General features: G+C 40.8%; 4 protein-coding genes and 1 long non-coding RNA gene across 6 annotated transcripts; 3 read left to right on the top strand and 2 right to left on the bottom strand.

Moving 5' to 3' along the window:
* Positions 1 to 2,121: 2,121 nt before the first annotated feature.
* On the bottom strand, positions 2,122 to 5,640 carry LOC142850353 (uncharacterized). The gene is made up of 3 exons (XR_012910682.1): positions 5,481 to 5,640; positions 2,996 to 3,046; positions 2,122 to 2,563 (listed from the first exon to the last, which is right to left on the bottom strand). It is a non-coding gene; the product is annotated as an uncharacterized LOC142850353 (long non-coding RNA).
* A 38-nt stretch (positions 5,641 to 5,678) lies between these two features.
* Plgrkt (plasminogen receptor with a C-terminal lysine) lies at positions 5,679 to 17,295 on the top strand. Its single transcript, XM_075973798.1, has 6 exons — positions 5,679 to 5,852; positions 6,689 to 6,750; positions 8,956 to 9,042; positions 14,777 to 14,907; positions 15,406 to 15,515; positions 16,895 to 17,295. Exons 3-6 carry the CDS (start codon positions 8,962 to 8,964, stop codon positions 17,014 to 17,016), a joined length of 444 nt encoding a protein of 147 aa, XP_075829913.1. The 5' UTR covers positions 5,679 to 5,852; positions 6,689 to 6,750; positions 8,956 to 8,961; the 3' UTR covers positions 17,017 to 17,295.
* A 19,949-nt stretch (positions 17,296 to 37,244) lies between these two features.
* On the top strand, positions 37,245 to 40,475 carry LOC142851165 (prorelaxin 1-like). Its single transcript, XM_075975059.1, has 2 exons — positions 37,245 to 37,446; positions 40,129 to 40,475. Exons 1-2 carry the CDS (start codon positions 37,245 to 37,247, stop codon positions 40,473 to 40,475), a joined length of 549 nt encoding a protein of 182 aa, XP_075831174.1.
* A 6,133-nt stretch (positions 40,476 to 46,608) lies between these two features.
* Insl6 (insulin like 6) lies at positions 46,609 to 52,835 on the top strand. The gene is made up of 2 exons (XM_075975058.1): positions 46,609 to 46,903; positions 50,306 to 52,835. The coding sequence occupies exons 1-2, from the start codon at positions 46,630 to 46,632 to the stop codon at positions 50,611 to 50,613; spliced, it is 582 nt and encodes a 193-aa protein (XP_075831173.1). The 5' UTR covers positions 46,609 to 46,629; the 3' UTR covers positions 50,614 to 52,835.
* A 6,693-nt stretch (positions 52,836 to 59,528) lies between these two features.
* Jak2 (Janus kinase 2) lies at positions 59,529 to 124,374 on the bottom strand. 2 transcript variants are annotated; one of them, XM_075973797.1, is made up of 25 exons: positions 124,216 to 124,374; positions 122,691 to 122,773; positions 113,945 to 114,195; positions 102,708 to 102,831; positions 99,442 to 99,559; positions 95,792 to 95,937; positions 94,271 to 94,592; positions 93,455 to 93,574; positions 92,061 to 92,218; positions 89,767 to 89,878; positions 87,540 to 87,726; positions 86,842 to 86,969; positions 83,989 to 84,123; positions 79,301 to 79,388; positions 78,440 to 78,567; positions 77,147 to 77,285; positions 75,561 to 75,712; positions 75,262 to 75,412; positions 73,147 to 73,283; positions 69,291 to 69,480; positions 68,619 to 68,743; positions 68,286 to 68,458; positions 62,888 to 63,005; positions 61,457 to 61,570; positions 59,529 to 60,824 (listed from the first exon to the last, which is right to left on the bottom strand). In XM_075973797.1, exons 3-25 carry the CDS (start codon positions 114,168 to 114,170, stop codon positions 60,717 to 60,719), a joined length of 3,399 nt encoding a protein of 1,132 aa, XP_075829912.1. In that variant the 5' UTR covers positions 114,171 to 114,195; positions 122,691 to 122,773; positions 124,216 to 124,374; the 3' UTR covers positions 59,529 to 60,716. The 2 variants fall into 2 exon arrangements, with proteins under 2 accessions (XP_075829912.1, XP_075829911.1); XM_075973796.1 differs by lacking the exon at positions 124,216 to 124,374 and adding an exon at positions 123,085 to 123,223.
* Positions 124,375 to 130,057: the final 5,683 nt, after the last annotated feature.

The raw sequence follows: 130,057 nt of genomic DNA, 5'->3' as shown, positions 1-130,057 counted from the left end.
GCTCCAGGGATCCCCACCCCTTCCCCCCATACCATCTCACTCCGGGGTTCAGTCTCTTTTTTTGTGGGTGCTGGGGGACCCGACTTTAAATCTTCTGTTCTTGGGCAGTAAGCGCTTTAAAAACAAAACATCTCAAGTCATAAGATCTCAGACTTCAATTTTATCTTCAAAATCCAAATACCTGAACCACTGTCCGATTCCCCACCTCTTTCAAGCCCTTTCTGGGTTTGTGACCATCTTGACGTAACTTTACGTACAGAGTTACATAGCATAAAGAGTTAACAACAGAACGAATCTTGGGTTTTAATTCTAGAAAGTAGGTGTGTCTATCTATATAATAGGAAACATATTTTTAAATCGTGGATTTGGTAACTTCCTCAAAGTTCCTCGACATAATGAAACTTGAGTTGCCTTGCCATTCAAGAACTTCCCATGTCAAGCCAAGCCCTTTACTGCCCTCTCGGGATCCAGGTGGGGGAAGTCTAGTCTAGGTAAAGTTGAGAAAGCTCTTCTGGGAACTGGAAATGTGGGCTTTTTCCAAGACGAAGCAATGGGAACTCCGTGGAGTATGGTGTCATTTAAGCATCTCACTGTTGGACCTCAAGGGCCTTCTTCACGGTTTGCTTTTCCCAGTTATTCACTAAAACTGCAGTTCTAAAGCAGGCATTGAGAGACCACTGGCTTGGCTGTAACCGGATTTTCAGGTTCTCACAGCATTTCTGGTCTCTGGAGATGCTGGAGGATCTATAGAGAATGTGGATCTCTCAGTATCATCAATAAAATTGGAGTAGACTTTGAAGCCGCAGCTGAGCTAATCCCTCTTCCAAATGTCTTTTGAACCCCAATAGTGGGATAAAGTAGTTTTCTCAAATTTAGTGACTGACTGAAAATAAAAAATAGACTTTATATGTAGAAATCCAGTGTAAACATATATGTGTGTGTGTACACAACCATAGAAAAACACATTTCTAGTTAACAGTTCCTTTCTCTATAAACAATAGCCAAGTCCCAGGGCACATTTATGATACGTTAGTGTGGTCGTATAAAACTCAGGTCTATAAAAATTCACTCTAGAGACTCACTGTTTGGCTGAGTTCTTTAGCTAAATGATGATTTGACAAATGAGAATTAAGTCATAGTCCCTGAGTAGTTTCTTACCCTGTGAATCATTTTTAAAGCTACAGGGGGGAGGTGTTTTGTTTTTAATTGTTTTTACAAAAGCATTGCTGAGGGTCGACGCGCACAGTCAACAGAGAAGGCTGGAGGTAACTGAAACTCGCCCTCCCCCAGGGCTGCCCCTGGGAACTGCAGAAGGCTCAACCTGCTGCTCGCATTGATTTGCATGTGAGTCGCCCGAAAAATACCCTCACCTCTCCACCTGCCCTACACCTCAGACACTCATTTTCCCATGAAGTCGATCATGCTCCTTAATGAATTTGGTATCCTCCAGAAGGAAAAAAATAGGACGTGATTTTAATTTTAAAAAAATTATTTTATTGTTTCAAAACCTATTGAATAAGCCCAAATAACCTAAGTAAGGGAGAAGCAGCCCTGAAAATAATGTCAGTTTTCTGATTTGGACAAAATAAAGAGAAACATTCAGACAAGAGAAAACCAGTGGCTAGCTAAGACTGAATTGTAGAACACGTGGGTCATCTCTAATGTCTTCATTTCCTGTTCCTATCTCACCTACCCTATTCATCTGGGGCAGACGGAAACCTCCTTACCGCTCATGTTCTGCTTAGCTGACGATGAAGACTAACCAGCAACGGTGAGGAAATGCACAAAGTAAATTCTGGAGAGAACCGTGAGCCATCTGCAGGAGAGGCAGGCTCAACGGAAGGAGGAACTGGTGTGCGCTGTGAAGGTGAGAAGCCTGGTGGATTCTGGGAGCGAGCATTGCTGTGGCTGGAGGAAGAAGGTTGGATTCTCGTTGTAGGCACATCCATGGGATAGCTTCAGCCAGAGGAGTCTATGACGGTGTTCTACAGACAACACTCTAGCCAGCTGAAGAAGGCAGGCTGAGGAGCCTGTGTTCATGGAAGCCAGGAGATTTGAGGAGATGGCGTTATTCTTCAATTCAATTCCAACACTACCTGTGGAGAAGTAAAGTCGCACCCCACAAGTCCAAGGGGAAGCCTCACATGGCAGATGCCAACCTTAAGTCTAGGCATCCAGAGCTTCTGATGGTCTCGCGATGAATTAGGATTTCCATGACTCCCTCTGGTTTGTTTAATTAAAGTAACTCACAAACTGGGAGAGACAGTTTACCTATGAGAATCAGTTTATTATAAAAGACATCACCATGGATACAGATGAAAGAGTACACAGGCAAAGTATGGTCAGGTGGGAGCCGGAGGGAGCTTCCGTGCTCCTCTTTGGGTTCACTACCCTCCAGGACCCTTCAGATGGTCTGCAGCCCAGCTGCTTGAAGCTCTAGCTCAGAGGATTTTCATAGAGACTTCATCAGGAATCAGTTCAGCTTCCAGCCCTTCTCCCTTCTGCGCAGGACAGGAGTTGGGGGTGAAAGTGTCAAGCTCTCTGTGCCCACAGTCTGGTCATTCTGATGACAAGGTCAAAACCAGGAAGAGTGACTTCACTGGAATGAAGGACATGTCTATCTCTCAGGAAATTCCCAGGAATTGGTAGCTATGTGGTCATATATCAGAATAAAAGACTACCAAGCACCCTTATTAATCAGACAATTATAACAGGTTTCTAAGAATTGTATGCCAGAAAGTGGAATGGAAACCCAAAGGGTACACACACATGTATGTATATATGTGTGTGTCTTGGGATATCACATGTAATAGGGCAAACCATTTTATTTTACTTTTTAAATTTTGTTGACTTTATATGCATGGATGTTTGGTCTGCGTATATGACTGTGCTACAGAAGGCTGTCAGTCCTTCTGGGAGCGGAGTGACAAATAGTTATAAGTCGCCATATGGGAACCAAACCTTGGTCCTTTGGAAGAATAGCCAGTGCCCTTACCTGGATGAGCTTTCTCTCCAGCCGCAGCTCTTAGAGTTTAGAGACTATTTTCTGTGGGAGAAGGAGAAAAAAAGAGGAGGAGGAGGTGGTGGTTATCAGAGGAGGGGACCAAGCTGCAGGTCTTGGGACAGGTTGAGAACAGGGTCATGTGAATTGCACGGGTTCCAGAAGGAGGAAGTTAGCAGGGGTTTAGTCAAATGGTACTGTGACGTGCCAGCTGAAAAGCTCCCAAAGGAGAATCATCTATGAGCTTCCTGCTCGTCCTCTGTGCAGAGCATTTACATACAGCTGAGAGAGAAGAGAGTCCACGCCCGTATCAATCTCCCCTCGCGCGTCCCCAGTCAGGCTTATGACTCTTAGGATGCTATGCGATGCTTCCAGTGGACCACGTGAAGCCTCCTCCGACTCAGGTTACCCTCTGAGCTGTAACGGCCCCTGCTCAGAACAGCTTTCCTCGACTTTCTGCCCCCTCTTCCATTACTGTCATCTTCAGTTACTGCGTTTCAGTGACTAACCTTGACAAGCTGAGCAGCATCAAAAAAAAAGCTATCAGATTAATAAGATGAAACTGACTAATAAGATGCCATAATCACATGATTAGAAGTATCAGTGATCGTAAAACAGGTCGTATTTAAAAATGTCAGACTCTCGTCTACCTACGAGACTACCCAACTTGGAGAACAGTCTTAGGAGCTTTAGCTCCTGAAGTTGGCTCTCTTGTAAGGTGCTGAAATGGAGACCTACAGCTCATGTACCGTGTCAAAGCTTACATGACAGGAAATAATACAAATGGGATTCGAACCCGGAGCTCTGGCTCTGGTGTCTGCTACCCAGCGAATACCACTGAAACGAGTGTCCTTATCTACTGCCGTCAAGCTGTAGGCACATTGGATGCTTCTTCAGCCCACTCAGTTAAACTCTGATTCACTGTATGCCCCAGCTATTCTACCTCTACAAATACACCCAGGATAACTTAAAATATGTTCACAAAACTTACAATGTTTTTCGTAAGAGGCCAAAATAGAACCATCCAAAAATCCATCAATTCTGAATGAATACACCAAATGTGCTACATCCACATATTGGGATATTATTTAGCCCCAGCAAGAAATGGAGCAATGATTCATGCTATAATTTATTTGTTTAATTTTTGTTTCAAATTTATTTAGTGTGTGTGAGTGTTCCACTCATGAATGGAACACCTATGGATGTCAAAGGACAATTTGCAATATGATGGGTTCTTTCCTTTCACATGTGAATCCCGGGGGTAGAACTGGGTCCCAGAGTGGTAAGCCCATCAACCCACTGGCCCATCTCACCAGTCCCTGTGCTATAACTTAGATGAACACGGAAAATAGTGTCAAAGTAAAAGAAGCCAGTAAAGACCATTTTGTTTATAGGAACTGTCCAAAAGAATCAAGTCTTAAAAGATAGAAAATAAATTAAGATGGATTCTGTAGATTACCTGCATGTGACATCATCCATAAAGATAGGTTCTATAGATTGAGAAGAACAAGCTCATGATAGGGGTCTGGGGAAGGATCTGATGTGGTTTCAGTGACACAGATAAAGAAAAGGTCACCAGGCTATTAACTACCTCTGCTCCCAGCCTCTGGGCAGAAAACGGCTTATACATCTCTCCCTTTGAAGATACAACCCTGCTTGCTTAACATTTCTGGTTCTGCTGGCGGTAATCTGTGGACACAAGAACAGTTATGCCTCCTAAGGTTGCCTTTCTCACCTTTTCTGCCCATAGATGGGCACGGCTTCCTCTGCTGAACATTCCTGTCAGGCATTCTTGCCTAAGGGCCAGCTCTCACCTGGTTTTAGTAACCACCCTCTCTTCCTGGGTCCTTCAAGAAGACAGAAGCTCCCACTGTTGCCAGCTATGAGCTATTGAATGCTATCCAAGGCCTGAACACTGTGTCTGCATCTAAGTCTGTTTTCTCATTTAGCCCTCACTATGCGACAATCAGATGGCTTCAGTCCTACTGCAGACCGAACGGAATCGAGGCCTGGTTTGTCTACACGCATAAACGTTATCAGGAATCTGCTGCTCAGCTTTGACTCTTGGTAGTACACCTGCTCCCACAAACAGAAAGAAAAATATTGTTGTAATTTTCCCATCCGGCTCCTGAACAAATCATGTTTGAAATGGAGAATCTAGAAGTCAGAATACAGAGAACTGAAGTCGAGGGCATCTACACAGGCCTGGGAGGTCTGGGCCTGGAAGAGGGCAGACGCCTTCTCTGCGGTGTGGCGTTAGCCAAGGTCAAGGCAGAGGGCTCTTCCTAAAGAGCCTGTGAGGCTATTTCCACAAACCCTTGGGTAGCAAGGGTAAGAGTGCTAAGGGTCCTCGGGTGTTTCTTCAGAGGTTGGAGAGCCTTCCTCCAGACAGACATTGCTGGCAGGAGTACGTAATACGGGAAGGGCAAAAGGTTACATGGAAATTCTGATCGCTGTTTTGCTTTTGTTTCCTGTTTACCTTTAAGCCGTTTGATGGCGACATTTTTACAGGGTTGGGACTCGGAGGACTTGAAACGGCATTTCCCTGCTGCTTCCTCGACTTTCCCTCTAAGCCATCCAATAGGTGCAGGACACAATCTGCGGCTCTGACCCGCCCCACCCACCTCTCTGCTCGAGGCGCCCCGGAGCCGGCACCGGAAGGACACCCCAGGCCTCGGGAACCGGAGCCCTTAAAAGATCCAAAGGCCACGCTGATTGGTTGAAGAGCGCAGCCCGCTGTCATAACCAGCCAATCCCTAGGCTCTGCCAAGCAAAGCGCAGTCCTGCCCTGATCGATCAGGGGCTCTGGCTAGGGGCCTCCGCTGTGGTCACCGTCCCAGCACCGAGTCGCGTGAGTGCATCTGCTTCCGAAGGCAGGGAGGGAGGGTTGGTTCGGCTGCAAGGCCCCTGCACAGCTGCAGCTCCAGCTGGGGCAGAGAGGCCTGGGCTCTGGGTTCTGCTAATGCCCCCGAGGCTGACAGATATTGCCAACCCGGCCCTGTGAGCAAGAATGAGCTCTCCTTAGCATTGTCACCAAGTTGGGAAGTCTGCAGAGTGCCGCGGACAGGGACATGGGATAACTCTACGCGAAATACCTAAATGACAGGAAACTGGTTCCTCAGAGCCAGAGTGGAAACAATGACAGGAAAACACCCCCAGAGGCTATGTGCTTCCCGCTTAAGTTTGCTAGGGAATATAGTTTGGAATATTTATTGAGACTGATTGTGATGTTGTAATTTAATTAATAAAGCAGGGCAGAAATCTGGATGTCAGAAGTCACGAATTCTTTCTCTTTCCAAATCAAATCTTGGTTCCCAGGGCGACCAAAGGAAATCTGTCTGGGATTTTTGCAATCAACATTCCCCAGAAACGCATCTTTCCACAGTAATTTGAATCATGGCTGGCAAGCTGGAACAATAATATGCCCCCCAAAAGCCACCCCCACACTGCACTCCTGTTTCCTGTGTTACCAGTAATAACGTCGATTCGAGGCCACTCTTATTCATTTGTTGATAATATTTTGTCTCTAGGAGAGAGAAAATTGAGGGTATTTGGAACACCCTAGGGAAGGGGTGCCAATGACTTTGATGGGTATAGGGGAGAAGGAATTGGAAGCACTGTTCAAGGTGAAGTTACAAGGCTGGTACACGCATTTGAACACTGTTCCTGGTTTCCCTCTGTCTTTAGCCCGTCCTACCTGAGATTTCCCCAACACATCCAAAGTCCAAGAGTGCAAGGCCTGGAAAGAGGTAAGCCTGAACCCTAGCTTTTCGAAGAGTTTCTCCTCTCTAGAAGACTGGCATGAGGATTGTCCCACCACTTCAAGGGAGAGCTCACCCCTTATAAATAAGAGTGTGCCAAGGGACTGGGGTGTGTGTGTGTGTGTGTGTGTGTGTGTGTGTGCCAGAGAACAGTCGATTTCTTTGAAGATGTTTGCAGCAGGTATAAAAATTCCACCTTCCACTCCTACACGCGGAAGGCAAACAAGGGATACCGGGTAGCCTTGTTTACTTGGGTCGAATCATTCCTATTCTGTGCAAGTGTTTGTCAAGTAGAAGCCACAGAGACCATCAAGATGGCTGACAGTCTTTCCCCTGCAAGCTCAGCTGGAAGTGACTCACTTGGGCTGTCACTGCTGAGATAGCAGAGTAACCTGCTAGGTCCCCTGCCCCGACAAGTGTCCTCTGTCTGCTTGCAGGGTGCCGAGTGGGACAAAGGCAGGCAGGAAGGAATCCTCATGACCTCCCAGGCCTAGTTTGTAGTTCAGCCTCTGCCCAGCTCTGCAGCCTGGGTAATTCCAGTTCAAGGCCACGTAATTCCAGTTCAAGGCCACGTAATTCCAGGGTGTGTTCTTTGTCGGAATACACGGAAGTCACTGACCCTCAGCCCCCACTCCTAATAGGGAAAACATTCCAGCTGATGTGAACCCCCCTGTCCTCCTCCCGCTCACTTCCTGCGTTACTCTAGACCCAGGGTTTCCTGATGAGGAAAGATGTGGAAACAGCTGTTATCTGGGATCAGAATAGACATAAATCCTGGCTGGAAAGCATCGAGATTATGGTGTATTCAACAGCCAACGAAAGTGACATTGAAGAAAGTGGAGAAGTCGTGGTGTTCCCCGAGCCTCTAGTCTTCTGAAAGAAAAACCAATAACTAAGGAAAATGTTTGCTGCACAGACTCACTTGGATTTAGAACGCAATTAGGAGTTCTGACTCACCTCCAGTTTACAGCCCTCTTAGGTGGTTGTTACTGATAATAAGATGCAAACTGCAGGTGGTTGATGTGGGTGTGTCTGTGTGGCTCAGTCACTGCTTTTAAGGTATCGAAGAGACAAAGGCAAAGTGCATTCATAAGAAAACGAACTTCAAATTTTAATCATTTCCGGGCTAGTAAACAGATCAACCATTCTGTTCTCAGCTTTGTGGTAATGCTAAATAAATTGTATTGAGCACTTTATTATAAAAAAGATGTCTGTACTTAGCTGTAGGCTAATGTAAGTGTTGTAGGTAGGCCAAGGTAAACCACGATGTTCAGTATATTAGGTGTAGTAAATGCATTTTTCTCCATGATATCTCCAACTTACAATGAGTTGGTGGGGTGTAACTTCCGTTGGAAGGAGAGGAGAAACTCTACAGTGCAGTGTGGTCATTTTAAAAACGCATTTCTGGGCAGAGGAGATGCCTTAATGTGTGAAGTGCTTGCCATATAACCCGAAGACCTGTGGTGGAAGCTCCCGAATCAATGAAAATCTGCAGTCCCAGAGGTAAGACATGAGGATCCATGGAAGGCTCCCGGCCAGCTAGCCTGGTGTACACAGATGAGCAACAAGCGGAATAGACGGTGGAAAGAAAGCGAAGACCAACACCTGGGGTTATCATGGGCCATGGTACCTGCAAGAGCGTGTAAACATCTTCACTTCCCTCCTTTTGAGAGCCTCGGTGACGTGGAGAGGAGGAGGGCGAGGCTGGGAAAGGAGAGCTAGGGGATACGAGCTGCAAGACGGTGGGAATGAAATGTGTGTCGAAGAGGGATAGGAGCGTGAGACCTCAGGAAGAGCACTGATGCACTGACCGTGAGACACGTCATCCTGAAAGCACAAGTTCCAGCGGGAAAGACCTAAGTACTTCTGCACACGCATCCTCAGGTGCAAGGCCTTACCGTCTACTGCACCGACGGTCAGAAGGTGGATAGTGGGGAGAAACATGAGGAAACATGGCACTGTGTATTGACAGAGCAGGGAGAGATGGGAAATGATTTCAACTGACTAGTCTTGGCTAAGTAAATGATGCCAGACCAGGTAAGTATGCCTGAGGTTAAACAGCTAGTAAGTATTTACACTAGTCTCTAAATCAATTTTTTTTCTCTCCTTTTGCCTTGTTGATCATAACTTTGGGCCTGTATAAGGATGCACAGGGCCAGTTATTTAAAGTTGCCTTGCGTTTTCCTGCTTCAGGTCAAGATGGGGTTTATATTCTCCAAATCTATGAATGAGAACATGAAAAACCAAAAGGAGTTGATGATCATGCAAGGCCAACTTCAGGTACGTGTTAGTTAAGATGGTATGCTCCAATCACATAGAATTTCTAGAATGGGTGTTCTAGAGGTGTGTTCTCTTGGACCCCCCTTGACCCCTAATTAAAACGTTCTTGGGCACCATCCTCAAAGATGAAGTGGGCGATTGCCTAGTTGGCGAATGGCCCACACCCCCAATCCAGATATTTGTTTCAAAATTTCCACACCACACAGAATTGTTTAGAGTATATTATGAACGGAATATACCCTTCCCCCAAGGTATCCGGGATTCCTAGAACCTGTGGCTATATTAGGACTGTGACGGAAAGGGGCTTTACTGTGTGTTCCTATAAAGAGGTGCTATTCTGGTTTATCCATATGGGTTCATTGTATTCCCAGAGCCGTTTTAAGGAGACTCGTGTGTGTGTGTGTGTGTGTGTGTGTGTGTGTGTGTGTGTGTGTGTTGCATGAGGTGGGGAGAGAGAGGGAAAATTCAAAGATGTCATATTGCGCTACACATAGAAATCTTAACCGCAAAGCCAGGCTGAGCAGCCCTCTACTGACTTTGAAGATGGGAGTCAGGGCCAAAAGAGGCAGGCAGGCTCAATAAGTTGAAAAAGGCAAAGAAGCCGATTCTCCTTTGCTGCCTCCAGAAAGACAGGGCCATGCTAGCCCATTTTGGCCCTTTAGCCTCAGATAATAATTTGTTAAAGTGGCATTGGGAAACTGCTGTAGACTGTACACTTGACCTTGGGCTATACAGTAGCTGTTTAGAAGAAAATCAAAGAGATTGCTGAATTGCCTAATGTGAGTTGTCAAAGTAATTTTAAAATTTTGTAACTCACAGCTGAAAGTTGAGAAGTTAGTCCCAAATTGTTTTTCTAAGATTTTAGACAGAGATCATGAAGGTCCTGTGGTCTGTCATGGCTGCAAGAGTAGACAGCACTACTCTCGGGCCACACAGATGAGAGGTGAACCAGACTGCGATTGAATCCATGTCAACCTGACGGCCTGCACCGTCTGTCCTCGGTCTCCTGGTCTGTACCCTAGAGCCAATGCGCCCTCCAGAGAAGCTGCAGGAAGGGAAAATGACACACAGCACATAGAATGGATGCCATACAGAGTGTATAATGCCTCTTGCTTAGATTGGGTGTTGCTGTCATTGCTATTAAAATCTTTTTTTTTTAAAGTTAGGGTCTCATATAGCCCAGGCCAGCTTCAAACTGGTAATGTAGACTAAGAAGGCCTTGGACTTCTGGTCCTCCTGCCTCTGTCTCCTCAGTGCTAGGGTTATAGGTATCTGCTATTAAAGACTTGTAAGTGTTTCTGTGTAGGACAATTATTTCTTTGGAAGAAATGGAAAAATTGAAAGAATGGGCAAGTTCATTTGGGGGTGGGTTTTTTTTTTTGTTTTTCCTGTAACAGAGCAGTGACCAGAAGTGACCACAGTATAAGAATCAGCCCAGTATGTCAGGAACTTGAGCCACCTGTACGTGGAAACTACGGGAGTTTCATTCTTAATCGGCCCACATGACCTCAGGCGCTGTGAAGACTTGGGGAGTTTATTCCTCTTGGAAGTTACAGAGTCCTACGTCAGAGGACTTCGTCACTGCTCCAAAGCTGCATGAACGTAATGCTGGAGTCACTTCCTCATGCTGCTCAAAGTTCACAGAGGAGACAGCAATGGGCCTGAGTCTAAGCGGGTGTGCTGCACTCTGTGGATGTAGGTCACGCATGGGGAACCCCAAGTGGAGGGGAATCCGTGGCTTTTACCGTGAACCAGGAGCAAGAGAAGCGCGAGGCCTTTGCTGTGTTTCATCCTGTGGGGCTGTTCACTGACACACAAGCAAAGATGGCTTCAGTAGTGAGGGCCTGACTTTTTTGATCCACCCCTCAAGGATGTGCAGGGGTATTCGTGGTCCCTGGTAGTCACCTGACTGACCAGAGGCAAGGGAACAGTCAATCCCAGTGAGCAGATTTTCCAGATGCGGCCTCGAGGTCATCCGTTTTCAGTTTATCTTAACCAATGGCAAGCCCAAGCCTAGGAACCCAGCCCCTCTTGAGCCAGCAGCTTTCTCTCATTTGGAAGGAGACAGGGTGAAAATTTCCCTAGCGCAATGACTCCTTCACTGGCACACAGTGGAGGGAAGGTGAGGTAGGACCTGACCCCTGTACCTTCAAATACACCATCTTCAGTTGAGCAGCCCACAGGCCCCTCCCTTGTGCCCGTCTCTGTCTGGGACTCCCCAGCCCACAGTGGAGATGTCACACCGCAAGATCACAAGGCTTCCACAGAACAAAACTTATTTTAAACAAAACTCAGCAAAAAAAAAAAAAAAAGCCATGATTGTCTCGCCTCTCGGACCCTTCAGTTACTGTCTGAATTAAGTCCCCTCAAAATTTGTATGCTGGAATCCTAGCCCTCATATGACTTCATTTGGAGACAGGGTCTTCATAGACGTAATCAAGTTAAAATAAATCCTTAGGGTGGACCTTAATCTGATACATTGGCAATTTTTAAAAGGAAATTTGGTCATGTGCCCCAAATATGGACACAGTCATCTCCAAGCCAGGAGCAGAGGTCTCCCCATAGCTTGTCAAGGATTAGACTCCATTGACTTGGGATTTCTAGATTCTAGAACTGAGACCAAAAAAAAATCTATTACATGAACTAGCCGGGCTGTGGCCCTCTTGGGGTAGAGGCAGCTTTAGCAAACCAAAGCCCGGAGGACCTGGAAGCCATGTCCAGAAGTGGGTGCTGGTGTACTGGGCAAGGGACTCCCTGCAGCTCAACTGCAATCTCCCTCCTTCCTCCCCAACTTCCTGTTTCTATAGCCCCCCCCTCCCCCTGAGAGGAGGGTCAGAGTTCGTGAACGGGAGCGATTTGGTCACCTTGAGTTTTCCATACAAACATGACACATTATTTACTATACCTGACAGTGTCTTGAACTGGATCAACCTCCCTTCCTCACTGAAAGCTTTGTTCAGACTACACCAGTTGAATTCTGTCCGTCTTCCCATTCAGAGAATGTAACGTTAACTATTGTAGGGTCCTTGCACAGGTTCAGGAGATTATACAGTTGTATAGATGGCTGGAGACTGGTATGCACGAGGTCTTTGTTTCTCCCCTCAGGAACCAGAAAAAAATAAGATTTTTTAATATATAAAAATTCGTTTTTGAGAATTTCATACAATGTATTAGGGCTGGAGGCTATGGTTCAGTGATAGAGTGTTTGCCTAGCACGCATGAGGTCCAGTACAACAAGCAAAAAGAGACACAGTTAGAGAGAGACAGGGAAGGAGGAGGGGGAGGGAGGGGAAGAGTGAAGGGAGGAGAATGGGGGAGGGGAGACAAGAAAAAGAGAAGTTTGACTGGGTAAGGAGAAAAACTACCTCTTTCAACCCCTGTTGTGAGCATTTTTCCAAAGTACCACTAGGTGGCGCACATAAACAACTTTACAGCGTCCAGATAATGTTTCGGTGAGGTGGAATGGAAATGGAAGCCTCTCACAGAGAAAGATCGATCAGAGGGCAAAGCAGCCATACTAGTCAGTTATGCAGGCCAGGCAGTGGTGGCACACACCTTTAATCCAGACAGAGGCACACAGCTCTTTGTGCGTTCCAGGCCACCCTGGGCTGTCTAAAAGAAAACCTGCTCATACAAAGGTGATCCCAGCACTTGGGATCCCACACCTTTAATCCCAGCGCTAGGGAGGTGGAGACAGAAGTGACATGCAGTCACGGGATCACGCCACAGTCACATCCCATCTTGGGCATCCTCTAACTTCTTGGCTGATTTATAAAATTTTTGATACATTGGGTTTACTCTCTACCATAAGCTTTATGCATACGACAAGGAGAGTTTGTCTGGTGTTCACCACAACATCAAAGTGTTTACTCCCACAATCTTTACACAGCTCCCAGCCATCAATTTCAGACTTCTATCTGCTTAATGTTTACTGGGGGGGGGGGGGGGAGACCTATCCAGTGATAGCTCCCTTAGGCGGTAATTCTCTATCCCAACTGCACTCCAGAACAACCTAGACCGCCAGCAAAATGAAATAAATAAAATAAACTTAAACGAAACTTATGCTGACCTTACCTCCATGGACTAACTGCTCTGGCTGCTGGGATAGGAACTGGGACTTTGAAGAACTCCACAGATGTTTATAACTCAGACCACTGATGTTGGGCTTTTCTCTGTCTTTTTTTTTTAATTTAGATACCTTTTTATATGCATGCAAATTATTAATTGCTGTATTTATATCACTTTGGGAGATCTGCATTATTATATGAGTTTGGGAAATAAGTCATCTAGCAAGGATGGAGTTGCACACTCAATATCCTTGCATACAAAGGCATATTATTTATCTTTAATGGAACTCAAACTGGTAAAGGCAAATTTTGGCAAGTCCTTGCTCTTTCTCCTTCTCTGTTTACTTTTCCTTGGAACAATCTTGGTTTGGCCTAGGTGACCTCAGGTGGCACGGCCATTAGAGGAGGCATCTCTAGTTGAGGGAAACCTCTCTGCTGTTGTTTACAACCACCTGGGAAACGAGGTGATTTGCTTTGAGGGCACTGATCATGCTCCAGGTGAGTCTGGCCGTGACCTACACTTTTCAATGCTGTGGACCCTTGAGATCCAAACCTTCTCCTACCACCTCTGACTTATTACCCAAGTGTCTGCTGAGAGTTCTCCTGGCTCTATGATCTAGTGACCCTCTGGTATGCCACCTGCTTCTAATTTTCAGTGACTCCTGGGTAGCTGAGATTAACCCAACTGTCTCGGGCCTGCTCTGAACCCAGGCCTTCCCTGCAACCATTGTCCCTCTGCTTTGGTTTCCTCTTCCCAGAATCCTCCTTGTTTAGAGGCTTCCCGGCCCGCCTGAAATTTGGCTGACACTCTCCTGGGTTACAGGGGGAGGGGGGACAAAGGGGAGGTGGCCAGGCCTTGTCCTCACACCATCCTTCTCTCAGTTCCTGCCACGCCTGAACGAGGACACGGCTGGAAACCGAGTCACGTTGTTTATTGTTCTTCCATCACGAACTCCCGCTTTCTGTTTCTGAACTTTGCTGGTGGTCTGTCCTGTCAGGTGTTTAGAATTAAGAGGCTAGGAAGAAAGCAGGTTTCCCTCTGATGACTCAGACTCTTCAAATCACGGCCTTGGGTTTTCATTTTGCTACCGCTGCTGCTTCTGTGTGTTTCTTTGAAAAGCCAGTCAGGTATTACATCCTGTGTTCTGGGCTGTTCAAGGCACTGTCTAAAGTGGTACAAGGCACAGGCGGTGACAAGTGAAGATCTCTATTGATCTATTGACCCCTCAAAGCAACTCCCCCTCCACACACACTGTATGATGAGGACCTGGCATTTCAATTTGTGCTTGGGTGTATCTGGAAGGCAGCAGGATGGGAGGCAAAATGATTCCCAAGCGAATACTAACAACAGAGGCGGGCAAGGTGGGTGCGTTTAGTGGTCCGTAGATTGTTTTTTTTTCCTCATGTGAAAGAGAAAAGGCTGCTAGGGTCCACCAAAAATGCAGTCAAGACCTCAGCGAGCAGGAGCACTGTCTGTTCTGTGCCCAGTGGAAGGAGCTGTCACTGCAAAGGGACAGTTGCCCGGAGCTGTTCAGAGTGACTTAGTCAAAGTCTGCTGTGATCTAAATGATCAAACACGCGTCCAGACGAATGAAGAAGGAAAAGCAGACGGTCGTACCCGTCCTAGATGAAAGATGAGTAACCCCCCCTTTGTCTTTTGTGCGTAGCTTGAAAGGCAGCTGACCATGCAGAATGAGATGAGGGAGCGACAAATGGCCATGCAGATCGCCTGGTCTCGGGAATTCCTCAAATATTTTGGAACCTTTTTTGGCATTGCCACCATCTCTTTAACATCTGGGTATGTTTACAATTTACTTGACGATCTTTTTGAAATAATCCAGTCTTTGCCATGATCATAGCACTGTTAAGTTGGCTGAGGTAGGACTTTGAACCCAACCGTATTCATGTAAACAAAGAAACAGCCCAACCGCCTGTGGCTTTCTCCTCTGCAGAACAAGAGCAGTAACAGTCCCTTCTGCCTTTAGCTCCTTCAGTTCCTTCTGTCTTTCTCTAGTCTATAAGTTAAAGAGGGCTCCCCAGAGGTCGGGAATGGTATCTCTGTGTCCTTGTGTTCTTTAAAAGGAGGAACCAAAGCCTTGAAGTCAAAGAAAAATTAGCAAAGACTCTGGTGAGGTATGCTGGGCAAGGAAAGTCAATTGCTATAGAAGTCTCAGATTGATGAAATAATTTAAGAAGTGGAATGCATTCTTCCAGAAAGCAGGTGCTTTTCTTACAAGGACAAGATATATGTGTGCTGGTTACCATTGTGATACCCATCTTTCTGTTTCTGAAACAGCGCGATAAAGCGGAAGAAGCCAGCCTTGCTCATTCCTATCGTTCCCCTCAGCTTTATCTTCACCTACCAGTATGACCTGGGCTACGGAACTCTTCTGCAAAGAATGAAAAGTAAGTCTTCCTAAACTACTTTGCTTCCTAATTAATCTCCTGATTCAAGATCTCCTCTCAAGGCTGGGAGATGGCTCAGTCGGTAAGGTGCTTGCTGAGCACGCATGAGAGTCTGATTTCAGCCCCCAATACCCGCGTGGAAAAGCTGGGTGTAGTGGTGCAAGTTTGTAATCTCAGTACGAGGGAGGCAGAGACAGGCAGATCTCTTGAGCTCCATGACTAACCAGCCTCGCCTACTTGGCAAACTCCAGGCCAGTCTGAGACACTGTCTCAAAACAAAAAATAACAGAGTAGATAATGCCTGAGGACACTGGTGGTTAATGTCTGGCTTCTCCATGCTAGCCCACGCACATGAACACACACATGCACATGCATCCCCTCCTTTTAAACCCTTGAAGCTTACGTAGATTCTGATCGGATCATTTTCCAAAGACTCTAATGACGAACATCTCTGCTCCCTCCAACAGGGTGGCATAAAGTCAGCCCCTGCCAGCTCATAAGAACTGACTTGACAAATTTTGCATGGTGGATGAGAGGCATAGTTGTTTACTAAAATTAAATTAAATAGGCGTATACGGACTTATAATTAAATTCTAATAAATACTAAATTACATTTAAAACAAGGGTATTAAGCACCCAGAACTTGTCTGTTTCTAATTATTTTTCCATTCTATATAATGATAGATTACTTATATCAATTGCATCTGCCTTATGCAACTGTAGAAGCAGCATGCAGATGCAACAAAGTGCAGGCACAGCTTCAGCCTCAGCAGCATCCCATTGGTGGCTTGAGGTTGGTCATGGTGGGAGCGTGTACATGGTGGAAACCGGCAAACACCAAATCAAGGCTTACCCTGATCTCTAGACCAGGAGCTGGAAAATGTGGACATTTTAAACCTTTGGGAAAGAATTCTAATAACTTCTATAAGTGTTCTTTATTTTGCAGACAGCTTATTTATTGTTAGTGTTAACTTGCAATTGTTTGTATGTATGTGTTGTGTATTGGTCAAGCCCAGGTAGTTCTGTCCACCCCCTCCGTGCATTCTTCATTTCTCCTTCATTGTTTCTGAGGCACGGTCTCCCCGTGATGCTCAGGCTGCTCTTGAACTCATCATCTCTTGTCTTACCGCCTGAGTGCTAGAGTTATAGGTGTGTACCACGACACCCAGCTGCAGCTGGGTTTCCAGAATTTATCATTGTGTTTCCCCGAGTGGTGCATTCCTTCTCCTGAGTGAAACAGATGAAATACTTACCTCTGGGAGGTAAGGTCGCGGATATAGAGTGTCACATGCAGTGTGCCCCTGTAACAGCAATCAGGCCTTCTCCCAAAATGCTGATGACCCCTCCGTGGTCTTACACACTTCTGCCTTTTATTTAAGGGGAAGCCGAAGACATATTAGAAACAGAAAAGGCTAAGTTGGAGCTGCCAAAAGGAATGATCACCTTCGAAAGCCTTGAAAAAGTCAGAAGGGAGCAGAGTCGATTCGTCTTGGACAAGTGAAGTCACGTGTACCCTCCAAGCACCTGCAGCAACTCAAAGCACAGAAGCGTTGACTTGAATCACGGTGTTTACAGTTTTCTACATGATCACGATTTTGATACAACGCATTTTTATTTTAGAATATTAAAATTCAAAATAAATTTGTTGGTCTATTTTAAAACAAAATTTCTAATGCTCAACCAAATCATGGCAGTATTCTAAATAAGAATCAAATTTCTTGTGTGTGTGTGTTTTACAGTTATCCAAGTGCAAAATTAATAAATTATATTGTTCTGATTTGACACCCATGTCCTGCTGCTTAAGTTTTTTGCATACAGACTTTCCACTATTACAGGCATCTGTTATTGTGTCCTGTCCCACACAAAAGAACCCTGGTGACTAACACGAAATTAATTACAGCATTCAGGGTTGAGAAGAGGAGGAAGAGATGGTGAAGTCTAGAGGTATAAGTGGGAGTCAGCAGGGAGCATGAGGAGGAACATGGGGTGATATGTCCTTATTTCATTGTATTCATATATGATACACTCAAACATCCGGGTAAATGAATGAACAAATAAATAAATAAATAGGAAAAAGAATTTATAGAGGGAAGAGATGGAGATTTCCTCTGACGGACCCACGCATAATGGAATGCTACCATAATACCAGCTATTCTGGAGGTGGAGGCAGGAGATTCTTAAGTTTGAGGCCAGGCTGAGCAACATAGCAAGATTACACACACACACACACACAACACACACACACACACACAAACACACAATCTGCATAATAGTGGTCAGCTATGGGTTCCCAAAATGGCTCGTCAAGAGTTTAAACTTTAGAATTAGATTTGCTGGGCCGGCTTTGCCAATGTTACTGCTCATCAGCTGGAGTTTAAGGCCCCTTCAGGTGATGCGAGAGACTCACAGAGGGCTGAGCTGCTGTGCGGTCTAGCCGGGCCCTCGGCCGCCTTGACCTATCAGACCCTTCCTTTGAGCTCCTTGTCCTGATGCAGGCGCCGAGTTCGTGGGTGACTCGCATCCACACGGCCACTCCCTGCCAGTTTTCCCAAGTGCACAGAGCGGCAAAGCTAAAGCCACTGTGCTGAGCGACTGCTCCTAAACACAGCTGGATTAAACGGCAGTTCAGCTGACCTTCGCATTGCTGATTGTTCAAAACTTCTATCGCATCGTCCTTTTACAGAGTTGACAACCGCTTCATCTGTCACTCCTGTATTATCTCAGCCGTTGACATTAATTAAATATTTAGTACCTCTCAATTACACCTTTTAGTAAATTTCCAAGTGCTGAAGCAGCTGTGGTCTCTCCTCAGTTAGCTTATTATCCCAGACTTTGTGGGCTTCAAGAATGGGGACACATATTAAGGGAGAGAAGAGACAGAAGTATCTTTAAGAAACAAAGAGTTAGAGATTCGTAGTAACTTCGCCCGCTGTCTTTGTCAATGGTCAGAGACAAAGCTGGTGGGCGAACTCTTTACCATAAGGCTTTCCCGGTGTCAAGATAAACGGGCAGAGCAAAGCAGAGGTACGTGTGTTTGACAAGTCTCCCTCAGGGCTGAAGGGCATCCGTGAGCATCCGGTAAGTTGCTGCTGCAGAAAGAATCGTGAATAACTTTGTGATAATCACAATTCGATTGATGAGATTTTAATACTTAAGCATTATTTTTAAAGACTGATTTATTTTTAATTTCTGTGACTAGTTTTGCTTGCCCCATATCTAGCTGCGCACTACACGTGTTCAGCCCCGCAGAGGCCAGCAGAGGGCGTCAGATCTCCTGGAACAGGCGCTACAGAGGCTTGGTAGCCGCTACAAGAATGCTGGGTTCTCTAAATCACTGAGCCATCTCTTCAACTCCCCCACTCCCAAGCGTTTCGAATGTTTTCAATTAACGTTTGGGGAGCTGGGACTGTGCTTTTACAAAACCTTTAGAAGTTTTACATCGAAAAAGAGAAGTTTCTACTAAACAATGGTGTCCAGAATCCCTGGCAGGATCCTTTTCAATACAGCATGTTGGCTGTATTGAAATCAATTTTTAAAACCAGTGGCCACTTTAGGGTGGGCAAGAGACTTGACCCTAGAGGGGCTCCCAGGTGCCCAAGCTGAGGTCCCCAGTTAGTTCCTCGGGCAGCTGAGGATAGGGAACCTGAAATGACCCTATCCTAGAGCAATACTGACGAATATCTTGCATATCATCATAGAACCTTCATCTGGTGATGGATGGAGATAGAGACAGAGACCCACACTGGAGCACTGGACTGAGCTCCCAAGGTCCCAATGAGGAGCAGAAGGAGGGAGAACATGAGCAAAGAAGTCGGGACCACGAGGGGTGCACCCACCCACTGAGACAGTGGAGCTGATCTACTGGGAGCTCACCAAGGCCAGCTGGACTGTTACCGAAAAAGCATGGGATAAAACTGGACTCTCTGAACATGGCGAACAATGAGGGCTGATGAGACGCCAAGGACAATGGCACGGGGTTTTGATCCTACTTAATGTGCTGGCTTGGTGGGAGCCTAGACAGTTTGGATGTTCATCTTCCTAGATATGGACGGAGGGGGGAGGACCTAGGACTTATCACAGGGCAGGGAACCCTGACTGCTCTTTGGACTGGAGAGGGAGGGGGAGAGGAGTGAGGAGAAGGGGAGAGGGGTGGAAGGAGGGGGAGAAGAGTGGGAGGAGGGGGAGGAGGGGGAGGGAAATGGGAGGCTGGGAGGAGGTAGAAACTTGGTTTTTTTTTTTATTCTCCTTTTATCAATTAAAAAAAAACCAGTGGCCAACTGGGAATGCAGCTCAGTGATAGAATCTACACATGGTGTGTGTGATCTCTGGGCTCCATCCTTAGAATCACAAATGAAACCAAAAGAAGTCACAAATAAGATGCTTAAAAAAAAAGCCCCATCTGCTTTGTCTTACAACCATATAGTGTTTGAAAATGGGTCAAAAGTGCGTGGGTTAGCCCATCGCCCAGAGCTACACAGTGAGTTCAAGAAAAGCCCGGGCTACATTGAGACCCTATCTCAGAAAACCACAAAAGGTGCTTGGATTAGAAGAGAACGGGGAAGGGACAGACTCGGATTATGAAAATTGGGTGAGGCATGAAGTTCAGTGGTAGAGTGCTTGGCTAGCAGGTATGAGGTCCAGGGTTCAGTTCCTAGATAAAAGATAAAAACACCACACACACACACAGAGAGAGAGAGAGAGAGAGAGAGAGAGAGAGAGAGAGAGAGAGAGAGAGAGAAAGAGAAAGAGAAAGAGATTTTAAAGATATTATATATGGTACATATTGTGTGTGTATATATATATATATATATATATATATGTATTTGTGTGTATACACACATATCAAATTTCAAAAATTCTGCAACTAATATGATCTAAATATAAACCATCTGAAAATTGAGATGTTATATAGATTTCAACAATTCCAATGTATGAATGTCCAAACGTAATATTCTAGAGATTCTAGCCAGAACCTAGCTATGTGTTTTTCTGTCCTGCCATTCTGAGAAAGGAATAGGCCCCTGCTGAGAAATCATTATCAACACAGCCTGGTGTTACTCAAACATTGTGGTATTTCTTGCTCTGGGGAGGGAGGTGTCTATTCTGTGAGAGGACTGAAAATGTTCCCTTGGGTTTGGCCTTGTGGGCACCCACAGGAAACTCCAGGAAAACAGTGCATACCACCAAACTGCAGAAAGCAGTGTCTGATTTTTTTTTTGAATGCTTACTTTGGTCAGTCGTATGAAGACTAGAGCAGTTCTTGGGCTACGTACAGGCAGGAAACAGGCCCAGAAGGGGGTGAACAGGCAAGGGGGCTGACTTGAAAGCTTCCACAGTAGACAGGCCATGCAGGACTGCCTGGGTTAAGTTACTCCCAAAACCAGTGTAGGAAGTGGGGTCCTCGCACAGGCCAGTTCGTTTTTATACAGGCAACAAAAAGTGTGCCACTTCCGACCAAAACATATGTATGTGTTCCTACTGCTGTGACTCTGCCGTTCTAAGCACAGAACCCACCTAAGGAGCAGAACTACACTTCAGAAAATTTACATGTTTTTTGTATTTTCCATCTGTCTAAGTTATCATCTAAGGTCAAAGGAGAACTTCAGAAAGAGTTCTACTATAAATTTTTCTGCTGAATTCTGGTATTGAAATGGAACATTAGATGCTGCCAGAAGTCTTCGCTACAAACTCAGTTCTGTCTGTGGGCAATTCTTACTCCTTTCTATTGGGAGCACCAGGCAGGGATAGCGTCAGTCAGACCAGCTTTTCCTGAGCCCATTTGGTACCCATTACTTAAATTGCTTCAATTATTATCCACTCACAACTCTCATTCCTCTCTGTCATCTTTTGTTCTCATTTCTTAATGAGAGATTCATTCTGGGAAATTCCCCTTTAAATTAAAAAGCCCATGCATTGTGATTCCATTTATGAAACCTAAGGCCACAGTATCATCAATAGATCATAGCAGCATTTTCCTGGAAAGCTGAGGATTGACTAGAAAGGGCTATGAGGCAAAATAGAACTGTTGTGTCATGATAAAGATTTGGCATACACCAGTGTGTCCATTTGTCAAAATTGCATGCCTAATATTTGTGCATTTCTAGGTATATTATCTAAAATTATAGTAAATTTTGTCATAATTTTCACTGTCATAATTGAATGAGTAAGAGACTATATAAAGTAATAGATAGTGTCTCTGTATGTATGTGCATGTATGTATGCATGCACAGAAAGAGGGGGAGAGAGAGAGAATTATAGACACAAGAGTAAAAGTACCCTTTGACCTTAAGAATGGTAGAATAATAGTCACTGAGACCCATAAGTGGGCATTCTCTATATGACACATATATCCATATGATGCCCATTTCCGTCTTTAAAAAGAAAGGCATTTCTTAAATCTTTCAGATCAGAAAACTTGATTTTTCTGAACTTTTGAAACTACATGCATTAGATAACAAAAGTATAATGTTGAGCGGGAAAAAAAACCCTAATATTCAGAGGAATTCATTCAATGTGGTTTTAAAAATATCCTGAAAGACGACCTGGGTCAAAGAGGTGACATTACCAAGGTGATGAAGTAGGAGGTAGAAGCCTTCATCCTCCCAAAAAAAACAAAAAGCAAACAAATGAACAAAACATTTATAAAACAAAATAACCTTAGAGGGCCCATCAAAAATCTGCAACACAGCGGGGCAGAATAAAATGGAGCGTCTACATAGACAGGCCCATTGATGCACATCTGAGAAACCAGATTGGCCAGCAGCAAGGAAAGGCTGGGGGCCCATCAGCATCCACTGTGCTCGCGCCAGCATCCACTGTGCTCGCGCCAGCATCCACTGTGCTCCCGCCAGCATCCACTGTGCTCCCATCAGCATCCACTGTGCTCCCATCAGCATCCACTGTGCTCCCATCAGCATCCACTGTTCTCCCGCCAGCATCCACTGTGCTCCCATCAGCATCCACTGTGCTCCCGCCAGCATCCACTGTGCTCCCGCCAGCATCCACTGTGCTCCCATCAGCATCCACTGTGCTCCCATCAGCATCCATTGTGCTCCCATCAGCATCCATTGTGCTCCCATCAGCATCCACTGTGCTCCCATCAGCATCCACTGTGCTCCCATCAGCATCCATTGTGCTCCCGCCAGCATCCACTGTTCTCCCGCCAGCATCCACTGTGCTCCCATCAGCATCCTCTGTGCTCCCATCAGCATCCACTGTGCTCCCGCCAGCATCCACTGTGCTCCCGCCAGCATCCACTGTGCTCCCATCAGCATCCACTGTGCTCCCATCAGCATCCACTGTGCTCCCATCAGCATCCACTGTGCTCCCATCAGCATCCACTGTGCTCCCATCAGCATCCACTGTTCTCCCACCAGCATCCACTGTGCTCCCATCAGCATCCACTGTGCTCCCATCAGCATCCACTGTGCTCCCGCCAGCATCCACTGTGCTCCCATCAGCATCCACTGTGCTCCCATCAGCATCCACTGTGCTCCCGCCAGCATCCACTGTGCTCCCATCAGCATCCACTGTGCTCCCATCAGCATCCACTGTGCTCCCGCCAGCATCCACTGTGCTCCCGCCAGCATCCACTGTGCTCCCATCAGCATCCACTGTGCTCCCATCAGCATCCTCTGTGCTCCCATCAGCATCCACTGTGCTCCCGCCAGCATCCACTGTGCTCCCGCCAGCATCCACTGTGCTCCCGCCAGCATCCACTGTGCTCCCGCCAGCATCCACTGTGCTCCCGCCAGCATCCACTGTGCTCCCATCAGCATCCACTGTGCTCCCATCAGCATCCACTGTGCTCCCGCCAGCATCCACTGTGCTCCCGTCAGCATCCACTGTGCTCCCGTCAGCATCCACTGTGCTCCCGTCAGCATCCACTGTGCTCCCATCAGCATCCACTGTGCTCCCATCAGCATCCACTGTGCTCCCGCCAGCATCCACTGTGCTCCCGCCAGCATCCACTGTGCTCCCATCAGCATCCACTGTGCTCCCATCAGCATCCACTGTGCTCCCATCAGCATCCACTGTGCTCCCGCCAGCATCCACTGTGCTCCCATCAGCATCCACTGTGCTCCCATCAGCATCCACTGTGCTCCCATCAGCATCCACTGTGCTCCCATCAGCATCCACTGTGCTCCCGCCAGCATCCACTGTGCTCCCGCCAGCATCCTCTGTGCTCCTGCCAGCATCCACTGTGCTCCCGCCAGCATCCACTGTGCTCCCGCCAGCATCCACTGTGCTCCCATCAGCATCCACTGTTCTGCCAGCATCCACTATGCTCCCGCCAGCATCCATTGTGCTCCCGCCAGCATCCTCCGTGCTCCCATCAGCATCCACTGTGCTCCCGAGAGGCGTGTTCCTCACAGGATGCCAGGTTCTTTGTCACAGAGTACTCAGCAGTCATTCTTTCCTAGAAACCATAGAGGGGGAGACTGACTGCCTATTCCCCACCACCTCCCCCACCTTGGGAGACCCCAACCCACACTGCTCCAGAAATGTCCACATTCTAGATCTACACTCCTTGGCTACGTTGCCTTGCTCATATCTCAGACACCAGACTCATTGCTATCCAGAACTAACTTGTACCTGTCTGTGTAGGAGGTCCTTCTTTCTTTGTGTGGCTTTCATTGGTTAATAAAGAAACTGCTTTGGACCTGTTGATATGGCAGAACTTAGGTAGGCAGGGAAGACAGAACTGAATGCTGGGAGAAAGAAGGGCAGAGTCGGAGAGACACCATGGATCCCCCGGAGACACACTGGAAATTTTACCCGGTAAGCTACTGCCACGTGGCGATACACAGATTAATAGAAATGGGTTAAATTAAGATGTAAGAATTAGCCAATAAGAAACTAGAGCTAATGGGCCAAGCAGTGATTTAATGTATACAATTTCTGTGTGGTTATTTGGGGGCTGAGCTAGCCAGGCAGCCAGGATGAACAAGTGGGCTCTTCCTGTTACATACTTGGACACCAAAATTTCTCTGTGCATACCTATGCTCTGGGTATCAGTCTTTCTATACTGACCCTGGGGTCACTGAACTTGGTGTCCACCTATGCTTTTATTCTGGACTGCTTAGCAGGCTCACCAATATCTAAATCCCGTACATCATTATTGAAAGTTTGATAGTCACTAATACTGTCACTGTCCCAGGCCCCAGAACTGTCATGTGCTTCAGGACTAAGCTCTATGGAATTCCATAATGCAGTCATCACCAGCAAATGGAGAGCAAGCCAGACACAGTGCCCAAAGGGATGCCTTCAGCCACAATTTCTTCAGTGGAAGAAAAATTGGGAGGATGTTGGGGACATTGCCATTGAAGACTCCAACAGCTACCACCATGACTGTGGACAGCCTCAGCCTAGGCTGCTGAGGATCTCGGCAAGGTAACCAACACTGAATATCATCTGTCAGGTGACAGAAACCCTACATAAGAAGCAAGGGAGCTGAATTACATTTCAGAACAAGCAGACCTCCATTCCTCCCTCAGCTGCCAAGAACACAACCCTAAGAACTGTTCAGGAACATTCTGCATGGGAGATCATGTGCTAAAGTCACAAAGTACATCTTAATTTTTTTTTCAGAAGATTAAATTCATATCAAACACATTTTTGACCATCATAGTTTGAAACTAGAAAGTAATAAGGCGAATCATGGGAAATTAAGAAACTTGTAGAAATTAAACAGTATGTTCCTGACTTACAATTGTACCTGAAAAGAAACTTTTAAAAACCATGAAAAATTAAAATAGAAGTACAATGTTCCAAATTTACAGATCTTTCAAAAGCATTTATAAGAGAGACATTTATTGTAACAGATGTCTTAGAGAGGGCCACAGTTCAGTTCCCAACATCCATGCAAAGTGACTCACAAGCGCCTGAAACTCCGGTTCCAGGGAATCTGAGGCCTTCTGACTTCCCTCTATACCTGCACTCATGTGCACATTCCTCCCTCCAGACACATGTACACTGAGTCAAAAATGAAATAAATCTTAAAAATCAAAAGAAAGATGGCTATAAATCATTACCACGGACAAACTGGATAACCTTGAAGGAACAGGTAGGTTCCTGTGAACACTGAATCATGAAGAAACAGAAAACCAGACTGAATTAGCACACCCCATTAATAATATAAAAGACGGAGCACACGATCATTTCAACAGATGCAGGAACAGCATTCAATAAAATTCAATGCCCATCCATGGTGAGAATCCTCAACAAATTAAGCATAGAAGGAACGTCATACCTCTGTCCATTCAAGTCCATATACAATAAGCCCACAGCTAACATAGTGATGTGGGATTCCCCTTTGTATGCTGTGAATACAATCGGTTAATTAATAAAGAAAACTGGCTTGGCCTCATAGGGCAAAAGAATAGAGGTAGTCAAGGAAAACTAAACTGAATTCTGGGAGAAAGAAGGGCAGGGTTAAAGAGAAGTCATGGAGCTGCCACTGGAGACAGACACGCTGAAACTCTGCTGGTAGGCCACCACTTCGTGGTGACGCATAGATTAATAAAGATGGGTTAAATTAAGATGTAAGAGTTAGCCAACAAGAAGCTAGAGCTAATGGGCCAAGCAGTGACTTAAATTATACAGTTTCTGTGTGATTATTTCAGTTCTGGGAGACCAAAACGAACAAGCAGCCCTCTTACTACAACATAGGTGTTTCAGCTACTTATCACTGTGACCAAATATCTAACAAGACGCCATGTCAGGGAGGAAGGATATACGGACTCATGGTCTGATAGGGTACAGTCCATCATGGTGGAGAAGGCATGGCAGCTATGACTGTGCTGGGACCGTGTGGCTGGCATTTCATTTGGAAGGGGATTGGACTGTAACTGTTAGGTCTGCCTTCACGGTCCTACATCTGCCTGCAGAGTTCCATGTCCCAAGGTCCTACAGCCAGTAGGGTAGGAGGGATGCCTGATTTGGAGCTTTCCAGCCTGCTGGTGAAAAACTCCAGCCCCAGTGACAAACAGTGAGCTGCTGCAGCAGAGGGACCCCAACAGGAACAGCACCCCAGATGCTGGGGAGCTCCAGAGCCCTGCGTGCAAACAACCTGGAAACTGCACTTGGAAACCTCAGACATCACTCTAAGAACCAGAAATTCTGGCTGCAAGTCAACGCTAGAATACAATACTTTAGTTAGAAAGGCTTCAGCCTGGGACTGGAGAGATAGATGGCTCAATGGTTAAAAGCACTGACCGTTCTCCCAGAGGACCCTGGTTCAATTCCCAGTACCCACACGGCAGCTCACAACTGCCTACTGTAATTCCAGTTCCAGAAGACCCAACACCCGTGACAAAACACCAATGCACATAAAATAAAAATAAATAAAAATTTGAAAACTCACAATTAAAAAAAAAGAAAGAAAAGAAAGGCTCCAGCCAGAAGAAGAGGACAGAGGAGTACTGGAGGGGAGTGTAGCCATGGGAGCCTCTTCCAGGTCCCAGCAGGAGGGGCTGCAGCCTGCTTTGGAAGACAAGTGGGCAGTTTTCTCTTGGGAAGGGATATGGGAAAGGTCGCAGGGATCTTAGACTCCATTAGGAAGTCTAAAGCAAGACCTATAATTCTGTCTTAGGGTTTCTATTGCTGTGATGACACACCATGCCCATGGCAACTCTTAGGAAAACATTGAATGGGGTGGTTTACCGTTTCAGAGGTTCGGTCCATTGTTATCATGGTGGGACGTGGCAGGGTGAAGGCAGATGTAGTGCTGGAGCTGAGAGTCCTATGTTTGATAGGCAGGTAACAGGAAATGATCTGAGACCCTGAGCATGGCTTGAGCATATGTGAGATCTCAAGCCCAGCTCCATAAGGACACCCTTCCTCCAACAAAGCCACGCCTACTCCAACAAGGCCACACCTCCTAATAGTGCCCTTCCCTTTGGGGGAGGCTTTCTTTCAAACTACCTCATCCCATAGGAAAAAACAAAGAGGAGGAGTTGGGTAGATTGTAGGAGAAGGCTGTTTGAATTGTCTTCTGATCACTTTGCTGGAGAAGATGGGCTTCTCCTCTTAGGGCTATGCAGGTGACCAAACATGCCTATTGGTAGTGGGCAGATAAGAGAAACAGCAGACCTTAAGCATACAGTTCCGGGATTGGAACGTGGCCTTTATATGCTGTCCTGGACCACACAGGAGTGGCAAGCGTGGAAAGACTGACTAGGTGAGGTCTGACTGTGTGAGACAGGTTTTTGTAGTATCGAGAGGGTGAAGCGGTTCCCATGACAGCACGTGATCAGCTTACCTGAATACTCCGGCAAGCTGGCAGGGGATTGAAACTCACTATGCTGGGACAAGCAAGAATGGCGCTGAGTTCTCTCTACAAGGAGGGCTGTTTAGCCTCCAGACTTCAGCAGCGTAGTAGAGAGGGGAGAAACTTACAGGCAGGCCAGCTGAGGCCCTTCCAGATTTGCCTGGTATCGGGGTAGCATGTGATATTGCTGGCCATTCATTTTAGGCCTTAGACCCCAGTTGACCCCTTAATGACTTGAAATCAATTTAAACTTTGGTAATGACTCCTACTCTCAGGGGAAAAAAAAAGCCAAAACAAACAACAAAAAACCCAACTGCCTCAAAGAAAGTGAAACAGGCATTTGGTTCAAAGAAGGACAAGATCACAATTGTTATGAGGACTATTTCTGGGGACAGCAACTGACTCCACTTTTTCAGGGACAGCCAAGGGAAACCATCTGTGGTTTCCAGGATTCTTGGTATCCAACATGTTTTTATTCAAGTGAAGTGCTGCTGTCCTTGTCCAGGACTGGTGAGCCACGCACAGTATCGTTCAGTTCTTTGGAAATGAAACCTGTCCACTTCAGGGACCAAAACCGATTACCCAACGTGCAGCATTAGGGCTAACCCTCATGAGGCGTGTGACTGGCAGGTTTTGGGGGTATGGCTCTCAGTCAGCGCTGCGTGGTACGACATCAGTGGCTTTCAGTATGGCTCCTGGGAGTTCTATTGGATGAGAATCAAGAAGGGCTTGTGGGGACAAGGTGATCAGAAGCACAGTATATTGTCTGGGGTCCTGCTTACGGGCACTTGCCACCATTTTCTTTTACATTTTCTTTCTTTTCTTTTTCTTGTTTTTTGATTTTTGCTTTTGGTTTTTTGAGACAGGGTTATTCTCTATAGCTCCGACTGTCCTGGAACTCACTCTGTAGACCAGGCTGGCCTCGAACTCAGAGATCCGCCTGCCTCTGCTTCCTGAGCACTGGGATTAAAGACATGGGCCACCACTACCAGGCTCCCTTCAAGGCCTATTTAGTTAGTAGCACTAGAGCTTCAGGAGATCACTAAGTAGGAGATCCAGGTTCTGTGACAGATCATGCCCGGGCTCAGGTACAGACTGCCTGTGGTTGGCAGCCTGGAGAACACAGTAAGAAGTGACCAGAAAACACAAGGCCCTGGGAAGGTATTAGCAGGCAGCTTTAAGAGAGTGTGCAGTCCATCTTTTAAAAACTGTATTTCCCTCTTCCCTTAGAACCACTGGCCAAGCCTGAGGCTCCTGACTAGTGACGATGGAGGTCAGGAGCTAGTTCAGGAAGAAGGCCTTGAGGAGAGGAACTGAGGTCAGCCAAGGGAACGCAGAGGCTCCAGGCATAGACGAGACCTGTGCTCTATGGAACAGTGACGTCAATACAAAAGAGCCAGGACAATGGGACACAGGTGACATTCTGACACAGAAGCGGCCCTGCAAATTCAGCCCTGCCTATCTCCTGCTTCCTCTCCAAAAAAGGAGCTTTAGACAGAGCTCATAGCCTCAGAATAAGCACTCACTTACAGGACTGGGTTTTATGTTCTGCCAAGAAGACCCATGGTGAACCATTTGGAAGAAAGACAATTACTTCAGTCTTCAGAATATTATCATAACTAATACATGTACTGTTCGAGAGTGCCTAAAACCCTTGTGAGAAACAGACCAGTGTATGCTCAACTTGATGTTTTTATTTTTTAAAAAAAGGATTTGGAACAAGAGCAAGATGGCTGACTAAAGGTATCTAATACTCAGCTCCTGGTCCAATAGGAAGAACCAGAATAACAAATACATAGCTGTGTTTTGGAGAGAGCGGTACTGGACACAGGAAAGGAGGAACAGGAACCCTGGAAGATCAGAGAGTGGAATAGAGTGTGGTAACCTGAACCTCAGTTTTCCTGGTGGGGAGGCTCACCACACAACAGGAGAGAGGAGTCCAGCAGATGGGGACTGCCGATGCAGCCTTGTGCTGGCACTGGGCCTGACAGTACATCAGTGCTGGTGTTAGCACCAAAGTTGGCTCAGACTGTAGTTAGACCGAGCTACCTCTAGACACAGACACGGGTCCATGCCTCCCACCCCCAAAACCGCTGCCATGCATAGCCCCTACTCAGCCGAGCTGCCCCATTGGAGTGGCTATGAGCCACACCTTCAGCCACCGCTATTTCCCCTGTCAGAGATCTTCCCACACAATCGCCTCACCCCCACGGCTGTAGGGCCACACCCACTGGGCCGTTGGGGGATCTCGAGCTCATCATGAGCCGGGAGACAGAACGGGTCTCCAACTCTTCTAACAACACATGTCATACGTATCCACAGCCATCAATCACAGCTGGAGCTGTAGAGTGTCTGTACCACAGGGCCCAACCGGAGCAAGAGGCAACATGTCTTACCAAACTGTGAACACACACAAGGTGCTCCAAAAGCCACAAGTGACCCATCCGTGTGCAAATATCAGCTCCGGGTCCAAGACATATGAAAAGACATGATGCCTCTAAAGGAACACACGAACAACAGACCTCAGCACAAAGGGCACTGGCAAAATGCCCGGTAAAGCGTCCAACTTCAGAGAACGAGGACAGGGAAACCGAACAGCACTAAAGACAGCACAGCAAGAGCCAAGTTAGGAAAACAAACTGCGATGAAAGAGCAATCAAGCGTGGTGCCTGAGATCTTGGGAAAGAACCAAGCAGATAATTCTAAACAAAGAGCTCCATCAGTCGCCTGTTTACAGACTAGCTCACACGGCAAAATAACCTGAGCCTGAAGACAGATCTTAAAACATCTCAGGCAGAAAAGAAAAGGAAGGAAGGAGCTGGAGAAATGGCTCAGTAATTAAGAGCACTGATTATTTTAAATAATTTTTTAAAGGTGTGTGTGTGCGTGTGTGTGTGTGTGTGCATGTGTGTGTGTGTGTGAATGCAGGTGCCTGTGGAGCCTAGAAGAACATGTGTGTGTGTGTGTGTGTGTGTGTGTGTGTGTGTGTGTGTGCATGCAGGCATCTGAGGAGCTCAGAAGCCCATATCTAGTCCCCTAGAGCTGGAATTACCTTGTATTTTTCACAGTGTGACTAAATATGCCACAGGAGGGTCAACTCTGACCATTCTACTTTGGGATCCACATGTCTTCTAAACGTGCATGTCTATCTTTGAGATTGAGGCATTTTCTAACTATTTCCAACCCATTATTTAATAGGCTTTGCTTGCTTCTTTGTTTTTAATACTTGTCTCTATTTCTTAGGCTTCTGGTGGCCAAATGTACTTATTCTTTAAGAATGTCTCAGAGAGTCAAGCAGTGGTGGCACGTGCCTTCAATTCCAGCACTCGGGAGGCAGAGGCAGGCAGATCTCTTGTGAGTTCAAGGCCAGCCTGGTCTACAGGAGCTAGTTCCAGGACAGGCTCCAAAGTTACAGAGAAACTAGGTCTCAAAAACAAAACAAAACAAACAACAACAAAGAATGTCTCAGAGACACTATTTTCTTTTCTCTCCCCTTCTTTTAAATTTTCTTTTATTTTTATATTGCGATCATTGGTGCTTTGTGGAAAAGAGTGGAAAGTACAAAGTTCCATTCATGGCCCATCGGTCCAACAGCTTTACAAAAGAGACCTTCAGAGCAGGAGGGAAGGGAATGACTGATTCCAAGTTCTGAAAGAAAACACTTGACAACGAAGAAAATTGTTTTTGACAAAGCTGTTATTCAAAAATGAAGGAGAAAAATGAAGACCCTAAAGAAGCAAAATCAAGGAGTTAATCACCACTAGAGCAAGTTCCATCAGGCGCTTGGCCGAGTGCTAGCTAAGTCAGGAAGAAGGAAAAAAGGGGAGGAAGGAAGGAAGGGAAGGAGGGAGGGAGGGAAGGAAGGAAGGAAGGAAGGAAGGAAGGAAGGAAGGAAGGAAGGCAGGAAGGAGCACCATGAGAATGCTGAAAGAATAAGCTCAGAGAGAAGTAGGATAAAGTGCACTTTAACAATATATTAAACCAAAGCAAACAGAATAACATAGAAGACATAAATCAAAAAAATAAGCAAAATAACAGGAGTAAGTCTTTAGCTATTAATAATATAAATTAAATGTAAATAGACCCCTCAGGTTAAAAAAAAACACTGACCTCTTCATAGGAGAAAGAAAAGATGGTACTTTTCCTGTGCACTGGCCATTTCATTTAACACGATGTCTTCCAGTTCTATCTATTGCTACAAAATGATAGAATTTCATTTTCCTGGTGGCTGAATAATATTCCGTTGTGTATCTTTACTATATTGAGTCTGTATCTTGACTAATGTGAGCTGTGCACATTGATGCACGGGTGTCTCTCTGGTATGGTAATTCTATTACTCTGGGTCATACACCCCAAAAGGAGTTAGCTTTATCCTTCCTTCCTAAATATCAATGGAACAAGACATTTAGCTGTTAGTTGCTTCCATACTCTTTCTTGCCAAACAGTGTATATGTTGTAAAAAACCAAAACTAGATCTGTATGTAGAAAACTCGAGGTTGGAAGGTCGGTAGGGCTGGACAAAGAGAGGCTGGATTTGACGAGCACATGCTGTGCGGGGGGCCGAAATGTCGCACTGAGACATGTTAATACATAACATTAATGCGTTATCAAAAATAAAAAGGAAAAATTATTTCTTTAAAAAAACTAATAAGATATAGCTTGAATGGATTAAAAGATGAAGATACAAATGATCTTAGAAATAAATAACTCAGTAGCCACCCAATCTGACAGTATGCTGCCCACAGGAAATTCTCTTCACCAATACAGACACACTGTGTAGACAGAAAAAGACATTCCACGCCAATGAAAACCAGTAGCAGAGGGAGCTGGAGAGATGGCTCAGAGGTTAAGAGCATTGCCTGCTCTTCCAAGTTCAATTCCCAGCAACCACATGGTGGCTCACAACCATCTGTAATGGGGTCTGGTGCCCTCTTCTGGCCTGCAGTCATACAGACAGAATATTGTATACATAATAAATAAATATTTTTTTTTAAAAAAGAAAACCAGTAGCAGAGCGGAATAACTATACTTATATCAGATAAAATACATTTCGAAATAAACTATAAAAAGAGACAAGAAAGAGATCAATTTGACAAGAAGACATAACAATTATAGATGTGAATTCACCCATACTAAAGGATGTAATCTATAAAACACTAAAGGGGAGATAATCTCCAATACAATAAGAATGGGGACTTCACCTTCCTTCTTTCAACATGGAACAGACACCTAGATACAAAGAAACACCAGCATTAACACACAGAGACAGATACTAATGGAAACTCTCAACCTAGCAGCTGCCACATACACTCATTTCATCAGCACGTGGAGCATTCTCTACATTAGGCAAAACAAAATAACAGATTTCAAAAAGAAACAAAGTCATATTGTGTACTTTTTCTAGTCATAATAAAATAAAACTGGAAATCAAGAATAAAAGAAACTAGCTAGGTGGTGGTGGTGGTGGTGGTGGTGCACACTTTAATCCCAGCACTTAGAGGGCAGAGGCAGTCAGATCTCTGCAAGTTCCCTGTGGTGACAGCCCAGTCTACAGAGAGAGTTTCAGGACAGCCAGGGCAGTCACACAGAGAAACCCTGTCTGGAAAACAACAACAAAAAAAGGGTAAAAGAAACTTCAGAAATTATATAATTATATGAATATATGCAAACTGAACAAATGATACTGAGTAAACACTAAGTCATTGAAGAAGTAATGAAGGAAAATAAAATTGTTTTTAATCATGTCTATATACTCCAGGTACAAAAAATAATAAAAAAAATTACACTATGTTATATTGGCCATATTGCATCTCTCTTTTCTTGTACATCCTTAAACAATGCAATGGAAAACAATAAACTCTTAGCCTAAAATAAGAAAAGTTTTAAAACTTATGACGATAGAATCAATATACCAACTGTTATGGAATTTAAAAAAAATAATAGCAAGAAATGCTTTAGAAGAAGGATAAGATTTCAAAAAGCAGCTTAAGTGTGCATTTCAAAGTCCAGGAAAAGCAATCCAAAATAACAATGACCAAAGAGTAAATAGAGAATAAAATATAGTTGAAAATATAAATGAAATGAAGAGCTAGGTTTCGAGTAGACAAAATCGAGAAATTTTAGTTAGAACAACTGAGACAGAGAATAAAGGAGATTTAATTAAAATTACAAACAAAGAAGGGTGCAATAAGACCAGCATGTGAGGAGCACGAAGGATCCATAGGGACTGGTGAGCACCAATGCACCAACTAACTGGACAACCTCAGAACATGGCTTCAGGGCAGCTGCTCATCTGTTCCCTGGGAGCCCTTCTCAGATGCCAGCAACAATGCCACCCATTCTCATGCGGCTGAGACAAGGCATACTTTATTGCTGGATTAAAGAATCGAGTTCATTGTGTAAGTCTTTAAGAAAAAAAAAACCAAAATGTCTTGGTACTGTATGAAAACAAAGCTTGCTGTGGGCATAATTCAGGGTCCATGTACAGCAAGACACTAACGTTCAACAGGTTGACCCACCAGACAATGATTCCCTGTTGGGTGTCCTCCCCGCCTTGGCAAAGCTGTGGGTTATGGACTGTAATTGACGAGTTGTTCTCTGCTCGCAGCTTTCTCAAGAGCCCGTGCTGTTCCTCCCGGATAAGAAGAGCTGTCCTTTCCACAGTTCTTTGGTGGTATGTTTTACACTTATTGGGCACACATATAGGGGTGGATGATTGGGAAGATGATTTTTGCTGTATAATTTTGATGAATAGAAAGAAGACTCGGGTATTTTACATCACTCAGCCTGACATAGGATTCTCAGTCACAAAGACAACCTTTTACACGGACAGCTAACTCTTGACTCTGGAACAAATTTTACGCAGGTTAGTTGTCCCTGGGGACAAATATCTGGTTGCCCCTAGGGACAAACATATGAGGTCACCTTCCCAGATGTTATTTTGCTGATCGAAGGTCACAGCTTGAAGGAATTGGTAACCATAGCTTCACTTTCAGCACGTACGCCTGCTCCTCAAGGTCCAGCCAATTGCTTAGTGTCTGGGGACCCTCATCAACTGAAACCTATGTGCTGGACCAGGCATTAGTCACTGGCCAGTCAGTATGACAGCTCCAGCCTAAGAGAAACTATGGGATGTATCTTGTATTATGAGAATGAGTCAGGTCCTGAAAATGTAACTCATAATTTTCCAGCGTTTGGCTGGAAATGGAAGAACTGAGAGGCAGAGCTATGAGAAGGGACTGTAGAGACCTAATTAGGAAGCTGTAGAAAACTCCGTAACTGTGTGGGGATAGAGAGATTCTCAGAGAGCATTTTTAAGATGAAGTAAAAGAGAAAAGTACCATCAGGAAAGTGTGTGCTTGGTCCTTTTTTCTTAGGTTAAGAGCAACCCTCAGATAAGAATTTTTCCTAAACCCTCACTACTCTGAGGTTTTCTCTTATTATGCTGGAGCAGACCTGGGAGTTGACCTCCCGTGGGCTGCGTAACTTGATGCTATATGAAAATAAAACTTGCTGTGGGATTTGGAATAATGCTGTCAGCAGCTTAGTTTTCCGGTACCAGTATTTTCATATGCTACACATTCCAACACATGTCTAATGAAAAAGATATTTTGAGTTTTCTGATTAAACCAAAACATACAAATGGCTTTGAAAACATTAGTAGTCTGGCTATATGTCCCCAAATCTTCTTTTGTAACAGAAGAACTATATGTAAAGAGAGTGTGACTATCATTGTTGTTGTTATTATTATTACTATTATTATTATTATTAGCATTGTAGGGGTTTTAACTAAAATATCCTCTAGTTTGCTTAATTTCCAGGTTCATTTTTTAAAAGCACATCACAGGTTTTTGGGTCTTTAGTCTGATTAGACCTCCAGACTGACTCGCCACAAACTGAGGTAGTTTGGTCTTTTAATTATATGTCTGCTACTAAATATTAAAGTTACACTACTGAGGATAGTGTAAAAAATCCGAAAAGGCCTTATATGCTACGTACAATATCTAATAAATCAATTTCATTTAAAATTTTAAAAATGAAAGAAAAAAATTGATGCATTTCTAGATATAGATAATTTACTAAAATTGAACCATGAGGACATAGAAAATAGAAATAGAATAGCATAAGTAATGAGTCTGAGTATCCAAGAAGTCTCCCAACAAAGGACAGTCTGGCCTGAGCTGGCTCTGCAGAAAAATCTTACCAAATTCTTAAAGAAGTGTCATTTATTTTCAAACTATTCTAAAGAATCAAAATTCATTCTGCCAGGTCAGCATCACCCTGCACCAAAAGGAGACAAAGACACAATGAACCAAACTATAAACCAATGTCATTGATAAATATAGACAAAAACACACAACAAAATATTAAAACATCAAAAAATCTTTCATGAACCATGATGGCTGCACCCTAGAGATAGATGTACAGATGGTTTACCATTTGCAAATCAACAACTGTAATATAATCATCAAAATGAATTACAAAAAATCATAAAAATAGAAGTAGGAGAAACATTGGATAAAATCCAGCATTGCTTCATGATTTAAAACAAATGATAGAAAGTTCATATCTAACATAATCAAGAGTATAAGACAAGCCATAAGCCTGCATCATATTGGCAGAGAAGCTAAAAGCATTTCTTCTGATATTTAAAACAAGAGAAGGACCATGTTCTTGTTCAAGATAGTCCAGAAGAGTTTAGGATGAACGATAAGTCAATAAAGAACACAGAAAACAATTACATAGGGAGGAAGTCAAATGGTGCCGATTACACGATTCTATACAGAGAAAAAAGTGTACTCCATTATGACTAGCAGAATCTCCACTCTAGCGTCTAAAACCAACATGCAAAACTCAGCAGCATTTTAAAATTGCAAGAAGGAATTTGCCGAAAAGGAATCGCAAAAGCAACCCCATTGACATCAGCAAAACAAAACAAAAAACAAGTTTCAGTGTTTTCTACCAGGATTCGGGTGGAAAATCGTCGGTTTAGTCTGTTCCTGTTACAGATTCTCTGGACAGACAGACCCTCTGGGGTTGGACAACTACACTATTACTGAGGTTGGAAGGTAGGGGGCACATGTTCTTGCTGGCAAGCCTTTGTTTGTAAGAAGGTGGTCTCCATATGAGCAGTGGCCATACTTTATTCTGGAATCAAGGAAAAGTCTCAAACCCAGAGTAATTTTGGAATGCAGAATGGTTTGAGGGCAAGAGCAGAGAGGAAAAGTGCGGTGAGAGGGATAAGAACAGAAGATGACGCAGTGAAGGAAAGGTCAGCAAGGTGATCAAGATGAATCCAAGAAGGCAATGCCTTGGGTGGGAGGAAAGAGGGTGGAGCTGGAACCATCTACCCAGGCGCTAAGAGCGCCCAAGGGATATAAGAACCGGCTCGAGCAGTAGGAAAGCAGCAGAGCCCAGTCCCGCCAAGGCTGAGCCTTCCAGAAGCTGCCCAGACCATGATGTCCAGCAAGTTCTTGCTCTCGTTCCTGGGGTTCTGGCTGCTGCTAAGCCAGCCTTGCAGGGCACGGGTCACGGAAGAGTGGTTGGACGAAGTCATTAAGGTGTGTGACCGTATATATGTCCGAACGGTAATTGAAATCTGTGGGCACTCAGTGGCATTGGCCCGGAAGGCGCCAGCTCGGCGACAGAGGTCTATAACAGGTGAGCATCCTTGGAACTCTCCCCAACTTTTCCGTGCTATGCTTCCCACCCGCTGCCCCAGTCGGAAAGACCCAGTCCTCTACGGCTTGTGATTCCCCAGCCTCAGGTTTGGTCTTTGTAACTTGCTTGGATTAAAGAATTTCAATGAGAACCCATCAGAGGGAGGTAGACATGCAAGCAGCTGCTAGCAGCTTCATGCTAGGGTAGCGCTTGATCCTAGCAGGAGCCCAAATCTGGGCTGTGGATTATGCCTGGGAGAACTCCTGCTCCCCGCTTAAAGCATGTCACCGAGTCAGCCTTGACCTGCAGCTTTTTGAATTAAGTCTTGCAGTTCAATCTAAAGGGTAGGAGAGTGCAAGAGAAACCCTAGAGAAAAGTGAAGGGGACCAGCAAGAAGGGAGGCTAGCCTTCAGACTATCATGGCCGAACACTTACTGGCGCTATATAAAAACTTCAGTGATTAAAAAGCATGTACCTGAATGAATTCAGTTAGATTAAAATGTAATATGAGTCTAGTATATACAAACTAAAAAGATGGATTTCAAAATAAGCTAAAAATTATTTTAAATAAAGAATTTCAAGGCACAAAAACCTGCAAATTAACTCTGACCCAAACTATAGCTGGCCTTTGCTTACTTGTTCTAAGTACATAGAAAGTTATCATCAGCTTTGCTTGGCCACCAAGAAAGCCCTATCTGGACAAAAGTTTAGAGCAAGGAGGAACCAATAAGGTGAGTTAAAGTTCAAGAGTCTTATTTCAGAAAAGAGCTAAAACTTCTGATACACACGCACACACACACACACACACACACACACACACACACACACACACAAAATCACCCAGAATGTCACGATGGCGAGCTAGCAGGGAGCAGTGAGAAGGTCAAGTAGTGACAGTGTTATTGCTTTCCCTTTGCCAAATTCCAGCTGCTGAAGTATATTGTTGGCTCAGGGAACAACAGGACTCTCAGGAGGGAGCTTTGTCCCAGCGCACCCCTGTATAGGTGAAGGGTTTGGCTTTCTCTAAAGGGTAAAGCGTCCATGGCTACCCAGGCATCTCCCTTCCACACTTACTGTATCTTTTGGATTCTTGAATTTTCTTATTTCTTATTGGTAAGCTGAAGAAAAACAGCAGCAAGACTGAGTCATTGTTTTCAAATTTGAACGGAACCAACATTTCCAGTTTCTTTGTTTGCTAAAACTCTTTTTTTTTTTTTTTTTGGTTTTTCGAGACAGGGTTTCTCTGTGGTTTTGGAGCCTGTCCTGGAACTAGCTCTTGTAGACCAGGCTGGTCTCGAACTCACAGAGATCCACCTGACTCTGCCTCCCAAGTGCTGGGATTAAAGGTGTGCGCCACCACCGCCCGGCTTGCTAAAACTCTTAATTTGTGCATTTGGACTAGGTAAAAGTCAGGGGAGGGTTTGTGTTACTGTAAGGGATTTTTTGTTTGTTTGTTTGTTCATTTGTTGTGTTTTGTGTGGGTTTTTTTTTTTGGCAGAAAATGGTTTCTTTTTAAACTCCTAACTGGCATTGCCATGGGAGCAGTCAGTGCATGCTGAACATGATAGGTATAAAGAAGTCAGCGGCCAGGTGGGTCTAGCAGCATTTCCTACTGGGCAAACACCACACATAACACTTTGGCACATGTGCCATAGGAGACACTAATCTCTTTGAGAAGCACATGGTTTGGGATTGGTGTTCTTTTAAGCAAGCAGTTCTTAATCTGGGGGTCGAGACCCCTTTTTGTATGTGTGTGGGGGGACACATATCAAATAGCCTGCATATTAGATATTTGCATTAAGATTTACAACAATAGAAAAAATACAGTTATGAAGTAGCAATGAAAATACTTTTATGGTTGGGGGTCACCACAAGATGGGGAAGTGTGTTAAAGTGTCACAGCGTTAAGGAGGTGGAGAGCCATTGTTTTAAGCTGTTTCTCTCTTGACTATACAATACCATTGACTTGGAGCAAACATTATGGAGAAAGAAGATAAACATAAGTGTTTAGAGACATCCATCCTCCTGGTCAGAGCTAAACTGCTGGAAATTCTGTCTTTTAAATGCTATCCTGAAGCAGTACCTTGACACTGTGGGACACTTAAGCTCTTAAAATTATGAAAATGTTTTTCAAGGATTTCTTTCATGGCTCAAAAGCAATGAAGAAAATTACTCAGGCCAGAAAACAGGTATATGAGTGGAGTTTTGTTTTGAGACGGTCTCTCTACCTAGTCCTGGCTGCCTGACACTCACTCTGTAGACCTGGTTGGCCTTGAATTCACAGAGCCTCTGTCTCTGTCCCCCAAGTGCTGGGATTAAAGGCGTGTGCCACCACACTTGTCTAGCAAACGTGAACACTAATGTTTTCAATGGCCAACATGATTTCAGAAAAGTAAGAGTTCCATGTCAAAGGGTGAAAATTACTTTGATAAAGAGCAAGACAGGAGTGATGAAGAAAGATATTAGAAGGCCATGCGTAAAGAGAACCCTGGTAAGATCATAGCACTCGGACCTGTCCAGCAAGCAAAACCATTTAGATATTCAATACTTGCTGATTCTGTTTCAGTGTTTAATTATACCCTGGCAAAAATAGTTTTGTTGCTATTCAAGTGTCTTTAGTTTTCCGAATGCTCTTTGACATGAATATTTTCTCCCCCACCCACTTTCTTTTAAACATCACAGAAACTGTACCATCCTTCAACAACAAAGATGCGGTGCCTTCAGATACGATGCTTAAATACCTCCCAAACTGGCCACAGAAGCTCAAGGTGGCACTGCCTGAGGAGCATCTGTCCTTACCAGAGCTGCAACAGCATGCACCTGCATTGAGCAATTCAGCTGGAAGCCTGGAAGGCTTGAAGAAAGGTTTCCACAAGACACAAGTTGAAGCAGAAGCCAGCGGTTCTCCAGAAACCAAACGCTTGCGCTTGGACACTCTCGCACGGAGAAAGAGGCAGTCCCGTCTATGGCTGAGTGAGCAGTGTTGCCACTTCGGTTGTCCCAGAAGAGCTATTGCTCAGTTCTGCTGATGTGGAGCCAGTTGTGTGCATCCTTGCCTCCTGCTTGACGCCTCTTTCTGTTCCCTTCGATTATAAGAATCCGAGAAATCGTTATTTACATTTGAATTCTCCATTTGAGTGAAAGAAATGTTCATTCCATTATTGTTGTTCTGTCAATAATACTTTTAATGCAAAACTCATTTTGCCTTTTTAACAGTCTTATTGCTTTCCAATGATATTCATTTAAAATGGCTATGAAATCTTACCACTTAAGCATACATAGGAGCTCACCTCAATATAATGCCCACTTAGGAAGTCCTGGGCCCTCCTCTGGCCTCTGCAGGCAGCACAATACAAGCGGTACACAGACATACATGCAGGCAGGACACTCATATACATAAAATTAAAAAGTTAATAAGATAAAATAAATTTAAATATTATTTAATTTAATATAATTTAATAAATCCATTCAGCTGTGCTAATGATAAATAGTAGTTAAATTACTTTTCACACAACAGATACTCATTATGTCCAATTTAGGAGGCACTAGATAATAAATACGAATAAAAGGTGACTCTATTCACTAATAAGCTTTTAAGAAAAGATTTTAAACTCTAAGCAGCGTAGTAATAAACTAAAATGATAACAAAAGTAGGGAAACAGTACAAAAGAACTCATAAATCTCATTTATTCACTTATTCATTAATTTACCAAATACTATAAACTTACTATCACTTAATTCATTATTTGTTGATAGCATTATTAGTTGTATCTATTACACTAAAGCATTGTTAAGAACCTACTGTATTCTGGACACTGTTCAAGGCAAGGAAGGTATCACGGTAAACAAATCAGATGAAGATTCTAACTGCCTGGAGAACACACTCTGTTCGGATGGGAGTATTTCCTCAACTGAAGGTCTCTCTAGTGTGTGTTAGGTCGACATAAAACTAGCCAGAACTGGTATAGAAAGCACAGATATCACGTAGATCAGATTGTCTGGCACACACAGTCTGAGTCTTTCCGTCTCCATCTATATATGCTGGGATATTCTTCTCTCACAGCGTTTCCCTGAAAGAGTTCTGACTAGAACATGTGGCTTAGTACAGTTGGGATATTGGTTGTTTTTCAAGGAAAGTGCTGAAATTGTCCTAATATATATTAATATCATCTTTAATAACTCCACATTTCATTGAAAATGATAAAGAAGGCAGTTATTAATGCAGAGACTCACAATGGGCCAAAGTATGGAGACTAAGTGACTACTGAGTGGTTAGCCCTAAACTGGACATCTATAGCACCCCATGAAGGCCCATGAAATGTTGGGGAGGAATGAAGTGGTAATACATGTAAAGTGTTAGAGAATGGAGAAGTGGGCTCTGAAATGCTGTCTTCTGGACATAGACTGCACAAAATTGGGCCCTCAGTATCCCATCATGGATCAGGAAATGGGTGGGGTGCTTATGAGAAGGGCCAGTTTCTTCTGTGGTGTAGTTGATGGTAAGTTGCCCAAGCTACAGGAAGTAACTTAACCCACGCTCATTCAAGCCACTCAGTGAGTCAAAAGAAGAGATTGATTCAACATATGCAAATAAATATGTGTAATTCAACACATAAATGGCCTTAAGGAACAGAAACCACAAGATCATCTCAGTTGACATTAAAAAAAAAACAGGGCTTCTACAAAGTTCAGCATCCCTTTCATTGTTGGAGAATGCCGCTAGTTTTGTTCCTGGCTGCCCAGAACCGAAATAATCACACAGAAACCATATTAATTAAATCACTGCTTGGTCCATTAGCTCTAGCTTCTTATCGGCTAACTCTTACATATTAATTCAACCCATTTCTATTAACTTGTGTATTGCCACAAGGCTGTGGCTTACCAGGAAAAGTTCTGGTGTCTGTCTCCAGCGGGGCTACATGGCTTTTCCCTGACTCCACCTCCTTTCTCCCAGCATTTGGTTTAGTTTTGCCTACCAGCTCTGTTCCCCTATAGCTCTGCTATAGACCCAAAGCAGTTCCTTTACTAACCAATGGTATTCATAGCATACATAGGGAAATCCCACATCATTTCATGATAAAAGTCCTGCAGATACTAGGAATAAAATGAACATGTCTCAACCTAACACATCTATAGGCAATATTATGCTAAATGAGGAAAAAAACTGAGAGCATTTACTCAAAAATATGAAACAAAACAAGGTCATTCTCTATTGACTTGACTGTAATGCTTAAACTCTTAGGAGCAACAAGAAAAAGAAATACAAGAGAAACACATATAAAAGCATGAAGTCAAAGTATCCCTACTTGTTGCTGGCATCATCATATACCTAAGAGATACTAAAGACTGTCTAATTTCTCCATCAATTTCTAAAGATAGTTTTGTTAAACACAGCAATCTTGGTTAGCAGTTATTTAATTTCAGTTCTTGAAATGTATCCTTCCATGCTTCCCTTCTTAAGATTCTTGCTTACAAGAGAGCTGAAGTCACTGTTTCTGTCTTTGTTGGTGAGCTGGTCTTTTTGCTAAGATTCTTGCTTATAAGAGAGCTGATGTTACTGTTTTTATCTTGGTTGATGAGGTGGTAGATTTGATTCATGCTTTTAATATTGTTTTTCACTTCCTGTTTTTGATACCTTGACTATACTATGTCATGGAGGGGTTCTTTTCTAGTTCTGTGTACTTGGGTTCAAAATGCCTCTTGTGCTTGGATGTCTTTTTCTCTAGATTTGGGGAATTAATGCTACAGTTATGATGACTATATTCTCCGTGCCTCTAGTGTTTCTCTGCGACCCTTCTTCCATTCTTTGGATTCTGTAGTTTGGTGCTTGATTGTGTCCCTGAGTTGTTGGATGCTGTGGTCATGCTTTTTTTTTTTATCTCCTTTGTGTTTGAATGTTACTACATCTCATCAACCTTAACTACCTTCTCTCATTTTCTTCCTTCTGCCTGGTTGACTTTATTAGTCAAATTTTTCTCCTTTTTTTGTTTGTTTTGTTTTGATATTTGACTCATTAAGGTTTTCAATATTTCTTTTTTCTTTCAAAATTTCAATTCTTTGCTGAATTTTCTTCAGTTTTGCTGTCTTTTTAATCATATTGATGATGTTCGCCTCTGTTTTGCTGATTTTCCTTTCTAGATTCTGGATTGACGTCATCTACTTGTTCATAGTCTCTTTCAGACCACTGGTCATTTTTATCAGAAACATTTGAAGTTCTTCACCTGGCGTTTGACTTATTTCAGGATAGGTCTTTGTGTTCAGAAGTTGAGTGTGGGAGGGTTACAATGCCTTGCTTTTCCACATTTCTTGCATTTCTGTGTTGCAATCTGTACATCTGTTTGTCTGATACCACCTCTGCATTTAGTGGTCAATATTCCTATTGAGCAGCCTACTCTTGAGGGCTCAATTCCAGCACCACTTGGCAACAAAAAACTAAATGCTGTATCAGCAATGACACCAAACCATATAAGAAATGCAAATATATCTGCATAATATACTAATATATCATCAATGATCATAAAACTGAAAGACTAATATAGAATGTATTATGAATATATTAAACATCTTCACATTATTATAAAGTAAAAATTATTTAGGGTAAGTGTAAAAATACTAAACCAATGAGATAACAGAATAAGATGCTGTCAGAACTCCAGGAATTGATGAATATCTCCAGCAGAGTAGCAGGACAGAATCAATACACGAGAATCAGTAGCCTTAATACAAATCAGCAATGAATTCGTTGAGGGAGGGAGTTCTCATTCCCTGTAACTTCTGGACACTAAACTAGTTAGAAATAAACCAAATGAAGGAGATGAAAATTTTATACAGTGAAAACGTTAGACACTGAATAAATTGGAAAGGATAATAGAAACTAGAATGCCCTCCCATGCTCAAGAACAGGAAGGGTTGATCTGCAAAGGTGACTATCACCAGCAAAAGATGTCTGCAGATTCAGTACCACACTCATCAAAATCAGAAGACCCTGAATAGCTGAAGAAATGCTTACCAGAAAGCGCAAAGCTGGAAGTATTACAGTACCTTATCAGAGGGATGCTCATTTGTTCACTGCAGCACTACCCAAGATAGCTAGGAAGTGGGACCAGCCTAGGTGCCCTTCAGCTGATGATTGCACAATGATAACGTGCTGGTCCAGGGCTCAGTGGTTAAGAGCACTTGCTGCTTTTCCAGGGCATCTGAGTTTGGTTCCCATCACCCACGTCAGGCAGCTCATAACCACTTGTACCTCCAGATCTAGGTGATCTGACACCACTTTTGACCTCAGTTGGCACCCACACTCGAGCACACATACCCACACACATATTTAAATATAAAAACTACATTTTTAAAAAAGAAAATGTGGTAAATATACACAATGTAATTTTTATAAGTTCATAAAGAAAAAAATGAAGTTATTACCTTTGTAGGAAAATGGATGCAATTGTAAATCATGTTAAATAAAGTATGTTTGACTCAGATAGACAAATACTTTACATATTTAGAATAATGTTCTAGAATAGTCAATAGCACAGGATACTAATAAATAAGCCTGAGATTAATTTTATAATATTAGAACTTATTCACTCAAAATTAGTCATTTAAATAATAAAGTTTTCAGCTAAGGAAATCTATTTAGAGCCGGGCGGTGGTGGCGCACGCCTTTAATCCCAGCACTTGGGAGGCAGAAGCAGGCGGATTTCTGTGAGTTCGAAGCCAGCCTCGTCTACAAGAGCTAGTTCCAGGACAGGCTCCAAAGCTCCAAAGCTCCAGAGAAATCCTGTCTCAAAAAACAAACAAACAAAAAAAGCAGAAAAGAAAGAAAGAAAGAAAGAAAGAAAGAAAGAAAGAAAGAAAGAAAGAAAGGAAGGAAGGAAGAAAGGAAGGAAGAAAAGAAAGAAAGAAATCTATTAATCTGTTTAGCTCTTATACTGGTTATGAACGTATTCCTGGGCTGTGAGACACCCTAGCAGATTAAAGCACTTGCCACCATGCCTGAGAAAGTGACATCAATTCCTGAAACTCACATAGTGCATGGAGAGAACTGGTTCCAACCGCCGTGCACACATTGTGGCACCCCCCCCCCCACACACACACAGTAAATAAGTATAATAAAACAATAAAAAAGATTTGTTGTAAGTAGAATGTGTTCATACAAATAAACCAAGGCAAATTTTTACCAGGAGCAGAATACTAAATGATGTTCTCACTTACACGTAGACTCTAGATTTAAAACTACGTATCTGTGCGTTTATATATGTATATGCTTAAATATGTGTGTTTGTGGGTCATGAAACTACAAAGGGGACCCAAGAGGGATGAGTGCTTAAGGAAGCTAGGGGGAAATCAAGTAATAAGATCCATGTAACAAAAAAGCGAAAGGGGGAATTACTGCAGAAAGAAACCGAACCCGTGGGAGGTATGGCCGAGTACAATAAGGGCACGGAATAAACGAGAGCAAATGTAATGCCATCGATGTGAGAAGATGCCATGGTTAGGGCCATTATTTCGCATGCTAACCTTAAAAATATCCATACTTTTTAAAAGGTCTATTTATTTTATTTGATGTGTATGTGTGTTTGCCTGCATGTCTGTATATGCACCGCGGTATGCCTGGTACTGATGGAGGCCAGAACCGAAGTGACAGACTATTGTGAGATGCCATGTGGGTGCTAGAAAGGAACCCGTATCTTCTGCAAGAGCAGCAAATGCTCCTAAGTGCAGAGCCATCTCTCTAGCTCCAGCCATGATTTCTTAAAGTTAAAAAATATAACCCATGAAGGAGATGAGAGGATGTTTCTCCGGAGGGAAAAAGAGATCTCATTGACCACCAGGCAAACAGGAGTTCACGTTCCAGGTGTAGTTTGCAGCATCTTCCTTTAGAACATTTTTGGTTACTCGGGGTCTATGTTCTCATATTTTAATGGCAGTCTCTTGGCCAGGAAGAAAAGGAAAATGAGTAAAAGCCAGGGAATGGAGATATTCCTTTCTTATTTCTGGGCGAAAAAGATCCTGTTTTCTTCAACTTCCTGCAAGCCGGAAGTCCAAGCACGCCTGGAACACCACACACCTAACCTCAGCGTTCTGGAAAAGAAAGCCAGGGCTGCGTGGGAGGGGCGTGGCGAGGGGCGGGGCGGGGCGGGGCGACGGCCGTTGCAGGGCCTGGCACAGCGGCGGAGCCCAGGGATGAAGCAGTTGTGCTGTTCAGGGCATGTGTTGTGGCTTGGACTCGTACTGTCTGCTTTCTCCCAGGAGCAAGAGAGCAAACCTAGGAAGCTGTGCGGCAGGCATCTAATGGTAGAAATTATAAAACTGTGTGGCCAAACTGACTGGAGCCAGTTCGAGATGGACGACCAAACTCCTCTGACCCATCTCGCTCACCACTCCTTACAGACTGAAGTCAAAACCTTCAGCCCTGACCAAATCCCTTCTTCAGCCTGGGGAAGATTCACAAACCCAGGTAAAACTCTGAAGGGAGGGTGTGCGTTTGCTCGTCAGTGAGCATTTCTTAGACTCTACTTTCTGCAAGAGATAGAAAGCTGCGCCTAGAATACATGTAAAGACAATTTTAAAAACATACAATCTAATATGAATATCTAGAAGAAATAATGTGGCCCGAGTAGGCCTTATTAAAAAGATACCATTTGACAAAAGAGGGTGCAGTGATTTGAATGTGTGTGTGCAAATTCCATGTGTTAGAAGCTAAATCTCCCAGCCGCAGTGTTAGGAGGGGAAATCTAGTGAAAGGGACTCAATACCTTAGAAGTGGATTCGGGCCATCATCACAGACGTGGATTATCCTGAGTGGATCTGTTGCGAAATCAACTTCGTCCTCCTGTCGCCGCTTGTTCCCATGCTCTTGTCTTGCACCTCCACTAGGGGATGAAGTTACAGGAAGGTCCTTGGGCACTGTGCCATCTACAAATCATGAATTAAGTTCAGTTTTGTTCATTGGAAATTAGCCACCGCCAGGCATCGCGTCGTGACAGGAGAACATGGATCCAGGGGCGAGGGTGTTTGTTTAGAGGAAACAGCAGGGAAAGACAGCTCTGTCTTAATTCTACTGCGAACAGCAAGGAGGTCTGGGTGGCCTGTACAGGAAGCGAAAGAATCAGCGAAAGTCAGTAGGGTTCATTCAGAATGGCTGATAGTGGAAAGAACGCAAAAGCAAAGAGCAATTCGTGTAGAGTGGAAATCAATAAAGGACACAGGAAAGGACCGGAGTGGGCAAGAGCAGATGAGCCGAATCCTGGAGGCTAATTCATCTATGCAGAGAGGTGGGAAGGGAGATTATATGGGGACAGATGTTAAGAAATGAGCTCAAAGTGCTGAAAATTCTGTTGACTGCAACAGCTGCTGGCTGACTGTGAATTTAGCATTGACACATTTTGTGACTTTGACCTACCCTTACCTTTCTGATATAAGCTTTTCTCCTATGTTTGTAAAATGTATTTTAGATTTACTTAATTAATTTCATAGTTTCTTTAAACTCTGTAAGAGAAATGACTTATAAGAACCTAAAAAAAACAAAAAAAACAAAAAAAAACAAACAAACAACAAAACAAAACAAAAATAAACCCTCAGTCTTCTTACCTGGTTTGGAATTAGCGATTATTAATGCGCTTCCTAAGATGACATAGAACTCTTGGTAAATTACTGTTTTTTAGAAATAGGTGGACCCCACCTCAAAGACGACTTGTGTGCATCTTCTAGGGGCCACTAGTTATGCTCTTGATTTCTTTGTCGTTAAAGGACTTAGGTTTTGTATGTCTCTGTAGGTTTAATTTTTCAAAGGAATCCATTTCATCTTGGTTCCACATGTTTAATGAACGTTTCTCCAGAATCTTGCTTCTCTCCATACTTTTCCTTCTCTTCTCACTGTAGTCTGTTCCTTGATCTTCGTTTTCTTGTTTAGTGCAGTTAGAATTCTGTTTTATTAATCACAATAGCAGCAGAAAGGGGTAGTCCCCTAGTTCCAGGGACAGAGTGTCCCCAGCAAAACCTCACAATGAAAGAAGAGGGGAAATGAAAACCCAGCAATGAATTCAGAAGGCCCAGCTCCTTACACCTCTATCCCCTCCCTTTCCCTTTTTTCCTCCTCCTCGTCCCTCTCTCTCTTTTTTTTTGTTCATTTGTATTATGTCCTTTATTCTATGACAAGCCTCATAAAATCGTTTCAGTCTTGAATCGCACTAACTCTTCTTTTTCTTATTACGTACATCTAATTTTAAAATGCAGGAATCTGACTGGGCCGATTAATTTTCCCATATGCCATGAATCATCACCCACCACGTTAGGTTTCTTTCTTTTTTAAAAATATTTATTTATTATGTATACAATATTCTGTCTGTGTGTATGCCTGAAAGCCAGAAGAGGGCACCAGACCTCATTACAGATGGTTGTGATGTGTTCAATTCCCATGTGGTTGCTGGGAATTGAACACAGGATGTTTTAGAAGAGCAGGCAATGCTCTTAACCTCTGAGCCATATCTCCAGCCCCTTAGGTTTCTTTCTTTGAGCTTATAATGGAGTTGCATAATGCATAGCATGGCTCACGAAGCTGGATCTGAGGTTAAGGCCTTGGGAAAAAAATGTCCTCTTAGGAAGAACTGTGAACATCCACAAAGCCTCTGCATAATTATATTCAGGAGTTATTTTAGTTTCTATCATCCAGATCCAATGACGAGTGAGTTAAGAACAATATGATAACAAATCTGTACATCTCGGCTTCTCACATTCTTATATTTTGCTTCTACTGCTTAGTTATAACCTACACATAAAAAGGCAGTCTAAGCCGGGCGGTGGTGGCCTCCTAGCACTCGGGAGGCAGAGGCAGGTGGATCTCTGTAAGTTCGAGGCCAGCCTGGTCTACAAAGCAAGTGCCAGATAGGCTCCAAAACTACAGAGAAACCCTGTCTCGAAAAAAAAAAAAAGGCAGTCTGACTGGGAACTAACAAAGGCAACCAATGAACAAATAAGAATGAACGTGAGATTTAATGGGTATTTCTCCAAAGACGACACACAGAAGGCCATGAGAAGATGCTCAGAAATACCACAATGCTGTGGGGATGCCATGGAGCTGATAGCACCACCACAGGACCTAATGGTTCCTCTCCTAGGTTTATCCCCAAAAGGACTGAAAACATGAACACGTAAAAATGTGGGCGTGAATATCCATGGCAGTGTTATTCATAATAGCTAAAACCTGAAGACAACCAGAATATCCAGGACCCGATAGATGGATGAGTGGGATGTAATATGGGAAAGCCCCACAACGGGACGTTATCTCGCCATGAAAGGAACAAAGGAGGAGCATATATGACATCCTGGATAAACATGGGGAACATTGTGATAATTGAAAGACAGACAAAAATGACCACACAGCAGAAGCTACCCGTGTGAAATGTACAGAATAGAAAAATACATGGAAAAGAAAAGAGACGACGGTTTGCCCCGCGCTAGAGGGAGAACGCATGGGAGAGACTGTTGGTGGGGGCTGCTGGCTTGTTGTTTGTTTGTTTGTTATTGGTTTTGAGAGTTGAACGAAATGCTCTGGGATGAGATAGCGCTGATGGTGGCACAAGCTTGCAGACCTGCCAGGAACCACGGGTTCACTGCTGTGAAATGCTGAACTCTACATCATCTGAGTGGTATTGTAATAAAAAATATCACAGAATAGTCGAAGGTTGCTCAGTCTTCTCCTGCTTTAGTTAAAGTGTGTTGGCTCTGGACAACCGTACCTCCCAACTTTTATTTCAAACGATTTTTTAATAATTAGCTGATTTTAGTATTCTAATGTTAAAGTCACATCTAATAGAAGATCTGAATAAATAGAATTATTTTTTCCCTTCTCTCTCAACAGTCCCCATATCTGCCTCTCAGGAGAAAGCAATAAACACTTGGGAACCCTGGGTCCCGCCTGACTATCAGTTTGAAGAGTCCAGCTTGCTTCCTGAGAAGACAGAAAAGTTTTCATCCCGCGATGTCTATCCCAATGTTGAGCGTGTGAAACTTCAGGAGAAAAGAAGAAACAAAATCGATGCCTTCAGCAGTTTATTTTGGGGGATCCATCCCCAGAGGAAACGCAGAGGTTTCTCAGATAAATGCTGTCTTAAAGGGTGCACAAAAGAAGAGCTGGCCGTCGCATGTCTCCCGTATGTTGATTTTTAAAACTTAACAATGACACAAGCATCACTGGTGACTGAGATGTACGAGCCATCGTAGAAACCATGCTAGCTTAATAAATACTTTCTGTGTCTAATTTACCACTTATTAGTTCTTGAAGTTATGCTTTTAGGTTATGCCTTTGTGAACTAAACAGGAGAACACTCACGAGCAGTTGACAGTGTCTCGTGGTGCCAGGCATCTAGGTATTTTGTGGCTCCTTTTTGTCATACGTATTTTAAAGGTGATGTTACTGTAAGTGCCACAGTCCACGTTGACATTTAGAAATTACTTATTTGGGTTTTGTCATTATGGTTGAAAATTCTTAAGCTGCATTTAAATGGAATATGGAACATTATCCATTCTTGCGACATAATATACATGTCCAGGTCCATAACTACTATGCTCATTTCCAGAAGCCAGCTTGTCGCAGCAACTTAAAGCCGCTGACTTCCCCTCTCAGAGAAGCCATTGTACTGCAATAGGAGGAGGCACATTTTTAGGGCCTGGAGTTTTATTCATGCCCCTTTCCCTGCTGAGCCATCGTCCCAGCCCCAGGGTGAAATACTTTTAATGATATAAATCTGGAGGTTCCAGCGTAGAATTCTTACCCACTCATTGATGGGTAAGTGCCAGCCAAAGCTTTCTCTAGATTTCTTCCCAATTGTGCCATGTAATATTCTGCTCAGTGGACATTTCTATTCCTTTTCGGCTGCATTATGTCTTGGAACAAAACTTCTTCTTCACGCAAACATCTATTTCCTGTGCATTTGTAAACTGTTTTTCCTGCTGCTTTCAGAGTATAGTCTGCAGTTAGTTACTTTGTAACTGGGGAGAACTACCAAATCTGACAGGAATTTACGTCTAGTGGTGCTTGAATAGGTCCGCAAGGCTTTAGATTTAGAAGATTTACCTTTAGATGTGGACAAAACCAGATTCGTTAAGGAAATGGAACCCTAACATCAAACCTAGGCATTCCAGTAGGGAGGGACAGAAAGCGGCCCCACCCGTACAGTAGGTACAGTGGCCTCTACCCTAGCAAAACTTTCAGCCAAAGAGTAAAGGAAACGGGCTTCACCAGACTGCAGAGGTTCACAGCCTGGCACAGTTAAAGTTAAAGAAGAGAGGTCCATGGTTCACCAAGGGAGGTCCATGGCTCACCGAGCAAGCAGGTGCTGAAGGACCCTGCACCTGCCGGCCTGCTCACTGGCCCTGGGTAGAGATCAACTTTAAAAGAGATTTTATTGTCAAGCCTTTAGCTGGAGGAAGCAGAAGTTCCTGCCGTTTTAAAAAAAAAAGATTTTTGTTTTTTAAAAGTAGGAAATTATACACATACAGTCATGGTTTTATAGGGAAACAGAACCAGTAGAATGGATATATATTAAAGAGGATTCATTGGATTGACTTACATAGTTCAGTCAGAGCAGTCCAGCAGTGGCTTTCGTCACTAGAGATGCTGAGATCATAAAGCTGGATGCTTCAGCAGTCCCAGTCTGGAGGATTCCTAGAGAGCCACTGGTTTTCAGTCCAAATTACTCTCCATTGGAAGCTTGAAGAAGTTGGGTTCTGACATCAGCAAAGGAATATAGTGGCGGCGGCGGTGGCAGCAGTGTAGATGAACATACTAACAAGGTAGAAGAACTGTCAGACAGAAGGCAAATGGCCAAAGCTAAGCCTTTTCCCTTAGGCCTCTTTATATCTAGGTTGCCACCAGAAGGTGTAAACCACATCGAATAGATTTTCCCACTTGACAAAGTCCTTCACAGTTGTGGCCAGGTGTATGCTTCTTGGTTGAATCCAGGCCCAGTTAAATTGACAACCAAGATGAAGTAAGCATCCAACAGAGAAATGTGTGTCCCATTATTGCTCCTTTATGTACATTTTGTTTCTGTTGAGCCTCCTCCCACATGCTGCTCCCTCATCCCATTGCTTCCCTGCTCTACCCTCTTCTTCTCTCTAGTAGCTCCCAGTTCTACCTTTGAGTTGAGTATATTCCATTACTCTTTCCCTTCCCTAAGCCTTCTCTCCCCCTCTTCCCTTCCCCAGTTACACTTACATATGTAAATGTCAAAGTCTACATCCACTGTACGAGACGAAACATAGTGTTTGTATTTCTGAGTCTTGGTTACTTTGTTTAATATAACAATTCATAGTCTAATACGTTTTCTTGAAAATGTCATAATTTTGTTTTTCTTTAGAGTTGAATAAAATTCTGTTGTATATATGAACCACATTTATTTATCCGTTCACTTGTCCATGACCAGCTAGGTTAGCCACTGTGAACAGTGCAGATTTAAGCATGGACGTGCAAGCATCTTTCATATACTGACTCTGAGTCCTTTAGGTATATACCTAGGAGTGGTATTGCTAGGTCATATGGTTGTTTGTTTACCAGACAGGGTCTCACTATGGAGTCCTGGCTGTCCTGGAACTTACCATGTAGAACAGGCTAGTTTCAAACTCAGAGATCTGCCTGCCTCTGCCTCTCCAGTGCTGGGATTAAAGGGGTGCACCACCTTACCTATCACGGTAGCACCTCTACCCTTTTGCCTATGCCTGAATCTTGATGTGTTTTCTCTAGCAATTGTAGTGATTAAGGGTTTATGGTCAAATCCTTGATCCATTTGGAATGGAGACTTGTGCAGAGTGAGCTATATGGATCTAGTTCATTCTTCTGCATACAAATACCCAGTTTTCTCAGCACCATTTGTTGACAAAAGCTGTGTCCCTCCCCCCCCCCCCAGTGTATGTTTTTGCTCCCTTGTTGAAAACAGTGCTTACACCCGTGTGGATTGATTTCTGGGTTCTGTCAATCTGTTCCTTGGTGTGCGTGTCTGGTTTGTGTCAATGCCATGCTGGTTTGTCACCATTGTTCTCTAATATGCTTTGAGATTAGGCACTGTGCTATCCAACAGTGTTCTTTTTGTTCATTGTTTGTTTTTGTTTGAGACATGGTTTCTCTGTTGCCCTAGTTGTCCTGGAACTTGCTCTGTAGACCAGGTTGGCCTCCAACTCACAGAGATCCACCTGCCTCTGCCTCCCCAGGTGTGTGCCACCACCGCCCGGCCAACAGTGTTCTTTTAACTTTGTGTTTCCTTATGAATGTTTCTTCCCAGTTCTGTGAGGAATGTTTCTGAGATTTTGATGGTAATTGCATTGATCCAGCGATTACTTTAGGCACTGTAGCCACCTTCACAATATGCTGTTGAACTAGAAGTACAGGAGATATCTCCGTCATCCCGTGTCATCTTCAATTCCCATTTTTAGTATCTTAAGGATTTTATTGCAGAGATCTTTAACCCCTTCATTAGATTTATTTATGGATATTATTATTTTTGTGAAGCTACTATGAATAGATATTTTTCATTTCTTTCTTGGCCAGTTTACTGTTGTTGTACTGATCTGATCTATTATGGTTTTGAATCATGTAACTTTGCCTGAAAGCATTTATCAGATACTAGACTTACCTTGCGGAGGTTCTGGTTGATTGTGCTATCATTTGTATTCGAGTCTAAGAATTAAAAAATCTCCTTCACTGTTCATACAAAAGCATATTTGATGTTCAAGTATTCTGTAGTTTCTTTCTCTTGCCGTTAATACCTAGTTTTATTCTATCATTATATGTTAAGATAACAAGGAATTATTTTTAATTGCTTTGCATTTGTTAAGGCTGGCTATATAGAAGTCATGATTGATTTTAAAGAATCTTTTGTTACTAATGAAAACATACAGGTCCTATCTATGAAATACTCTGTAAATCTGTTAAATCCAGTTGGTTTGTGGTCTAGTTTAAATCTTTGCCAGATTTTAGTTTAGAAGATCTATCCAAAGATGAGAATAGTGTATTGTATCTGGTCATGTCTGATTTTTCATGCCTTTTAGTGTTTGTTTTATGAAACTAGGAGCTCCAATATTTGGTACATAAATACACATTCTTGTATCTTCTTGGTAACTTGTTCCTTTCTTTAAAATGTATATTGATATTCTCTCTTCTAATTAGTTTTAGTTCAAAATCTACTTTATCAGATATGAGAATTGTTATATTGTTTATGGCTTCTGTTTGCTTTGTATACTTCTCTCCATATTCCTAGTTTTTTAATATCTTTGACAGTGAAATGTATTTAAGACAACACATAATTGGATCTTGTCTTCTACTGTGGTTTGTCTTCACTTTTTAGTTGGTAAGTTGAAGTCATTTGCATTTAATGTTATTTTAAGAAAGGTTTACTATTTCCTATGGTTTTGTTGGTTGTTCTATTTGGTTGGGTTATCGATAATTCTTCCCTTCCTATCCTATTAGTATTGAAATTTTTACTGTTTTGTGTGTTGGAAACGATGAGTTCCTTCCAGCTCTCCTCTGATTATCTATTCCTCTCATGAAATGTATTTTTTCCTGCGTTCTCATGGATGAGACTTTTTCTTTTTGTATAGCATTCATTTCTTAAGTATTTTCTGCAGTGCTGTCATGAACTGCCTTAATCTGTATCTTCAAATGTTAGTATTTCTACATCAATTTTAAGAGGTAAATTTGAGAGGTATAAAAATCTTGGCTAACGGTTACTCTCGGGGATCAAAATATGTCATTCTGTGCTTTCTTGGTTTAATGCTGCTAATGAGAGCTGGTGTTATTTTGATGTTGTTACTCTTGTGAGTTTGTACTTTTCTCTTAAAGATTTTACTATTTTTTTTTGCATCTTGATTGACTATATGTTGGAGAGAGGTTCTTCTCTGTTCATGCCTACTTGGTATTTATATTGCCTCTTGTGCTGTGTATAGTACATGCCTTTAATTCCAGCACTATAGACGTAGAGGCAGGCAGACTGCTGTGAATTCAATAGCAGCCTGGTTTACATACTGAGTTCCAGGCCAGCCAGTGCTAGAGAGTGAGATCTTGTCTCAAAAAACAAAAACAAAATGCTTCTTGTATTTGGATGTCCTCGTCTGTTTTTAGGAAACTTGCTGGTGTGATTTCGCTGAATAAGCTGCCTGTGCTTTATCTTTACGCCGTGTTTATCTCGACAACTGTACTTCTGCTTGGTTTTGTCTTTCGATGCTTTCTTTCCACTGTGCTTTTGTTTCACCGATTCCTTCATTTATAGAAATCCTGTTTGGTTCTTGTTCAGAGTCCCTATTTCCTCATTTAAATTTTCTGCCATGTTTCTCAATTTCTGCTTCAAAGTATTGCCCATTGTCCCACTTCGGTTAGATTCTGAATTGATTTCCTTACTTCTTCCATTTGTCTGTATATGGTCACTGATCTTTCTAAATATAAAAGTATGACTCTGAAATTTTGGGGGGCATCTATTCCATTAGCTATGAGTTCCACTGTGGAGACACTGTGAGCTTAAGAAAGTGCTGTCATGATTTGTTGAGTCTTTTGTGTGTTTACTTTTTGTTGTTGCTATGATTTGCAAATCCGTTAGGTTGGATGTTTCTTCTAGCTTTTAGCTTTCTCCTTTTCTGCCTTTTTTGTTGTTTTATTTTACATGAGCTCTTCTGTGAGGCGGCTCTGTGGGTGAGGATACTTGCTGTTAAGCCTGGCCACTTGAGTTTGATCCCTGGAGACAATATGGTGGAAGGAGAGAACTTATTTCTACAAATTGTCCTTTGAACTTGCCTAAGGCATGTAGGGGTCAGGTATGATGGCCCATGTCTTTAATCCCAGTACTCGGTAGGCAAAGGCAGGTGGATCTTTGTGAGTTTGAGGCCAGCTTGTTCTATACAGCAAGCTGTAGGCCAGCCAGGACTATATGGTGAGACTTTTATAAATCAGGAACGTAAGAAATCCTTCCAAATACATTCTAAGAATCCACTATTTCTCTGACAACAAAACCAGATAAAAAGTAGATAGGCAAACAACGCAGGCAGATAGGCAAGTAGGAAGGCATACACCAAAGATCTTAAAGGGCAGGCTAGGGGAAGGAATACGCAGAAAGAAAACTAAAACCTTTTGAAAAAGCTATATGAAAGCCTACCGTAGAAGCTTCTTAAATATATACACATTTTTAAAAGTTTTAATGAAGCCATACTACAAGGATAATACCCCAAACTAGCATACCAGCAAAAACAAACAAAAAAACAATACCAAGAAAACCCAGTACCAGGAGTAGGTTACTTCTTTGTAAGTTATTGCCAAAAGGGATCCCATAGTCCTCCCTCTAACACTACAGGCTACTGCCAACACTCTTGGTAACCCTCCAGAAGTTGATAGTAAGACCCTACCTACTGCTGAAGACTCCACAACCTGGACTGACAGAACACTGAGGAACCAAGCAGGCACTCTCCCAGAAGCTCTATCCCTACTCAGTTTCCTAGCTCTGAAAGGTGATATTTATGCTACCTGAAGAAAAAAAAAGCCATCAGTTTCACTATATATTCCCAAATGTAGCTGAACAATATAACCTGGACTTGATGGAGGAGAGGAGGGGCAAGGAGGTGAGGCTAGTAAAAGGAGGCTCGGGTAAATATGATCAAAATACATTGTATAAAATTCTCAATAAAATATTTTTTTAAATCACAACATAGGGTCTGGATTGTTCAGTGGATAAGACCATCTGCTGCCCTTACAGAGAATCCTGGTTCAGTTCCCAGTTCCCACATGTTGGCACACAACTGTCCCCAGCTCTAGTTCTAGAGGATATAACACCCTCTTCTAGCCCCTGGGAGCATGGTGCATATATATAAATGCAGGTAAAACTCATAAAAACAAGCTTAGAAGACTAGATAAAGAAAAAAAATCTTTGACAAAATTCAACATCTTTTTATGACATAAGTCCTAAAGAAACAGAACTATTATGCCTTAATACAAAAGGCAAGGCATTTGTGGTTTCTACTTAACGGTGAAAACCTAACAGTGTTTCCTCTAAAATAGAAATAGCACAAAGGTATCAGTTCCCAGTCTTACTCAAGAGTAGAGCTTATAATTCTTAAATGCTTAGCCAGAACAATAGAGAGATAGAAATAAAATGATAGCAACAGGCATAGATATAAAAATACCCGTTGGCAGAGTATATGATCTGATACTCTAAAGATTTCACCAAGAACCTCATTTCGAGCAAACAATTCAGCAAAGCAGCAAGACGTAAAATTAACACATAAAAATCAGTGGTTTTTCACACACCAGTAAGAAACTGACTTAAAGATGATTCAGCAGCCAATCTCGTTGTAACACCCTCAAAACCAAACTGGCCAAAGATGTTAGAGTCCTCTACAATTATAACTATAAGCCCTGAAGAAGTTAGGAAAACAGCAGGACCTCCCATGTTCGTGGAGCTTAAGAATTACTGTGCAACTGACAAACTAGCAAATGTGATCTACAGATTCAATGCAGTCCTCACCAAATGACCTAATTCCAGATGATACCAGAGACAGTAGCAGCGACCTGATCTTTATGAAAGGTACCAAATGCACATTCTGCGGGGACAGATTCCACAAAGCAGTTGCTGATAAAACTAGATACCCAGGAGCTAAACCTAGGAAGATGAATCCCTTTTTGTAAATTCAATTCAATTCAAGTCAATTCAAAATAAATCAGTCTACAGAGTAGGAGAAAATCTTTGTCAGCTCTTCGATGGGATTAATATCCAAGCAACTAAAAAAATAAACACCAGAAAACAAATTATTCAGTCAATAATTATCCAGGTAAATTAACCAAATAGACAGTTCTCAAAACAAAGTATAAATGGTCAATGTATACACTGGAAAAAAATTGACACTTTAAATCCTAAGGGTGATGCAATTAAAAACAATAGGACTCCATCACTGAGATACACCACTGCCCAATAAAAGTTAAATAAAAATATCATTCCCTTATTCTTTGGTGAAAAACACTTTCATCTGTATGTACAACTGTGATTGCACTATTACAGCAGCCTTCCTATCTTATGCGAACTCTCAATGGTCCAATGAAGTAATCAGTAGCCAACATGTGGAGCACACAGGCGACCCTGGGGAGCACGGCTCCCTAGATACAGAAATCCAGGTATTTCCTTATGGCTATACTTAATACAGCTGTTTAGATAAAACTTACATACCAGAAGTGACAACTATAAGAGCTCACTACCTTTAAGGCAGAAAACGGCTGGAAGAAGGCTACTCCTCCATTGTAAATTCTGTGGTGCTACTAGCAACACACATATAGCATAAAAGAATATTTTCTACAGCAAGTACCCATGATAATATGGGATTATTGACTAATGACTATCAAACAGCACCATCAAACATTTACATAACTGTAGAACTCTGGAGAAACTTTTTAATTTTTAAGAAATAGTAACTTGAAAAAAACATTTTATTGTACCTGACACCTGCTCTTCATGCGGAACCCAGCAGCTAAGTCTGGGAGTAATTTCTTTATATGTATTGTTCAAATCAAGATTTCAAAAATTATCACCTCTCAATGAAAATGAAGTCTCTTAACAACTTAAAATTTTCGAGTAAGATTGTCATCACACTCTAAAATATTAAGGATATATATGTGGGATTCTTTAAAAGTAGAAATTCAAGTATTTTAAAAAAGCTTAACAAAATGTAGTTTATACCACTATTTTTAAAAATATTCAAAATTATATGGACCTTTTTGAAAAATCTGTTTTACTATGAAAATCCTAATCATGATCACATTATATGACACAGGACTTTAATCTGAAATGCTGTAGAATTAGTATCAACTGTATTTTGATTCAGAAATTACATAAAATATATCTAACTTCCATTAAGATATTAGAATTTTTCTAAACAAGACCCAGTAGTCTCACTCCCCCAGCTGATCTCTGTATCTGCTATCTACGAGGATGTCGCAAAGACTGTGAGGAGCTTTTCTTGCTATCCCTTCTTCAGCAAAATCAAAGCTCTTAAGTACAAGGTAAAACATAGGATACACCACTGAAAATAGAGAATTTTTAAAACAAATTATCAAAATATTTAAAATCTTGTATAAATAACACACAAAAATCTTGTTTTATTTTTTTGACATGACATTGTCTAAAACGGAGCAGCACTAAAGTAGACAACAATCACTCATACTCTGAACATATGTATGCTCTCTCCCCTCTTCTAACGACGTACATTACAGATTTCAGCATTCTTGGACAGGCTCTCACTTCCTGTCCATGTGGGAGACTCTGGTGAAGGCACATTTCTCCTACCACTGCAACAACGAGCTTGTGACGCCTCACGCAGTCTTTGTTCATATTCTAACCCACTATGCATCTTATACATTTTACAAATTATTTATGGCTTATACTTCAATATATAGTAACAGGTCTCAGGGACTGAAATGTTATTGGCAGTTAACAGTTCAAGGGAGCAAAGTATTTCTGGCACTTTAAACCTCAAAAATATAAAAGAGTACTAGTCACTATAGTCATAGAAAAAGATGGAAACAGTCCTATGTAAAAACACAATTACCATAAACAGACACAGGACAACAAATAAGAAAATAGATTGTGCTATGTCTTTGTACGATTGTTCCATTTCAAAAGTCTTTAGGGTTAGATTTACTATACAAATAAAACTATACTTTTGTTTCTTTTGCTTTGAAAAATATTTACAGTGACATGGAACTACAAGCCCTGACACAGCAGCACAGAAGCAAGAAAAAAAGGTATTTATTCAGTTTTCTGAGCATTTTAATTTTTATCATGAAGTTCTTATAGATCAACTATGGAAAAATTAGAAAACATTAATAAACACCAGCCCTTGTGTAAATCACACAAGATGCCAAAGTACTGTACACTCCATGTGGTAAAAACTGTACATGTATATTGTGTGTATCTCTAACACTGCAAAATTTACATTATAATTGTTTTATTTTTCAAAACGCTGAGTTGAAAATGTCCACTCTCCTCCTGTGCCGGAGGAGGAGACGAGCAACTGTGAGGAGCTCCATGCAGCTCTCTACCAGCTTCCTGCGACTTTTAGCAGTGTCTTTTACAGATGGTGTATGAAAAAATTCATAAAATTTCCCAGGTTCTGAGCAGACAGCCTGACATTTTCTTGTGGCTAGCATTATGATAAGGATGCGTGGATAAGGGCCCACAGCAATGTGGCTACAGAGCTTTGCTTTGATTCTGGAAGTCTACTTGGTCTCTGAGTAAAGGCCATCTCATTCAAGCAGCCAGACTGTCCCGGATCTGATCCACCCGAAGTGCTAGGTCCCTGAAAGAGGGACGCTGATTTACATTGTTGTTCCAGCACTCTGTCATGATCACATAAATCTATAAAGGAAAAAATTAAAACAAAATTAGAATGAACACTAAGTTTCATGCTAATTAGACGATGATATGAATTTGGAAATCTCAGCTAATTTGCCTAAGCCAGTAATAATGCTATGGTTATGCTTTGAAATACATCATTTGTATGTGTTTTTAATAAAACAAGAGAAAATGGATAATTACTGTGGATTAAAAACTGTTGGATCAGGGAGATGGCTCAGTGGATAAAAAGAACCAGACATTAAAGCCCGATGACAAGAATCAATCCCTGGGACCCACAAGAGCCAGGCACAACAGCAATCCTAAGACAGAACAAGAGACAGACAAGAAAATCATGTGGAAAATAGTGAGGACCAATCAGCCTGGAGAGCACAGTGCAGCAGGAGAAACAACAGAGACCCCCTCAGCAAGGTGGAAGGAAAGAACCAATCCTAGAAAGTTCTCCTCTGATTCCAATGGGCACTGTTGCTTGCATACCTGTACATACATGCACTCTCTCACAACACACCACCTACACACAAACACACATATCATACATATGCACACATACCTCTTTCTGACACATAAAGAGACACAGACCACACTCACATCACACACACAGATACACGAGAAATTAATTAATTAAAAACTGTTACCTCATCTGGGCACCCTTCTGGTCTTGGTAGTCTTCCATTGTTCTTCAGAAGTTCTATCAAATGGAACACAATCATCTGTCCTTGTTTATCATTGCCAATCATTCGCATAAATTCCTGAAATGTAAACTCGTTTTAAATGACTTCGTAAAGATATTACTCTAACACATATAACCATTTTTATATTAAGTTGGTAAAATTTTATGAATATTCTAATGGTGAGTACAGCAAACTATTCATGCCTATCACTGCTGTGAAGACATAACCTGACAGAGCTTTGCTTTTGAAACAATCAAAAGTGATTTACTAACTCATAACCTCTAACAGTTACACTCTAACATGATAGTCAAAAGTAAAACTACACATTTATGTATAAAAACTGTAAATGATTACCTAGAAATATACAACTTTTAACAGAATGCTACTGGGCAATTAAGTCATACTTGAGTAAGTAATTACAGATAAAGTAAAATAAATACACACAATGTAATAATTATCAGGGCAGCAAACACACAGTAAGCTTATAAAACTCAATTTTAGAGAGCAATAGTTATTTCTTTATAAAGTTTCACATTTTATATAAAATAAGTCTGAAAGAAAATGCCACAGTGTATTGGGCTAGAGAGGTGGCTCAGCGGTTAAGAGCACTGCCTGCTGTTCCAAAGGCCCTGAGTTCAATTCCCAGCAACCGCATGGTGGCTCACAACCATCTGTAATGAGGTCTGGTGCTCTCTTTAGGATGGCAGGCACACACGCAGACAGAATATTGTATACATAATAAATAAATATTAAAAAAGAAAGTGCCACAGTATTAAATGATTATCTGAGTAATTTCATTAAAATGATTTTTACTGTTTTCATATCCCATATATTAAAAGAAACCTACACGAACAGTGTAAGTTACTTCTGAAAGTGTGATACTCCGGAGTAAATATGCATACTCAATGTACTTTAAATGCCATTGAAAAGGCGTCCTGAAGGCCTGGTCCCCCTGAGTGTTCTCGTTCCTATGGGAACAAGCTGCTTCACAGGAAGTGGAATCTTGGCCCTCATGGCTCTTGGTCTCAAGTCTTGACATGTGATCTTTTTTGCGGTCAGTCCCTTTCTGCTTATTTGCCATGTTGTGATGAATTCAAAGGGTCCTCACTTGATACTGGCCTTTTAATCAACTGTGAGCTAAGTAAGCCCTTTTCTTTATGAAGTCCTCAGTGTCATGTATTTTGTTAGTCACAGACACATGGCCAAGAGAATACTGAATTTAGTAAGTTTATGCTATTTTGTTGCGTATTGTTGAATATTGTCTCCAGATAAACAAGGGATTCTAAAATAGGCCCTGGACATGTTATTCTTTTTTGCATAATGCCTTTCTTGTGTTTAAAACAAGAGCAATAGGAGGGGCTTGGGGGGCATTAAGCAATTAAAAAGAAAACTGACCACTGGAGGACTTTTACTCTTCTCAATGTATGTGAAAAGCTCATACAGAACCACGCCAAAGCTCCATACATCCGAGGCCACAGAAAACTTGCTCTCTGTCAGGGATTCTGGAGCATACCTGCAATATACAGAAATCATTTGAAAGATGAGTTACTTGAGTGACAACTCATCATACTGAAGGGGACAACAAACAAACAAATGACAAACTCTCCCAGGGGATACAGAAGGCATCGGCACATCAGGCTGAGGTTATCCTCAGAAGGCCTCCTGTGCAATGCTGACTCTTGGCTGGAACTGGGAACTTAAACTTCAGGGACTGTGTGTGTGTGAGGTGGGGGTGTGGGATGCGGCTTACGGCTGTTAACACACACAAAGCGACTCATTTGGTATGTGCTTTCTTCCTGGAGTCTGGGATTTTGTTACATACCAAGCAGATGGTGCCTATGAAACTAGTCACCATAAACACTGGCGCTGAGGTTCCCCTAACAAGCTTTTGATCTGACTTAGAGAACTTTCCATTTGCTCTCCCCCGCAATGAGCACAGTGAAATGTTGAGTGGTGGGCACTCCTAATGAATCAGAAAGCCTGGTCCTTAGACCCTCTGACATAGAAAAATCTAAGCACATTAATTTTTGTTTCTGTTGGCAGCACTGGGTGTTAACTGAGAAGTTTTTCTAAGAACTGAAAAGTGAGCTGCTCTTCCTAAGTTGTTCTTTTAGATGAATCCAGATTACAAATAGGAGGGAAATGTAGCTTCTAGCTGGGAACGTAACTGAAGCTGTTAAGAATCTGGAAGGGGGTAATTATGAAAGAACACAGAATATACAAAGCAAAGGAAAATGGTGTCACAGCCCAAGGGGTTGCCAGTGGACTAGGAATATTAGTCCCATGGTAAAGCTGTTTTTACTATAGAGATGGCTACAGAGAACTGTTTGACTAAACAGATGGAAAACATTAACATGTATTTTTATTTATTTATTAAAAATTCCACACCTCCTCCCATCCTCCCATTTCCTTCCCCCTCTCCTCCTTCTCCTCCCCCTCACTCTCCAGTCCTAAGAGAAGTCAGGGTGCCCTGCCCTGTGGGAAACCCAAGGCCCTCCCCTCTCCATCCAGGTCTAGAAAGGTGAGCGTCCAAACAGACTAGGCTCCCAAAAAGCCAGTACATGCAGTAGAATCAAAACCCGGTGTCATTATCATTGGCTTCTCAGTCAGCCCTCATTGTCAGCCACATTCAGAGAGTCCGGTTTGATCGCATGTTCATTCAGTCCCAGTCCAGCTGGCCTTGGTGCGTACTCCTTAACCTTTTTCTCAAAATCCAACGCAAGTTTCACTTGCACAGGTCCTTCTCTAGCTACGGGAGTCTCAATGACTCCTGCTCATTACATGTCTAGACTTACAGTCTGGACTACACAAACACACAATAAATAGGTATATAATCTCTATATTTAGCTTAATATTTTTACTTTTTATTATTTTTAAATGTCAGTTTTGTTTTATCAGCAAGATGTAATCGCCTTCAAATAATGCTACTCTCCTGTATCCTAAAATACATTTTCCTTCTTTTTTAAAAACTGGACGGGTCTTTCTGTGTAGCCCAGCTTAGGCTCAAATTTAGGACCCTCCAGCATCAGCATTCCAAGTACCAGAATTACAACCATGCTGTTCTTATGATTTTTGTTGTTATTGTTTGTTTTTTTTTAGCATAGCACTCTTTGTAATTAATTTCTTAATTACATATTGCCAACCCCAGATAGATTTATTCTATAACTCCCTTTACTTATACAAAGGTAAGCCAAATCAGGAAAGAATTACTTCTCTCTGGGTCTTACCTTCCCTTTTTCATGGAGCATTAAGGGAACTTGTGTATTTTCTGTCTCTTTGAAATGTTCTTGATTAAAAGTCAATGTCAGCTTTATGATCTAGAAATGATCTATCAAGTGCCTAGGAACTACTTTCTGTTAATTCCTCTTTCTCCTGGTTTCCCCGAGCAGGGAGGAACCTAAACTGGCCATAGCGTCTTTCCAAAGTGCAAAGCTAGCCCGTAGAACAGAGGCTATTAGCCATCACAGGTAGTCACACAATGGTCAAGGGTATTTAGGATGAACTATGTGTGACAAATGGTTAAGTCCTTTCACCTGAGAACTAACCTCGGTCCAGAAAACTTGTATGCATCGGGCTGTTTCTGCCTGACTACATAAGATGTTCGGTTTCTTCCATCCTGGAGATCTCTTAGAGAGGTGCTGATAACAACACACGCACATGTAATGCTTATTCATCAATAGAACTTTTCAATCTCCTGCTTCTATAGCAAGATTCTGAGTTGAGAGAAAGGGCTGGTTTTAATTAAATTTCTGCCAACACTTCCTTTCTCTCTTCTAAATTTAAGGTTTCCAAAAGTTCTATCATTCAATGACTTCCTCTGCTGCTAAAAGGTTTTCTTTAGATAATTTTACCCACTTTTATGCTTAAGTCTCCTGAATTCATAGTCTGCTTTGACTGTTCTAGATGACTCCACCATTTACAGATTAAATACCCATAGGCCATAGAAACCTATCTTCATTCTCCCACATCCTGCTGATTATTTTATTTTGATTATGCAGTAAATGGCATCACGATCTGTCTAACTGCCCAAAAAGGATCCTTAGGAATTATTTTTGAATATTTATATTTTATGTACTTATGTAGACATGTGTTTATCTGTATGTATGCGGAGGTCATAGACAACCCATGGGTTTAAGTTTCCTCCTTCCATCATTCAGGTCCTGGGGAATCTCACTCAGACCCACTGCTGAGCCTTTTGGCTGGTCCACCATGTCTTTTCAGAATAGCCCATGTCTACTCTCTCTCCTTCATTGCAGCACTAGGTCAGAGCCCACGACTCGTGCAGAGTAACCCAGGATGCACAAAGACTGTCCAGATGATGTCTACAGTAAGAACAGCATAAGCCTTCTCATTTAAAAAAAATATTGAAGTAGAATCATTTTTCCTCTAGTTCTTCTTAGTATCAACCCCTAAAACATGTTGGAACATGCCCAAAAATTAAAGCAAAACAAAATTTTGATAAATAAAGCATTAGGGAGGACAAAGATTTCTTTTAAATAAAACCAAGCTTTCTTTTAAAAATTATGACTAACTCCTATGGACAAAACTGCATGTGATTTCTTTCAGCTCCAGGTTTTGCTTGCTAGGATTTGACTGTGTCCTCTCCAAACTTCAGGTGTTAAAACTTAACATCAATGTGCTATCAGTAAGAGGGGGGCTTTTAAGAGATAGTGGGGCCATGGGGGACCCTTCCTGAAGAAAAGATTCATGTGCTATGGAATAGGCTTTGTGACTTTCCTACCCTTTTACCTTCCTCCGTGTAAGAACAGTTAATAATATGTAATGATGAGTAATATATCATATTTTTATAGAAAATTAGTTATATAAGACACATGTTATCTTAGGCTTATCTTGACTGCTTCATTATCTTCCCACACACCCAGGAAACCTTTTTCAAAGCTTGCATTGTTTGGTGGCTTTTAGTGTGACTGGAAGAAAAACAAGGCATGAAAGTGAGTGTTTAGCAGGAAGGGCTTTGTAGCGTGTCTCACTGGTGTCTCAATGACTACAGAAGTACGTGTTCTGACATTTAGTTCTCTGCTGTTTTGGATCTTGTGCTATGGATGAAACAGAGGGCCTCATGCATACTATACCAGTATATTTTAATCTATTACTGTGTAGGTGTGCCTATGGAGGTCAGAAGACAGCTTTGAGGACTCATCTTTCTCCTTCCACTTTTTACATGGACTTGGGGTACTGAGCTTAGATCATCAGGCACCTTTACCAGCTGAGCCATCTCACTGGCACACTCTACCAGATTTTAAAAATAATACTTTACAACATTAATATACTTCCTGGGGTTGCAGGTGTAACCTGGAGAATAAACTGGTTATTGTAAAAGGCATGAGGACCTGAGTTCAGATCCCCAGCACTCATGGAAAATACCAGAGAGAGCAGCCTATAATCTAAGTGCTGAGCAGTAAAGACAAGCAGATCAGGGGGGGCTTGCTGAGCAACCTGGCAAGTTTAAATATTTTCAGGATTCTTTAATGACTGGTTAGATAGAAAAATGCTTTGTATCCTTGGAAAATTCTGTTAGATCCTTTAAAAAATGAGAGCTAATAGGCACATAATTTTAATATTACTATGAAATAGTTTGCCTTAAAAAGAAGATAGTAGGAACCCCATACAGAACAACTCTTCTAGATCAGAAGTGTTGTCTTAAATAAGAACTCACCATAATAAGTCTGTCATTTCCAACCTTACATAGTGCCTACTGAACACAGCACGGTGCGTGGGTTTCTCAGCTCACATTTACTCTCTAACACAACACCAGACCTCTGGGTATTTTATAAGTTTCTTTTATAATGACCTTAATCTCATTGCCAAGGAAGGCATAATCATATCCCAGTCTTTTTTAGTGGTAGGGGAACCACAGAAGAACCCAGGGCTGACCTACCACTGAGCTAAGTCCGTACCTAATCATTTCTTAAACACCCCAACCCCAGGACACATACAAGTCGGGGAGGGCTCTGTGTCTTTCTGGCTCCACTACTCCACCTAGTCTGTGCCCCCGTCAGTCACTTGCTATCCTTGTAAGGACTTAGAGGGGTTGTTTGTTTTCTTGGTGTCTGGTGTACTCATCTTCTGTATATTATAGACATGAGTTCTCTGTCAGAAGTACAGCTGGCAGATTCTCCTCTAGTCTGTAGGCTGCCTTTTCACTTGATTATTTCCTTGCCCATAAAGAAGTTTTTTAGTATCAAGTCTCACTTGTCAATTATTAGTCTTGTTTCCTGAGTAGCGAGAGTGCTGTTTAGAGAGCCCTCACCTATGTGCATACACCTTGCAGTGAAGTAATTCCCTGACATGATCATGTTTAATCATGACCTCTGAAGAATACACTGCCATATTTCTAAAATATAGGAAAAAAACTCTTCCTTTAAAACACAGGTTTCATGCTTCAGTGCATCTGATTTTGGGTTTTCAAGTTTGGACAGTTGGATCTACAATAATCATAATAATATATATTCTCCATGCACTGACATAAGGTCTCCTGAGAGGTTGGAGGTGGCTAACTAAGCAGTTGACAAGCTCTTGCAGATGACCCAAGTTCAGTTCCCAGCACTCACAGCAGGCAGCTCGCAACTACCTGCTGTTTTTTGAAAAGATAATGTGAGATACTACATGAAAGGTATTTAGCTCAAGACAAAGCATATGATAAACATTGTTGTTATTGGAAGTAGTACTAAACTGAATGTTATTAAATATTATATATTAAGTAACAGTAAAATAAAGTTTGAAGAAAGTTTTCTAAAATTTAACTTTATTATACTGAAAAATGCCTACTTACCAGAATATGGGACTTTCACCTGGTTCTTTTACTTTGTAGTATTCTTTGTCCTGTGGCAAGACTTTGGTTAATCCAAAATCTCCTATTTTAACTCTGTTCTCATTTTCCACCAATATATTTCTTGTTGCCAAATCCCTATGGATATATCTTTTTGTGCCAAGATATTCCATGCCCTATGGATAAAATACATTTTTTTCTTTAGGTAGTTGTATGAACATAATTTACATGACTGTATTCTACAAGTTCTCTTTATAGTTAAGGAGTAGTCTGTATGACTTCTGAGTTAGTTCACCATGCAGTTCATCCACAGCAGACATTTAGGATGCTCGATACCTTGCATATCTGAGATGTGTACTGCAGAAGTTTTTTGTGATCTATTCGTTCTTTATGTTTTTGGAGATAGTCTCGTAAACTTCCATATGGCAAATATTCCATAATTAATCTTAGGTTGCGCCGACCTTTTAATATACAAAAAGAACATAATGTTTTACCGTGCTATATCATACTGATTAAATACTAGAAAAAAAAGCTATATGTAAATGATTTAAGTATACATAAAATCTGGGTCCACGATGATAAAACTTTATTACCAATTAAAGGTAATATAGTATTTAAGAATACAGGCTTTTCAATTCAAATTATTTTGAAAGATGCATGAGAAATATTTATTCTTTAGCCACTTTTAGTTATTTGTGAAAATCCAAATAAATTAATAACGAATCTTTTTCAATTATAACAAGTATCTAATAAAAACATTTTAATAGACCATATAAGGAAATTAGTTTTGTTTTTAAAACAGTTAACACGTTTTGAAGGAAGTGGTGAGAAGGATGATTAGGCAGCCAGTCAAAGCACTGGTGTAGCTACAGTCCGTGGTCTCCCACATGCTCTCCAAGCATCTCTCTCTCTGCACACTGACAAATCCTTACACAACTGTATATTTCTATTACCCTGGATGCCAAAGACAGACTGTGAAGTTAAGACAGGCTTCAACGGGCAACATACCAGCACTGTAGCACACTCCTTTGTATTTTACAATGTTGTCATGCTGCAAGGATTTCAGGATTTCAATCTCCCTTTCGAAGTCTCTGAGATGCTCTTCAGTGCTGTGCTGGAGTTTTTTAACAGCCACCACCTCCCCAGTGTTGTCCTGTAGAGGATCGTAGCGGCACATCTCCACACTCCCAAAATTACCCTGAACAACACATGACATTAGAATGGAAGCCAAAAGTCCCCAAGACAACTTACTATTGGCTTCTAAATATACAAGAAGTACTTGGCAGCTAGAATTAGTACAAAGAATTCTCAGCTTATGGTAGACAAATTTCAGAGCAAGGAATGGAAGTGTTATTTTAAAAAGTGGGTAGTAAACCTATAAACAATTTCTCTGAGATGAATTATAGACTGAATTAGACTTTTCCTTTATCTCAATGTACCTTCATAATGCTATCAGTGAATAAGGACTGTTATTGACTAGGTATGTGTGACCTCAAATTTACACAATGGAAGCCTAATCCCTAATATGACTATATTTGGAGTAGCCTTATACAGAAAGAACAAGAATAACTCCAGAAGTTTCCCTCTTCAAAAGCTTCCTTCTGAGGCCAGGCAGAGAGCCCTCACTAGAAACCAATCCCTGCCCTTGGACTTTTCAGCCCCCAGAACTGTGAAGAATAAATACTTGTTATGTTCATCCATCTATAACATGGTATTTCATTATACAGACAAATACAAACTAATGGAGTCTGCTCGACTCAAGAATGGCTACAAGCAGGGCTGGAGAGACGGCTCAGCAGTTAAGAGCACTGGCTGTTCTTCCAGAGGACCTGGGTTCCATTCCCAGCACCCACAGGCAGCTCAGAACTGTCTGTAACTCCAGTTCTAGGGGATCTGATGGCAATGCACACAAAGTAAAGTTAAATAAGTTTTTTTAACAAATGAATGGCCACAGGTGATATTCCTACATCAAAAAAAATTGACGTCTTTAAAGAAATTCCTACACTCAACTCCTTATTTAGGGTACATCACGCCGCATCCCACTGCTCGCCATGCCACAGCCATCCCAAGGCCTGGCCCAGCTGGCACACGCTGTGCTCCATCTCAGCTCTCGGTGTAGTTCTCCCCTCATCAGAGTCTTCTCAGGAGACCATGGCAGAATGCCCAAGCGACACACTGTGGTGCCCGTGCCTAACTGACACATCCATAGCACGACTCCTGCAGCCCAGAGAACATGGGCCCAGAGAACATGGGGGAGGGGTACCTGAGAGCCAGAAGACCAGGAAGTCTGCTCTGAGAAGGTGACTTCTAGCTATGACAGGGAAGCTAGACACCCATGAAATCTCAACCATATGGCCGCCCAAACAATATCTGAACAATTTCAACACCAGCTGACATCCCCAAAATAATTAAACAGATCACAAACATAAATAATTACAAGTCTGACATCTGTTCCAACTTGTGTCCTATAAAAGCCGTAGGAGCCTGTGATCACTGAGGTTGAAATGGATATATACTCATCCCCACTTCTTCTCACTACTGAGTGCCAGTGCAACACAATATTTGTGTGATATCAACCACACGGTTTCAGAAAAACTCCAGTTGTGAAAGTAATTAAGACCCTTCCAAGGCTGCCCGATTGCTAATGTACCCTTTAAACTTACTTTCACAGGCTTGAAAGGTCTGACCTTAATAGCTAACTATGGTTTTACATGTGAATTTCAAAGTGATGATTAAATATATACATATACACAGTTATAAATCTTCACTACAATCAAACTAATTAACACAAAAGGTCTTAATCACACAAATGCTCGCACATCCATGCTCTTCATAAGCTTAGGAGAGATGGATTAAAAGGAAGTAAGTACAGCGAGGTGCTGCATATCTCTTATCAGATTCTTAGACTGCTGAGGAAGGAGGATCTAACAACCAGGCAGGACCTGTCTCAAAATAAAAAGGAGTTGGGGGTATAACTTGGTGGTAGAGTAGTTGACTAGCACACGTGAGACCCTGAGTTTAATCCCCAGGATAGTAAAATAGAGGGAGGGAGGGAGGAGAGATGTTAGCTGAAGATATCATTAGCAACTGAAGCTAAGAACATTTTACTAAAGTCTTAGATATTACCAAGAGAATTCTTTAAGAGAAATGATAATATCTCTTAAAAACTGTATCTAAACACTGGAAAAGTCAGTGTATACAGAATCACAGGTAAAATTATTTTAAGATTTTTATTATTCTGTTCTCACTAATTATACTCAGTAATTCAATGACTAGTTGATATGGTCATAAAATATTGTATATACCAAATAACAAACTGAGATGGCTTCGTCAGCAGTGCAGGAATGAGTCAGACTGACTTTCCCTTTCTCATAAATGGGTCTTGGCTATGTGACCACAGTAAGACCTCTGGGAATAAAAGGTATACTTTTTAAACTTCATGGCATATGATTTGAAAAAAGAAAGACTACAGAAGATGCTGTAACTGAAGCACGTTCACACAAGAGCAAACACATGTGACACTAGGAAGAGCATGGGGTCAAGCTTTTGTCTCAGAACTGTTTCCACCTTGCTGTGTGACTACCAACAAGCGCTTTAAATTTCCTATACTTCTTTTTTTCATTGAAAAATGAAAAAATTACTTTCATATTTACAGTATAATTTCCTAACTTAGAATAGTATGATATGTGAATAGGTAACAAAGGAAGAGGGAATGAAATGGCCTCTATGATCTACGAAATGTTAGTTGTGTACTGTAATATTACCAAGAGAAATGAAACATTATATGGGATCATGGTATAAAAACACGGCTTCCACCTTGGGTGTATGCTCTCAGCTACCACTCTGTGAGTCAGCCCTGTACAAAGATCCATGTAAGCTTGGAAGGAGGCCTGGCAATAATCACATTAGTGAGATAGGAAGAGACCTCTTAAGAAGCCTTCAAAAGTAACTTCAAGGCCTGGCTGATGCCTTGATCCAAAGCAACCCAGATAAACTGTCCCCAGACCCCACCTCAAAGAAACTGGCACGTTTCAGAGTAACCTGCTGCACAGCAACAGGTAATGAATTTTCCACGACAGACTTCTTTTTCTCAATTGCTGTATTCCTTCAAATATTCCCAAGAGTTTTAAATAAAAAGGAACAACAGTTATTAATAGTTAGGCTAATTTTAATATAACCATCAATGTTCAGTTTTAAGAAAGCTCAACTGGAACTTCAAATATAGGTCCAAGTACCAGTGAGGCCTTCACGTTGTATCTGTGCCAAAATTTAATTTATAATGAGATATGGTTTAGATCTCTATAAATAAACAAAAGAGAGAGCTTGCCACTATAATTGGGCCTGCTAAGCACTGGGTCTCTTTTCATCTTGATTGTTATATAGACTATGTGTGACTGGGTAACCTTTTAATGGAGCTTCTTTTGAGGAACATGGTAATTTTGAGGAACATGGTAATTCAGGGCTGTAAACAATTAGATTATTTCTCCCAAGACAAAGTCAGAAAGGCAGACAGAACACTGTGTGCTCCCTTCTCTACTGCACTAACCTACTATGAACTACAAACTTCCCCTTCCAAACAAGAGACTCAGAATCAATCAGTTGGGAAGGACTCTGGTTTATGGCCCATCCTCGTGGAAGATGTTGACTGTGCATTGCATGTTACCAAGGACCTGGAGTACTTTCCAGTAAAGTGCTTATTTAACAGAAAAATTCTCTAATATCCAACAATTAAGCTTTTCTTTCTACAAATACCCCTTAAAATTTCTGTGAAAAGTGGATTGATCAGCTCTAGTCCAAAGTCACCTTATTCCCAAATAAAATGATGCATGATTAAATTTTATTTGAAAACTTATATACAGTTTACCTTGCCAAGTTGCTGTAGAAATTTCAAGTGTCTCTCTTCAAATTGTGTAGGGTCTCTGTCTTCAAAAGCACCAGAAAATCCTAAGGCACCTATTCTCATATTTGGTAGCATGTCATTTTCTGTTAGTAGTTCATAATCTGTAAAAACGAAGACACTATACTAAGTTAGCAAGTACATTCTCAGGGTAAAACTGATAGATATTCAAGCTAAGAAGCAGAATGAGTTTGGAATACTAACTAACACAGGTGTCGGGGTACAACCTCAGCATAAACTATCTCTCTGGACCAGCATGGAGACACGGGAATAATGAGACACAGTTCACACAGCAATTCTGGAAAGGAGTCTCAGGGTCCATTTAAATCCTGAAGATCACCTGTGTTTATTCTCCCAACAGCTTTTACCTCCCAAGGTAAACTGAGGGGGAAATTCATTAGCATTCTGTTTCCGGGGTAGCAGGACTAAAGTCATGTCTGCAGCTCTGTCACTAGCTTCGATTAACACCTGTTCCCAGGCGGTCACCATAATTACAAAGAAGGAGCAGCACAACATCAGCATCCTGACCTCAGGAGACAGCCAGTTTGAAGATGCTTTTAGCACCTTAGCTGCTATTGTGGCTTGAGAGTTTTGCTGCCAATACAATGCAGAAATATGTGGCCTGTTGATGGAGGAAGGTCATTGGTTAATTAAATAAAGAAACTGCTTGGCCCTCATAGGTTAAAACATAGGTGGGTGGAGTAAACAGAACAGAATGCTGGGAGGAAGAGGAAGTGAGCTCAGAGGCCATGCTCCCCTCTCCTGGGCAGACATGATGAAGCAAGCCACCAGGTCAGACATGCTGAATCTTTCCCGGTAAGACCGGTGCTACACAGTTTATTAGAGATGGGTTGATCGGGATATCAGAATTAGCCAGTAAGGGCTAGAGCTAATGGGCCAAGCAGAGTTTAAAAGAATACAGTTTCTGTGTAATTATTTCAGGTAAAGCTAGCCGGGTGGCAGGAAGCGGCCCACCGCCCCTATTACAACAGCCTGTATAATATTGCCCCCCACACAGGGAAACTCAAAACTATTTAGATTATATTAATAGGAGCCTTTATTACCCAGACTTTCAAGATAGGTTTTCAAGGGGTAAATTACTCCAAAATAAGTAGTTTCAGTATTCATGAAGTAAGGTTCTATTCCAATTCCTGCAGTGAGGAAGGTGTGTTGCTGACTAACTATAGGACGGGCATACACTTACCTCAGCATTCTAAAGGACGTAGGGACAGACAAAAATAAGTCTACCTCATATTTAAAAAAATAAGTCAATTATAAAACAGATGGTAACTAGAAAAATCAAAAGGGGTGATGTTAAAAACTCTATGCAGCCAAATTAACAAATGTAATCAAATAAACAAGCTTCTCATTAACTAACAAACTAAATGTATAGTGGATTCTAAAACTCTCGTGACATACACAGACAATAAATTTTGTTGTAGTGATATTTTGTTTGTATTTTAACAAATAAAGATTACGTGAGATCAGAGTGCGGAAATAAGCCACTAGGGACCAGGCAGTAACAACTCACACCTTTAATCCCAGGATTTGGGAATCCCACACCTTTGATCCCAGTTTTAGGGAGGTGGAGCCAGGAAGGGATATGGCTGAGCATAAGAGTAATAAAAGGTAGGAAGAGACAAGAGCTCAGATGCAGTCTGGAGTTGCAGTCTGAGAATGCAGTCTGAGCATACAGTCTGAGGATTTGTAGAGACAGGATCACCCCTTCAGTCTGAGGACTCAGTAGAGGGGAAAAGGTCTCTCTAGTGGCTGGCTAAACTGCTTCTCTGACCTCGTGGCTTTCAACCCCTAATATCTAACTCCAGGCTTTTATTATTAATACCAATTAGAATTCATGCTGCATTTCTGTGATTAAGTTTTCTTGTTCAGACAAATAAGTAAATAAAATTAGGTTTTGGAAGGAGAAAAGATCTATTTAAAAATACCGTCCAGTCAAGCACAACAGGTATAGCATTCACATGAATGGAAGAAATGAAAGACTTTCTTAGACAGGACTGCAAAATAAGAAAACAACAGAGAGAGAAAGCCAGTGATCAATGAGATGGCCCCATCAGTACTCACCTGGAGTAAACAGGCTATTAAGATCACGGATGACAGCTCTGAAGGCGGGCCTGAAATCTGGCTCATAATCCATGCAATTGTTTATAAGGTTCGCTAATTCTGTCCACTTAGGTGCAGGAAGCTGATGCTTATCTTCATAAAACTGCAACTTCTGCAATGAAAGAACCGAATGCTAAGAATGAATTCTCTAGCACTTTTATGTACCTTCTTTTCACAATCAGATGATGGGCTATGAAATACCACACCATGTGAGAGAACCTTGAAGAATCAGCCTGTCCCTCCAGGCTGGACACACTTACCCTTTGCGAGTCCAGAGCACTCAGGGGCTTGTCTCCTCCGCTGCAGATTTCCCACAGAGTAGTACCAAAACTCCACTTGTCTGTTGCCAGATTTAGATTTTTAGGATTTTCAATGCATTCAGGTGGTACCCATGGTATTCTCTCCTGAAGAACTTTTAAACAGGAACAACTATAGTTAAAAAAGCTCCGCAAACCATTGTTTTCTATGTGAATAGTTTAACTTATCTGAACGGTTAAGTCTTTTGTGGTTGTAGAGGACTGGTCTGGTTCATGCTTGCTGAGTTTGAGTTGAATGATCCTTGAAATCTTACTTCAGTAACTAGCTTTAACAATTAAGATCCACAAAGATTGAGTAACTCCCCACAGTTATACCATTTTTAATAGTTGTTGGAATTAGGATCATGTGCAATGAATTTTGGATCAACTAAACTTCTCTCATTAAACTGAAATGTCTACCTGGCATGCCATTTTCACTACCTTCCATTAGTCCTGTTTCTCTCTCACAGAGAGAAATATACAAAATTTGCCTTAAAATTGGCTCTCAATATTTAAAAAATATTTACAACATATAAGTGATACAAATACTGTCACATCACTGGTGGTCAGAGGCCATTATTGATGGTCAGAGGCCATTATGACAAAGCCCAACAGACATCTTTACAGCAGACAATGATTAAATTATACCAAGATATTCTCAGTATGGAATTGACAGACTGGGTAAGATTCAGTCACGGAGTTCCCCAAATAAAGCTTCTGCAGTTCTTGACTCCACAACAAAGAACAAAGCTAAGGAAGGAAGCTGTAGGTTAACTTTCCTTTATGGAATTCTGACACAGGGAATGAGAACATTACACCTTTTGGTAAAACAATATGGACAGCTTTCCACACAGCATGGAGATTAAAGAGTTCATCAGTTCCTCTCTCCTTTACCATATAGATTTTTTTCTATTTTAACTTTTTTTTTTTAACAGAACTTGCCTCAAGTTTATTTGTAAAAACAGCATAAGGTCCTGTTAACTTCTCATTCCAAAAAATAAATCCGAGATCTAAAAACCCAGAAAGATTTTCCTCTCAACATTACTATCCTATTATCATTGTCCTTACTGCAGAGTTAGCCATCAAAGTTAAGTAGCCTTGACTACACCAGAATATTGTACATCACTGCACAAATTAAGGTAGAAAACCAGGTAAGATATAGCAAGCAGTATGGCTTAAGTACATAAATGTGCCTGCAGCCAGTTCAAAGGCCAGAGTTCAATCCTGAGAACTCACGTGGTAGGAGAGGACCAACTCCCACTAAGTTACCTTCTGATTTCCACACATATGCTCTGGCACATGCAGGTCCCCCATACACACATATACACACAATAATAATTTCACAGTCTATGGTGACATGGTTAAACAAAAGAATAACTGGAAATGGTCACAATTTAGCTATAACTTAAACTACTTCAAGTAGTAGCTAAATGTCATTAGTAAGCACGAACATTAATAAACTAGAATTAAAGGAAAATTAACAGTATGATTTTTATGGTACCACCCAAATAAAACTTAAGAAAGCCAAATGTGATCAGCACAGAACTTACTGTCCTTTGGTAGAACTGTAATGCTAATGCCAGGGTCACTAAGTTTGATGAAAGGTGGATTCCCTGTTTTCCTGTCTTCTTCTCTGATCAGCAGGATATTTTTGGCACACACATTCCCATGAATAAGGGATTTTTCTTCCTATTAAAGTTAAATGCACATGCATTCAAACAGCAATAAATACATACGTGTGCATATAACATGCCCAAAGCTACAACATAGATTTAAAGAAGACAGAAGACAGCACAGTAAATACTCGGAAGCATACTTTGAGACAATAAAAGGAAGTCGTTGGTTTCTTACTTCAACTGATGGCAGTATTTATACCCACACTGAAATGAGCGTTACTTTTAAAGGAGAGATTCCAAACGATAAGCACTTCCTGGTGGTGACCAGCATGAGGAAAGACTATTGCTAGTGCAGCAAATGTTCACTAACAACGGGGAACTCTGGTATTCGCCGCTGTCAACACTGCTCTCAGGAACACTGTCTACAGACACCACAGGTGTCTTCTGCTGTCACAGCGCATGATATGCTTCTATAAATTTTTGGTTAAAATTTCTAAACCCAGAAGTGTTGTGGAATATTATTTTAACTGTGTAAAGGTGTGTTACATTAGTTTCTGCTGCTTTTGTTAACAATGCAAAGACGTGTTACATTTGTTTAAATAAAATTAACCTGGGGTCAGTAGGCTAAATTAGCTGACAGGAAGTGGTAGGGAGAAACTAAGAGTAGCTAGGGTTCTAAAGGGAGGGCTGAGCAGGACTCCTGGGTTTGCAAGTGGCAAGCAGGAGAGAAAATTAGCTACTTGTTATTCAGCCTCTCTGAGCAAGCAGAATTTCACCTCAACCTTTGCATCCTGAGTTCTACAGAGGGAAGAGATCTAGATAAAGTTTTCTTTAGAGCTGCGCCTGAGAGAACAGAATTCCCGCCTGGTTGTGGCCCTTGCGGGCCTGAACTGCTGCTGGTAGCTGAGGTGTAACAATTGCCAGATGGGACAGCAGTTGCTTAAGGTGCAACCACTGCAGTGAATGCAAAACAAGAGAAGTGATATAAAATATGGGTGTCTATGGTAGTTCCCAGAGATTGGTGGAATAACGGCACTGTCTTTCAAAGCTGATTTACTATCTGCATAATGTCTGTAATAATACCTTTCAACAAGTAGCATTATTTTGAATGACTTAGCATTCATTCCAAGATTTACTTCTGGTTGCCAAGTTAAAATAACTATATTACTTTTATGAAATAAAACAGCAAGTTTTAGTTTTTTAAAAAAGAATACAGCAATTACTTACTAGAAAATGCATGGCCCATGCCAACTGTTTAGCCACTCCAAGTTTCCATAATATATTTATGGAATTTTTGTTTTTTTTCAGGTATGTATCCAGTGATCCAAATTTTACAAACTCTTGAACCAGAATGTCTGCATTAAAACATAAGTAATAATAAAGTTCAAGTATACATCCTATTAAAAACGTATAATTCAAAATTTCAAAATACTTGTGTTATTTGTGGATACAATCTGTAAATAAATGAAGTAAACTGTACTAATTTCAAGGAAACTTAGTGGATACACATCATTATACTTTTGTAAAATTAGTTTATTCCAAACAGTAAGAGGTAGGACTCTAAACAATTTATACCTAACACAAACTTGTATATATATCATAGTATATTTTATACAGTGCAAATATACATACTCCAGCAAACTGGAGAATCTACCTAGTGCCAATAATCAGTCACTTCAACCAGTTTCATTAATAATTCAGTCTCATTTATATGCTTTGTTCTCATAACTATAAATAAGCTTGTACTGAAAAGGGCTAGCTGTTCCAGGATTACGTGAGTTACCCATAATCTATACTGTTATGTGCACACAAAAGCTTATATTTGTTTTCTGCACACAAAAGCTGTAATACTCCATCCATCATTATATTATATGCTATTATAACAAGCCATATTAACTGTATTTGGCATTTTAACTTTAAATGCCAGTTTCCTTTTTCATGAATATAACTGAACAGACCACAATGCTTTCAAGTTCCACAATATTTGTAATTCCATGGTTGTACTGGTACCTCCAGTAGTTAGTCCTAAATAACAACTCTCTGAGATAGGCACAACATTAACAAAGGAAAGCCAGTGGCTTTACTTACTCTCCTCTCCACAGACACATACTCCATAATTCAAAACCAAGTGCTTGTGAGAAAGCTGGCTCATCATGCTTGCTGCTTCAAAGAAAGACTAAGGGGGGAAGAGGAAACAAGAAATGTGAAGGATTTGTGTTCAGTGATGTCCGTAGGTATGCATAATTCAAAAGGATACTGACTTAAGAGAAATATCCTATATCTTACTCTTAGTTACATTTTTTTTAGTACAGTGGCTTTCAAACTTATTCTTTTTAAATATTTACTTATTGAGATGGGGTTTCTCTGTGGAGCCCTGGCTGTCCTGGAGCTCACTCTGTAGACCAGGCTGGCTTTGAACTTACAGAGATCTGCCTGCCTCTGCCTCCCAAGTAGTGGGATTAAAGAAGTGCCCTATACCCAGCTTCAAGCTTACTCTTAAAATTGTGGAGAAAGATCTTTTCCCAGTCTGTAGGTTGCTGTTTCATCTTGTTGACCATGTCCTTTGCTTTACAGAAGCTTCTCAGTTTCAGGAGGTCCCATTTATTAATTGTTTCTCTCAGTGTTTGTGCTACTGGGGTTATATTTAGAAAGTGGTTCCCTGTGCCAATGTGTTCAAGTATACTTCCCACTTTCTCTTCTATGAGGTTCAGTGTGGCTGGCTTTATGTTGAGGTCTTTGATCCATTTGGACTTGAGTTTTGTGCATGGTGATAAATATGGATCTATTTTCATTCTTCTACATGTTGATATCCAGCTATGCCAGCACCATTTGTTAAACATGCCTTTTCCCCCTATTTTATATGTTTTGCTTCTTTGTCAAAAATCAGGTGTTTGTAGATGTGTGGATTAATATCCGGTACTCACTCATAAGTGTTTTTTAAACATAAAGCGAAGAAAAATGGCCTATAAATCACAATCCCAGAGAACCTAGACAACAATGAGGACCCTAAGAGAAACATACATGGATCTAATCTACATGGGAAGTAGAAAAAGACAAGATCTGAGTAAAGTGGGAGAATGGGGACCACGGGAGAGGGTAGAAGGGGAGGGGAGAAGAAGGGAGGGGAGCAGAGAGAAATGTAGAGATCAATAAAATCAATAAAGAGAAATGAGGAGGATTCTATAAAGCTCTGAGTAGTTACGTTTAAAGGGAACAGCCTCTATATGTAAAGATTTAATAATACCTATAACACAATACTAAAAATAATTAGTGCATTAGTAAGTATTTTTAAATCCTATTAATTTAGGTTGGGATGATGGCCCCATGGTTAAGAGCACTGGCTGCTCTTCCAGAGGATCTGTGTTTTTTCCCAGCACCAACATAGCCACCAACAACCATGCATAATTCCAGCTTCAAGGGATCCTATGCCCTATTCTGACATCCATAGGCACTAGGTACACACATGGTGCACAAACATACATGCGGGCAAACACCTATGCATATAAAGTAAAAATAATTAATTAATTAAAAAAATAAACCCTAAGGATAAATTTTACAGAAAAAAATAAAATCCTAGAATCTTCTACAGTCTCATCATGCAGTCGTAGATGTTCCTTAAAAAAAAAATTAAAGGGGCTGGAGAGATTGACTGTTCTTCCAGAGGACCTGGGTTTAATTCCCAGCACCCACATAGCAGCTCACACTGTCTGAAAATCCAGGTCCGGGGAATTTAACACCTTTATACTAATGTACATAAAATAAAGTTAAATAAATAATAAAAAATTAAAAATTAAAAGAAAATCACAATTTTACTGGAACTCGAGGAGCTAGTAAAGGATCTCTAGAGTACAGAAGGAAGGAGCATGCGGCTAGTCTGCTTTCTTATTATATATTTCCATCCCCGCTCTTTCTACAGCTAATCATTTTTGTTTAATGACAATGTCATTTGTCAGGCTAGCTTGTCCCTGCTCTGCACTGATTTTTCCCCCTTACTATTACCTTTTCTTCTCTCAAAGAACCTAGTCTGCTTTGGTTTGTGAGATCTGTGACCTCAGTCTCATGGGAGACTTCTACACTATCGTTTGACCACTCTTTGCAATCTACCTTTGCCAAAAAGCCCTCACTCCTCCTTTTCTACTTCCAGTCTCCCTCTTCTTGCTCTCCCAGCACCATCCAGTAATCTTAGAGTGGCTTATTTTTTTTATTTTCATTCATACCCATAGAAACTAACATTTCATACATACAGTACAATCAATGTCCCATTATTTCCTAAAATGATTAGTGATTAAGGGAGACTGTTTTATAGTTCAACTATTACTCTGTGTTCATAGTGGGTCTATTCCTGGATAGTGACTATTGCTGAGGACAATGTTCTACACATAGGAAAAAACTGAGCCTAGAGCCTGGTGCCCTGAACATCAGTCTAGCCAAGAACATTATATATGAATGAAATTGTAAAAGAATAAATACATTCTAAAACAAGTAAGGTGGGGAGCAATAAAGATACCCAAGCTGATCTCTGATCTCCAAACACACCCTTACATACATGTATACATATGCCTCTCCACACAATCCCTAAAAACGGAACTTCCATATGACCCAGCTATACTGCATCTAAGAATAAGTTCAAAGGACTCTATATCCTACTAGCAATAGCTACACATCTATACACACCGTTGCTATATTCACAATAGCAAGGAAATGGAAATAGCCTTGATGCCCACCAACTGATGAATGGATAATAAATATGTTAATACATATACACAATGAAATATCATTTAGTCATAAAGAGAAGTGAAATCAAAGAGAAGGTAAATGAATGGAACTGGGAAAATAGTATTAAGTGTACTAACTGGGGCTCAAAAGACACATATCACATGCTCTCTTTAATCCTACCTTCTATTTTTCATGCATGTGAATTTACATGGAAGTACAGAGTTCAAGATACTAGCAAAGAGCTCAAGAGAGGAAAAGATGGGTCTGTAAGGGAAGGGGAATAACAATGTGTAGAAAGGGATATGTTAGAGATGAAAAGATTGAGGATAGTAGAGGTGTAGGGAGGAGTCAATAAAAAATAACCATATGTGAGATGCCACACATAAATCTGATAACCTGTAAGCTAATAAAAGAAAAATAAAACAAAAACCCCAAGAATTTGAACAAAGGGATCTTCTCTGTGTCTGTAAAGCTGTTCCCAGAAGCTATAGGTTGTTAGGCAAATATCCCAGTGCCGGGGGCAAGCTACCTCCCTACACGTGGTTGTTCAGTGAGGTCTGAGGCCCTCAGAATAATAAAGGCAATTACCACTGCTATTGGTTGTGCACCAAACTATATTATAAGAGCCCATTGCTAAAGGAGCTACAAGCCTTAGTCACAGGACATGTGTAAACCGTGCTTCATGTTCCCTCCTGATAGCTACCCCTCACAGTGCTGGCTCCTAGGACAAATTTGTTATCAACAGTTTTACTCAACTATAGATCCTGTATGCAACAATACTGATCAATCAGATAATAATATCAAATGGTGCAACTGCTTTCTGATTAGAGTTGAGACTGGCTTCACTGGAGAAATTCATGTCTGGTACTTTAAACCTGGCCAAAAGTTTGTGACTGGGGAGGGTCAGAGGCCCAAGTGGTGAAGTTACAGATGTTTTGCTAAATGAACATGATATCCCCAGCAAATTGCCCTGAAAATAACTGTTTCTGTCCACAGATTAGTACTGTTGTCTGTTTTAGTCTGAGAAGCTGCTTTCTGCAGTGGTCAGCAGTGACCACAGCAAATAATACTGAAAATAAGTGACTCTCGAGTTCTCCGCCATAAATAGGACATCTATATCACCCCTCTGTGACTGAGTAAGAAATGTCCCCTGCATGGTTCTGTATCTGAACACTTGGTCTCTAGTTGGTGGTGCTGTCTGGGAAGGTTAGGGGACCTGTAGGTGAGTCTTGCTAGAGGAAGTAGTTCATGGGGTGATCTCTGAACGTTTATAGCTCTGTCCACACTTACTGTTCCTGTCCCACCCCGCCTGTATGAGGATGAAAAATGCTATCAGTCAACCTCCTTCTCCTGACACCATGCCATGCCTCCTCTTTTATGATGGACTCTTACCCTTTTGGAATTACAAGTGAAAATAAACTAAACTCTTTTATAAATAAGTTGTTTTTGGTCATCGAGCTAATGGAAGCAATGGAAAGTTAACTACCATGCCCTACAAGGCCCAAGGACCACTGTAGGAGAAAGACTGGGGAAGCATGAGGAAGGGGGTATGAACACTGACTCATTTCTGACTGCTCTCGTGAACTCAAAGCAGCTATGTTTATCTGACCAGATATATACAAGATGAGGCACCTCAGTACTTGTTCAGGGAGGAGGAGCTCAAGATTCACCATTCCCTAAGGATTTTACTGGTTGAAGGGGAGAGTTTCCTTAATGGTGGAGCCACAGGTAAGGTGACTATATTTCTGTTAACAAATCCTCATGAGCCTGTAAGAGCCCTGATGAAACTCACACACATTCAAAGACATAAAGTAGAACAGGGTTAGGTGGGAAGAAAAAGAGGATCATTAAGTGGGGAGCACGAGAGCTAACAGGGACTGAACATTTGGAATATTCTATAAGTTATAAGTATTTCATAATGAAACATTATTATACATAGTTAATGTACGCAATAAAAGCATAAATTTTATCAAGTCTCAGACATGCATTTAATGTGCTTGTGAACATACTTCTTTATACAGTATAAGGAGATATATAAAGAATCCAATAAACATACACACCTCTGAATAATTCCTATGTGCTTTATCCAGAACTTTCAAAAGAACTTCTGTTTCATGCAGTTGACCATAGTCTCCAACTTCTCTTCTTACACCTTTAAAGATTTTTGTAAAAGTACCTTGGCCAAGACTTTCATTCTTTAAAAGAAAAAAAGTAAGGGGAAAGTGAATAAAGTCAGATGAAGTAAAGGAATCATGAAGTACATTCGATTAACAAAACTCTTAAAAATGGTAAACATTTCCTTTATAAACTGAACCTAAATTTGAGGTTTGAAATTCTCTATTCTTCTTCCCTAAATGGTAATTAAAAATGGAAAACAAGGATTAATAAAGTATATTTTGACTCTATCTTATTTTCACATCTCCTGCAAAAGCTACAATTACACTTTTAAAGAGCTAGTATTTGCCTAAACTTGTTTACAAATGATCTTTCCTCCCAGTACAATACAAAGGTAGAACAGCATGGTGTGGGGGCAGCCTTAGCTGCTGTCTTGGGTGCTTTTCCTACCCACTCCCACTTCTGCTTCTCTCTTTTCTTGTCACTATGTAGCGCAGGCCAGCCTTAAACTCAGTACAGTATGCCTTGGACTCTTCATATAAAGAATAATACATTTTCCTGTAAAATTGCTTTTATTAACAAGTGAATAAATACACGAAAGCACCAAAGCATGAAATAAACTAGATACACATCAAGCTATAGCTACTACCACTGCTCTAGTTCTAACATTTATTGCGTATCTTTCCAGAATGACGCTGAAGGCCTGCACTCTAAGCAAGGCTGACTGTGGTCAAATACAAGCTCCATCTATACTTAGTACTTTACTTTACAGCTCCTGGGTTTTCTGTCATGCATGAAAACCAAAGTCTTTACATTCTGGAATTCCTCTGCTCTTCAATCTCTGTCCCTCTTCCTCTGCCTCTTCCCTCCCTCCAACCCTCTCTGATCTCTTACTGTTTCTGAGGCTGAGGCTGGCCAGGAATTCACTACTGCACCACAAGTTGGCCTCAAATTTACAATTTTCCTGCCTCAGTCTCCTGAGTACAGGCATGACAGGCATAAGCCAAGATACTTAAGTTTAGAAACCCGAGGTTTGTTGAGGTGGTGCGAGGGAAATCATGACTGTGTGCATTCTAGACAAACACCCGGACACTGAGCCACCTCTGGGCTGTGTTCGAGTTCACTCGCAGTGAACAATGTGCTTCCTAAAGACCTGTTAATTAAGTGGAAGTGCAAGAGTAGATTTTTTTCACGTCTATGCCTTTTTCCCTGAAATCTTGTCTTTTAAATAATACATTTTAAATCTTTTCATCTTACTGTTTTCAATTCCTTTCTAAAGATACCTGCATTTTATGGTGTCTACTTGAAAAATCACACGAAGTTATTAGAAGTCTAAGTTTGATGTCTGTTTGGTTTGATGACTCCTACTTAATCCTGGATAATCTCCCCATATGCTTCAATTTTTTAATATAAAGCTCATGCTTGGAGTTGGTTTTATCTATAGGAATCTGGACGCCTATATTAAAAGAACATTTCTCTTTCATTCTTTTTTGGTCGTTTGGTTTTTTTTTATTCACTATTGAGATATGTTTATTTTTACATAAGGAACTAAAAATTGGGCTGGAGAAATGGCTTAGTAGTTAAAAACAAAGTGCAGAGAACTGGGTTCAATTCCCAGCACCCATATGGCAGCTTATATCCGTCTGCAACTTGTGCAATATGTGGTACCTGTGGAAGGTTGTTTGGGTTTTTTAAGACAAGGTGTCATACAGCCTCGTATAGGCTTCAGCTTTTTATGTAGCTAAGGACAGCCTGGAACTCCAGGTATGCCTGCCTGTCTCCCCCCAAGTGCTGGGATTATATTCCTGACTCAGAGTATGTTTTTCCAAAAGTCCTCAGGTGCTTCTCCCAAGCATATGTGGTACTGTCTTTAACTTTCTAGCTCAGTGTTTTTCAGATCATGTAGGTAATGAATATAATGTAGGTAATATAGTAAAGCCTAACGCAAAAACTCAGGAACTCCTCTTTTTTCTAAGTCAATTAAAATAGACAATATTAATTTTCTTCTCCTCTGGCTAGGAGGTAAAATTTTCACATTCTATAGAATAAATGTATATTCTTCAGGTCCCAGCTCTTTTCAGAGGTAAATCTCACTTTTAATTCCTGCCCTTGAACAAATCTAGGATCAGCCCTCTTTCTTTATAATGCTTTTCATTTTAACCTCCATAATAAAAAGACTAAACTCTAGCCCTCTCACAGACCACATAATAGTCAAATCATCACCTCCTACATACTATTTTGTTTTCAGTTCCTTAAAGATAACCTACTAAATTCCTCTTACTTGCTTGTATATGAGGGAGCCAAGACAGATGTCTTTTGTAGAACATCTTTAACTTTTAAAATTTACAATTTAAAAATATTTTTAAGTTTCTGAAAAGAGAATACAACTCCATTATTAACTTTGCTAACTGCTCCTGCAAGACTGGCATATTTCTAGGATTTATGAATTTTATGAATTGTATAAATGATATGAATCTTGAAATTCAAGTCAAATTTTTTATAAAGTAATTTATTTAACTTTATTTGATGTACATTGGTTTAAAGGTGTAGATTCCCTGGAACTAGAGCTACAGACAGTTGTGAGCTGTCATGTGGGTGTTGGGAATTGAACCTGGGTCCTCTGGAAGAACAGCAGTGCTCTTAACCACTGAGCTGTTTCCCCAGCCCCTCAAGTAAAATTTTATTATGTAAGCTTATAATAAAATATATAAACTATCACAGGAGTGTAATAGCAGGTAAGAAATAAAAGATATTACTTTTAAAAAGACAAAAACAATTACTAATATCTGGCAACTTACAAATACCAAGTCTTCATTTCTGATTTTGTGAAATACCATCTGGTTCACATTATTATGCCTCTGTAATGTTGGTGAGATCTGAACATCAGAAATACCATTGGTTCTGAAGACAAGAAGGTTTGATTTGTCTGTAATAGAAAACAAAACACAGATGTCTATGTTGCATGTGTGTGGGAATCTGTATATAATCAAAGCATACCAACAATACAAACTGCTCCAAAGCTGTGACATGAGTGTGCTGTGTCTAAGAATTCTCAACAGTTGCTTAGTTACTTTAAGAGTTTTATTCCACTCTGACTGACAGAAGAAACACATTCAAACTTACAACCACTTCTTAACAAATTTTTTCTGGGAATTTTAAAGTTATTTTAAGAGATTTCTAATCTTACTATTTTATTTTAAAAACAAGAAACTAAAATCCCAAACACATAGGAAGTATTAACTTAAAGCACACAGGGATTTGGCAGTGAGACTGTTCAGTTCCATAAGTGAGTGGCTGACATGCTACAAGCATTTATCTTTAAGATACCATCGTAGAATGGAGCTTCTGATCACTCCCATGCTATACGTACCAAGGCACACCAGAAAAATCAACTTGCTTTCATACAACACTGCCTTTTGCTACTTCTTTCCAAATCATCACCCACCACACGCAATCTAAGGCTAGCCTCTCTAAAATAACTGGGGAGTTATATTACCTTTTGGCTTAGGGGGACAGCATTTAGTAAACTGGAAGATGATACTGTCTGAGCGCACAGTTTCCATCTGGTAGCAATTCAAAAGGTCCTTAAGATTACTGAAGTTCTTCTTAGTCCCACTGAGATTGTACTCTCTATTTTCATTCTTCATAATCAAACAGTGTTTATATTCAATAACATTTTCTCGCTATGTAAGTTTTTTTTAAAAAAAAAAGGGAAAATCACATTGGTAATCATGCAGGTTATTTGCCCAAAGGGGATATCATAAAAACAACCAACAGAGTATTTAGACATTTATTTATTTTTTTTTGTATTTAGACATTTAAACAGTAAATCCTAAAGCAGTGCCCCAAGAAGGCATCTAATCACAGAGCCATATCCTCCAGAAGATAACATGTGTGATTTCATTAGAAGAAATAACAACAACTCCATCTGTAGCGGCTTCCCGTCTCACACCAATGCAGCACATGCCTTTCACCAGCTCCTGCTTCCTCCTCCTCCATTCTGCGCACTGTCGCACAGTCTGGTTTGATTATTAGTATTTTACTGCTAAGGCACTTCCTAAAAGGACTAACCCCTTTCCACAGCAAAGACGCATATTCCATTGTACACTATTCTGCTAATATGCATATCTCTAATATGGTATTTTTAGGGTTTTTTTGTTTGTTTGTTTGTTTGTTTTGGCTTTTTGAGACAGGGTTTCTCTGTGTAACTCTGGCTGTCCTGGAACTAGCTCTTATAGACCAGGCTGGTCTCAAACTCACAGAGATCCACCTGCCTCTGCCTCTGCCTCCCGAGTGCTGGGATTAAAGGCGTGCGCCACCACCGCCCGGCTCATTTTTACTTTTTTACCTGAAAACATTTGTCTTATATAATAACCTATGAAATACTTCACTCATCTTAACAATTTGACATGCTTTTTATTACTGTATTCTTCCTACTTTGAGCCATTTATTAAACAACTGTTAGTCCTGCAAGGCAATCTCCTGTCTTTTGGATTCTAAAAGATCTTTCCGAATAAATAAGACCTTTCCCAATATTGTCTATGCTAATCAGAATGCTTAATTGAGTATTTTTAGTATAGTTTAAAATTTTTGTTTTCCAGATAAGTTTTTTTTTAAAAAAAAATTGTTTTTCAGATAAGTTTCTGAAACATAGGCTTGTTTCATATGATCCTTAATTCCTTATCACTCTTATTAGGCACACATGTTAAACATAAATATTTGTGTATTCTGAGTTAATAATTTATTACCACAGACAGTCATGTTATGAGAAGATAATCTGAAGCTAGACCTGCTGGTTTATATACTGGTAAATTGACGAGATACACCTCCTGCTTTTGTAGACAGTTCCTTCACTACGTGTGCTTTTATGAAAATAATTGAGTGATAATAGTAACAACTTTCTTTTTCCCTCCCTCCCTTCCGTCCTTCCTTCCTTCCTTCCTTCCTTCCTTCCTTCCTTCCTTCCTTCCTTCCTTCCTTCCTTTCTCCCATGGCTTCTCTGTACAGCCTTGGCTGTCCCAGAACTAGCTCTGTAGATAAGACTGGCCTTGAACTCACAGAGATCCACCAACCTCTACCTCCCAAGTGCTGGGATTAAAGGCGTGCACCACCACTGCCCGGCTACTTTCTGTATTTTCAAAAAGTCAAATAAATCTGGATGTTGCTACAAATATTCTCAAGATTTAGACCTCATAACTGACTAATATATTTTTAAAGATAACTACAGACAGTAAACAATCTTCCATGAGATCCAAGTTCATAAGCATTTAAGAGCAAGGTTTCATTGCACTCTTACATCTAAAACATATATTAGAATTAGAAAGGTGAAAGTACTGTCGTGTTTCTGCTGCTCTATGCTGCTCCAGCTAGAAACCACTGCTAGTCATCAGGAAATGTTCTTTTCACTGATTTTCTTCTACGATTTGGTAAATATTTTGGTTGGTTTTTTATTTTGTGAGTAGACTTAAGTATACTTAATGAAATACCACTTGACACATAATACTCAAATATAAAAAATACAATATTAAAGAAAAGGCATTATGTCATTTACATATTTACATAAATGCTATAGATTATTCTATAGTATATGAAGGTATACTAAGCATTATTGTGCCAGTTTCCATATCAAGAACTATAATTCTGAGTATTAAAAATGAAGAACTTCATGATAGATAAGTACAGATTACACAACATGTTACTATTAATAAATATGACACACTAACCTCAACAGCAAAGGTCAGAAAGTATTTGTTAAAGTCCTTAGGGCTACACCGAAGTACATACAGTCCCGTCTGGTTCCCTGCCTTCTTTAGTTTACTAATGGCAAAATCCATTCTAAAAGTTAAGAAGAAATAATGTGAATAGCAGCATGCACAATGTAACCATGACAAAAGGCCACAATAATCAAATAAAATAAAAAAAAAGTTTTCAGAAGACTCCCCTATTATGTATATTTACAAATTATTTTTCAAGGAAAAGAAACCAAATTCTTGAGTTATTTTGCAATGAGTTCAAACCAATTCAATGGACAACTATATTATAAGACACGACAAACACAGTAAAACCACAAAAATCTGTTCATTTAACGTTATGCTTTCTGATTAGAAATTGAGTAATTAAGAAGAATACTCCCATAAAACTTCATTTAACAGTGATGACAGTATATTATAAATTATTTCTCATGTCTCTTCTATCACAGAAGTACTACTACAAAAATTGTCTTTCTATATTTAAAACAGTATCAGCTCTAACTTGCAGTGACTGAAAATACTAATCTTAAAATTTGTTATGTGATGGAGGAAGGTCATTGGTTAATAAACAAACTGCCTTGGCCCATTTGATAGGCCATCCCTTAGGTGGGTGGAGTAGACAGAATAAAATGCTGGGAGGAAGAGGAAGTGAGCTCAGACGCCTCAGACAGACGCCAGGCTGCTGCTCTCCAGGGCAGACGCGATGAAGCGAGCTGCCAGGTCAGACATGCTGAATCTTTCCCGGTAAGACTGGTGCTACACAGATTATTAGAAATGGGTTGATCGGGATATGAGGATTAGCCAGTAAGGGCTAGCGCTAATGGGTCAAGCAGTGTTTAAAAGAATACAGTTTGTGTGTTGTTATTTCGGGGCATAAGCTAGCTGACGGCCAGGAGCCAGGCGGCAGGAACACAGCCCGTAGCTCCTTCAACAGTTATGTGGGAGCAGGGCATGGTGGTGCACACCTTTAATTCCAGCACTAGGGAGTCAGAGGTACGCAAATCTCTGTGAGTTTGAGGTCACCCTGGTCTACAAAGCGAATTCCAGGACAATCAGAGCTGTTAGAGAAACCCTGTCTTGAAAAAAAAAATTGCCATATGCAAAAACAAAACAACACCAACAAAAAAAAAAACCTTGCTATGTGCACAAAATTTGAAGATGCAGAATTTGACATCAAGATGTAATTTATATAAAAATAAGAAAGCCTGCAAAGGTGTGGGTCATGGAGGAGTTGTCCTGATGTTTTTATTACCAAGCTGAAACAAGAGCCACCTGGGAATAGGGAGGAAGAAGAAAAACAGGGCGTGCAGTACAGAACAGAGGTACAAGCCTCATGGAAGGAAGTAGATTAAAATACGGCTTAATTAAATCATAAAAACTAGTTAAAAAAAAACCCTGAGCAAAGGCTGAGCTTATATAATTAATAATAAGTTTCCGTAGTTATTTGTGAGCTGGTGCCCACAGAAAAACCCATCTACAGGTGATGACCTGGAAGTGTAAGTCAATTAGCCTTTTTCTCCCCAAGTTGCTTCTGCTCAGCAACAGAAAGGAAACAGAAATTCTTAGCCATGTGTAGGTATATAAAGGTAAAGAAACTAAAACATAAGTAAATATAAAATTCAAACTATGCTTACTGAGAATGTCCAAACAATGAACCTATTCAGCACTGTGGAGTTCCACTGCACAGTGCTAACCTTGAAATATGGGTATAACGCACACTTTGTGTTTAAGCTTCAATAGAGGTTGAACTACTCAAAAATAATGTCAAGTTTCAAATTTAGCACTGTGGCTCCTTCACAGAATCTCAAAGTCAGTGCTACATAACAGGAGAACGGTTTAGTTTGTTCGCTTTCAGTGCTGGAGAGTGATTGAATAGTGAGCCACAGCCCTAGACACCGTTTCTTAAATACCATTTCAGATGAACAGCTTATCACACTGAGAATGTGGAATATACAGAGGAGGAGGATTGTACATTTACTTCAGAAAAATTCATCTCGCTCTGGAGACCAGGACATATCAAGTGTCTTCCTGTATATATAGAATTCTTCCTTTATATTCTCTGTCTTCCAGCCATGATGAAGGTCTCTCACTGGAACCAGGTGCTTTCAGCTGGCCCAAAAGCTCTCAGACTGTGCCTGTCTCTGTTCCTTAATGTTAGAATCACAGGCACATGCCTGGAATTCAAATCAGGTCCTTCTGCTTGCAAAGCAAGTGCTCTTACCCACCAAGCCAGTTCCCAAAATGTCCTTTTGAAGGTGACTACTCACGAGATGGGGCCATGGCAGTTGCTGTGCATGTTCTCCAGCACAGACGGAGGGGCCACCTCCTTACAGAGGTAATGGTGTGCGTCCGCAGTGAGTCGGTAATAGCCATCAATCAAGGACACAAATGACAAGGCTTCTCTTAACGAGCTAAGCTCTATTTCCTAATTAGAAAAGAAACCACATCATTAAAAATAAATCAAGTTCTAACTGTTCAAATCTTTTATAACTTCCAATTACCCAGCCTGATCTAACAAATTCTTATGTCTGATTCTTAGGACCCTGCCAAATATGGGCTTACCACATCTTCTCAGTTACAGTCACTCAGCATCCATAATTTAACTATAATCCTCAATGACCCTGCTAGACTCAATTAGAAATGTAATCTATATAAAGGTTAAAATTAATTATAATTATGAACATTTATTTTTATATACTTCTCAGGATAACATACATGTGCTAGAAACTAAAATGTTAGGATATGGAACTATGCTGTGATTTTTATTAAAATACATGTTTATGAACATTCAATAAGTCAAAAATGTGACACTTTACCCAATAGTAAACCACATACACATATTTTAAAAGTATTTTCATATATCAAAATAGTCAATATAGTTGAATAATATAAAAATAAAGCTCAACTTATAGCAGTAAGAAAAATGTAGTATGTTGAGTTAAACTTAACTAAGAACTTGATCATCTTAAGTTTCAAAATATTCTTATACAATGCAACATATTTTCTAAATACACAGAAAATGAACTATGTTCTTGGATAAGGAAATTCAAAATCATATAAATATAAATATATATCCTAACTGGGCACAGTGGCTCACACCTTTAATTTCAGCACTTGGGAGGCAGAGGCAGGTGGATCTCTATGAGCTCCAGGACAGCCAAAGCTACATAGTAAGACCCTATCTCAGAAAAAATAAAAACAAAATAAAACAACAAAAATCCTTAATAAATTTCTAAATTGCCACAATCTCAAGGAGAATGCCAGCAGGTACTACAGCTATATCAGGAAAACAAGACAAATATGGTATTCAAAACATCAAAAGATTCAACGTAAGAAAATGATGATTACAAGGGTAATAGGAAGGTTTCCACCTGCCTCCCCGCCTCTCACCTAATCTCACAGACTGCTGAAGTCTGAATACGAGGGAATTAAGTGCAACCCAGAATTGGCAAAGATAATAAGTAACTGGGTCTTTCTATTATAGTATGCATAAATATTTGTAATAAGACTGTTGATATACATACAAAAATCTGCACACAATAAGATGTTTGCTGGGCTGATATTTTTTGATCATACTATAATTAGAATACATAAGTAACTCTAAAATACTTCTGAAAAATTCTAAAAATGTAACCACTTCTTTTGCATAATACAAACTTACCAAAATTTTACCATCTTGCTTATGGATAGTTACAATTCTACTTTCATTTGAGCATTCCTGGTTTGCTTGCTTAATACTGACATCAATAATATCAGGAAAATCACAATATAACTGTAAATCCTGTAATCAAGAGCATTTAAACAGTTACAATGCCATTTCAAACAAGGATTAAAAGGTGAGATACAATTCTTTAAAGAGATTTGGTAGCAATGTATAGACATTAAATGTGACTACATGTCCTAAAAACTGAATCCACGACTGTTTATCTATCTTGTTTTGACTTAAAAATGAGAACACTAAAGTATGACAGGAACTTTATGTGATATAGAACTTTACCCACTTAATATTAACAAGAACAATTGTCAGAAAATTGGAGAAATATCAACTGTGGTTAAAAAAATATGATAATACTAAATCTCTCAAACAATATATATGACTTATACATATGAAAAACTTAAACATTGCAAAGAAAATATAATAAGACTAATTATATTATCAAAATCAGTTAAAGTTTTCATTTAGCTTTATGATTGTGCTTAAATGTCAATGACAGTGAAAGAACAAAGGAAACAAAGTTAACTTAAAATCACTTAGACAATTCAATCCTTTTCAGAAACTGTAATAAAGTCATTACTAATTATTTTGTTACAAAATTAAGTAAAACATTTAAGAACTACAGTTACAACTTTGATGACTTTACACAAAATTCCTATTAGCAGAAAAAAAATCAAGTATATATTCAAATAACTAAATTTAGTTTGCTTTTACAGCCATTGCATTTAACATAAAGAACAAGAACGTATCATTAAGGATTACCTGTTCTGCCAGTGTCTCACTTTCTTTATGTCTCCCTCTTGACCACTGAATTCCACCGTTTCCAGTTATTATAATGGTTGCAAAAATCTCCTCACCTGAAGGACCTCTTGCAGATTCTTTTACTTCAAATTGCTCTGTGTAGAAGGCAGACTGTAGGGTTTCCAAGTTTATAAGATACTTAAGTTTCAGGTTTCTGGCAGTGGCTTTGCATTGACTGAACTGCTGAATGAATCTGCGAAATCTGTACCTTATTCGCTTCCGGGTTAAAATATGATAGTCTTGAATCTTTGCTCGAACACACTTTGGTAAGAATGTTTTGTAGCTAGAAATAACGAGCACACGCAAAACAAAACTGAGGAGATGAATTCCTACCTTTTCCCACAATAAGCATGTTCTACAGTCAAGTGAAACAAGCTGATGTAACCACCATCTGATACATATGCGAAAACCCTTCACTTGATACTCAAATATCCTGAGTGACAACAGAGTTTAGAACAGAACATATTAATTTTATAATTATCCCTTCAAATATTTCTTCCAATCTTCTAAACTTAGTCTTTTCAAAACAAGCAAAATAAATAATGAATACCTGTGATATTCTGTATAACAACTCAACTTCTTCCTGCTGAGGGCTATGCTAAGGAAAAGAACACCTCCACAACTTTGTATTGAATTTCTGAGTATGTGCAGTATATGCAGAAGAGGACACCTATGTGCTGGTGTACTTGCTGTGTGCATCCTCAAGTGGGGACCAGAAGTCAAGGTAGGTGTCTTTATCACTCCCCTCTCATTTAGTTTTAATTTTAAAAAATATTTTATTATTGTGTTTGCACTGGTATTTTGCATGTACTTCACCTTCATGCAGTGCCTGCAGAGGCCAGAGGAAAGCATTAGATACCCTTGGACCGGGGCTACAACTGGTCATGAGCCATTATATGGTTGCTGGTAATCAAACTGGGTCCTCTGAAAAAACAGCCAGTGCTCATAACTGCTGAGCCATCTATCCAGACCCCAATTAAAATTTTTATTTAGCATTATTGTGGGTTTGTGAATGATCTATGTGGGGGCCCGCTGCCACAGCACTTGCCTGCAGGTCAGAGGACAGCTCTACCTTTATGCGGGCTTCAGGATCAAACTCAGGTCACCAGCCTGGCATGGCGAGCACCTTTACCTGAAAGCCGTCTCTCTAGCCACATCTACCTTGTTTTATGAGACACGGTCCCTTGCTGAACCTGACCTGTCTCACTGTGCTGACTGCAGCCCTGAGATCTGTCTCCACCTGCCCAACACTGCAGTTCCAGATGCGCACCATCACATCGGAACATCACGTGGCTCTGGAGATGTGCACTCGGGTCGCTGTGGTTGTGCAGAAAGTACTTCTACCCACTGAGCCTTGGCCAAGCCTCACTATTTCTTATTATGTACCCAAACTGCATGAGTAAACACTGAAAATACAAGTAAATTACATAAAGTATCTAAGTCTTTACACTTGTTATGTATGGATATAAAAAAGAAAATTACCTGATAGAGTTATAGACAGCCAGTGGAGTTTGGTCCTTTTCTTTGGCTATTCTCATCATATCTAGCACTGCCATCCCAAGACATTCTTCTTGAGTTTCATGGGTCACAGGCACTTTTATCCACCCATGCACAAAATCATGCCGCCACTGAAAAAAATGGTAAGGAAGTGTCTCAAGTTTCACTATCACATTTAATTCCGTAATATCCTATAAATTAACTTCTAAAATATGCATTTAGTCACAAATCAAATTCTACTTTTATTTGTGGTTAATCATTTCACCACAAAATGGGAAAGGTTCATGTACAAACACAAACTGACTTAAGTTGGGTTCATGGCCTATCTCAGTTTATATTTTAAAGTTTTACCTCAAGAACATAAAAATACCTAAACTAAAATAAATATTAATTAATCAAATGTACACTGATTTTAATTCATCCTGAAGACAATTTTACTAGAGTTTTTGTGGAATATAAAGTAACAAAGCATTTGATCTCAAGCCATCAAAAAAAACCCCAAAATTTTCCTTGGAAGGTAAACAGAAAAGCAGATGATTACAATGCCAGGTAATATAATATGAAGTATCACACAACAGCTACCTTAGGAACCTTAGAGACAGGTAAAATTGTGTATGGTTAGTATAATTAATTAGTAGGTTTCGTGGAAGAACTAAAACTTCATGTGATTTTTAAAATGATGAAGACATTGTTGATGGACAAAAACAAGAACAAAGTCATAGAAAGAATGAGACAAAAAGAAAGCACAGGGGACACTCAGAAATTTAAACGAGGGACTGGAGAGATGGCTCAGAGGTTAAGAGCAATGACTGCTCTTCTCGAGGTCCTGAGTTCAATTCCCAGCAACCACGTGGTAGCTCACAATCATCTGTAATGAGGCCTGGTGCCCTCTTCTGGCCTGCAGGCATGGAGGCCAAACACTGTGTACATAATAAATAAATAAATCTTAAAAAAAGAAAAAAAGGAAAAAAAAGAAATATAAACAAGTAGTTTGCCTGGGACCAGGCTTGAATGACTTGATACTAGAGGCAGTGGATATTTTTTGTCTTAATTTGTTTCATTTTCCAAAGCAATTGGCTCATCATACCTCGTTCCCTGCTAGGACAGTAAAAGCAGTAGATGTGCCTGGAGAAAATAAGCTGTACTCAGAACATACGGTTAGATAGATGACAGTAAAGATCTGCTACAAGAAATAGTGACATTACAATTCAACATACAAGAAGTAAAGAAATGAGAAAACTAAGAGGGTGGAAGATAACTCAGCGCCATAAGTGTCTGCTGTACAAGCCCCAGGACGCACATGAAAAGTCAAGTGCAGGGGCACCTGCCCTCACGCTAGTGCTGAGGAGGAGACAGGATCATCTCTGGAGCCTAACAGCAGCCATTCTAGCCAACTGATGAGTCCAGACACAATGAAAGACACACACCTCAAGGTACAAGGTGAAAATGACTGAGAAGATCAGATGTCAACCCCTAGTCTCTGCATACATATGTACATACACATGGAGAAGGAGGTGGAGGAAGATGAAGAATGAACGGAGCATGTCCAAGTGAGGAGGCATGCGTGTGCAGGGCAGACGAAAGCTTTCAGGATTGGCTCCCTCCTACCCCCACGGAGAACTGAGGATCAAATTCAGGTCGTCAACTCGGCAGCAAGTGCCCTTCCACACAAGCCATCTCACCAATCCTATTTTTGCTCAATTTTAAACATATTTCCTTACACTTGAAACTGGCAAGTTATTCTCCTTAATTAAGATCTGTGAAGAGCTAACAATTTGCTCTGTAAGAGCATGTGCTTGTACTGTTGCCACATAAAACCCATAGGTAATTAAGTTCTGCTCATCAGGAAATTCTATGACAATCATAACCAAAAGAAAATAAATTTATGAAAAACTAGTGGGAATAACTACTAATGAATTAACCAACCAATAACCATTGGAAAAAAGTTACTAATCAGTTTCAAATGTCAAAATGACTTAAGCCAGTATTATTTAAAATCACATTATGTGCCTACCAAAATTATATTTCATCAAATTCATTAACGTAAAAGTTCTTCCCCCTTTTGAAAAACTGCATTTTACCCAAGAAATTCTGTACCTGCATTGGCCAGACAAATAAGAAAGTTGCCACCACAGTAGAATGCCAACCTTGAAGATATTGTGCTAAGTACAATAAACCAGACACACAAAAAAGGCAAATACTGTATAATGCCATCTTTATACACAAGTACTAAGATGAACAAACCTTTGACCCCACAGGAATGGTGAACTCTAAGGGGTGGGGAGAAGTGGAGAGTTATTATTTAAGGGTATGAAGATGAACTCTGTTCTGGGGATGGATGGTAGTTATGCTTGGGAGGTAGTCAATGTGATTAATGGCCTGAACTAAAAACGGCACACTTTAAAAATTGTGCTATATACATTTTTACCGTGATGAAAAAAACTTGATGATCCCACATCCACAAAGAGAATTATTTTTCAGGTTTTTGTTTATAGACCTAACAGATTTTACAAGACTGGAAATGGGAGCCATGAAGCTGTGCTCTTCGCTCTGTTGCTATCAAGTCTCACTGGAAGTCCTTAGCCTGACACGCTGGGAACAGACTAAAGGAACTAGACAGACTTCTCTGTTTTCTTTAACTTCTGTTCATGCTACTCTAGCAACCCAGGAAAATAAAGTAACTTAATAAGAAAATATTTCAAGCCAGGCAGCAGTGGCTCATGTCTTTAATCCCAGCTCTCGGGAGGCAGAAGCAGGCGGATCTCTGTGAGTTCGAGGCCAGCCTGGTCTACAAGAGCTAGTTCCAGGACAGGCTCCAAAGCTACAGAGAAACCCTGTCTCGAAAAAACAAAAACAAAACAAAACAAAAAAAACAAAGAAAGAAAAAAAAAGAAAATATTTCAACTGCTATTTAATTTAAGGTAACAGTAATAGAAAATGCCATTATAAAATGTTCGAATCACACTACAAGAGTGTAGTATATACAGTTAGAATACTGACTGACAGATAGCTAAACTCACTAAGAATCAACATGTGGACACCCTCTCAACTATAGGAGCCTACCATCTATCACAGCTCCCTTTCTTTCTATCCTTTTTGATTTTTCAAAACTTGGTTTCTCTGTGTAATAGCTCTGGCTGTCCTGGAACTCATTCTGTAGACCAGGCTGGCCTCAAGTTCACTGAGATCCGCCTGCTCTGCCTCCTGAGTGCTGGTATTAAAGATGTGAGCCGCTATCACCCGGCATGTTACTTCCTCCTGTTACATCTTACTGCCTACTATTTAAACCTGAAACTATTTTTTTAAAGCTGTAAAGAAATTTTACCATCTAATAATGACAAAATGAATCATGTTGTCAAGTTTATTCTACATTTTTTCCCAAAATCCTTAAAATGACTTAAATCCTAAAAGAAAACAAAAGTTATTTCAAGTCAACTTAAGGAATCATTATAAAATACATTTAAAAATCATGAAATCAAAAATTATTATTAAATAGACTACCCTTTTATCTCTCTATACATGGAGCACGTTAGAATTATAGTTTTCCCATGTGACATTTACTTACCCTACTTAAGATATACTACACAGGAAGGCATTTCCACATTACTACACAAAAACGATTAATATAATTATACCTGAGCAAAAAGGTAAGACATGACAAAGTCATCAAGAAGAGGAGCTTCAGCCCCACGAGATACTCCGTATCTATAGGTTCTATTGCTGCCACTGCAATACCAGTGAGGAAAGTAAAATCTGTAAGACAATTGAAACATTCTGTCAGCTTCCAGAGTTCAAGCACGAACCACGGGCATTTACCTACCCTCAACATTCTAAAAGTTATTAATGCACTGACAAAACCACAAATAGCAGTGTTGTATACAGGTTGTGAGCAGAAAGATTTCTGAACAACAGCATGAGAATAAAGTAAGCGGAAAATACAGGAAACACAGTGAAGCACGGTGGAGCACATCTGTAATCCCAGGAAGCTAAGGCAAGAGGAGCATAAGTTTGGGTATCCTGGGTAACCTAGAATACTGCTTCCGTAAACAAACAAAACGCCAAACAACAAGAGCAGCAGCAAATGAAACATAGTAACTATAAAATCAACATACAGCCTACTTTGGTGCAATATACAGTAAGAATATAGAAGCAGCAATAAAGGAAGCAAGAGAAATATAGACATAAAAATCAGCAAAAAATGAAATTCAGTAACATTAATAGACACATCTGAAAATGCAATTTTCTGTGTAAACAATTTGTCCTTCTTTTAGGCAACTGAATATTAAAATTTGTCCTTCAAAGAAAGATGTTTACTTTGAAAGTTTACTGATGGAGCTAGAGAGATGGCTCAGCAGTTAAGAACACTGATTACTCTTCCAAAAGTTCTGGGTTCAAATCCCAGCACCCACATGACAGCTCACAACTCTCTATAACTCCTAAGTCTGACACTCTCACACAGACATGCATGCAGGCAAAACACTAATGCACATAAAATAATAAATAAAATATATAAAAAAGAAAGTAAAAGCTTTGAGATGTGATTCATCTATATAAAGCTTGGCCATTTAAAGTGCCTAGTTATTTGTAGTATTCAATGTAGTACCAACATCACCACAATTTAATTTTATGTTTTGATTATATCTCCACAGCCATTAGTAATAACACCCAAGATACCTTTTACACAAATTCTATTCTATTCATTTTATATTCAAAATAATGATGTGATATGTTGTCTTTTTTAATCTGATTTAATTTATTTAGTGTAATATTTTTAAGTTTCATCCACTTTATAGCATATAGGTACTTCATTACTTTCTTCGAATGACTTGTGTAATTTATCATATTTTATTTATCCCTTCATCACTTGAAAAGCATTTAAGTTGTTCCTGTTTCATGGTAATGTAACTAACACCCTGTGAACAGTGTTTTTGGGGTGCATGTTAGTAACTCTGTATTATCTGTAGGGGAAATGGCCAATCTTTTTCCAAAGTGACAACACCATTCCCTATTCTGGCCAACACTGGAGGAGCATTCTAATTAGTACAAATAATTTCCAACATTTATTATTTTGTGCCCTTTCTGCTTTTGCCATCTTAGTGGATAAGTTGTTAACACACTGTGTATTCTATTTACATTTCTCAAGGGACTAATGATGTTGAATATCTTTTCAAACACCTATTGACTATTTGAAATGTTTACTCAAGTCCTTTGCCTTGAACATACATAAATTTTGATATCCAAGATGGTTCAGTGCACCACGGATACTGAAGAACGGTTAAAGTCTCATTTTCCATATTTTTCAAGTTAAGTGTCTATTTTTCCCTGGTTATGTTTTTATTTTATTTTTTTTTTTTGTCAACTTGACACAAGCTAGTCATCTGGGAAAGGAAATGTCAATTAAGGAATTGCCTCCATAAGATGGGTTTGTAGTTAAATAATTTCTGATTAATGATTGATGTGAGAGGGCTCAGCCCACTGTGGATGGTACCACCCTTGGGCAGGTGGGGCCTAGGTTGTCTAAAAAACATAGCTGACCAAGACAAAGGGAGTCAAGCCAGTAAGGAGACTTTCTCCATGACCTCTGCATCAGTTCCTGACTCCAGGATCCTCCTTTGAGTTTCTTCCCTTACTTCCTTTCATGATGGACTGTAAGCTGGAGGACGAAATAAACCCTTTCCTCACCCAGGTTTCTTTTGGTCACAGTGTATATATCATAGCCCCAGGGAAGCAAACTTTGATACCCATATTGTTTCTTATTTTTTCTCATTTAGACTATTCTCAAATAGTTAAAGCTTTAAAATTATTTTATAAAAGCTTTGTATTTTGTTACAACTGACCACTTGTATGTAAGAATACCACTGCTTTTTTTCTTTTTTTTTAATGACTTATTAATATTTATTTTGTGTATGGGCCAGAAGAGGGCATCAGATCACCTGGAGCTGGAGTTACAGACATTGTGAGCTGCCATGTAGGTGCTATGAATGGAATCTGGGTCCTCTGGAAAGAGTAGCCAGTGCTTTAAGCCACTGAGCCATCTCTCTAGGCCACTCCACTGCTTTATGCTCACTATTCATATGCTTACTATTTAGACACTGAACTCTTTTACTAACGTCTTACCTAAAATTTTACATAAAAATGATGCTTACACTCAGTAAAAATTATACCTTAAAAAAGGAAAACTCAAGCACATGCATCTACATATTTTATACAGAAGAAAATAAATAATGAAATATGAACATTTATTAAGAACGTATGAACTCATTTATCAAGAGCTCATCAAGTACTAATGATGTTGCTACACTGCCTCACATGCAGCCTGGATTTGACTTATATTATCTCTTTAATGAGGGGCATGCAAGGTAACGGTTAGAAAGCAGTTCGTAAAGCAAATGAGGTCTGAGTTTGAACTCTGACGCTTTTCACAAGCTATAAGACTAAGGATGAGTTATATGTATCAGATTCTTTATATTTTACAGGGAATTCGTAATAAGAAAATTAAGTAACATGTAAGTACTTAAAGAATTGTAACTGTTTGTAAGATCAAAATTATTTCTTTGTTACCCCCTTTTATATAGAAAAATCTGGATATTTACTTTTCTGAACATTGATATTGCACATTGCCATAAAACACTAAATAAATTATCTTACAAACAAAAACTTTGAACTTTAAAAACTACTTGTAAAGAAGAGATATAAGCTTGTATTTTATTGCACACACATTACCTTTCCTGGGAAACTAGCAATATTCCAAACACAATCTGTTCTTTCTTATCTTTAATTATAATCAAGTAATAAAATGGCATCCCAACAGAAGAAAACATAGCTATCACACTACATAGCTAACAATTTCTCCCATTTTGGCTTTTTATTAAAATACAAATCACTTAATATAATAAAGTACCTTATTCTGTAGAGTATATTATGCCTGGTTGACTCATCTATGTGGAAGACATGGTTGGGTGGATACCAGATTCTTTCTGTTTCACTCATTAAAGCAAACATATTATGATACACAGGTGTAATACCTAGAAATGAAGCAAAAAGGGACTGATAACAGATACATTTACATAATACGCACAATCTGTCATGATGTAATACATAGAACTGAAGCATAAGGGACTGACCGCAGATCGCTAGCAGCATTTACATTACACATAATGTGTCGTGGAGGCTTGGTGACAGCTCTCAGTCAGCAGGAACTTCAGTAGCAGGTGAGCTACTGTGGGAAAACACACCTTAAAACTAATTTTTTAATCAAATACCTCTTTCACTATATTGCATGGAGATAAAAAAATACACTTTATTCAGCTTTTAATTGTCTTCTAAAGAGAGTTTTAAGTTCCTCCTAACCCCTGGAAAAAATACATTGTATGAATATGAACATGTATATGTTTTCATTGATAGTGATTATCAAACACTGAGATAATAACAAGCCACTGGATACTTTTAAAGGAATAAAACATTTTTATATTAAAATAAAGTTTATACAATATGATAATAATTATATCTATTGCACTATTTAAGCTTACAAAAATATTAAAAGCCAACTGAGCCCTCTCACTGGGCCCCATAAAGTTAAATGACAACTGAACCATCTCACCGGACCCAAATACTTTTTCTGCCTTTTTTTCTTTTTTCAACAGAGCCTCATGTAGTTCTCATGCAGCTGAAACTAACCTTGAGCCCCTTTTAAGCCTGCTGCCATCTCCTTTTCAGACAGTTTACAAAGTAGTGCCAGGGCTCAATGGCAGAAGCACGTCTAGGATGAGCATACCAGAAAAGTAAAAAACACTAGGGGGCCGATTTGTTAAGAAACACAAAAGGCTGAAGGAAGCAAGAGAGATAGTTCATCAGTTAAGAGTATATACTGTAAACTAGGTGGTGGCAGCGGTGCACACTTTAATCCCAGCACTTGGAGGGCAGAGGCAGGTGGATGTCTTAGTTCAAGGCCAGCCTGGTCTACAAAGTGAGTTCTTGGACAGCCAGGAATACACAGAGAGACTCTGTCTCGAAACCCAATGATGATGATGAGTGCATACCATGCTTGCAAAGGACCCAAGATACGCGCTAGCACTCACACTGGGTAGCTCAAAACCACCTTAACTCTAGCTCCAGCAAGATCTGATGTCTCTGACCCTCTCAAGCACCTGCAAACGAGTGTACACACGAGTGCCTGAGCACGCCTACACACACCTACACACACCTACACACACACACACACACACACACCTTAAAAGTGAAAGTTAATAAAGCAGATTAAATAAAATAACAAATGTTTATTTTCTTTAATGATTAACAAAATTAACATAACAAGCCATTGTCAATCTGACGAAGAATAAAAATAGGCACAAGCAATTTGTAAACAGCATAATTAAAATCTAATTACAAGACAAAGTGTTAGATTGAACATTACACTAATAAATTTGAAAAGATGTGTAATTTGCAGAAAATTATAACTTTTAAAAAGATGTAAAAATATTAAATAAGCAAAAATTAAATACTAAAGACATAATCTACCTAATTTTCTTTTTTATTTATTTTTATTTTCTCAACATTGGTGTTTTCCTACATGTATGTCTCTATGAGGGTATTAGAACCTCTGGAACTGGAGCTACAAACAGTTGTGAGATGCATGTGGGTGCTGGGAGTTGAACCCGGGTCCTCTGGAAGAGCAGTCAGTGTTCTTAATAACTGAGCCATGTTTCCAGCCCCTACCTACATTTTTCAATAGAAAATAAAGGTGCATGAGAATAAAAGGAAAATTAGGGAAAGAAAGAAAACAAATCCAGTTCAAAAGTTACATGTAAGTACAACCTAAAACCAAAAGCAATGCCATCCAGTATGACAGAGAAGTGGCACGTTTTACGTTTAGGAGATTATGCTTGCAGACAGACATATTAAAAAGTGATAGCTTGGCAGTACTGTCAGGGTCGTATCAGAGGAGATGTAGTCAGCAATTCAGCTAACAGCACAGCTATAGATGAGCGAACCCTGGAGAGACTAGGCCCTGGGGAGACTGTCTCCAGAATGTTCCTTGCTTCTGTTGTGCTTCCGCCTGCTTAAGCGGTCATGTTCCTGCTCTATGTGGCATGGTTTGATTCCCACTGTATCTAGTATACTGTGACTGTTTCTTGGGAAGATCCCACTCCTCACCGGGCAATTTACTTGCAGATCATAATGAAGATGGTTTTTATAAGATCTTAGATGAAAACCAATGATTCAACTGAACTTTCTGGGTTAGCCTAAAAGATACAGGTGGTTAAGACAGTAAAGATGATTAGGGAAATGGTTTAAGTTATTCTGCCAATTGCTCCAACAAGAAATACAAAAAAGACAAAAATTGGTTAAAAGTTACTTTCTCCTTTGTTAGATATGAAATTTGCAGAAGATGAAAAATAAGAACAAGGAAGTTTCACGAATTCTACTGTTGGGGAGTATTGTTTGAACGTGTGTGACTTTTGTTTACACTGCCATTTGTTTAACTCTGTGAAGCTGTCATTCTTTGCTTGTCTAAAACACCTGATGGTCTAATAAAGAGCTGAACGGCCAATAGTGAGAAAAGAGCAAGGATAGTCAGGACGGGCAGACAGAGAGTATAAACAGAAGGAGAAACGAGGAAGAGGAGGAGTAAAAGACCAAGGAGAGAAGGACATAGGGAGCCAGACACCCAGCTACACAGCAAGCCACGGAGAAAGAGTAAAAGTAAGAAATACAGAAGAAAAGAAAATGCCCAGAGGCAAAAGGTATTAAGCATAATTTAAAGTTAAGAAAAGCTGGCAAGAAACAAGTAAAGCTAAGGCCAGGCATTAATAAGTAAGAATTCGTCTCCATGTGATTTATCTGGAAGATAGTGGCAGGCTCCCAAAGAGTAAAAAAACCAAGAGTAAAGATAAAAAACAAACAACAACATTCACCTGTGGAAAAATAGACTGGTGATCAAAGAAAGCAATTACACCCAAGGTTAGGCCTGAGTTCCTTGGTCATGTAGCTTGCAGAATTAATCACAGGTTTTGGTATGCACCTTGGAAAAAACAAAATTGTGAAAGGAAATTAAATGACTCAATTGTGTATAAAGAAAAATAGATGGTTAGCTGACTACTTGTTTATAAAATTCTGTAGAATAGAAATAGAACAGGAATCTGCTACACTGAAACCACAAGAACAGCTGCCTGCCAGTACAAAGAAACCGGCTGAAATATATTTGGCTTGCTTAAAACTTTGTTAATCAATTATAAAAGAATAAAAAATGTCATGGTGGGAAAATTGATACAAAGAAAAATGTTTAACTACTTGTAGGCTTCTAAGGAAAAACTCTTAATGTGATTTCTTCTTAGGTAAAGATTTTAATTTGTTCTTGGAAAATACGTAACCTGTGAGGTAATCTTTTCTTGCATAGAAATCTTTGTCTTAGGTGGTATAAAAGGGATAAAAAAGAAATAAAGAGAACAAGCAGCAGAAAGAAATATATATATATATTTGGTTGTGAGCCTAGCCTTTAACGGCTGAGCCATCCCTCCAGGCCAGCAGAAAGAATTATAAAGTGAATGGTAAGTCTATGTATATGCAGTTTCGCTGACACCACACCTTCTCTCCAGTTTCTCTGACCTGCTGAGAGCTCGTCCTCTCAGCAGAGTAAAAACCTAATCTATAAATATCTCGTTAAAAAAAATCACAGCAAAGTTCACTGTTGATTTATCACAGGATTCCAGATAAAGCTAAATTAGAAAATTTTATCAGCTAGGCAATGGTGGCATATGCCTTTAAAACCCAGCAGACACAGGTGGATCTATAAGTTCCAGGCCTGCCCAGGGTTACATAGAGAAACCCTGTCTCAAAAAACAAACAAAATAAAAAAACAAGTAAAGGAAACAAAGAAAATTCTATTAATGTAATATATCAAAATATCATTATAGAAATCTTAAGTAAAATGGCAAAATATTAAATTCCAAAAGTACACTGGTTTGTACTTTATTCCTATACATAAAATATTACTTGAACTATTCATGATTTAGAAAAATGAAAACATTATTCCTAGCAAAGCAAATCCACATGACTAATGAGAGCAATTCCTAATCTTGATGGAAGCACAAATGAATCCTACGTGCCAGCACTTTACACATTCAGCAAAATTGAGACTTCTGCAGTGAGCAGCACCGTGAATTGTAGCTGTTAGGATTTTGCTAGAAATACAAACTGGTATAGCTTTTGAGAAAGGAGTCCTAGTTTGAGAAATTTACAAAATGTTTAAACACTGCAACCTAGAACTTTGTCCTATTGTACTCTTAAAGGAGCAGTATGGTAGTAACAAAGTTAAGATAGAAATTGTAGGCAGAAGGAAACCTATGGCAAACAATGCCATAGGCATTTCGACAAACAATGGAAATAAAAGTCACTGACTAAGTAGCTTTTTCTCAATTTTTTTAAAGGAAAAACAAGGTGCACATTAAAGTATCAATTTCCTAAAATTACCTCAAAATCCTAAAGTTGTGAGCCAGGCAGTGGTGGCACACACCTCGGGAGGCAGAGGCTGGTGGATCTCTGTAAGCTCTAGGCCAGCCTGGTCTACAAGAGTTAGTTCCAGGACAGGCCCCAAAGCTACAGAGAAACCCTGTCTCACAAAACCAAAAACAAACAAAAATCCTGAAGTTGTACAGAATATATAAGTAGTATGTAACAACATAAAAAAATCTGAACATTCACAAGAGATTATTTCCCTGCTTAACAGGATGGGACTAAGAGACAAACAAAGCAGAAGAAACTGTGTTGTTTAAAAGGATTCCTCAAGGCCTGGCATGATGGTATGTATCTTTAAATCCTAGCACTACGGAGGTAGAAGCAGGCAGATCTCTGCAAGCAAAGCCATCTTGGTTTACATACCAAGTTCCAGACCAGTCAGGGTTACCTGGTAAGACCCTATCTTTAAAACAAAAACAAAAGGCATTAATTAAATCCTGTGTAAAAATGGGAAAGTTGGAGTGGGGGATTAGGAAAACTTTACAGCTAAGAGGAGGGAAAGGGTTCGCTCTGTAAATGAACTTTAAGCTACAATAAATAATAAACTATATAAACTACCACAAGGGCGCAATGGAGCAGGAAATAATGCCACTCAAATACTTTGACAAAGTTGTCACACAAAAAAACTATTTTGAGTGTTGATTTTAGATTAAGAAATGCTTTAAAGTTGGAAATTCAAATATCAATATTTGAATTTGAACTCAAATATTCAAATTTGAATGAGCCACAATACACACCTCTGAATCCATATCTCTCGTGACAGAAAGTACATGCTGATGTGGGAGTGATTTCTTTCTAATCTGTTGCTTTCATTAGTTAAGAAAGTTAGTTATTTCATTAATAAAGAAACTGCCTAGGCCCATTTGATAGGCCAACCCTTAGGTGGATGGAGTAAACAGAACAGAATGCTGGGAGAAAGAAGCTGAGTCAGTGAGTGGCCATGATTATCCCACTCCAGACAGATGCAGGTTAAGATCTTCCCTGGTAAGCCACCTCGTGGGCTACACAGATTATTAGAAATGGGTTAGATCAATATGTAAGAGCTAGCCAATAAGAAGCTGGAACTAATGGGCCAGGCAGTGTTTAAAAGAATACAGTTTCCGTGTAATTATTTCGGGTATAAAGCTAGCCGTGCAGGCGGCCGGGTGCCAGGAACATAGCCCACCGCTCCTATTACAACAACATGCCTCCTTCACTCTCTAACCATGTTCTGTGAACTTAGTGTGCAGGGCATATATGGCCAAACAGGAGGTGAAGCTGTCCCAGAAGAGGCCATAAAACATCTGACATTTTACACAGAAAAACACTGAGAAGAGAATCTTAACTTAAAAACTAGCACTGGTTTTAAATGTAAACATCTGAATATGATTTTAATCACTATTCTTACATTATGAGATTTTGAAGAGTAAGACAATGCCATGGTTTTTTCTGACAGGGCACTTACTCAAAATGCAAAAAGCAATTCCTATTCACTGATCTGTAAGGCTGTGTGTGCAGTATGCTTCTGAGTGTTTGTGATAGGGTGGGCTGTTACATGTGTGTTTGGAGGCCAGGTGTAAAGGGGAAAATAGACAGCTCAATAATGGTAGCTGGCAAATTCAATATACTCTTCTCACTAATGGACACAATAGCTACAAAGAACAAAAAGGAAGACCTTAAATGACAGTACAGATCAACTAGCTGGAACAGACATATAGAAAGCTTTGCCCACACACAGAACACACATCTTTAAGTGCATGTGAAATACCCTTTGGGTTTATACAGTCTCAAAACTACTATCAATAAATCCATAAAGTTAAAATCATCCAAAGTTATCTTTTCTGGCTACAATATAATAAGTAGAACATTAAAAGGAAAATTTAGTTTCACAAATATGTTAGAATTAATCACTCAAGGCAGATGAGGCCACCCACCTCTGAGGTACTGAGAACTCACTAGCTGTGTCAAGGATAAGGCCTTTGAGTTCTTACTATATGCCTTTCCTCTCACACTCCTTTTCCTGTAAATGAGTACATATTGGAGAATAGGGCAATCTGACTTCCTAATTGGCAGCCGTTAGACTTTCTCTTCCTGCCCTGGCTGCCTTTTACAAAAAGTCAGACAACCAACCATCTGAACTACCTTTGGCCAACACTGGCCATGCTGAGCACTCCACGGACTGCTTAAGAAAAGTACACAGCTACTTGTTCCAGCTCTTGAAGTGGTCTCAGTCAGCACTACTTCAGAAGGCTGTGCTGGACTTTTCCTCTCGTAAGCCCTGGTGCACTGAAGATGATCGTGCAACCATTCCCACCAGGCCAGAGCAAACACTTCCCTTAGTGGTCTGACAAAGGACGACTGTGACCAGTACTAAGGGACAGTGCTGTGGCTGTGAAAGGACAGACCTTCGGTTACATGCAAGGTTTTCTGTGACTGCTTCAAACACTCGTAGCTGTACCAAAAGGACCAGCTAAGAGACTAATCCTGTTCGGCCTCCTCTATATTTTAACATTAGGCCTGATGAAAGATTCTCTTGAATGGCCCTTTATTGCCTGTGGGTTGAGCTGGCAACAAGAAGCGACAGAGGCAAAAGAGCAACAGCAGCAAGGACAGCAGAGCAGCTGTGGCGACAGCTTAGCACTGGTGAATTCAGCAGTAGAAACCAACACCATACCAAATGCTTGAGAGCTGAAGAAGAGGCAGAAGAACAGCGCAAGACAACAAACATGGCAAAGGAGACAGTGGAAGTGCACGGAGAATAAAGAGCCTGAGGCTCAAGATAAACGAATTCTGTACAAAGTCAGAGAAGAGAAACTGCAGGCCCATGGCCCTGGTCACCTTCTGGAGACCTGTCAAACCGTTAGGACAAGGGTCTCAGATACCCCAGCCTCAAAGTTGTATTACTGGCCAATGTCAAGGGCCACAGAATCCCAACACCTAAGCCTGTCTGTGATCTTCAATTGATCCCTGTCTGGGATCTTAATTGCTGTTAAGGGCTAAGAAACACCAACTTCCTATGAGCACGTAAGAACAACACTTGCTCTACAACTTGAAACTAGACCAAATCCCAGCACAGAGAGGAAGAATATGAAGTTGGGAGGAACTGGGGAGGGGAAAGAATGATTAAAATATATTGTGTAAATTTTTAATTAAAGATAATTCTGTAAAATAAAATTGTAACATTAAAAAAAGATAGCAATGTTCCCTCAATCTATATATATATGATGTAATCACTACTGAAATCTCAGCTATCCTCTATGTACAAACAACAAATTAATCACAAAATTCATGGGGAAAAAAAAGGGGGGCTAAAAGTGCCAAATAATCTTACAAAAAAGAACAGCAAATTTTAATAACCCATACTTCCTATTTACAAAACATGCTACAGGGCTATCAACAGTTCAGTGTTAGGAGCACCTGAGCAGCATATGCCAGGCACTGGGTTCAATCTCCAACACTGCAAATGATACACGGTAACTTAACTACCAAGTCACAGTAACCCAAGCTGTATAGCAATGGCATCAGGACAACGAACTAACTACACTGCATTTCAACAAAGTAAAACAAGATTTTGTTGAACTTAAAGCACACACACACATCACACGTGTTTGTGTCAGTGTGTGTGTATCTGTGCATTTATATATATATGCATATGTATATCTGCTTTAAGTCCAAGTCGGGGTATCATTACAGAGCTCTGGCTCTGACTGTCCTGGAACTCACAGAGATCCTACTGCTTCTATCTCCCCAGTGCTGGGATTAAAGGCGTTTACCACTAAACCCAGCTAAAGCATATTTTCATAGAATACTTACAAATTTAAACTAAAAATTAAACACTGTAATCATTTTATTATGTAGTCTTTATATGTCTTTTTTAGATATTAAAGAAATTTGTGTGTGCATGAGTGTTCTGTCTTCATGTATTTTTGTGTACCACCAAGTGTGCCTGGTGCTCTTGAAGGTCAGAAGAGGGCAGTAGCTTACAGGGAACTGGAACTATGGGCTGTTGTGGGGGCTTGGCACCAAACCTAGATCCTTTGAAGGGCAACAAGTGCTCTTAACCACTGAGCCATCTCTCCAGATCAATATGCTTATTTTTAAATATCAGTAGCTTTGGGAGGATGGGTAGGTATTAAACATGAAAAAGAGAAGCAACCTACTTCCTCTAAAACAAAGCTACGAGAAAAGTATAAAAATACTATTAACTTACCTTTAAATTTGTGTCAAGAAAGAAAAAAGGGTTCATCAAAGACAAAAGGTTTAGTCTCTGAGACGGCCTATGTAATCTAGTATTATACCTATATAATTCTTTTCTTCTTCATTGTTCTATTGTTGCCAGTCTCCACTCATTTAATGGAACTATATTACTGAAGTAGAATGGGTTTTGCTACACATTTTATCCTTATTCACTGGTATCTAAAATTTTAAATGTTATAGATAAAATAGAATAGAATGATAGTTACATTTTAAATGCTATAGATAAAATAGAATGATAGTTACATTTTAAATGCTATAGATAAAATAGAATGATAGTTACATTTTAAATGCTATAGATAAAATAGAATGATAGTTACATTTTAAATGCTATAGATAAAATAGAATAGAATGATAGTTACATTTTAAATGCTATAGATAAAATAGAATAGAATGATAGTTACATTTTAGGTGCTTATGCTTTTTCACTTATATCCTGAATCTGATAAACAATAAATTATTTATGATACTGAACAGGCTAAACATTTTATCTGACCTTTAATATGGACTGAGGTAAAACTGTCACCAAAATGAAATACAAAAATTTTATATTTAAATGTGTGTATTTATATGAGTGTTGCTAGTCTTCAACTCAGGACCCTGGAGCTTTACAACTGAGCTGCAGCCACAGCCCTGTGTAAAAAGATCTTTAAACCTTTAAAAGAAATAGTTTAAAAAGAACACAGCTATTTTTAAATTCCTAAAATAACTTTCTTAGAGAGCTGAAGAGATGGCTCATGGGTAAAGGTACATCTTTCATAGTCACAGGACTTGAGTTCAAATTCCCTGAACTCATAGAAAAAGCTGGGGTGGCTGCGCGCTTGCTTATAACCCTAGCACTATGGGGGCTGGAAATGGGAGGATAGCTGGGGTTTGCTGGACACCAATCTGGCTCCAGGCTCAATGAAAATTGGGATTTCCTCTCCATTTAATGGCTACTCTGACTAAACAGCTAACCTCATTTATATTGTTAACTAAGTTAATAAATTATTGTTAATGTTACATAACATTAATACATACAAATTAAGTGTTAGCATTTTATGATTATTAGATATTTACCTGTAGCATTACAATCATATTACTATTACTTAAAAATAAAACCTCAACTAGTCTTTTATTAAAAGAACATTTAATTAAAAAAACATAATGTTTCTTAAATAATCTTAGTAGTCCTGTAAAATTTATTAGTTCTACAGTTTTGGACAGGCCATAAAAAGGTGAATTGTTTCAGTAGTCTGAATAAGAATGGCTCGTATAGGCTCACAGATTTGAATGCTTGGTCACACAGAATGGTACTATTTGAAAGGATCAGGAGATGTGGCCCTGTTGGAGAAGTGTGTCACTGGGGGGTGGACTTTGAAATTTCAAAAAAACCCATGCCAGGCCCAGAGCTCTTGTTTCTTGCAGATCTGGCTGTAGAACTCTCAGCTACTTCTCCAACACCATGTCTGTCCGGGTGCTGCCATGTTCCCTCCGTGATATCTTGATGACAGTGGACTAAACCTCTGAAACCATAAGCAAGCCCTAATTAAATGCTTTCTTTTCTAAAAGTTGCTGTGGTCATGGTGTCTCTTCACAGCAACAGAACACTAAGATAAACGTTTTATTGAGTTTCAAGATAAAAATGATTTCAAAGCACATTGGAAAAAACAGAGAAGGGGAGGGGTATATATGGGGTTGGTAGAGAACTTCAGGAATTGAAAAGAAAATGATCTGATGCCTAAAGCTGTAAAATATTTAATCAATAATTATATCCAGAGATGGCTTAGCTATTAAGAGTATTGAATGCCCTTGAGAAGGACCAGGGTGGCAGCTTACAACCATCTGTAACACACCCTCTTCTGGCCTCCACAGGCTCTAGGCACACAAATGGTACACAGACATACATGCAGGCAAAATATACACACAAAAAAAATAAAAATAAATAAATAAGAATTTTACCCAAATACATATTTCAACAAACTGATAGTCTACTGCCACACTGCTCAGGATGTACTTTCAGGATTTACATATGAAGCTGGAGATGACAACTCATATATGTAATCCCAGATTTTAAGACTGAAACAACAGGTAGATTCAAGGCCAGACTGGGCTATGTAACAATCAGTTCCAGACCAGCTTGGGCTACATAGCAAACCCTACATCACTTTAAAAAAAAAAAAAGACTGACTTATGAAATATTCCATGACAAGATTCTTTAGTTACCTACTATGATCTCAAAACATTTGCAGGCACTCTATGTCAATCACTTTAAATTCTATAATGTTATTTTAATTGTTATGCATAAGAACACACAGCTAGTAGTCATAATAAATTACAGATGTAAACTGTATTAGAGTAACAATTAAAATAATAACCTATAGATAAGAAAAGATGATTTTTAATACCTACCACAAGCTTTAGAAGCAGCCACACAGATTTCTTCTGCAACATACTCTCCAATTGGAAACTTCAGATAGTCTCCTTCAGCTTTCCCAAGAGAATGGTACAGATACACTTGAAGGACTGGATCTATCTGCTTCACAGAATTAGCATTTCCAGGAATATCACCATTCTGATGTACAGGAGATGTGGAGGTTGCCTCCATCTCTGTCATTGTAAGGCAAGCCATTCCCATCTAGAGTCTTTCTCAGAACACTGGCCTATTAGAGAAAACAATAGTTACCCCAAAAAGTGATATTAGTTAAGACAAAACAATAGTTACCCCAAAAGTGATATTAATAAAGACAACCCTCATACACAAAGAAGTCTTATTGACAGCCATGACTCTGTCAAAGTGATTAGCTGACTAAACATTGTATACTACTACACAGAAAGCACAGCACAATAAATATACAGAGCTTCAAGTGGACAATTTTAAAATTCCAGCTGTAAACCTAACAGGGGATATAAATATGTATCACTAACTAAACAACCATGAAACAGAGATGGCTCAGCCATAAAAAGAACTCACTGCTCTTCCAGAGGACCCAGTCTGATTCCCAGCACCCATGTCACAAGTGGCCTACAATCCTCTGTAACTCTAGGTCCAAAGACTTCAGCACCCTCCTCTGCCCTCTGCAGACATCAAGCGTGCATGAGGTGCATGAATACATACATACATACACACACACATGCAGGTAAACACACATACACATAAAATAATCTTTTTAAAAAGCATTAGAATCAGTTACAGACAACAGGAAAGTTCACACATATAAACATTATTTACAATTACCCTGAGAATTGTTTTAGTGGAGGGGAAATTACATTTCAGATGGGAATGATCTGATGAGCCTTATTAGAGACAGTCAGACATCGGATTTAGATGTAGTCCAGGGAAGTGCACTATGCTGAAGAGTGTACTATGAGCGCAACAACTCACCAGGCTACACTAAAACAGTAAGAGGTTACACCCGGTAGGCTGGACAACTGCGGCAAGATTGCCAGCATTTCCTCCTCTGAAAGAGAAGCTCAGCGCCTAACAAAACACTACTTCCCTACTAACGGATAACTATCTAAATCAGTTTCAGAAAACAAGATTCAAGAAGTTACTGTCAGCATGATCTTTATTCTTTTTCCTCTTACCTTCTTTCTACCTGAATTTGTGCAAGAATTTTAGGAGAGTACTCACCTAAAAAATCATGAGGCAATCATGAAAGGCTGAGAGATAACATACTTGGACATGATTAGCAGCTGAACCAGTGTCAGGAACTGTCTACCTCCCACAAGACATCTAGTTGCTTACAAAGAGTACAAGGTTGGTTGATACAGCACAAGGTTAAGGAAAGAAGCAAATGCTACACCAAAGAATTTAAACTTCATACCACAGACAACAAATCAGAAAGATAAGTCACGAAGATAGAAAGCTGCTGCCGCCGCAGTATAGGCAACAGGAGATCACAAATGCAAACAGCATGGGTAGATAATGAGAGGCAGTAGAAACACAAGACTTAATGCTACCCGTGACTAACTGAATGTGGAGGAAGACAGGGGAGTGAAAGAAGTGTGCAGAGTTCAAGCTTAGGAGATCTGTAAAACCACTAACATAAATAGGATGTCGCCCTTTAATACCAGAAGATGAAGAACTAAGTACTGTTTTACGCATTTTTATTTTTCATTGACACTGTAGTTAGATAATTATACCAGAATCTGCCTGGCAGCTAAAATATGAGATTGCCTATTTGGACTCTTTCATGACTGGTGTTAAAAATGTGACAACCTTACCAATATATGTTATCATGGACATAAGGAAAATATTGGTTATAACAGCAAACAATAAACTAGGAGTGGTGGTGCATAGAGACAGAAGGAGGGTCACACAGTGAGAATATATGAGAAAAAGAAAAATAAATAAGTAGAAGTAACCTCCAACAAAACTGTAAAGCATGTGCTATACACAAAGCACTGCTCTAAGTACTACAGATAGAAGGAAAAAATAACTAAGAGAATAATACGCCTGGTCTACATGGGGATGGTAGAGACTCCCTCTCCCTCTGAACATGGACTATAACTTGGCCATAGCATACACCTTTAATGCCAACATTTGGGAGGTAGAGGCAGGAAGATCTCTGCAAGTTCAAAGCCAGATTGATATATATTATATATCAAGTTCCTGGACAGCCAGTAGTGAGAGACCCTGCCTCAAAAAAAAAAAGAGAAATAATTACAATTTGAAACATATTTCTATATACAACTATAAGGAAAAAATTAGAACTAGTCTTTAGTTATAAAAATATACGCCCAGTGAAACTGTATAACCAAAACAAACAAACACCCTAATTGGCAATTGTTAGATAAAAAGTCACAAGCTTTCTGAAGATTAACTGAGTAAATATGCAAAACCTCAAAAGAATTTAAATTTGTTCAAATTTATATGATTAAAAAATACTTTAGTAATTTGTTATGTAGTCTTTGTTAGTTCTACAAGTCAATCAAACACAGCAAAAAGCAGTTCTATAAAGGAAGTTAACAGTAAGTGCTTACTTAGTTTGTTTGAGATCAAAGGAAGATCTCAAACAAACTAACACTGCTACTCAGGAATGAACAATTTAAGCTCAAAGTTGGAAGGAAGGAAAGGAAGGAAATAATTAAGAGCAAACAAAAACAAATGAAACAAACTTTAAAAACAATGGAAAAGATAACAAAGATAAGAGTTGATTTTTGAACAGATACAAGGTCAATTAAAGTAGACTGTTAGTACTAAAGAGTAATTTGCTAAATACATCTGTTTGTGTGCAGTGTCTGTGATCCTATGACTTCCCTCTGGATTCATTTCTTCCTGCTGAAATATATCTTTTAGGAGTTAGTCTCCATGTGTTTTTTTCAATGCCTTTGAAAAAAAATTTCCCTTACTCTGAAACTTCTACCTGCACTGCTCTCTGTGTCGACTGTGGATGGGGCAGTTACCGCCTGCTGTCAACTGAGCCGCCATGTCTTTCCATCGAGCAATTTAAGACTTTTGGTTCTGTTTAATGCAGCAAAGTTTGACAGTTTCTTGGTAATGGTGCTAGCTTATTTTTATTTATCCTGATAAAAAATTTCTGGTATGCTTTTAATCAAAAGCTTCAAGTCCCTACTTTCTATTCCAGACAAATCTAAGCAACCAGGCATTCAAAAGTTACCACTTTGTCATTCTCTCTGATTCCTATTAGCAAAAATCTTTGCTTACTATAGGAGCCTCTCAAGCCACTTCCTATCTCTCAGCTGTTCTTGCTTAGGGTGACAGTTAGGACAATGGTTAGCACGGCAGGACTGTGGCAGCGAGGGAGAAGAAAATGAGCAGGAGCAGGAGGCATACAGGCCTGCTGTGACTGGTGACGGATACCAATGAGCTTGTTTCTGACACTGGTCAGGCTGTACACTTAGAGCTGGGCTACTTCAAATAAAAGTTCATTTTATAACACTTTAAAGCCAGGTGTGATGTCTCATGCTTGTGATCCTAGCACTTAAGAAGCTAAGGCAAGAAGATCACCATGAGTTTGAGGTCAGTTGAGGTTACCTGTTGAATTCCTGGCCAACTGTGGCTACAGAGGCAGATGTTTCAAATAAAAAAAAAGTTTCCTGAAATCAAATGAATTGTTTTATTTTTTAAAGTAACTATCTTTCTTGAAATGTAGTTTGCAAGTACATTTCACCATTCTCCACCTTAATCCTTAGCATACTTCAACACCCACCCACACACAGACACACACAGACACACACACACACACACTGCAGCGGGTGTCACTGCAGTGGCTCTGCTGTGCCCTGCTGTTGTAGTTTTATCTGACAGTGCTGCTGTAGCACCATGTAAACCACATCTCAGCACTGCTATTTAACCTTCTTGAATGGCTTTTGAGGATCAATTCTTGTAGTCACAAACCCTAGAGAAACTAAAACACACACACACAAACACATACACACTGCACTCCACTTCCAAAGTCACAACATAGCACACAAACCTTCAAACAATCAAATTATGGAGAAAATGAGTAAATACTGGGGTGCAGTCCCTCTGCAGGAAACAAACATTAATAACAGAATGGTAAGTTGTAGAAACTGTAAGCTTTGCGATAACCACTTTAAATAAGCTGGACAAAACTGAACTAAGGCATATGTACATATATGAGACCAAAAAGAACACTAAAAGCAAGGTAAACTCAAAATACACTAGTGGGAGGAGATAGGTAGCTCTAAGTTACTGACTGCAAATTCTCTAGTTCTTAAAATGCATGTACTTTCAAGTACTTAATTCTGAATTTACATCTAAGTTATTTCTGATCTATATTTATAGGATTTCCTCCTCATATAAAATGAAATGAACAATGTAGTCATGGTCTGGACCACGCTCATACATGGCACCCAAAACCCTTCAGAAATCATCAGCTCTCCCAAAGTTCTCAGCCTCCCTCTCCAGCTGTCCCTGCCCCTACCCAGCAGCCATCAGTTCAGACTTCTCAGACGTTTATGTTTTTGTTTACTGATTTTTCTTTCATCACTAGATTGAAAGTTTCTTGAAGGTGAGAAGCACAATGTTTCATTAATTATTTCATTCATGGTCCCTGGCACCAAAATGATGTTAAATAAATGAAAATTAAATAGGAGCGATTATGAATTTTAACTATGTATGTACATACACACATACATGTAAAAGCCTCCAATACAATCAATTTTAGAATATAATATCATCCAAATTACTTCTATATTATAGAATTCTAAAACACTTGACTTTTCAAACAAATGACAAAGAGAAAATAACATAACAGATTGGCAAAAGTATGAAATTAGAAGCCAAGAGAACTAAAAATAACTTCTAATCCATTCTTATTGCAAACTAATTATGTTGGATAAGGGAATCTTACCATCCTCATTTCAGTAATTAATAGATCTAAAATTCCTAAAAGCCTGTACTTTTCATTCAGTTAAGGTATAATCTAATATTAAATTCTTAATTGAAGTGCAGCAAAAGTGACAAGGAAAGAATGATCATGATAATTAAAATAGAGAAAGCTTTTAGATATGTCATACAGTTAAAACATGGACTAGACCTTTCCATGTAAGAAAATTTGGAGAGACACGGCTCAGAGTTAAAGAGCTTCCTATTCTTCCAGACAACCCAAGTTTGATTTCTACCTGCCCTGTCTGCTGCAGCTGTAAGTCAAGCTTCAAGGGATCTGAGACCCTCTTATGGCCTTCCAGAGCACCTGTATTCCTGTAGCATTCACACACACACACACACACACACACACACACACACAATAAAGACTGAGTAAAAGAAAATTTAACTAACAAAAAGCACATCATTATTCACAGGAACAGGGGTGTAAAAAAATATAGAAAGAATGTGTACAACACGATCCTGAAACATACAGGTTTCAATCAGAATTGAAAACGAGTTAAATGATCAGCTTATGATTTTTATGTCTCCAGCTGACTAGAATCTGAGCACCTAAAAACACTATAGTAGAGATATAAAGAGAATTTAGTGTTTCTACACAAACTTGGCATATGTGTGTGTTGCAATCAGGAACACACACCATTTTTAATCCAAAAAAAACCCTCTTCTGTTTCACAAGCAAAATAACACAAGAACAAAAAATACTACTACTTTTGAATCATAACAATTAAATGTGTTACTTGCTCAAGAAAATAAATTTTAAGAGAGAATTTAAAAAGACAAACAGCTCTTTCAATAAGTTTTGCTCTAAACTAAATGAATGAAAAGAACAGCAATAACTCACGGAGAATGTGGTGTTATGCAATAATGTACATTGGGAATTTTCATATTTCAGTTTACATGCCAAATTCAGCCAGTTACTCTTTCTGTAATAAGCCTTTACTGGAACACAGCAGGTCAGTTATTTATGGACTGCCTAGGACTGCTTCTGCATTACAAAGGCACCACTGTAGAGTGGCAAAAGAGACAATCTTGCCAACACAGTTTAAACACTATCTGGTCTTTAACAGAAAAACTTTGCCAGCCTAAATTAAATCAGTGATTCTGGAAATGTAGTGGTTCCAGGATCAAAATTACAGTCTCACCTGGAAACATGTAAAAAAGGCAAGAGTTCCACTCCACACCTACTGAGACAGAAACTCTGGAGACCGAGCCCAACAGTATGTATTCCAATGAGTCCTGTATGTAATTAAGGAACATTTCTACAGAAACTGGGAAGAGATGAGGATCCATGTAAAATCTGTCTTGAAATCGAATAAAGACCTAAAAAACCCTCAAGGAGACTGTCAGAACGGACTTAGCCCGAAATGAGGAAAAATGTCACTGAACACTATGAAAGGAGATTCTTCTTGGGTAACACTGGCAAGTCTCATCTACAGCAATACAGATCATACAAACATAAGGCGATTGCTCTATGTAGTTGTAGGAAAATGCAGAGGGTTCAAAAACTGTCTTTTTGACCAGCAAAGTATTATTAACATGAGAAAAGTAGAGGCCTGGTTGCCATGGCAGCAGGGAAGCAATCAGAGATGTCGGCATCTCAGCATCTCCCCTCCGTCCATTAGTCCATGATCTCCAGCAAGCCAAAGCCTGGTAATAAAGGTTTTAACACAAAAGCCTTTGAGGGACACTCATGATCCAAATTACAGCAGTAGTGTAATAGTTTTCGTTTGGGACAAAAAGATTAATTAAAAACATAGTGGTAAGAGACCTATGCAGAATATTTTAAAAAGCTATGAAACGAGTATAGTAACACGTACACAAGAGGAATAATTATAACGTGAGAAACCAGCAGACGTCAGACGGCATTATAAGAAGTACTACGTGAAGCCATTATGAACTGCTACTAGCTTTGAATCAAAAATTTTATCAGAAAAGTCTATACTGGAATCAAGTGAAGATGTTCCCAAACTATCTTCATTTGGGGACTCATAAAAGACTGCAGTTTCTTCATGACGTTTTTAAGCCAAGGAAATGGTAATGTAGGCTCAAACAAGTTGGCATTAATAGTCTTAGGGCTTCGTGTTGCTTGGGGCACCGACAGGCCCGCAGACCTTGGCACCATCCTAAACACTGCCACACTGTCGTTTCTTGTTCCACACTCACTGTCACACACTAAGCTGCTGCTGTTCACACAGTAAACTCTGAAAATACAGCTCTACAAAGACATAGCATTGTAGGAACGGACGGAGCTTCCGAACCCTGAAAATACCCCAAGTAAGCCAGGAAGCCAGAGCTCACTGCTGCTCTAGGCACCTGGTTCGCAGTTCGGGAAACTGAGAACTAAGGGAGCCTAAAAAGGGAAAACAACGTTGTGGAGGAGGAGCGAAAGAAAATTCTCTGCACAGTTATCCACAAGAGGGCAGCAAAATGGGACTTAGGTGGCAAACCCTTCCATACATAGGCTGTAAATACATCAGAAGTAGTTTCCCCTTACTGTAAGGAAGAACTGCCACCGGCAGATCACCAATGCACCATCCAGCTCCTTTACCTGCCCAGCTGCGAGTGGCTAAGACTTTCAAAAAGTGGCCAAATCCCTACTTTGCACGTACCACATCAATCTTCACACCATCGCCTAAGAAAGTAAACTGTCAGTGATACAGCTATTAAAGGTACCGAACACACCATTATTCTAAAATAAGTTCACACATTCAGACCTAACTCGGAAGTTGGTGCTCTTTCCTACTTTGCCAGGAATGGAATCCAGCTTTCAAGAAGAGCCTACTGGGGTGAGGTAGAGAAAAACATCAGGTTTGCTTTCCATGGTCAAGGCACCTTCAAATCGCAAAGGAAATGACACCGAAAGAAACAAATCCAAGCCAGGTGGTGGTTAGTGGCTGCCCACCCCTTTCATCCCCGCACCGGGGAGGCAGAGGCAGGCAGGTCTCCTGGGTTAAGACCAGCCTGGTCTACAGAACTAGTTCCACAACACTCCGTGAAAGCAAAAATAAACCTACGTGCTCATCTAGCCAACACATCCTGCAGCCTTCCTGCACAGGTAAATGCTTCGTAGAACTATTAAGTAGTACTCTCAGGATAATACGTAAGTCCTGGACACATCCAGTCTGCAGATGTAGCACAGCAGAGCACATCTGCACACGACCAAATGATCCTGACACTTGGAATGGGTAGTAAACAGGTGAAGAACATCGAGAAACTGGACCAAGAATTGATGATTCATTTTCAAATCTGCTGGGAACTGTATCAGAATATTTGTAGTAAGCCAACAGCTCACTTATACAAACCTATTATGAAACCAAAAGCAACCTCCGACTCCCTTCTTGCCACTGTGTTTCCCTTCCCTCTGCGACACACTCAGTGGCTCCTATCCTTTCATTCAGAGAAAAGGAGTTTCCCCTGACAGATTAGTAACCAGAAAGCAGACTGCGTAACATTCAACCAACAGAGCAAGGTGAGGCAGGTGAACACGGGAAGCAGTCAATGTGGCAGCAGACACCCAAGCAAAATTATTTTCTCCGCAAAGTCACACTGTTAACCCAACATGGAATGTTTCTTAAAGGATCCAAGAGACACAATAAATACCAATTACTCTCCCACGGCAACAGCAAAAGTTCGGCACTTCCATTTTCGGAGTAAGCAACAATTAGCTCTGCTGTTCTACCTAAGCATCCAGCCGCCCCAGCAGGCACTGGCTCGCAGATCGCAGACACCCTTGTTTTTAACTGCACCGACCACACAGCCCCGAGCTCGCACACCCACCGTCGCGGGAGGGAAAGGAAGGGCCTCTTCTTCTGGGGAGGAAAAACAGTTCACATCTTGTTCCCGTAGCCCGCTTCTGGAACCTAAAAACAGAAGCCGCAGTCACAACCTCAGAAACCCAAGGCAAATAGATGCTCTCCCCCCACCCCACCCCCGAACTGTTTAGATGCCTAGAAAAATTTACAGAAGGATAAGGAAGGATAAGGATCGGGTTCTAGGACACAAGAGGATGCATACATTTATCGGCAGCCAGACACTCCTTCCTAGGCTACTTGGAAACCCGCTTTAAAGTTCCCTGCCAGTAACAGGGGCGAAGTGAAGAGCAGGAGGAGGGATAGCAGGGAGAACCGCTCCCTCCCTCCACCCCCATTCAGCAGCCAGGGTCTGAACCCACCGGCGACACGGGTTGAGCCACACAGGAGCGCCCCGAGGCGCGCAGGGGCTGCTCCTCCGCGACGCGTCGGGCGGGCCGAGGTCTAGGGAGCCCCCGGGCCGGGTGTGAGGGCGAGCGGCCGCCAGGCTGGGCCCTCGGGGGCCCTCCCGCGCGGGCTCGGCCCGCACTCACATCCCGCAGCGGCGGTCCCGACAGCCGCCAGCAACCCTCGCCCCGACGGGCGCCTCCGGAGCCGGAGCCGGAGCCGTGGCCGAGACGCCGAAGCCGCGCGAGCTCGCCCAGAGCCGGGGCCCGCCCAGCCCGTCAGCACGGCGGCGGGAGGCCGTCGGCGGCCGCGGCTGCCCCGTCGCTGCTCTGCCTCTGCTTCCTGCAGCCCACGCCACGCCCACCGCGCGCGGCCGCCGAGCCCGTCCCCGCCCTCCCGGGGCCGCACGCCCCCTCAGCTCGGCTCGCGACGCGGGCTCAGCCGCCCCTGCTCGGCGGGCTCCGTTGCCGGTGCTGCCTCGGGCGGGCGGCCTAGCGCAGCGGACCCGGGCGCCGGCGAGCCAGAGGGGGGCGGGGGGAAAGGGGGCGGAGGATACGCCCCACTGCGCCTGCGCCGCCCGCGGGGCCGCTCCTCCGGGCTGGGCCCGGGCGGGGGGTGAGGAGGGGGAGGGCCGAGGCTACGGGCTCCCGGGAAGCGGTGGAGCTCGTGGAGATTCCCGGGGCAGCCCCGGGCCTGAGCGCAGGAGGAGGAGGAGGAGGTGGAGGAGCGGGATGGGTGCGGGCTGGCGCTGCCTTGGGCGAGCATGCGGCCTCCGCTCCGCAGGCCGAGGAGGCGGCTGGGAATGAGTCAGCCAGGCCGGGAAGGCCCCGATGCACCCGGGCTGATAGTGTAGGCGGCCGCTGCATCCGCGGAGACTTTCCTCTCCGGATCTCGCCGCACCCTTTCTCCTTTCGCTTCCACGCGCCTGCAGCTCGCTGCCATAATCGCTTGACCCAAGGGGACGCGCCACCCTACGCCGGACCCTTGAGACCTGAGCGCTTGACTTCGGGCAGCTACCACCTCTGGGTAGGGGAAAGGGTGGAAGGAGAAGAAAAGGCTCGCGAGGTCCCAAAGAGCCACGTTCATTCATTCAAGAATTTACTGACCACCTGCGAGGCATCAGACGCCCAAGGATAGGAGACGAAAGCAACCTCCATTCTGTGTCCTGCTGAAGCTTGTAGTCTCGTAAAAGCCACAATACACGCTTTAAATCTTCGCCGCGCTGGGCGTGTGATTGCCCGTCACATGTACACACACAGGAAAGTGAGTAGAGATGTTATTTTGGGATGACCAGGAAGGACCTCCTAGAGTGACATTTGAGCAGCAATTTGAAGGGTGAGAATGGCCCCGTCCTGGAACTATCTAGTTACAAGAAAGGAACTAGCAATGACAAGAAGCCTTAGAAGGGAATGTGTTTGGCACTTTTAAAGACTGAAAAAAAATTGTCTAGGGAAAACAGTAAAAGTAAGAGGACAAGGAAGTAGCTGGGGCATTCAGAATAAGACCTTTTTTACTCCTAGCCCTGGGTTTGTCTACCCAAATGCAGCATTCATAATGCCTATGTCACCTTACATACACCGTGCTGTTATTCAGATCTGACATCTAGTGGTCTATTTTCTTTTTCCTTTATTTTTGAGTCAAGGTCTCACTTGCTGGTCTCGAACTCACAGAAATCCTCCTGCCTCTGCCTGGGGAACGCTGGGCTTTAAATAAACGTCACCATAACAAAAAGATAAGGTGGACAAGGAAAGACAGATGACTGTCAATAAGCTTACAGAGTTCAGATCCTCTATCAACCCACACAGAAAAACTAAGAAACGTGTCTGTCCTCAGAGTGAAAGCCGCTCTCAGGAAAGCAGGGCTGAGCCGGTACCAGTCTTGATGTTGCGCCCTTTTTACTCTCTGTACCAGCGATCTTTCCAGCTCTTGGTACGATTCCTAGTAGTGCCTTGGCTAGAGATGTGCTCGGCAAGATAATCTTTTCACAAAGTTCCCCCCATTCTGATAACGATAAGGGAGAGTTCCGAGGAATTGGACAAAATCTTTTATGACATTCAGAACCCTGTGGAGAAACAAATCTGAGGTAGATGATAAGACATGTAAATTTAGGCCTTTTTGCATGGCCAGACTTAAAAGTAAAAATTTGTAACCTGCTGTTCGCTGTGGCTCTGGGTGTAGAGCCAGGGGGCAAGATTCTGCCCTTTCACTGCTCTGGAGTGTGGTAGCAGAGCTGCCTTCCACACCCAAACAGTAACAAGACTGAGTCCACCGTGTTAGACCCGTCCCTGAGTTTAATCTTTCTATAGCCAAGAGGGAGGCTGGGACAAGAAGATTCTGAGTTCAAGGTCAGCTTGAACTGCGTAGCAAAACTTGGTTTCAAACAAACAAAGCAAACCTAGGTTGAAAAATCTATGACTGAGGGTTCCCAGCACCCACATGGTAGCTCACAACCTTCGGTAACTTGGGATCCTCTGGAACTGAACCCAAGGCTTCTTCTGACCTCCTTGGATATCAGGCATACACATGGTACACATACATCCACACAAAACACTCAGACACATAATAAATCTCAGGAAGAAGTTTTGCAATAGCGACCAGGTGGCCCAGATTTCAATCAAGGCTTTTACCAAGACGGTCATTTCAATTTCCTAAACTTCCTGTTTGTCCATATAATGAAGAATATATCTTTCTCACCAGAATATGAGGATTAAGTATAATAGGATCATCATTTTTAAAGAGACATTTTGTAGATTGGAGGGAAAATATTTCAAAGTCCTTAAGCACAGCTATTAAATGCCTGTTGTGGCCAGGGAAGGACCAATTTACATACACCATCAAGCCCAGAGATATGCAAAGCGCTACATTTTATCAGGAATCTAACTCTTTTTTATTGCAATTGCACCTCAAGGAACTGTATAGCAGACTATGCTAAAAGCAGAGTTTAAAATGGAGACAGATTCAGGGATCTGCATTCTTGCTGTATTCTTATTAATTTTTTTTTTTTTTGGTTTTTTGGTTTTTCGAGACAGAGTTTCTCTGTGGTTTTGGAGCCTATCCTGGAACTAGCTCTTGTAGAGATCCGCCTGCCTCTGCCTCCCGAGTGCTGGGATTAAAGGCGTGCGCCACCACCGCCCAGCTTTTTATTAATTTTTAAGCAGAATATAAAGTAATGGATTTCATTATAACTTTTGTTTGTTTGTTTTTCAAGAAGACAGGGTTTCTCCGTAGCTTTGGAGCCTGTCCTGGAACTAGCTCTTGTACACCAGGCTGGCCTAGAACTCACAGAGATCCGCCTACCTCTGCTTCCCAAGTGCTGGGATTAAAAACATGCACCACAACCGCCGGCAAGTCACCACTTCTGACATTTTCTCCTCCCACTCTCCTCTCTCAACCCCTCATCCCAGGCCTTTCCCTCTTCTTAAATAGGGCCTGATTCTGTTTTGATGTCATATTTATTCTATTACCCTTTCCCCCTTTCTTCCCATTCAAGAGCTCTTCCTCTCCTCTTATGTCCCTTCTCCTTTCATCACACACACACACACACACACACACACACACACACACACACATACACATACACACACACACACACACATACACACACACATACACACACGCACATACACACACACACACACGCACATACACACACACACATACACACACACATACACACACACATACACACACACATACACACACACATACACACACACACATACACACACACACACATACACACACACATACACACACGCACATACACACACACACACACACGCACATACACACACACACATACACACACACATACACACACACATACACACACATACATACACACATACACACACACACACACACACGTCAGAGGAGAGGACATAGAGGGTATTTGTTGTTCATAGTCTCGCTAACTTCATGTAACAGCAAGCTTTTCGTTTCTGCCCATTTTCCTGCAAATGCCACAGTTTCTCATCAGTGTGTGTGTACCGTGTTCCCATTGTCCACCTACCTGTTGATGGGCATCTGGTCTGGTTCCACTTCCTAGCTATTATAAATAATAGTGCAGCAAAAAACACAGATGTGCAAGTATTTCTGTGGTATGTGCCCAGGAGAGGTACAGCAGGGTTATATGGTAGTTTTATTTTTAGTTTTTTAAGGGACTGTCGGTCACACCGATTTCCATGGTGGCTGCATGAGTTTCCATTTCTGCTAGCCGTGGACAGGAGTTTACCCTACCCCACCCCTCACCAGTGTTTGTTCTTGTCTGTTTTCCTGATGACAGCCTTCTGACTGAGGTGAGATGAGGTCTCCAAGCAATTTTAACTTGCATTTCCCTCATGGTTAAGGATGGTCAACAGTTTTTCAAATATTCAGTGGGCGATTATAGTTGAAAATTTGAAAATTGTATACTCAGTTCATTAGCCAATTGTTTGGCTGAGTTCTTTTGATATTTATTTTTTTTTCAGTTTTTCATATATTTTAGATGTAAACTCCTAATCTGATGTGGGATTTTGGAGTTTATTGTAGTTGCCGGGCCGTGGTGACACTGCCTTTAATCCCAGCACTCAGGAGGCAGAGGCTGGTAGATTTCTGTGAGTTCAAGACCAGTCTGGTCTACAGAGCTAGTGCCAGGACAGGCTTCAAAGCTACACAGAGAAACCCTGCCTCGAAAAACAAAACAAAAGAATGCTAATCAGAATTTTGATGGGAGTTGTGTTGCATTTGTATATACCTCGCAGTAATATAACCATTTCCTCTCTATGAATTCTGACAATCCCTGCGAATGTGAGAGGTCTTTCTGACTTCTGGTGTATTCTTCACTTTCTTTCTTTGGACTCTAAAACATTAAGGTCCTTAGTCTTTAGTTTCTTTTGGCTGGGTGGTTAGGTTTATTTCTGCATTTGTTTTTTTTAAGCTTTGTGAATAGGATTTTCCCCTTGATTTAATAACCTTGGCAAGCTCGATATTGGCATATAGAATAGCTCCACATTTCCGTGTGCTTATTTTGTATCTTGCTTCACTGCTGAAAGTATTTATCAGCTCTAAGTGTTTTCTGGTGGAGTCACTGGGTCTTTTAGGTCATGTTGCCTGCAAAAAGGCCAGACGTGCCTTCTTCCTTCTTCTTCACATCTGCTTTATTCCTCCATCTTGTCTTTTGCTCTCGCTGAGACTTTCTGTGTGGAGTAGGACTCACAAGGGCAGCACCCTGTCTTCTTCCTGATTTTAGAGGCAAAGACATCCGTCTTCTCCATTTAGTGTTGGCCATAGGTTTCTTTTACATAGCCTTCGGTATGTTGAGCTATGTTCCTTCAATTACTAGTTTCTTTGGGGGCTCTGTATCATGAAGGGATATGAAAATTCATCAAAGGATTTTTCTACATCTAATAAAAAGATATTTATGTTCTGCATTTTCTTTACTGATTTGTGTGTATTGAACCAACCTTGCATTCCTGGAATGAAACAAATTTGATCATACGGAATAAACCTAACGTGTATTTATAAAATTAGTTCTTAAGAATGTAAAAATGTTTTTTATTATTTTTATTCATGTGCATATGTATGCCATATGCATGCAAATGCTTGACACAAGATAGGGGCATTATGTTCCTCTGGAAGTATAATTATAGGCAGAACTGCCTGAGCTATTTCTCTAGCTTTAGGTCCTCAAGAATTTTATTGAGGATCTTTACATGTGTGTTCATCATGGAAATTATAGTTTCCTTGTTTGTTCTTGTGTCCTCTCCCGTTTTAGGTACCAGAGTAATACTTGTTTCCTAGTGTTCTTTTCTTTCTTATTATAGAACAACCGGTTTGAGGATATTCGGCACTGGCTTTTCTTGACAGACTTCATTAGTTAATCCTCCCATGCCTGGGTTTTCCTTCATTAGAGACTTAATTTTTGCATTAATCTTGTTGCTTATTATAGATCTCTAGAGTTGATTATATATTCTTGATTTAATTTTAATATGTCATATATGCCTAGGAATTCATCCCTTTTTCTGGATTTTCTGGTTCTTTGCTATTCAAATGTTCAAAGTATTTCTTAATGATCCTCTGGATTTTATTGGATTCTGTTGTAACATTCAGTTTTTCATCTCTAATGTCATTAAATTTGAGTATTCTTTTCTTTTTTTCTTTCTTTTTTTTTTTTTTTTGGTCAACTTGGCTATGGATCTGGCAACTTTGTTTATTTTTCCAGAGAAGCAATTCTTTGTCTGACTGATTTTATGTACTGTTCTTTTAGTCCCCATGTCATTAATTTCCGTTCAGATCTTTATTATTTCTTGCTGTTCACTGCTTTGGGGTTTGGCTTCTCTTGTTTGTTTTTGCGCCCTTCAGATCTCTCGTTTGGTCCTGTGTCTACTGTCACGCTGGTTTTTCTTATGTAAATACTGAGAGCAATAACTCTCCTCTGAGAACTGCCACGACTCTATCTCAAAGATACTGGTAAGTGGTGCTTCATTTTTGCTTGATTTTAAGAATTTTTAAAAACTTCCCTCCCGATTTTTGAATGACCCACTGGTCCTTCATGAAGATAGCGTTCAGCCTCAAGTATTTCTGCCGTTTCTGTGGTTTCTTCTGCTGCTGATTTCCAGTTTCACTGCAGTATGATCTGATGAGGCATGGGAAATAGTTTGATTTTCTTCTGTTTGCTAAGACTTGCTTTCTTGAGGCTGGAGAGATGGCTCAGTGGTTAGGAGTACGGGCTGCTCTTCCAGAGGACTCGGGTTCATGGCAGCTCACGTCTGTAACTCCAGATCCAACACTCTCACTTAGACATACATTCAGGAAAAACACCATTGAACATAAAAGTAAATTACTTTTTAAAAAGAACTTGCTCTCTGGTCTAGAATGAGGTCTGCTTTTGAGAAGGTTTCAAGGGCTGCTGATGTATATTCCATATCTGTTGGATGAAATAGTATATATATATATCTTAAGTCCTTC

The sequence above is a fragment of the Microtus pennsylvanicus genome, chromosome 5 (genome assembly GCF_037038515.1).
Source record: "Microtus pennsylvanicus isolate mMicPen1 chromosome 5, mMicPen1.hap1, whole genome shotgun sequence".
Taxonomy (NCBI): Eukaryota; Metazoa; Chordata; class Mammalia; order Rodentia; family Cricetidae; genus Microtus; species Microtus pennsylvanicus.
This window is presented reverse-complemented; position numbering and strand designations above follow the sequence as displayed.

Coding starts and splice junctions, on each gene's coding strand:
- Plgrkt (XM_075973798.1), top strand. CDS start 8,962: ATGGGGTTTATATTCTCCAAATCTATGAATGAGAACATGAAAAACCAA. Junction 14,908..15,405: donor ACCATCTCTTTAACATCTGG/GTATGTTTACAA, acceptor TTTCTGAAACAG/CGCGATAAAGCGGAAGAAGC. Junction 15,516..16,894: donor TCTTCTGCAAAGAATGAAAA/GTAAGTCTTCCT, acceptor CTTTTATTTAAG/GGGAAGCCGAAGACATATTA.
- LOC142851165 (XM_075975059.1), top strand. CDS start 37,245: ATGTCCAGCAAGTTCTTGCTCTCGTTCCTGGGGTTCTGGCTGCTGCTA. Junction 37,447..40,128: donor GCGACAGAGGTCTATAACAG/GTGAGCATCCTT, acceptor TAAACATCACAG/AAACTGTACCATCCTTCAAC.
- Insl6 (XM_075975058.1), top strand. CDS start 46,630: ATGAAGCAGTTGTGCTGTTCAGGGCATGTGTTGTGGCTTGGACTCGTA. Junction 46,904..50,305: donor GGGAAGATTCACAAACCCAG/GTAAAACTCTGA, acceptor CTCTCTCAACAG/TCCCCATATCTGCCTCTCAG.
- Jak2 (XM_075973797.1), bottom strand. CDS start 114,170: ATGGGAATGGCTTGCCTTACAATGACAGAGATGGAGGCAACCTCCACA. Junction 75,713..77,146: donor TACAGTTCTACCAAAGGACA/GTAAGTTCTGTG, acceptor CCTGTTTAAAAG/TTCTTCAGGAGAGAATACCA. Junction 73,284..75,261: donor TAATAGCCTGTTTACTCCAG/GTGAGTACTGAT, acceptor TCGTTTTTACAG/ATTATGAACTACTAACAGAA.